Source organism: Motacilla alba, chromosome 2, assembly GCF_015832195.1.
Source record: "Motacilla alba alba isolate MOTALB_02 chromosome 2, Motacilla_alba_V1.0_pri, whole genome shotgun sequence".
Taxonomy (NCBI): Eukaryota; Metazoa; Chordata; class Aves; order Passeriformes; family Motacillidae; genus Motacilla; species Motacilla alba.
Genome location: NC_052017.1, coordinates 123657302 through 123801480, shown reverse-complemented (window position 1 = coordinate 123801480; position 144179 = coordinate 123657302). Strand labels below are relative to the sequence as shown.

General features: G+C 39.1%; 4 protein-coding genes across 8 annotated transcripts; 3 read left to right on the top strand and 1 right to left on the bottom strand.

Annotated features, from left to right (window-relative positions):
• Positions 1 to 66462: 66462 nt before the first annotated feature.
• On the top strand, positions 66463 to 93422 carry SNX16 (sorting nexin 16). 5 transcript variants are annotated; one of them, XM_038128429.1, is made up of 8 exons: positions 66463 to 66525; positions 71080 to 71544; positions 75745 to 75831; positions 79225 to 79373; positions 83922 to 83991; positions 88455 to 88591; positions 91502 to 91618; positions 91880 to 93422. In XM_038128429.1, the coding sequence occupies exons 2-8, from the start codon at positions 71173 to 71175 to the stop codon at positions 91983 to 91985; spliced, it is 1038 nt and encodes a 345-aa protein (XP_037984357.1). In that variant the 5' UTR covers positions 66463 to 66525; positions 71080 to 71172; the 3' UTR covers positions 91986 to 93422. The 5 variants fall into 5 exon arrangements, with proteins under 5 accessions (XP_037984357.1, XP_037984360.1, XP_037984361.1 ...); XM_038128432.1 differs by having other exon boundaries at positions 91866 to 93422; XM_038128431.1 differs by lacking the exon at positions 66463 to 66525 and adding an exon at positions 67011 to 67183.
• An 8756-nt stretch (positions 93423 to 102178) lies between these two features.
• On the bottom strand, positions 102179 to 118990 carry CHMP4C (charged multivesicular body protein 4C). Its single transcript, XM_038129375.1, has 5 exons — positions 118492 to 118990; positions 111414 to 111591; positions 110087 to 110201; positions 107421 to 107529; positions 102179 to 105234 (listed from the first exon to the last, which is right to left on the bottom strand). The coding sequence occupies exons 1-5, from the start codon at positions 118685 to 118687 to the stop codon at positions 105170 to 105172; spliced, it is 663 nt and encodes a 220-aa protein (XP_037985303.1). The 5' UTR covers positions 118688 to 118990; the 3' UTR covers positions 102179 to 105169.
• Positions 118991 to 120032: 1042 nt separating this feature from the next.
• On the top strand, positions 120033 to 129072 carry ZFAND1 (zinc finger AN1-type containing 1). Its single transcript, XM_038129724.1, has 8 exons — positions 120033 to 120159; positions 121147 to 121189; positions 122432 to 122471; positions 122831 to 122958; positions 123044 to 123135; positions 123922 to 124046; positions 125853 to 126008; positions 126153 to 129072. Exons 1-8 carry the CDS (start codon positions 120105 to 120107, stop codon positions 126321 to 126323), a joined length of 810 nt encoding a protein of 269 aa, XP_037985652.1. The 5' UTR covers positions 120033 to 120104; the 3' UTR covers positions 126324 to 129072.
• Positions 129073 to 130063: 991 nt separating this feature from the next.
• On the top strand, positions 130064 to 139697 carry IMPA1 (inositol monophosphatase 1). The gene is made up of 9 exons (XM_038129371.1): positions 130064 to 130213; positions 130307 to 130388; positions 131712 to 131845; positions 133776 to 133880; positions 135151 to 135196; positions 135340 to 135448; positions 136170 to 136278; positions 137336 to 137487; positions 137914 to 139697. The coding sequence occupies exons 2-9, from the start codon at positions 130326 to 130328 to the stop codon at positions 138030 to 138032; spliced, it is 837 nt and encodes a 278-aa protein (XP_037985299.1). The 5' UTR covers positions 130064 to 130213; positions 130307 to 130325; the 3' UTR covers positions 138033 to 139697.
• The last annotated feature ends 4482 nt before the right edge of the window (positions 139698 to 144179 follow it).

Genomic DNA, 144179 nt, shown 5'->3' with positions numbered 1-144179 from the left:
TATGAAAAGAATATTTTTAATTTTATGCAATAATTTCGCTGCATCTGTACACCTGGCAAATAAAAATGAAATTATAAACACCGCAGAAATAATTTTGCAGTTTTCTCATTTGAACCGCAGCTTTAATTTTTTTTTTTTTTTTGTATCAATCTATTCTTATTCTAGTGTTTGTAAAACTATACAGTGAGGAAGATATTAGAACATCAGAATCCTATTGTTTGCTCCAAAAAAAATCAATCAGCCTTGGAAACTTTCCATCAGGAATTTGACAAAACATGATGCTGAATTCAGTGAATAACAGAAGCTACTCATCTCAAAACTGAGGTGTTATTACCATGCTGTTACCAATCATATATTTGCTGGCCTAAATTAAGTGAGGCCTTTTTTGTTGGTCTAAAAATTACCAGCCAGACACAGGGTGATAAAAAGGGGTTACCTTTGTAAGGATGCTTAGGTGCACAATTCACCAGGTGGAAAATGCTGAAGATGCACACGCAGCATAACATGTATATAATTTTTATAGGTTTTGCAAATCAGCATATTTGACAAGAATCACCAATTAGAATAAAAATTGGTGAGGTAATTCCCCCCTGGTTCAAGCCCCTTCTAAATCTTTCCACCTTAGATGAGAACTAATCTTTATTTATAGGAATACGTCTCAAAGAGCTGGTCTCAACTGTGGTTGTAGGGAAAAACCAAGGGTAGGAGCATCGTACCCCCAGCTTGGAACATTTTGGAATGTGTTATGTCTTTCTGCCTATTGGGTAGGGTAAGGAGAAGTACTGGAGCCAGCTAGAATACAATAATAGAGTTACAAATACATGTGTAAAGAATACAGAGGCTACATAAAAGAAAAAAAAATCAAAAAAGCAATTTGGCATCATAAGCAGGGACCAAAAAGAAATCTGAGTCACACAAAAAACAGAACTTAAACTGCCTTGTCTTCCAGCCTCAATGCACAAGTAAGCAAGGGTGAATGATGTTTTGAGGCCTAATACCACCCTACTGCTGTCTTATGACCTAAGTAAATCTTATTGGTCACATGAGGCACAACTCTGTGTAAATTTTTCTGGCCACATTAAAAGTTTTCTGCTTAAGACAAGACACACATAGGAACCTGAGTGCCACAAACTCATCTTTGTAATATTCTCAGCTGAGTTGCTTTGACATGTTACAGACCCATGTCGGGCACCTGAGCAGCCTGATCAACACAGAAGCCTACAAGATGAGGAGAAAAAGGCTGATCCCCACAATTTATGAGTATTTTCATCCAGGGATGTGACAGAGGACAATGTCAGGCACGAGTGTTAGGCACAGTGTTACAATGAGTGTGAGGCAATGACTGACCAAGGCCTTTAAAGGTGTAGCTGTGATACTACAATGACCATTGTAGCATTCAAATGTTCAATCTCTGCTTATCCCTCATTAGATCTGTCACTGGTGTTGGGCCAAGTAGGAAGTTTATGGACTGCTAAATTCCTAAAAAACCATACTGTTGAGCACCTGCATGAACAAGTTTGAAAATAATCTTCCACAGTCACAAGATAATGCAGCACAGATGTGCCCATTTTTACTTTGTATGCTAATTCTGTTTAGGAACATTATCCAATTTACAATAAAGTTTGCAAGTCAGAGACCATATCAGAGTAAAAAGGACTAAATCAATCTGAGCTAACCTTCAGGAGAAACTGAGTTCTCTCTCATTTACAACAGTACCCTCAAAGGATGGCTAGATTTCCACAATACCTGTGTTAACCTCAAATACACATTATATGTAGGAAGTAGAACACTGTATATGCATAATTTTGAAGGAAAAGAGAAGATTTCTCTAGGCAGTTTTCTGATGGTGAGTGAATTTTTTGCAAGGATTAAACTGTCTTGCATTGGACTTTGACAGCAAAGGATCATTTTAAGGAAAAAAATATTTTCCCGATTGGACAAATGTAGGTGCTGATGACATAGGATTAAAAAAAGAATTTTCCCCTTCTTGAAACCTTCATACTATTGGCAAGATATGTTATTATGTCTCTTCTGCTGAAGCATTAGACAAAGTGACTGCTACCAGTAGAATAAGGGACCTGAAGGACCAAAAACCCAACCTGCTGAAGCAGATTGTGTTTCTGTCTTCAGAGCTATTCTACAAACCACATTGTGAATGGAGTCTGCAAAATCAGTACCTCGATAACCTTTAAACAGGATTTTATATTGGCCAGATGGATCATGGCAGAGCCTAGTCAAGACTGGGGTCTCATTTGGCTGGGTAATCAAACAAAACAATGAGAAATTAGGGCTTGGAAGGAAAACAAACATGACAATTACAGCATGCTATTAACAAAGTGCAGAAGCACCTGAACAAGCAGAGAGAAAATATCCTGGCAGCTGGAACCAGAGCAGCCACCTCTGGCACCAAATGAGCGGCTTTGCCTCCCGAGCTCAGTCTCTAAGGTCCCTCAGTGGGCTCTCAGTCCACAGTTACAACACACTAAAATGCTTTGGCACATGAGAGACCGACAAAGCTTACATATGTGCTTAGCTGGCTGTTGAGCACCTGTTACAAAAAACATTTCTTACTGCTTTCATACCCTTGTATCTTTCTTCATCAGGCATCTGAGTCAGTTCTTCCAGGGCTTTTCTAGAGCAGGCTCTTGGAGCAGCCAGACAGGTGCTCTGTTAGCCCTGGTCAATTACTTGCAGCTATTTGTAACTTGTTTGGTCTCCATTCCTTCAAATAGAGACATTACTACACTCCCTGCCTTATTGCTTGCTATGGCCAACCCATCTCAACAAAAAATATTAAGTAGAATATCAGAAGGATTTGCCATAGCACACATAAAAAATCATCACCATGATAATAAAATAGGAACGGCATTTTGAACCAGAGTTGGAGGAAAAAACTTCAGTAATAAAAATTAACAATGTATCAGTTTACTGCCTTACGGTCCATTGCTTATTGAGTTTGCTCAGTTTCCTCTTCAATGGAATCATAAAGGCTTCAAGTGCAAAAACAATTTGAAAGATGTATTTGTTTATGATCTTTCACTACCGAGAGAGATCAAACCTGCAGCTCCAAAACCATCTTTCAGAGAGAAGTGCTGTGCAGAAGACAAGCTGCCTTCACTCAGCAGGGTGTGCTGAGTGTACACGAGTGCTGAGAAGAAATTCCTCAGAATAGGCACTTTTTCAAGGTGAAAGAAAATCCTTGTCAAATCCTGGCAGTGAAAGAAAATGAGAAAGTATGATTAACAGTGTCATTAAAAGTAACAAAATAAACCATGAAAACTAAACAATCAAATGTTGTGAAGGGAGCCTATGAATATGAATAATCCATTTAATTTATGTATGTTTGAGTGGTTTGCTACATTTCTAAATTCTAAAGGGTATGCAAATGTACTTCCTTTTGACTGAGCAAAGTTTCCAACCCTGGATCATACAAATATCTGCTACCTCCCTATATATTCCCACTGGTACAAATAACCCATTCCATGGCTGTTTAAGAGCTGTCAGTCCCTTCTCCTTTTTCTTCAGCGTACAAGTGGTCAGGCATTGGAATAAGTTGCACAGGGAAGTGGTGGAGTCAACATCTCAAGAGGTGTCTGGATGTGGCACTTGGGGATGTGGTTTGAGTGATTATGGTAGAACTAGGTTGACTGCTGGACAAGATGACCTCAAAAATCTCTTCCAATCTTGATGATTCTGTGATTCTGTAAATCAATCTGGGATTTTGTCTCCAGTTTGCACAAGTAAGCAATGCTGGTTTCAGGCTCTTGAAGCAAACATATATAGTATAAAGATGATAAACTTACACAGAAACCTTATTTTCTTTGTTTAAATCAAACCAGCTGTTCCTTCTACTATTTTATTTTAAAAATAGCAACACATGTGTTTAAAAGAAAATAAAAATAAAGCCCTTAAGAAATTGGTTTGTTTCCTGATCCAAATAATTGATAAAACCCCCTAAGAATGTGACCTTTTTTTGCTTGAGCTTTGAATAAAACCATCTTTTTATTATTAAATATTCATTTCATATGGAGGAATCTGCTTGAATTGCAACTTATTGAAAAGATACAGACAGGACTCATTGGTACTTCTGCATTACCTTGATGCACTAAGTTGGACAAGGTGTCATAAAGGATGCTCAGTTGTATTGCTTTTATCACACAAAAAATACAAATCTCTGTGAACTTTTTAATTCCAAGAATATTCCAGGGAGCTACATAACTATAGCTTTTTTGTTCATTCTGCAACTACAACCAATATTTCCAAATCTCTAGCCAATATATTATACATCTATAATTATACTCCTGCAAACACACATTCTTCTAGCTCTAACTCAGGTCCATTTTCCCACCCTATCATTCTTATTTTAAATTTCTTTTGATTTACACAAAGTAGGAAGGGATACAAAGTGTTGTTTTATAAGTTACCTCTGTCCAGGAGGAACATTTTCCAGTTCTACAGAATGGAGAAAGAGGTAGGTCCAGGCAATCAAATCAGCCAAATTAAGATCCTGTTCTTCCCTTAAAATTCATTTCCTGACACACAAATTCCTGCCAGTTATTACTCTCAATTACCCAGGCACTGCTATGGAGGGAATGCTTGACAAAACATTGGCTGTACTACATGATGGATCTTCTGACTCAGAGAAGACCAGACATCCCATCACCTCTCATTTAAATTTCACACATCTTTTCATTTCCTGATTCTGGTAATATCACAGATTCTTCTTAATACTAACTCATAAGTCACTTTTTTCTGCCATTGCTGTCATGACCAATCTCACTTTACCTAAAACCCGTGTTCAGTATTTTCTCTCCCCACCATTCAGTCTTTTTCATCTTTTTTTTCCTGCTGTTTTCCCCACTAATTCCCTGGAATTTATTCCTTCCTTTCAGCACCATTTCTTCTTACTTCTCAAATGACTGAAGTTACTAGAATTCATAAATATATATTTCCCAATTCATAATAAAATAGGAAAAAAACCTACCAGAAACAAACCCCAAATTTTAAAAAAGCGATATCACAGTTATTGTTATAGAATGGAAAAGTTTAATTTCTATGATAGTGGGAGGTTTTTTATCCCTGAGGCTGATTGCATTTTTACATCCACATGGTGGCTTATTGAAGATGATCAGGTCACGTTTCACACTAGGTCAGCAGATTGGGTAACAGGAAGCTTCAGTGTTTGACCAGAACAATGAAATCAGACTTTTAGCAACAAAACTGGACACTTTAATACTTTAAAGTAATGTCATGATGAAACTTATCAGTTAGGTCCTGATGTAAATTAGCAATGACTGACTGATATGACTTAGAGCATTAAATAAACAAAAAACCCAACATTTCTTGTCCCACCTAAAGGTTTATCTGATTGCCAGAATTAGGTAGATAATCATAAGAGGCGTGATTTCCTTGGAGTTTTGTTGTTGCTTTTATATTTTTGCTATAAGCACATTGGAAGAAAATAGATCTTCTAACCATATAACCTTGGCTTGTGCTGCATCTCAAAAGAATTGTAGTTTCAAAGGCTGACTATTTTCAGTCTACAAACTATCCTCACACCCCTTAGGCTAACCAGCTGCAGTGTTTCTCTCATGAACCATGTTGTCTGTCCCTCTCTACATTTTTGAAAGTACATAATTTTATTGACAAATCCATCTTAAACATGCCTTGCAGAAGTTGATAGCAAACTGCTGATAGGGAGGTCAGTTATCCCAGGCATTTTTGTATGCCCTGTACTCCTGTAAAGGTCAGTTTCCTCTTGGTTTGAAAACTTAAACATTCCTAGAGGGCACAGTATATAGAATCATAGAATCATGGAATGGTTATGGTTGGAGGGAATATATAAACTGAATGCGCAATGAGACACAGGGCATCGTATTCTGGCACAGAAGATTTATATCATTTTTCTCTTAGTACAAGCTTAATTGGCTATTTTAAGACCTCAAGATAAAAATTAATAGTTCATGTTTTTCCCTATCAAAGTCATCCTATGAGACTTCACAAGATAATTAAGACATACAAGAGGATCTCAGAAAAAAATAAAGGAATTTTTGCCAGGGCTGGCAGGCTTAAAAACTAAGCATACCTGCTTGGCTGTTGTAAGCAATTGTGTTTCCTTGCCCCACTGGTCTGCCTACTAGCAATATTCTTTGTAAACCAGTGAAGTGCAGAAACATTGCAAATATTTTGTCAGTGTCTCTCTGCCTTTAAAATTCATAAAAGGTGGCTGATTTATAAATCCTCATAGTATTAATTTTGTTAGGGGATCATTTAAATAACTGACTCCTAATACATAACTTGAACATCAAGCTTTTAATTTAAATCTTGTGAATCAGTCTTTTGTGACAGGTTGGGTTGTCTTTCATGGGGTTCTCCACAGCCTGGCTCCAGGACACATCAACTCAACTTCTCCTGAATTTGACAGGAATTTATTTGTGAAATTCCCATGACAGTGAGTTTAGCTATATGTGAATCAACACATACGGGTAACCAGGGTGACCACCAAGCCACAGCTGAAATGCAAAGAGTAGATTTATTTCATTGCCTCACTAACAGTGCCAGCCAGCAGAGACACACAGGGACACAGGTTCTGTTAGGTTTAGTTAATCCTAGCAAACAGGTTCTGTTAGGTTTAGTTAATCCTAGCAAACAGCTAAAGCAAAAATCTAAAGCAAAAAGGGGACACTAATGAGCATTACACTTGAATGCACAGTCAGGAAAGGAAGCCCCATAGCAAGCATAGAACCCTGTTCATTACTAGTTAACCACTAAAAGATCAATATTCAATCTAGCATATCCCAGTCAAACCTGTCATTATCTCAAACCTTACGCAACCCACACTGGCCACCAAAAATGACTGCTGTGGTTTAACCCTGGACAGCAACCAAAGCCCATGCAGCCACTCACCCACTCCCCCACAGCAGGACTGAGGAGAGAATCAGAGAGCTAAAAGCTAAAAAACTCATGGGTTGACATAAAGACAGATTGATAGAGAAAGTGAAAGCCATGCACGCATGCAAAGCAAAGCAAGAGCTTAATTCACTGCTTCCCACGGGCAGGCTGCAGTTCTGCCATGTGCAGGAGAGCAGGGCCCCATCCTGTGGAACAGTCATCCTGTAAGAAAAATGCCATCACTGCAAACGTTTTCCCCTTCCTCCTTCTTCCCTCCCATATATATTGAGCATGATGTCATGTGGTCTGGAATATTCCTTTGGTCAGTTTGGGTCACCTGTCCCAGCTGTGTCTCCTCCCAACTTCCCTGCCAGTGTGGCAGTATGAGCAGCTGTAAAGGTCCTGGCTCTGTGCAAGCCCTGCTCAGCAATAACAAAAACATCTCTGTGTTATCAGCCCTGTGTTCCACACAAATTCAAAACACATCTCCATACTGGTCACTGTGAAGAAAGATAACTCTACCCCAGTTGAAACCAGCACAATCTAGCAGTCGGTGAACACTGTAAATACACTGCTTTAGCTTCTGAAACTAAAAGGCTATTAATAGTTCTCCCAAAGTAAGAACTTACTTCTTACTTACTTACTTACCTAGAACTTACTGCAAAACATATTTAATGTTTTGTATCAAATATTTAGAAAGCTTCAGCCTGTTCCCTCACAGGATAGTATACACCACTTATGCCACATCCTGGTGGTGGGAAGTACTGCACTGGCTGAATGAAAGCAATAGATTCTTTGCCAAACCATCCCAAAGGAAATGAATTCACCTGTCCTCTGCCCAAACCTTCAGAAAGGTGCGGATGCAGTGTTTGCCAGGCAGAGACCTGTGTCTGCTGATCTTACTTCAAAACTACTGTCTTAATTGTCATGATCTCATTCTTCTGAGTAATACCTGAACTGTCTTGCTTTACCCATCCCAAGCAGACTTCCTGATCAGGCAGCATAGCTGGCTCTCCTCTGAGACTGGAGAAGTGGGTTTCTGAAGTCCTCTTCCCTAGGCCCAGCATGAGTACCTCACATCCCAGAGAAAATACAGCACTCAGGACATGCAGAAGCAGCTCCATCATGCCTAATCTAACCCCTGAGAAGACACGTAACAGATGCAGGCACTGAATGGATTTGTATATTCATCTGACTCCAGAATAAAATATAGAAAGAAGAAATTCGTCTGTACATAATACCACTGAGCAAGACAAACTTCTCCCTGCATGTTAGGAGATCTGCTTCCTTCTGTAAAGATACCTTCACAAGGCTTTGTTTTAAACTACTGCAAAGTCTATATTGATTTCACTAAGATAAAACCCTATCTGTATGCAATCAGGTGTTCCCACACCTTACAGTTACCCCTCTCTCTTTAGCAGCAATGTACAGAGATTTGGGTTTTATACTTTGACTCTTGTAATGGTCCATTTGTAGAAGGCACGCAGAGTTTATCAGCATGATACTGCCTGTTAAAGAAAGTTGGAGTTCTGAACACATGTATGTTTGCCACAAAATGCTAAATGCCACTTTCAACTGTACAAGATGTCTATACCAGCCACTGGTATAAATTTATCAGGTGCTGGCTAAAGGAAGTCAACAATTAAAGCTGTCAGAAAAAATATATCTGAAATCCATAAAATCCTAAATTCACCATCAGACAATAGGCAAATACATAATTGAAGAACACATCTTGTTGCCTGTAAAGACATTGATGACTTTCAAATGGAGGATAGAAATTTGTGTCACTTTTAAGGCACAGAGGGTTATTGTGCTAACAGCCCATTAAATCACATCATCATCATTTGTACTACTACAGCAAGAAACATTAATGTACCTTAAATATAAAAGCTGTTTTGTGAAACTAGTGTTTTACCAGCTATAAGTCTTATTTTTTGTAGTTCTTTCTTCATTGTTAGGTGAATTATAGAGGTTTGGTTGGAAAAAGGTTGCATTAAGCAGATGATCATATGAGGTTTCCATATGAGGTTTTTAGAGCACTCTCAAATCTCTGTGCAATTGAAACACAACAGCTCTGCCATTATTAAATGAAAGGTAAAGACTTCTTGTGCACATTAAATTTGGCTCCCTTCTATACAGATTGGAGGATCCATCTAACAGCACAAAAACAACAAAAAACAAACCAACTAAACACACCTGCTGTTTGGCCAGCACCACAATTTCTGTCCTTTACCATTTTTGGTTTAACTGGTAGGTGATAGCTGTTAATCTATAGCTTCCCCCAGTGCTACTTTAAATTTGTAAGAGGAGGTTAAATGAGAATTTCTCAGAATAAATCAGAGTGCCAACTGAGCTTCAGCACATGCATGATGTAGATGACTTCTCCAAGACCCTTCTGGGGCTATTTTCTGTAATCAGCAATTGTTTCAGGCTGTTACCTTACAGATTCAGCTTAGTGCTGCCACAAGCTCCTCACATCATCCTGTGGTCTTTTATTGCCACAGCTTTAGTAGTGGAAACAAAATCTATTGCATAACTTGGTGACAAAAAATTGATTCAGCTGAAACCTTCAAAACCATTAAGAAATCTTGGAATATTGGGTTCGAAAGAATGCTCTCTATCATGGTCATGCTTTACGTGAGGTTTTGCTGCACTGATATGTATATAGCTAATAAAAAGAGTGGAAAACACATCAGTTTTAAAATAATAACTCCAAAGCATTGAAGTACATCTGAAAAAGCTGCTCAATAATTTCTTGATCAGGAGGAATCAGCCTAATCTTGCCCTGATTCAAAGAGATATAGCAAGACCTAACATTACAGACTGTATCAAAGCTGATTTCACAGTATTAGCCTGGGCTGTACTTCAGATGCAATGCTGATGTCACTCTGGACAGATTATTTATCACAATAAATTGCAGCTGATTCATGAGTACTGAATGCTAAGGATGCTGCAAAGCTAATAATGATCACTATGACTCCTACTTTACCATCACTGCTCTGCAACCATGTAATTCATTTCAGGAAGGTGAGAAAGCTATTAAAAAGTAGCATAATGTGACTCATTCTGTCAGGCAGTATAAATAGTTTAGGAGAATCAGAGTTTGCCAGCATCTCCTCTGGCTTTGGATGTCTCTGAAGAGTAGTTCTCTTCCCCTCCAGACTGGGTGGGTATCCTGCTCCTGTTCTTTAGTTACCTAGAAGAGAGAATTTGATTACCTAGAAGAGAAAATATCTGTTATTTTGTTAATGATACAAAGTTTTGGTTCTTTCAACCAGTATTTTACTATTTCATAGCAAAGAGATCAAAATGGAAAGCTGTTTCACTACTGAAAAACCCCACAGCTGACTTGTATGCTATGGGTTTAGTCACTGGAACAGCAAAGAGGACTAAATCCTTCATATAATACCAGCAATTAATGATTTACCCAACTTCAGGTGCATGCACAAGTTTTTATGTGTCATTTGCTCTGAAAATGCAATGTATTCAGATTACAACTGAAAGGTAGAAAAACTGCCTTTGCAAAGCATGCAAAAGTGGATTATAGATCTCCTGCTGGTGCTTACAAGATCTGCCGATTGTGCTCAACAGTCCCAAACTGTTTGAACTTCCCTTCCTATCCTTTGTTATGCACTGTGGTCCATACAGTACTTCTCACTGAGAAGCATCCCTCAAAATACTTTTCCCTTCTGGATTGTTCTGCATTTCTGGGCAAATTAGAAAACCATGACTTACTCAACTGAACGTAGTAACAAATCACAATTTCAGTTTCCTTTAGAGAAAATATTTTGAGCCTACAAGAAGGCAAAAAAAAATATTGAATATGTGAGTCAAGGGTAATAAATACCTAAGTGATCCTGCCTGAAACAATATTTTTCATGTGAACCCTTAATTCCAGGGTTCTCACAGGGAGTAACAAAGATAAATGGAAGGGTGAATCCCTGTAGGAGCCTCTTTTGTATTAAACCTGAACAAAGGCCAATGTTGTCCCATGCCCATGCAGCCTTCTATATTCTGAGTTCTTAACTCCTCCTAAGTTGCTCAAGATCACAGAAAAAGTAAAAAAAATAGTATCTGTCAGCTTCCATTGTGTCCCATACTCCTTAGCTGCAAATCAGCCCCATTCAGAGATCGCAGAAAGATAAATTTCTCTTCCCATTTTAAATCGGTTTTGTCATTTCTTAGAGAATGCAAATAGCAGTCAGACAGAAGAAGAAATTATGGGAGATGATAACATTCTGTCATAAAACCTGTGAAATTAAATTTAAATTAATTTTAGTATATTCATTTTGGTTAAGAAATAATTATTTCCAGCAGTTAAAAAAAATTCTTCAACATTTCAGATACAATAGTTATTAAATCTTTTCAGAAATTACCAGCAGACTTTTAAAGTTATAATATAAGGGGCCTTTACCTTAGAAAGTATATTCAGTCTGAAATAGAACCTGTAAATGGATTTTTCTTATCATCCTTGAAGAAGTGTAAACTTAATCTAGTTGCTGGTTCTTTATCTCAATTCCTTTTTAATTGACATTCTGCTTAAACTAATGAAAAACCACCCTCTCTAAAGTCGCTGTAGTTACTACCTTATTCTGGCCTTGTCAGGAATGACTGACAGAAAGGTGAAGCTTAAACACTGATAGTTTGAAATCTTCCTGTTAATCCAAAGTCACTAAAATCTTAGAACTCTTCAGACTGAGCATATAGCTACTATTCTTTGTAGCTAACTTCAAGAGGATTTGAAATGCTAGATAACATGATTCAATAAGACCTTGGTACACTCTTAAAACTCCAATTTAAAAGACTCATTGGCTTATTAGATATTGTGATTTATTCCTTCTTTGCTTTCAAAGAAGGATCGGGGGAAAAAAAAAAAACTATTTTTGAAACATAATCTTTCCTACCTTCCTGTAATTCAAGCTGCCACTTTCACCCGAATAAAGCTGTTAGTCAGAGCCCAGATCCAACAGATGAAACTCTGACTGAGAGGAAGTGAGGCTGAGTCAAGCAAGCCCAGCCTACAGTAGGTCTCTCTCTCTCTATTCCCATAACCTATGGCAAATGTACTTTACCTGGACAGAGATGCAACTTGGTGACACAGGGCATTACATCTGTCAGGAGCACACAGATCATTCAGTTCATGTACCACATTATTGCTGCACAAGAGCATTGGGTTGCAGGAATATTTTCCAGTGCCACAGGCTGGGGTATATAGAAGATTGATCCCTTCTAATGGTAGCCAAGGGTTTTTTTGGAGGAAATACTTTTATTTTTCAAAATCTGGGAGCAAAAAGTAAGTAAAGCCTTGGTTTAAATTTCTATACTAAGCTTTTAATTTGGAAAAAAAATACATTTTGTGTTGTAATGTAGCCATTCTTTAATCAATCCTATTCATCTTTAACTCAATATGTTCAACATTATTAATAAATTAAATACTAGTTGAGCAGATTAACATTTTTATTTTCTTGAAAATTCTTAGAGTGTTTCCATGTATTTGTGTTTTATGTATGAATATTTTGCTTTTCAAGGCATTCTGGTTTTGTTTTTTTTTACTGTAATCATTCGAGCTACAACTATCAATGTACTTCTTGGAATTTTGCATGGCTGTAATTCATTCTTGTCAGAAACAGATGGCTGAGAAAATGAAAGCAAAAACAGCAGTGAAAGACAAGGCCACCTGGGTCCATCAAGCTGATGAGAAAAGCCTGTGAACCTAATGCCAGTGGTACCTAGAGCCAACACAAGCTGGCTTTCAAAACAAGAGCTAGGAGTCAGCCAATAATAAAGAGGCAAAAATAATAATAAGAAAAAATCCCTAAGAAGTTGTTGGAGAAGTAGTAAACAGTCCTGGGAATTTTAGGCAGCCCACAAGACCACATGAATTCACTGGGAAATTGGCTGATCAGGACTTGTTATGGGTTCTATTTCTGCTTACAGATATGACATGTAGCATGATGCTGAGGGGAATGTATGCAAAGCAACCCACAGAGACTTGAGTTCCTGTGCTGCCCTTCACAAAACTCACAAGGATGCCCATATTTCACATGCAAACAATAACTCAGTGAGTCTTAAAAGTACAGTAAGGTATCTTTTGAAAGATGTGGAGGTACAATCATAAAGCACAACATTAATTATGGTGAAACAAATGCCTTGTTCAAACAGCAGTGCTAGTCATGGGTTGCAGTAGCAGTTATCTGCAACCGCAGCCACTTTGAGCTTTTGGGTTTTATTTAAAAAGCTTAATTGGAATTTTTATTACTCCCAATTAAGCTTTTTAATTAAAAAGAAAGTTAAAAGAAGCTGGAGGCAACTATTGCTGAAACTCATATCTGCATAGACTCTGAAGGGGAAAAAAGGAGTTTTGTAAAATTGCAACTGTCAGCCAGCTGCAGCTTTCAGTTTCAGCTTACTGCTGATCCCATTTACCTTGCCAGTGGCATGCTGCAAATGCAGATACACACGTCTGCTTGGAAAAACAGGCTTTCAGCTTTAAATAGCACTATAAGACTATAAATCCTGGGTCGTTCCTCTAAAGGACACATCACATGAGTAAAAAATACTACCTACTCCTCCATTTCATTTTTTTTTTTATTCCATTAGCTATTTGAGTCTGGTAGATATTTTCCTTTTCTGAGACCAGGGTAGATTCATCACAAAATGAATTTAATGACATTCCAGCACACATGGGACTATCCTCAAATTTCTCTCCAGACTTCTACATGTACAGACAAAACTGAGAACATGTTCATAAAACAGGGGCCCACCTGACCCTTCCCTATGGAATCAAACCAGTATTTTAGAACCCAAATTTTCCTTCAAACTCAGTTTTTCCATGTGGCCTTTAACACTTTATATGGGTTAAAGAAGGAGTGAAAACTATTATGCAATATGCATCTGCAATATTCAGCTGTCAAAGCAGACACTGGGAAACATTCTCATATCCCAATAAAAAAAAAAAAAAGATAATTAATATCTTGGACCAAATATATAACAAAAATTCGTTTATCATTCATTCTTGTACATTAAACTCTCCACTTTTTTGAACTAAAGGTATATCATATTTAGTTCTATTTCAGGTTTGTTCAGAGAGTAAGGTAGTATTCTATCATGTTGGATTAGCCCTTGGAATTCACACTATTGTTGCCAGAGAATATCTGATAAAAATATCTTCTAAATATATCCAGTGACATTTATTTTTACTTTAATATATATATCATTTAAGTGTGACAGACAGTAGGTTGCCAGTGAACTAAGTCATAAAGGTTAAGTTTAGAAATGCTTTTTCCCAGATATGAATCTTGAGAGAGGTGGTTCATACCCCACATTTGCTTTAAGTAAAAATCTTACTGTAAATTGCTCTTAGAGAATAGATGTATTTTACATAGGGCTTAGAGGACAAAGTCATAGAAGGGAATGAAGACTAGTATTGTATGCTTTTCTTATTTTTTTAACACAGTTAAAGAGTGAAAAGTGAAGAGATTACCCAACCCACCAGCTGAAACATTTCTCTCAAGAGAAAGAGGCATTTAATTCCATGGGAAATTAGGGATTCAAGAAAGATTGATTTCCTCTTTTTTATTGTAGCCAAAGCTGTGCTTTGAGCAAAAACTAGGGGGGAAGTGTGTAGGTAAACATGTACTTTATTTCTTAGAATGACATAAAATAAAGATTGAGGGATAGTCACTGACTTAGATACATCCAGACAGTTTTGATATTTTCAATAGAAATTATAAATCATGCTGGATAACTCTTGAAACAGATAATAGAACCATCTAAGTACATCAGTCTAAAAATGTTGATGTTTTCTGCATTCTTTATCTTTCCATTTCTTTAATATTTAATTCAGAATATTTGTGTCTGTCTGTACATCAAGACCATTGCCAAACATCTTACTAAGGGAATATCCTTCACAGTATTAGTAGTCTGAAGACCAGAGATTAAATTATAATGCACAGTTTTAAAATTTGAGAGAAAATATTATCCACATTAGAGCCCAAAGATTAACCCTCTGCAACACAGATATGAAAAGCTTTGTACTGAAATTTACTACTTTTTTTGTTTTTCTCCTTGACTGCTTAAGCCAAAATGTCTCTGGACTGTCAACACAGTTTCACTGTTTCTTCTAGCCAGTGAACAGCCATGTTAGAAAAGGCACAACCTGTACATCCCACACTATGAATTACAGATGAGGTGAACTTTGCAGGATTCCTCCCCCAAGGTCCCCATGGAAGCCACCACCTCCAAGCATGATTCTCCTCTCTCTGTTGCTCACACACGTAATGTCCAAAGGAAAGAAAAGAGGGGTGCTTTGGCCCCACCTCCCAAGCATAAATTAATATAGATGATGTGTAGGACGAGAGGAACAGAGCTCTGCTGCTGGTCTGCACCAGGGGTAGTCATCTAAACCGTGTTTGACCCAGGAGCTGTACAGCTGTAATACTGACTGTGACTCAGGAGACACTGTGATATCGCAATTCACATTTAATTATCTAACTCTGATTCCAAACTATGTAAAAATATCAGTCATTTTATAGATTCTAATATTTTAAAAAAGACGCTAACACATAGCATTGTTTCTCCATTATTCAGTGTTTCATTAAAAAGATTTTAAAAAAAACCTGCTAGCAATATTGCAAATACATTCACTCAGATTCACTGTTGAGCCATGGGACATTTTTTCATATTTGTGAATATATTTTTATGTATTTTCTCATTAGTATGTCTCTTAGATATAGACTGCTAAATGTAAATATTAATTATTAAATATTTTTAGCAAGCATTACAATGAGTTTTTCCACATATAAATGAGGTTATGGTGGGGTTTGGGCTTTTTTTTGCAAAATGAATCTACCATGGTCATACTGATAAAATGGGGACAAAGGTTTCAAGGCCAATTTAATTTGTTTTAAATGGATTGCGTCATCCGATATATACTGGAAAATATCTTTAGCAAGTGAGAAACCAAGGCAAATAAATCAGGTGTAAACCTAAATTACTGGCTTTATTGCGGGAATTACTTTACGTTTTCTGAGAGACTTGGTAAAATTTCTTCTTTAAGTTAGGTCCCCTGCATGGTATTACATCTGCTGTGGGAGCACTACCAGCACAGCTCCAGCACCACTCAGGAATGGCTGGAAGGGTGCTCACTTCTCCAGCCAAAGGAGCTTGGTTCTGAGCTATGTGACTTGGGATAACATTCAGGATGCATCCTCAATACAAGGGGGAGTGAGAGAAAAAAAAAAAAAAACACAAAAAAACCCCCAAAAAAACCCAACCCCAAAACCACCTTATTTAAATGAGTCTACATTTTTGCTTTCTTCTTACTAGGCTGGCTATAAATCTCTGCCTTACTTAATCTTTCCATCAGTCAATCTCAGTCAGGGAAGTCAGGGCACTTAAGAGCTGTTTGGTTCCGAGCAATTACCTGGACAAAAGACTGCCTGGGACTGGACTAACTATTGGCTCATCTTTATTCTGCAGCACTTTCAGATCATGAAAGGAGACACCTGGAAAGTATAAGGGAGGAGGTGCAAGAAACAGGAAAAAAATAAAAGAGAAAAAATATACTGTAAATGTACACCATAAGAAAAAAAAGGTAGAGATGTGTATGTATTGTCAGACCAAAGCAAAGGGAAAAAAAAAAAAAAAAAGGTTCTCTGCTTCTGTACTAAATTTTTGCTAAAATTAAGAATACAGTGAACATTTCAACCAAAATAACCAAAGACTCCTTTGGGCTATCTGAAATCCAGAATTAACTGCTATTACAAATCATGATGGCATGATGGGAACTTAATCTTTGGTGTCTCACATAGCTCTCCTGAACAACAAGCTGCTTATTAAACTGCAGAAAATTCTTCTCCCTCCACCACCTTGAAAAGCCTCTGACACACCCTGATGTGATGTGGAAAATATTCTAAGATAAACTCAGAAAATTTTGTGTGATAAGAAAATTCACTCTAGTTGAAACTGAGCCCTGAGACAACATACTGAGTTTAGTGCTCCACTAAGGAAAACTCCAGCGGGAAATGACCTTGTTTTAAATGTTTTTGTAAGGACTGCAAAGTCATTGATTTTTACCAATATTCTCAAGTGGAGACTTTTTAAAGCAGAAACTTTTCCACTTCATTATGTGACTGTAGACAATTTCAAATAGCAATAAACTTAAGGAAGTATTTTATGCAAAAATTCATAAAATTTACTATTAGATCACCTAATCTAAATATTTAGATAACCCATAGATGCTGTTCCAATTATGCTGAGCTTTAACTTCATATCTCTCCTTAATTTTTCTCTTGGTTGAGTCACTTTTTATTACTTTTAGAACTATATTAGAACCTCTTAAATTTGTTAGTGGCCTCATGATGGGCAGTAACTGGAAGCCTTAGGCCCGGCCTTAGCCTCTAGCCCATTTGAAGATGGAATCAGAGCTCATATGCCCTCTCCAGGTATGCCTTGGTTTGAAAAGACAGGTGTCTGCTAAGGAAGGCAGGAGCCTCTCTTGAAATGGAAAAAGTAAACCCCCTCCCTCCAAGTTATTATAATTTTGAAATTAAGGGGGCTCCCAGCCAAATTTATGGAAGTAAGAATAAAAGTTCTTTATTAGGAAAAATAAAAATGCAGTAATACAAAACAACATCGACAGAGTCAGAATATGACCTGACACCCTGTGGGTCAGGGTGCTGGCAGCAGTCCCATTAAATGGTGCCTGCAGTGCTCCTGGAGTGTCAGGTGTGATTCTGTTGAGGCAGTGATCCTGTAGAAGGGTGCAGTTTTCCTCTGATGGTCCAGTGGGGGTGTACATGGGCCAGGTCTTCCTCTGGGAATCTGGTGGAGGAAAGAAAGCTGTCCTTCTAAGAATCTAGTAGGGAAAGGCTGCCTATGGTGCTCCAAATCTCAGATTATATCCAGGAATGCTTGGCTCCTTCCCCTGGGCAGAGCATCTCACAATGGGATGATGTAATTTTATCACTCATACAGCGAGATTCAATGGCCCATTAACAAAAGATTTCTCCCTAGAGGGAGGATTGGTTGTGGAAGAGATAAAGAAAACTGCCCCAATTGGTTTTAACAGGTGGCCCAATTAACAGAAGATGACTGCCCCACCTCTAACAGATGACAACAGAATACACACCCCCAGCCACATCTTGCATTTGCAACCTAAGACAAGGTAGCGCGTGGTCTGTCTAGAAGGAGATTTGCAATGGGTGTCTCAGAAGTTACAACCACACAAATGTGAATTACCAGCTTTCTGGACTCATCCATGTTAACACCTTTGCTAAAGTTGACCTTGTACTATAAATCAAGAGTTTTCACTGCTTCCACAGATCTTCAGGCTGGCTTTCTGTTCTGGGGATTAAGACCCTTTAATGAGGCCAATCCCCACCTCTCTTCGTCTTGTAACTCTTGGATGATACCACCTAAACAGATTTTAACTCTACAGAAGTCCAAATGTCCAAAAACAGTTGAGTTCCACAAAAGTGAGGCAATATGCAGGATTGGGGGTTATCAGCCCAGTGAGTAAAAAAAACTTCTGGGCAGTTGGCATGTCTATCAAAGCAGCAGCAGTGTCACTTGTGCACTCCTGGCACTTATGACAGATGTTTCATGCATACACATATAACATATAGCATTGCACAACATGCAAAGAGGTCAAAATTCTTTAGGATAAACAAAGCCAGGCTCCTAGTAGTAGTAAAAAAAAAAAAATGTTATAAATCTATAACAAATAACAGCTACAGGAAAAGGAAGAGCAAGAGTGGTGACCCACAGCCCTTCTCATAGTACGTGTATTTCTGTATTTTCTCATAGTAAGTGTATTTCTGTATTTAAAATCTTTCATCATTTTCTCCATCTGTGGGGCCTGGACATTGTGTTAGTGGTCCCCACACAGCTTTGGAAACTTGGGGCATAGTGGAGGCTGCACAGTGCTCTCATGTTGTTTTGAAAGTATGTCCATCTATAAAATGAATAAACACCTGCTGAAAGCTGAAAAGACTTCTGCTGGCTGTGAAGTTACTTTGATACTGTTCTTAAAGGCTCCTTAATTGAGGAGGCCACAAATAGATCAGAACTGCCTATATCTCTCAGCTGACATGTATGCCCATCAGCATGGAGGGTGTTTAGTTATTTCTTTATAGAATTATGGCACTTTCTAATGCAGTTTAAGGGTCCTCTTTTCACAACAATATGCACATTATGCACTCTTCCTGACTTCCTTTTAATTTTTCACAAAAATTAAACTATGAAGTATTTATGCAGATCCATTGATACTTTGAGTACCTTGGGTTTGCATTTCAAAACCCCTGATTTACTAAGAGAAAGTGACACAAGGCAAGAAGTAGAAAACTCATTCTTCTTGTTATATCAGGTGAGTATCTGTCACCAGAGGCAGGGCAGACTACTGCAGCACCTTAATCATAAGAAAACAAAAAGGGGCCCGTACTCTCAGTAGCAGAAGGAATAGCCAGTGCAGGCATGTGATGAGCTTTGTTCAGCTCTGTGAACAATTTAGAGTATTCAGGATCTGTAGGATTCTAGACCAGGCTGAGATTGTAAAGGAAGGAGAACCTTCAAAACCACTCTTCCTCATTATTCATTCTGTAAAATCTCAGAGATGATGATTTCCTGTGAGACAGACACTGAAATAATTGGAACTGTAAGCATAACCCTCCACCCCCACCCAACCCCACAGAATTGCAGATCTGTACCAGCTGGGGCATACTGCAGGGCAAAAATATGTCTGTCAGGAAATCTGTGCTAGATTCCCCCCTGCTGGGACAGAGGGTTGCAAATAATTTGAATAATTGCTACAGAGAGCAGATGGTAGAAATACTCCACTAGAAGAGTTTCAAATATAGTTTAACTCAGCAAGGGGAATGAGAAATATAGACAAAATTTCAAAGACAATCTGGCACAAAAATTAAAATTAAAATTAAAATTAAAATTAAAATTAAAATTAAAATTAAAATTAAAATTAAAATTAAATTAAAACTAAAATTAAAATTAAAACAATACAATTATAATTTTAATAATAAAATAATGGGGGAAATTATGCCAAAATTGCTATTTGAGGCTATTGCACTCTAATGAATGCTACTAGACAAAAACACTTCTCATCACCTCCATCTCTGAGAACCACTACAGCTAGATGCCACCAGTTTGGTGCCACATTGTGCTGTTTCTGGCTTTTGCCAGAGCACTGAATCAAATGGATCTCCTGAATTTCCCATCTCTTTTCTGCCTTGCCACATTATTATCGGATGCTTGGGTGCCACTCAAGGATGAGAAATGCTCCATTCCTGGAAGTGCAGTAGCCCCCTCCAGTGCCTTGCCCCAGGGCACAGACCTATGAAACTCAGGGTTGAACTAAGTTGCTCATCTTTACACCCTTCTTTTTCCAATGGCAAAACTGCAAGAAGACAGTGCATTGCACTGCCCTGAAATGCCTGGGAACCCAAGACAGATCACAACAGCAGAAATGGGTCACAGAATCAGTGCTACAATATAATAAATCACCAAAGATGCAGTTCTCCTGTGGAACTTTGCTGCTGTAAAATCAGGGAGATTGAGTGAACCTTGCTGAATGCCCTTCCTCAATGCTGCCAAGAACGTTCATCATATTTGTCAGATTAATAAATTGTAGTAAGAGAGCAGAAGAACACACATTTGAGAAGGACACCATAAATACATTTTGATACAGGTGATAAAAACACACCGCAGGATGAAGTGTTACTTGGTCAAATTCTTTATAGACTGCTGATGATTAATTTGAACTTCTTTCCACTACTTTAAAAGCAAACATGAAAAAGAGATACATAGTTTAGTCAATTCATTAATCACCTGTTATGATCTTTAAAAAAAGCACAAATCAAATGCAAATGTGACAAAGTAAGTTGGCAGTGGCTAAATTATGTGACTTTGCAAAAGTCAACCAAACAAAGCTTTGTACAAAGAAATAAAAGGCAAGACATAAAACTATACAAACACCATGCTTTGCCTCAATATCTGGGATTCACATTCCTAAGTATAGTATAATGCAAAACTCTGTTTAAGATAACTCACTACAATTTACATTGTAGCCTGTGTTAGATATTTTAAAGTCAATAATGGGAACATACATTTGGAGAAAATTAAAAACTAGTAAGTCAAAAATAAAAGTCACTAAATCAGAAATGTTAGCAATGACATCAGAAAGCATTTGAACCTTCTGCTTACTTATAACTGCAAAATTTAAGTCAAACTCCCAGCTTTTCATTCAGACATGCAAATCACAACATTTATAGTAGCAAATCTGCCTTATTTGCATTTATTTCTTTTCAGAAATAATAACCTTGTGAACTTAGCTTTTTTTGTACAGAAATGGCGTTGCACAAGTGAAATTTTAGAGACTTCAGACCACCAGAGCCATATGTATCCATTGCCATGTTTCATACAGCTGCTGCTTGCCTTACTAGGGTTTCTAAAATCTACAGACGAAAAACAGCAGAAAACAATACAGGCTAAATAAAATCCTAGGTTTTCCTGTGTTTCCTTAAGCACTGAAAATGGCTTAAAGAAGATCAAGCACTTCAAATAATGCAATCTGTTTCACATTTCTAATCAAATCAAACAAGGATAGAATAAAATTACATGAAGAACACTGAAGTCTATAGTAACAATTGCTAGATTTCAGTGAGTGGTCTGCTTCAGCTTCTCAAGCTTTTCTTTTGTAAATGTCACTATTAGCTGCAAAAGTAGCTTAATTAGGAAGAGAAATTTTCTGTAAAGAAAAAAATTGACAGTGTTTAAAGCTGAAGATACTCTTATTTTACAAAGAAAGTGCATTTCAGAATGTTCTAAATGTACTGAAACAGAAGTATAAGCCCCAAGTCAATGGTGAAGGCGACATCCGAATATCAAATACTATGGTAACAAGGCAGGAAAATGTGGCCAGTGCTCAAGTTTGTAGCTGGACTGATTTGGCAGCAAAGAGCCAGAGCCAGCCAGAAGGTTACCAGGAGGAAAAAAACCCCACTAGAGAGAAAGAAGCTGTAGTCTGGCTGGTAGGTGTTACAGCCTTCCCCTTGTGCGAAGCAGCGCAGGCCGGCACCGGCAGCGAGTGCCGGGCAGCGGCGGTGCCCGCGCCGCGCGGTGGCCGTGTCGCTGTCGCGGCCGCGCACCGCCACCTGCGGCACAGCCCCGCCACCTGCGGGACAGCCCCGCCACCTGCGGCACAGCCCCGCCACCTGCGGCACAGCCCCGCCACCGCGCCGCCTCCTCCGGCGCCCGCCCCGCCGCCTCCCTGCGCCAGCTCAGGCAAGACAAGGGCACGTACCTTTCTGTGGCCTCTGACCCCGCGGAGATGGTTACGCGGGAGTGATGTTTGATGAAAAACTACCTGCAGTCAGAGGGGGCTCACAGCCCAGAAAGCCAACAGTGTCCTGGGCTGCATCCAAACACCATGGCCAGCAGGTCCAGAGAGGGGACTCTCTTCCTCTGCCCTGCCCTTTTGGACCCCAACTGGAGTGCTGTGCACAGTGCTGGTTCTTATGCCTCCAACATAAGAAGGACATAGAACTGCTGGAGCAAGTCCAGAGGTGGGCCACGAAATTGGTGAGAGGGCTGGAGCACCTCCCCTAAGAAAAAAAGGCTGAGAAAGTTCGGCCTGGATGAAGGGAAGGCTGTGTGGAGACCACATAGCAAAGTTCCAGTATCTGAAAAGAGCCTGCAGAGAAGCTGGAGAGATTTTTTTGTCAGGAACTGTAGTAATAAAACAAGGAGTAATGGGTACAAGCTGAAAAAGAGAAAAATCTAGGCCAGATATTGGAAAGAATTTCTTTACTGTGAGAGTGGTGATATACTGGAAACAAGCTCCCCTGGGAAATTGTGGATGTCCCAATTCTGGAAGTGTTTAAAGGCAGATTGGTTGGGACCTTGAGCAACCTGGTCTAGTGCCAAGTGCCCCTACCCATGGTGGGCAGGTTGGGACTAGATAATCTTCAAAGTCCCTTCCAATCCTCATGATTCTATGATAAAACTGTAGCTACACTGCTGAGCAGAGGCAGGACTGTTACCTCCCAGCAGAACAAGCCCCACAGGGTAAATGTTCACGTTCAATCAATCTCCCTGCCTGAGATGCTGGCGGGTCCCAGGCAATGCCGGGCACATAAACCGCTTTAGAAATTAAAATTCTCACTTTCGTTTAATGTCTGTGACAGGGGAGAGAGGAAGAAGAGATATTTTTAATTCATGATGGATACAGGAAATATAGGATTTAGAGGAAATTCTGTATGAATTGGCTTTCAAAGAGTCTAATTCCCCAGGATGATTTAACTAATTCTGCCAACCAGCTGCATGAAGATGAAGACACCGGATATCTTTTCAATGCTTCTTTAAGAGAGGGGGAAGAAGAATCAAGGATTACAAAAATGCATACTTTATGCTATGCCATGTGGATTCTTGGCCATCCTGATCATCAAGGCAAAGCTTTCACCAGTCCATATGACTATCCTGCTATATCCACAGTTTGAATATAATGACTGTGTGAGATTTTTCCTAGTTGAAGCTTTAAAAATGTCAAGGGCAAAAATGAATGCTGCAGAAAGAAATTCCAACAGTTTGATGCCAGACATAGTTTGAAAGGTGCTTCTTTCTGAGGACATGCTGGAATAAAAACAGCAGCAATGTCTGTGCTACACAGAAAAACCATCTCCACACATTCTCCAGAGAACTGGTGCTTTCAGCTAACTATTACTAACTACTGGAAACAGAAGAAAATTTTATGCAATTAATCCATTCAAACAAACTTCAAGTAGTAGATATGAGACAGAGTGTCAGCTGAGCTACAATAAGCAGTGCACAGCAAAGAAATGCCCCACTTTCCTGGGAAGAACAGCACTGGAGTGTGCAAGAAGGCAGGACGGTGTGCCTGGAGGCAGAGCTGTCTGATGTGCTCTGCTTACAGAACACCTCACACAGCTGGGTCCTGTTCTTGACCCTTCTTGAGCTACTCACATCCACCATCATCATCAACAATTTGAAAAAAAACCCAAACCCTCTAGCAGAAGTGGACTGAGATGCTACACACTGCACTGGAGCACTTGTACAGTGCTGACACAAAAAGGCAAATGCAAATCTGGGACGTGTGGATGTGGTCCATCATACAGAGAGGTGACAATTTAGGAAATTAGGTTCAGCAGAAATCAACAAGACTGATGAAAAGCATATGTGAGGAGAGAGTATAGAGCAATAGGATTGACCTAATTTCAAACAGAGGAGAGGGATAATGAGATTATGGGAAATACTGTCATAAACACATCAGTGATTAATTGTTTTCTGTGTATCACCTATACAAGAAATCAGCAATGTTGACAAAGAAGGAGATTTCTGTAAGGTGTAGGAAAAATCTGTTTATAAGGAGAGTTAAATGCTGAAGCAGCTGGGGAAGTTAAGAAATCCTTGTGTTCAGAGATTTTTAAGAAAAAATGCATCAGTATTTGGACTCCTTCCACTTGGACTTCTTACAGTGTCAATTCAGGAGATGCAGTGATATTCCAGATTTCTCTTGATTCTTTCTTATCAGTATCTCTTTAGTCATGGACAGATTCAAAAGCCATGACCATATTGCAACTATAATATTACACATACAAATGTATAAATATGAATACAGAAGGAGAACACATGCACATTATTTCTTTTTCACATTTCATGAAGCCAAAGATATTTCCACAACTTCCAGTTTGACTTATAATTTTTAACACTGAGAGAACAACCACCCTGGAATCAAAACAAATATTAAAGAAAAACAATACTAAAAGCTCAACCATCTTTTTTTTAATAGGTAAATATACATGAAACAAAGACATATTTACTGTTCAGTATGTGTAGTACTTTTATGTCTGTATATTTCAAACCTGAGTGACACAATAATGTGTTTTTATAAATTCTCAAAGATATCCAGAGAACTAGACATATGCAATATAATACAATCATATTGCTGGAAAAAGACTACTTTATAGAAAATAAAATATTTATCACAAGATGAAACACTAGGAGCCAGTGAAGGTACCAAAAATAAGAACCTAACACATCAGTATTCATTCTGAATTGGGTACAGCAGCTCACAGATGTCTTCTGCATTACAGGCCTTAAGTTTCATATGACTATAGAAAACAGATGTGCCACATGTTTAAATAATGAAATCCAGTGCTTTGTGCTATTTGGAAATGTCAGACACTGGGCTTCAGCATATTGAAAAGATACTAGAAAATATCTGGATATGAAGAGAATCACAGAACAGTTGGGACTGGAAGGGACCTCTGGAGAAGTCCAACCAACCCTCCTGCTAAAGCAGGTTCATCTGGAGCAGGTTGCACGGGATCGCACATCCAAGTGGGGTGTGAATGTCTCCAGGCAGGAGATTCCACAGCCTCCCTGGGCAATCTATTCCTCAAAGTAAAGAAGTTTTCCCTCACATTCAGATGAAACATCATCTGTTTCTGTTTGTGCCTGTTGCCCCTTGTCACTGGGCACCATTGAAAAGGGTCTTGGCCCATCTTCTTGACACCTGCCCTGAAGATATTTGTATGCATCAGTGAGAACTCCTCTGGGTCTTCTCTTCTTGAAAGGCTTCAGCCTTTCCTCATAAGAGAGACACTCCAGTCACCCTATATTTTGTTGTCTTCCACCCACCCTACTCCACTAGTTCCTTGTTTCTCTTGAACTGGGGAGCCCAGAACTGGACACAGCACTCCAGGTGAGGCCTCACCAGGGCTGAGCAGAGGGGCAGGATCACCTCCCTCAACCTGCTGGAAATGCTCTTCCTAATACACCCCAGGATACCACTGGCCTTCTTGGCCACAAGGACACACGACTGGCTCATGAACAGCTTGTTGTCCACCAGAACCCCCAGGTCTTCTCCACAGAGCTGCTTTCCCACAGGTCAGCCCCCAGCCTGTACTGGTGCACGGGGTTATTCTTCCCCAGATGCAGGATCCTTCATTTGCCTTTGTTGCCCTCCACCCAACTCTCCAGCCTGTCCAGGTCTCACTGAATGGCAGCACAGCACTCTGGGTATCAGCCACTCTCCCAGTTTTGTAGCATCAGTGAACTTTCTGAGGGTACACTCTGTCCCTTCCTCCAGGTTGAACATGACTGGATCCAGTCCTGATCCCTGGAGAACACCACTAGCTACAGATCCTAATCAGACTCTACACCACTGACCACCATCGTCTGAGCTGTGCCATTCAGCAGTTCTCAATTCACATCACCTCCACTCATCCAGCCCACATTGCCTGAGCTTACGTACAACGTTGTGTAAGATGTATAAGGTTATAGAAGCACCACGATGTCAGTTCCACTTCATCCCTGTGCCTACACAAGCAGTTGGCTGAGATGCCTAAAATTTCCTGTGTGTTTGCTTCCTGGACCTGACCAATAGTGTGGGGCATTTAGACATCTTGCCAGGCAATTGCTTTCCCTTCAGGAGCATCACAGCCTCTTCCCTGCTTTCCTGTAGAAGTGGATATTCAGAAAATGGAAGATACATTTCTAATTTGCAATCTGATCATTTAGGGTCTGGTGTGGTGATGCATACTTGAATGCCTTGGTGTCACTTGAGAGTATCTGACAAATCCCTGAGGAGCTGGTATGTATTTCACAAGACCTCTATGAGACCCATTTCCTTCTAGAGGCTGCTGGAGACCCCCGATAGCTCAGGCCCCACTGGATGTTCAAGCATGAGCCAATCAATCAAGCCCAAGGACAATAAATTTGGATTTCAGCCCTTTCAACTTATCCACCAGCCTGAAATGTTCAAACCATAAGAGAAAATGCTGACAGAAATAGCTCTGTTCCTCCTTCTTAAATCTCCTGATGGAGTGGGAAGAGGCATGAAAAGGGGTCAGGGATGGTGAAAGCAAGTTGGCATTGCTTGGCTCCAAGGACAGACAGCACAGAATCTCTTACTTTGGGTAGAAATACACAGTCTGAATGGCAAAACACAACATAACATGGCCCTCCTCCTGTGAAGCCTCTTGAAAATAATTATGTGATCATTTTTTTCTTATTATTATAAATAGATTGTTTCACAGCCCTGACTTCTCTAACCTCCATAGAAGTATTAGAAGTATTACTCCACCAGCCCAATAATAACACACTGGTAAATTATATTAATTCTACAAATAGTGTGAGAAATTGTGGATAACCAAAAAGGTTAATCCCTGTTTAATCTTCAGTTGCTGTGCTAGTGTGGTATAAATCTGATGGTAAATGGGGTGGCAGGAGAGCATAATAAAGTGCTGCATGTAAAATGCAGTCATCTGAAAGTTTGCCTCTTACTCTGCTTTAGCACTATATTCTCTCACAAAAGGCTAGTGAATTAACAATAATTGGAAAATAAGCACTAAAAAAAATAGCATTTTTCTGCCCTTTCTGGTATGCTGACTTCGGATGCAAGAGCATGGGGAAAGATTGAAATACTGCAGCTGAACTGCACAAACCATTTATTTTCAGTACAAGAAAAAGGCTCCTCAAGGGGTGGCTAAAATACTCAAAGGACATATTTTGTATACATCCAAACAACCCTTAGATTACTCTGTCCATAGCACTGTAGCACCAGGCAAGGCAGATACTGAAAACAAGTATTTATTCTCTGCATGGTATTTTTAGTCTCTCCCTGCTGCTGATATTATTTTTGTGACACCAGACACTGCATAATTTGACATTTCAAATGTATGGCACCATCACAATGATACATGAGGAAACATTTACAGAGCCTGGCACAAGAAGCAAAATTAATACTGAAAGGCAAATGACTTGCTTAGATTGGCTGACATTTCTCAGTTTGTAGGGTAAATATTCAGTTTAACAGTTAAGCTTGGGAACACAAATAATTGATAGCTTTCAAGCAATAACTGTAGATATTTACCACCTACCTGTTTAACTATCTGTTTTTTGCCAGCACCAATGTTATTTTGCTGCAGGAAAGTCTGGCTATATGACCAAATGTGTCTAAAAATACACTGTGAATTCATTATGTTCTTTATGTAAAGAAATTATCTCTAAAATTTCAAGGAGAAAATGTTGCATAAACACAACTGAAGAAATAACCCATGGAGGTCATTCAAGGGAAAATTAAAAAAAAAAAAAAAGAGGAAAATTAATAAAGTAGTGCTCTCTACCCAAAGTATTTGTTCTTCTTTAGCACAATTTTAAAAACAATTTGTGAAAAGGTAATCAAGAAATACACTGAACATTTCCACTAGGCTGCCTTGCCCCTCCACTGTCCCTACTCCCTTGGGCAGCATTCATTCAAGACACATCCTCACACTTGGTTTGCCTTAATAAGCTCAATCATCTTAAAAGAGTTTTTCTGAAGGTCAAAAAGAAACAAAAAGCATGTATCAACATTAAGGGAAGAGGAGTAATATGAGTGTGAGTGCCAAGAAAGAAACAAAGAGAAACCAGTCATGTCCTGGGTAGCAGTAGGAGGACAGAAAAAAAAAAGCTTCACTCTCCAAATTCCAACTCTCCAAACAATCATTTCTCATAATACAAATCAGCAGAATAGATTATGCAAAAATTATAAAACCACCAGTAATATGTCCAATGATCTCATCACAGCTAATATTAGTGCATAGAATGCTTTGGTCTGCATTTTCAAGTGGGTAGCTAAAATGCACAGCTGCATTGCCAAGGACTAAGACCAAAAGGGTCTTTCCCAGATCAGTATTTTACAGTGACAAGAAAGAAGCTAGACTCCTATAGCCAAAGCACTGCTAGATTAACTTTCTGCAGGTGATAATAGGTCTTTAATCTCCATGAAGTGGGGCTGACTCAGCACCATCACAACACATTCAATGCCTTATTACAATCACAGCTAGGACTTGGAGACGTTTAGGAGGTTATCAGCCAAATCTTCCTTATGTAAGATCAAATCTCCACAAAACTCCAGCCTTCTGGATTTAAAATTCCATTTGGTCAAAGGATTTAGTCTATATAGCTGGTTGTAAAATGCTTTTGGTTGAGAAGCTTTCATTCATGAGTGATTCTGAATCCAGATTTCTGAAGGAGAACAAGGACTGAATACTCAGTTCCTATTTGTTTCATACTCAGCCCCAAATTAACAAAATCCTGATGTTGTTTCTGGGCTAGTTCTAATTTAAATTACCCTTCATGAGATTTAGTTTTTCCTTAGCTAAAAAGATGAACTAAACAAACACTGGTATAAACAATTTTTGTCATTCTCTAGACACTCAGATCTGCCATCAAACATCAAGCTGGGTTTTGAAATTTTAATGATAAAGAAAGCAATCTTTCCTTTAAATCAGGTCTTTAAATCAGGTCCTTTATCAAGCTCTGCAAGGTTTTCATTTTTATATTTTTCGTAACTGCTAAAGAGCTTATTAACTGACCAATCCATTGTGCAATCACAATAATATAATTTATTTCTAATCTCAGCCCCAAATTTCTATTAAGCCCTGACCCTGAAAATGAAACCACATGGAGAAAAACTGGTTTTAGATAAAGAAGAAAAAAGATAAATTCAGCTGTTCAGAGAGGAACAAAGCTACTTCACCTGGTCCTGTGTTGAAGGCCTTTTGTGAAGACTCTACATAGAGCATTTTTCTTCCTGTAAAAGGAATGATCAATAAATATCAATTTGCTTTAAGAAAAAAATTCTCTGTCTATAAGCAATTTCTCACCAAGTTGACAGCCCCTTTTTCTTAAGAGTCCCAAAGCAGAGCTATTAGGCTGCATTTTGGTGAGAGCTGTGTCCTTCAGGAACACTTTCAAAGTCAAGTGATGTCTCACCTACAAATTGCATCTAGGACTGGCATTGAAGGGATTTAAGTTGGCAATAAAGGCTCATTATATCCTGCAGCTTAGAGGGCTCCCATGAGCTCCTACCCCAGGCCTTTACTGGGGTGATACATCAAGACCTTATCTGTTCTCTTCTTAACTCACATGACTTCCCCATCAGCTTGTCAGCCGGTAAGATTCCAGCTCCGAGCTCGAGACTGACATGTCTTTTTGAGACAATCAAGATGAGCAGATGAATAAATGTAATATATATATATATATATATATGCTTATTTTTGGCAGTTTGACAGTATTTGGCACTGAAAAACAGAAGTGTTGTGGGAAGAAAAAATAAGGCCTGATTCCCTTTGCTTTTAAAACCCTGTGCTGTCCTGTGGGACCTCATTGGGGGCTACAATTCATTAGACTAAAAAGACCATCCCAGATAAATAAGATTAATAAGTAATAATGCCAATTATTCAACTGTCTGGGCCAAGCACTGAGGCTTAAACAATTACACTGAGTTTTACATTATTGTAGAAGACAACACTTTATAAATGCTTTCACTGGATGCGCGACACAGTCCACACTGCAGTCCTGTCCAGAGACAAGCAGCACAGTTTGCTGCTCAACAGCAAAGTCAATCACAGACATACACCACTGAGAGCTTCGTTGGAGAGTGCTGGAACTACAGAGAAAGAGATTGAAAAAGGAGTCTTCTCAAGACAGGGAGAGGGGAAGACTGGGAGAGAGTGAGAACATGGAGCAAGATAGAATGGACAAAATGGATAGAATGAACAAGGACTGCATGACAAACCCTAAAAAATTGTCAGAACTCAAAGGTATGTTTTGGATACAAAATTAAATTGCTTGGTGTAACTGAACAGATTGTATTCTGCTGCAGGATAGATCAACTCATCCAGACACAGAAAGCAAAACCAGCAGTCAGCAATAGAAGGAATTAGCTCTGTGTACATTGAAGGAATTCTGAAACTGTTAGAAGTTATGTACCTCCAATCTGAAATAAGATAGGAAAATTCTCTATCTTCCAGGGTAATATCAAGGGCCTAATGTGTTATGTGTTTTGTAATCAATCACATCCCTAAAGCAATGCAAAATAACTGCTTAAGTGAATATAGACAGAGCTGTGCTCTTAGAATTGTAACAATTAATAGCTTGCATGATGAACTGGAAGAATAATAAACTCTTTAACAACAGACATCAAGTAAGACTGATTTGTTCAGCATAACTTGCTTGATGCTGTTAAAGCCAAGCTCCATGAAAAAAAAGAAGACAGATTTATGTATTCTCTTGTATGAAAGATGTCAGAAAGTATTGGGGGAAAAAAGCTATATTCAGTCTTGCAGGAAGATGATTCACCATCCGCCCCTTGTAGCCACTGAAGTCAGACACATTCATTACCCATTATGCTGAGGAGTTTTATTTTTCCCCTTTTGGTGAATAAGTGCTGAATTATCCATATCACTGAGCCATCTCACTAAATGTGGTGGCTGCTGCTCGCCAAAATAATCATGAAAAGTTTATCTGTGAGGAACTCCAGACATTTAAATACACGGAAGCTGCCTCTGCTAATAACAGAGATCTATATTCCATTCTGAGAGGGGTGTACACATATTCTAAAAATCACTAGTCAATACTACATGCAAGTATAAATGCTCTGTGAATACTTGTGCATTAAGTCTCTTCCTTTCATAAGAAGAATTTAGAAATCTTCAGGGACAGGGTTGATGAAAATGTGAAAAGAAATCACTAGTGAGGATTTATAATCTTCTAAATTCTGTTCCATATGGATTGGATTTTGAATTGATAGCCAGGAGCCATTCCAAACATCAAGTTTAATATTTTAACGAAATATTTAATTTCACTTTTTGTCTAGCTTCACATTATTTTTAGTTTTCTCCTTTCAATCAATTTACTCCACAATAGCAAAATGCAACCATTAGGCTGGATTTTTACTAGTCTATATCTTCCAATCTAACTTGATGCTATCAATATATTAATGTGTTTCTGTAATTAAATCTACTCAAAATAATAGAAATCACCTAAAATATACTGTTGCTGTAACCTAAATGTATGCTCTACTCTGCCCCACAAAGGTCTGCTTATTAATGTATCTGTGGAGCTTGAGAATAAATAAATTTATATAAAAATATTTTTATTGAGAATAAAAAAATCACAGAAGTGTTATAGAACTGTATGGAAGAATCCTCCAAGCTACTATATATAAGCTTTTTCATGTATTTTATTTACTATTTATATGTGGAGTTAACTACTTCATTGTTTGCAGAAACAGGAACAATGAGGCAGGTTCAGTCACTCTATTGAAAATAATGGAATAAGATCTAGTTACTGGACAAAATTTGACCCATTTAGGATTTTCACTTTTTGGATGTGCAGTGGACTACCATTTTATTTTTCAGCAAAATTTTTTATTAATCATGCACAAGAAGCTCTGATAAACCTAGCCAAGAAAGACACACATTAATTCAAAGATTTTTTTGATTGTCCTTCACATTTTTGGACAATTATTTTAAATGTTTAAGTGGCTTTTATTCTGCTCTCTTAAAACTAGAGCTTTTCACACTGTTCCAAAGATGGTGGTGTCCAAGCCCAGGAAGTGGTTGAGGCTGAGCTCAGTGGTATCTCTCCAATCAAGCTTCAAGCAATGATGAAATCAGTTTGACTACTGTACAAGAAAGATGTACTTCTCATTTTCCTAAAATTTTAATATAGCTGATTAATGCCAATATGCTAAGTCATGTACTCAGTGTTTTCAAAAGCATCAGAAAAAGTAAGCCCAAAAAATTAATCCATTTGCTTGGTAACTGGAATAAGGATAGGCCAGAGAGGTAGGTCAGATCATCATAAAGCAAATCTCAGTCCAGGCACAGTCCTGATCATGCTGCAAATTAAATTGTTTGCTTTGGCCTTCAGACATTTAAGGACATGCACCAGAAATGCAGATTTCAGTTGTTTGTCAGTCTTTTGTATTGAACTTCAACAATTCAAAAATCAACTGAACTTCAACAATTCAAAAATAACTCAATCTTATTTCCACTCAGTCAGATTTTCTCATCCTTTGTGTAAGGGAAACTGCTTGCCCAGTAAAGCATTCTACCATATGCAGCATCCTTCTCCTCACAACTCATGTAGAGTCTGAAGACAAAAAAAAACATTAACAGTTAAGCCATTATTATTACATCTCAGTTTTCAACTCACCACTCCAATAAATACACAACAACTGCAATAGATAAATGTACTACTAAAAAAAAAAAAAGAAAAAAAAAAGCTAAGGAATTGACCTTGATTTTAAGGCTTTTCATCTTGTACTGTTCTGCTGAATAAAGATCTTGCATACTTTCAGAACACAGACTTGGATTAAGATTCCCAAAATTGTTCTGCAGATATGAAAGAAAACTGACCTCTATGCAACTGCCTTTGCTTATTGGAAGTGAGGTGCTTGTACACAGCATGCTGCCTCTGCCAAACCCAGCTGAACCAAATTTTACAGAGAAAAACTTCTATGCAGGAATTTCAGACAATTAAAATGAGTGGCAGTTTTAATTCTGAACATATTGAAAAACCTAGAGTAGATAAAACTACCTATACAAATGGCAAGGTTGAAGAAATTATTCAAATCAAAGTGTGTTAAGTACAATTAGAAATTTAGTTGGAATAAATTCACAGTGTGACACAAGAATGATAATGAGTCACTTTCCTGTTTCACAATCTATTTTTCCTACCTTATTGGCATCTGATTACAGATCTGATCTAGGAATGTTATTTTTCTCATCATTTCCCCAAAATCAGCATTTTTCTCATCATTTCCCCAAAATTAGCTCTAGATCTACTCCAAAAAGGTTCCATAAGGGTCTGTTTGGTGGCTGAAGCCAAACAGAACCAACTCCTGTGAGAGCACACCTCTGTGCTCCCACCAGGTCCATACAATCACTTCAAGAGAGACCTCGCAGGTGCATATGACATAGACACTCCAACTTAGTATCCTAAAACTATCCCTCTGCCACAGCCAGGGAGCATCAAATTCAGAAATTCTGAAGAAATTGGTTCAACAAGTCAGACATGGTTTGTCAGGGCATGTCAAATCTTTCGTGATTCTTGTTGTCAAAACAAATTTTGAGTTTAATCAAGTTTCTGAGGAAAATACACTCACTTTCAACTAATGAACTTAATGGAACATTAACTTACAATAATTGACTAAAAAAAGCCCTGTTTTCCTCTTCTTTTTTTATTCCATAGTGTTGTGAATAAAAGTGTTTCTAACTGACTCAGTCTCAAGATAAATTCAATACTTCAACAATACTCCTCAGAAATTAGCTGTGGTGACAAAACTAGCACATATTGCATGTATTAAAATGCTACTGAACTTTCTGATTGCAAAGGAAACATTTTAAGATCCTTATTGAATCCCATGCACCTTCACTGGAAAAGAAGTAAAAAAAAAAAGAAATAAAATGAAAAATACTCTCTGTGAACTGCTGCTATCTACTGGAAATGAAACAGAAAGACATTTGGTTTATACATATCTAGATTAAGAGTCAAACCAAGGAAAATAAAGCAGCATACTCCCTACAATACTACCCGTAATATGTGCCTTGCTGACTTGATCTAATAAGAAAATAGTTTTAGCTACTTGTACTATTGCTTCAGTTAGATTCATAGACTGATTTGTCTGAACTCCTAGGCTTTGTGGGATTTTCAAGTTTGTTTTTTTCTTAAATGATCTCAGATGGTTTATTCCCACACATCACCTTCTCATCACTCAATTAAAAAGCTGTTATTAATACCAGGTAGTACAGTTCTTCAGATTAGGAATATGCCTCTTCTTTTACAATACCCTGAACATCAAATGTTCCTGCACACGGCTGAGGTGACACTTCAAATACCAAAAGATGCACCTCACCGAACTCCAGCCATCACAAAGGCCAGCATCAAGTTCAATGTTACCATTGAGGCTTCTTCTCTGCAGTCAATGGAGAAAGACAGACACCTCCAGAGCGTGATTCATCTCCTCTGTTCCATGAGCGAGAAAGCATTCACTGGAAGTACCTGCTTCTCTCCTTTTCAGGTGACCAACCAGTCCAGAACAGATAGCTAACCCTCCTACACCTTCAGTTAAATGAGACGACTCCCACCCTGACTGCCTGAGGCTGTACCTAATTACCAAGAAAAAAACAGGGCATACTCCAGGATTTTGATTGTTGATCTGGGATCTTCCAGGACTTTGCTTGGTTTTCCTTTCTGCAGAAATCAGAGCAATGAGATGAAAGGAGGAAGCAGCCTCATGCGCTCCAGGGTCACAGCCTGAGCAGGAGCCAGGATGCAGCCTCTGACAGCCCCTCAATGAGATTAGCAATGGCAGCTTACAGCTGTACAACCTTTCACTGCTGGAGGTGTGCCTGCTCAGCGTGGTGCAGTGCTGCAGAGAGAGCCTGAGGCTCCTTGGAACAAGCCGGTCCAGAAGCAAGGCAGCTGCCTTGACCCAGCCCTGTGCATCAGCTTTTCATCACAGCTAATTAGCTCCTTTAATTCAGCACACTATCCTTGTTATACGGGCTCTACACAGTTCAAAGACAGCTTGGTTATATCTTCATTTTGGATTTAGCCAGAATGCCTGGGAGCTCACACAGATTTAACTCGCTTGTACTTTTAAAGGTGCCTCTGCAACTAAAGGATTTGAAACACATTTTCCCCACATGAAAATTTATTTTCTGCAACATACTTCAGGCTCAGGGAAGATAAGGGAGGAGACCCTTACAAGGACAAGCCCTGAACTACAGGGCTAGAGACAGTCTACAAAAACACAAGAAAAAGATATTTCTATATTCAGGAACCTCCACAACTCTAAGGTCAACCTATTCCCAGTGCTTATAAGCTCAGATAAGCTTTTAAAGTAAAGGTGGAAAACAAGTGTCTCTTTCTATTCCTTCAAAAATTTTGAATGCTAAAAATTTCAATCACATATTAAAACCAGGTATTATGCAATTTTTTTTCCTTTTTGATCTATGTTTCAGTTTTGAGAGGGAGGTCCCTTTGTGATCTCCAGCAATGACAGAGCCACTGCTCCACACTTAAGTCTGCGATAGCTGAGGCATGGACTCAGAGTCACCAGAACCAGTGAGTTCTGTGCAGTGTCCCATCCTGCACAGCTTGATTTCTTCCAAAAACTGGTATAAACAGTAAAATTACCTAGGACAGTAAGTGAAGTCAGTGCACAGTAATGGTATAAATGCTGTATGTCTTTCCCACACATTATCGCTTTCTTTTGTTGGATTTAGCCTGCATGTTGTTCGAGAAAGAAGGCTTCTGGCTCACTGTACAGTGGAAGTCAACAGTGCAATCACTTTTTTTGCTGGTTTTGTCTGGGGTAGAGTTAAATTTCTTCCCAGTGTGGGGCTATGTTAACAGTGTTGATCATTCAGGGAGGTTTTTCTTATTGCTGATCAATGCCAAGTCTTTCTATACCTCTCCCACTGCCCCAGCAGTGAGCAGGATGGGCATGCATGAGGAGCTGGGAGGGGAAATAGCCAGGACAGCTGACTCCAACTGACCAAAGGGATATCTGATACCATATGACATCATGCTCAGCATAAAAACTGGTGGAAAGAAGGAGGAAGTGGGGGGCTGGGGATATTCAGAGTTGTGGTGTTTGTCTTCCCAAGTCACCATTATGAGCCATGGAGCCCTGCTTTCCTGGAGATGACTGAACACACCTCCCTGCCTATGGGAAGTGGTGAATTAATTCCTCCGTTTGCTTTTCTTGTATGCACAGCTTTTGCTTTACCTGTCACACTGTCTTTATCTCAACCCACAGGTTTTCTCACTTGTACCCTTTTGATTCCCTCCCCCACCCCACTAGGGGTGAGTAAGCAAAAGCCTGTGTGGGGATTTATTGGTGGCTGGGGTTAAACCATGACATTTTCAGAGTATTCATGAGCAGACATCAAAATTACATGGAACTTAACTTTGATATATACATTTTCTCAGTTTCTGAGGGCAAGGAGCAGTTTAATACATCTACAATATGTAAGGCCAAATGCTCCACTTCCACAGTCATGTTCATAGTGTGAAAAAATGAGTTGTACATTCCTCCTTCTCATAACCCTCCAGGTAAAGGGAGCTCTCAGAAGAAACAGACCCTCAGCATCACCTTTACAAAAGGCTCTAAAAACAGTGATGGGGGCTGAGAGGAACACAGTATTTCCTGGCAGTCTCCAGCTAGTACAGAAGATATTGCAAACTCATAAAACACTCAGCTTCAAGCTTCATATTGCCCCACTGCCAATAATGGCAGCTGAGCAATCCTCCTTTTTTCCTTTTCCACACAGCAGAAGAGAATCCATACAAGAAAGATTTGATCCTTTGTCCGTTAGGAACAATAACAAAATTTGCTAGAAGTAGATGTGGGCTTTTGATTGTTCACTGAAGTTATATCTGTGCAATAAAACTACCTAGCTTTGAATTCTGTATTCTAAAGATGATTTGGTATGATATGAAAAAGAACCAGTATTCTTCCACTGGTTTCTGAGCACAGTAATTCCACATTCTGAAAGCTTCCATTTTCACCATCACAATAAATACACCAGACCACCCACTGACATCCATTACTGAATATGCCTAAGACTTCAACAAAGTTTACCTTGCTGAAGCCTGATACACTATGTCAATGAAATCCAAGTGCAGTTTATTTAGGACCTGTAAGAAAGGGTTCTGAGGTATATCAGCATGCTCTGACTCTCAGCACGAACAAACTCAGTCACTGAATAGAGTAGCCCTGTCTGCTAATAGAGTCTTGGAAATAAATGTCAGGCATGCTTTCATCTACACTCAAAACTGAACCAAGTTGTCTAAAGGGACAACATACCCTTTCCAATACTCATTAATCTACAATGAAACACTTTCACCATGGTACATGAGATGGGGGAAAAAAAATAAGACACTAATTCTAACTCTGAGAGGAACGTTTGTGTGTGTGTTTTTAATTTACAGATTTTCACACATTACTCTCTCTGTCTTGTTTAAAATGTCTGATGGAAATTGGCTTCAGAGTTGATTACAGATCTTGATCTCATGGGACATAAGGAGACAACAGCTTGAGCTACAAATGAAAGTGCAATTAGAGTTAGTTACATCATGCTTTAATTTTTATTCATCCCACACTATCAATCACACATAGTTTGTACTGGAAAATAAACACCAAGGAACACGGGTTAAAAATGATGTAACTAAAAAGAAGTAAAAGGAAGCATCAGTACCTTTCTAAGCAGTTTGGGGTGGTCGTGGGGGGGGGGGGTGTGTGATTCCCCATGAGAAAGATAAATGTAGGCGTGTTTAATGTCTTCAAGAAGGATGCCTTGCTCCACACAGAGAGTTGGTCCAAATCAGATTCAACATACATAGTCCCTGAAGGAAAGACTCAGCTGCACCAAATATAACTCAAGCTGTTAAAATACAAATAAGATTTTTTGAGAAGGGATATACAGTTTGTTAAGTCTCTTCCCTGTACAACTAAAATATTAGCAGATTTTTTATTTTTAATTATTTTGTTGTTTGGGTAGTTCTAATCTAACTACCCTCACATGGCTCCCACTAATAATTTATTGAGGAAAAACATGTGTTTATCAGTTCATAGTTCCTACACAATAATATGAATCCTAGCTCCTCAATGTTCATGAGAAATGCCTAAGAGCAAAGATTTTGTTTATACACAACTTGGTTAAAACTAAACAAAATGCAATTGCCCATAGGTGATGAGACAGCTAAAACAAAGATTTTGTTTATACACAACTTGGTTAAAACTAAACAAAATGCAATTGCCCATAGGTGATGAGACAGCTAAAACAATCTACAGCTCCCTTCTGAATAGTGGGAGGAGAAAGGCGATTCAAAATGAAAAATTAGTTTCAGATTTAAAATGAAATTATGTGAGCCATCCAGACATAGTGTAAACACCACTGAATGTTAAGCCAAACAGATAATCTTCTCCCCAGTGAAGAAAAAAGAAGTTTTAAATTAATGTTCAAGCATGGGATTAAGTAAGTAAAATTACAGTCTAACCTCTGTTCCACCAACTCCAATCATAAGCAGCCCAATTCTGGAAAGAAACAAGTACACTGCTTTCACACTGATTGCCAGTAAAGCCAATGTTTGCCAGGGCTGCATCTCGGGTTGTTATTTATACCATGTTCACAGCCAGCATTGACTGGCAAAGAGACCAGACCAGACCTGACTCCCAGCTGGGCTGCTTAACTTACCCTTAGTTTAGCAAGACAGAAACAGGGAAGAACTTACTGTCTCAATTTCTCAGTAGTTTCTGACAGTAGCTGCTGACTCCTCCTTTGCAGACAGTGGGACAAAGTCATTCCCAATTTAATAGGATTGCAGAGTAGTTTCACATGCAACCCTGGTAGAATCATGATGAAATCAAAGAAACAGACCATAAATGAATCCTTCAGTGTGATAACAGGAACCCCAGCCCAAGCTCCAGACACATTGTGGGAGCAGAACTGATGTAGGTCCAGAGCACCAGGACCAGCCTGAAGAGTGACGCCGATGTGTGAAAGCGTTTGTGCAGACATGAAGAGAAATCCTTTCTCCAAAAAAAGCCCAGGACTAAACAAAATGTTCTCACTGTGTGGTGATTACCCAAATGGCCTTGTACTAAACACCTTTCACAACCATTTGTACCACTCAAGCCTTCTGAACTCTCTTTCCTTTCAGGTGCCCCTATATATGGTACAGGCACAGGACACTCTCAGAATGCTTCTTACCTTGAGTAACCTTCAGTCCATGATCCTGGTTCAGGAAAGGATTTAATGGCATATATCTATGCTCTTTTAAGCAAAGCTGTAAACACATACCTAAACTTCTGATATAGTGGGATCTAAGTTATGTTTAAACACTCCACAAAATAAGCTTTTTCTAGAAGAAGAATGGGAGAAAGAATGAACTATCAACACTCCTCCTTCCTTTTAACAGACAGGGAAGGAGGCTCAGGACCAGTCAAAATGTTTTTAGCAGAGCTCTTGGTACTAGTCTTACTGTTGTTGGTAAGTTTAATAATTTTAACATCAAAACATTTTATGTATTAGAAGAGGAATTATAGATAGAAAAGTAGGCAATAAAGTGGAATGTAATACTCCAACAATAAGAAACCATATCTCCATCACTGAAAAAGTGTGAAAGCCAATATAAATGTTTTATTATAATATATCCATTTTTTAATGTTTTGACTACTGATCAGATAGAAAAAAGAAAAAAAAAAGCTATCAACAGACCAAGACTGTAAGAATGCAAAATCATCATTAGGGTCTGCAAAATATTATTAAAATATTACTATTTTAAAATTTCTGAATTATGATGTTAAACATCTGTACTGTTGTGTGTCAAGAAAGTGAAACATTCTTATCCATGTAGCATCTCAGGTAAACAGAGGACCACAGCAAAGGAAATAACTGACAGAACCTTCCAAGTACACAAATGAGTCTACAGACATACTTTTATTATTTTTTATCCCTTGCAACCTGTTAGTAAGGGTTTTCATTTTAAAATAAATTGCTTCAAAACTTGGCTCTCTTCTTTCACTTCAAGAAAAATGGACGAGCATGGTTAAACAAAAATTCCTTTGCATTCATAAAATAAATCTTCCCCTTCAGCTAGAACTCATAAAAGGACATTTTCCTTATGTCAAATTTTGCCACAAAAATGTAATTCTGGCACAGTTACTTCAATTTATTTTCTCACCTGCTTGACCAGTTCAAATTATACAACTGACAAAACTGGATTTTGTTAACTGAGCTGCAGTTTAGTTAGTTCAAAGGCAGCTGGAAACAATAGGTATTTTCCAGGACATGCCCAAAGAAGAGGAGAAACCTTCACATTTTGTTGGGGAAAGTCAGACTACAAAAGTTTTAGGAAGAATTAAACCAGGCAGGAATAATGTTCCATTTTGCCAGATGCATTCAACATTTTTAAACTGAATGGCAGAGTTGCAAGCTCAGGATTTCTCCCTTGCTGCCTGCCAAGCAAGTCAGACCTTCAGCCCTTTCTTTTCACTTCAGTCTACTTAATGAATGGCAACACAACACAAAATCCCTGATTCAGTTCTGAGTCCATTTACAATCCATCAGTCCAAGAAAGAGAGTAGATCCTGACTTTTCTGCTAATAAGCTAAACTCAAAATAAGCCCATCTTTGTCTTTAATATACAGACATTAACAGACAGGCATCATTTTCCCAGGATAAATACAACAGAGTTTTTTTTTAATTACTGGTGAAGCTGCAATGAGCTTCTACATAATATATCATCAAGTCTAAACATCAATGTTGACATCCATAGTAAAACTTCCAATTTTTAAAATCACAAATAATCACTTGTTTTTACCTCCAAAGAGTGAGTGGATCCCTAACACAGTTGCTTTGAAGACACAAGGCAGAGGCCATACTCGGATAAGGGGATGTACACTTTTTCACTGTAGGTGAAAAAAAATGTTAAGCTTAACCTAATTTCTAATAAAAGTTCATTACAAGCAAAGATTTACAGAATGAAGCATTTGTACTTTTCTGTTGAAGCATGTCTTCGATTTGTTTGCCATGTCAGAGAACAGATGAAGAATGACCTAACAGAAGGGCTAAATGGCAAATTATATTGTATTGATCTCAGAAAAGAGAGACAACTATGTTTAAATCTTTGTTTCAGGCCGAGGAAAGCAGAGATTCAGACTTTTATTTACCATTATGTACTTTTAGTGTCCTAAACACCTGAATAGTTTCTGTTCCATTATAGCAGGTTTTCAGCTTTGCATTCATTATTTTCTAGCAAATTTCAAAGTATCTAAAGTGTTCCCTGTGTTCAACCAAGACCAACAAGCAAGGCTTATTTCTGATGGTGTTCTGTGCAGTCAGAAGATTTGCAAACCCAGCTCATAGCTCACTCTACCACACTCAGCTCTGCATAAGCAATTCCATTGACTTGAACAGATTTGTGCCCAGTTCCTCAAGGTCTGACTAAACAATGATCTCTGAAACGCTCTTGAGCAGACCTCAGAGCTGCTTCCATTTATTATTTTGTACCACAAGCAATCCAGCATTAATTTAAAATTAATTGCACAGCACCACAGCCAGCTAGTTATCTAAATATACCTGAGGCAGGTAAGGAGTGAAGAACACACAGAAGAAATTCATCACCAATTCAGATGGATATCAAAAAAATATTTAATCAGCAAGGGACTGCATGAATATATAAGAACTTGGACCTATTTTGTGAGTTAATTCTCTTGTATTTCATTATGAACAACTTACAATCATTTCTTTTTCTCTTATTGATTAATTGAGTGGAGTGAACAAGACAAAACTTTTTAAATAGTATAAATCTGCGCACAGAGCCCATGATCTAGTCCATAAAAATCAGTGATTTATTTTTTTTTAGTCTTCTTGACAGATTTATTCCAATGACAGACTGCAGCCAACACCCAGACCATCTGGTAAATTTTGTCTTGGCTAGGGTCTAGGTGTGGATTTCACTGGTGAAACTCCCCGTGTGGATTTTTCTCACCATCCTCCAGCCCAGGAGTGCAGCTCCAGCAACATGGCAGATCCAAGGCACAGGAGAGCAGATTGCACAGCAGACCCAGACCTGGCACACAGCTTCAGGCAGAGCAGACCCTGGCAAGACCAGCCAGCAAATCACCAAGAATGGACCGAGGAGCAGCAAATAAAAAAGGCGGGCTCAGAGTGATTAAAAAATGGGGTGGGGATCCAATGCAAAACCAGCACAAGTGGAAACTGGGATGCTGTTCTCAAGCCATCACTCTGAGAATGTGCTTAGAGATGTTGTGGAACAGACCAGGAACCTTGAATGAATCTTGACAACTCATTGGTATATGACATACCTATTAGATAATAAGAGTAGCTCAAGAGCAGTAGGAGAAACATGCTGAAGGAATACTCCTCATGATCAATTCAAGAGCAAGCCAATGGAAACAATAGGGAGTGGCTCCTTCTCTCTTATTTCAACTTCCTCCCATCAGGATTTTCTTGGGTCTTGGAAGCATTTGGATATTTATTCTCCTTATTTGATAGATGCAAAGACAGCTGGAGTTACAAATTCCACTTATATACTGGGATTTCAATTTTGTGCCACACACGAGTGTAGAAAAGCAAGTAATAATGAAAGACTTTGGGACATCTACTGTCAGTCAAAGCCTCAAATCCACTCCATTTGTGCAGTAGATTGGTTTTGTTGTTTCTTTTACTTTAAGGACAATAAAAAGTTTTCTTTTAGAATGAATAACATGCAAGGCTTTGGAGCTCTGCATCCAAACAAGGCTTTAGCAATGAAAGCATACATTCATCTTTTATTGTTGCTATTATTACTATTACTATCACTATTACTATTACTGTTATGTGATTTTCTTTCCCAAAGCTTTGTTACTTGGGTGAGTTCTACCTTTATCTATCACTGGAATAATTTTTCAGTCCCATACCCATGGGAAAAGGAGAGGTTTTCTTTTCTTCTACCTTGAATGTTATCTGCTCCAAAATAAAATATAACACCTGCTGTTTTCTATCAAATACGTATGAATACAGAAAAAAAAAATAACACTATATTTGATGTTGTATGTCTTTGTGAATGTCACATACTTTTCCATGTAATATACAATTAAGCTTACACACAAGAGAAACAAAACTAAAAATAAGGATCAAGCTAAGTCTGCTTTTCTAAGCAAAAAGAGTAGCAAATGTAGATACTGGTCATTTTACAGAGCCTCCTGGCCCTACCGGTCTGCAGACAGGTTTCTGATGGGTGCTGGGAGCTCTGCTGGGAGTTACAGGCAGAGGAAGGGATTGCTGGTGTCATGGAATGCCCAGCCCACGCCACAGTGGGGATCCCAGCCCTGCAGCACCTGCACACGAGCCAGCCCTTGGGCTAACACAGCCTCAGGAGTGCTCAGTGACTGGGGTGCTCACCTCACTGCATGTGTTAATGGTGGATTTGATGCTCTTGGAGGTTTTTCCCAACCTTAAAAATTCTGTGATTCCATGATAACACAATGTCCATAACCCTCTGTAGCAGGAAGGAGGAGAAACAATTTAACAGACACTTAAGCAAACTAGAAAGGCCAGAGTGATTTGGGGCCTGAAGAAGAACTTGGACATATTCTGCATCCCATTTTGTCAGAGGAAACATGCTGGACTATGCTGAGGATTCAAGCCTGTGCCACCGTACTTTCTTTAACATGCACAGACACACTCTGGTCCCCTACAAACACTTACTGGCACTAAGAGTCCTTGTGCCTGACATACCAGCACCCCTGTGTCCTTGCCCAGATGTGTTTATTCCAGAAAACTGCAATCTTGAAGACAAGGCTGAAAAAGTCCTATAATTTTCCCATTACAAACCATACCCTCAGCAAGAGCACTTTGATAGCAGAGATCAGCACAACCACACCAGCATATCCATACCAGCACTGTGTCTGGCCTGAAGTCCTGCACCTTGACCTCTCTTTCTTTTTTAGCTTTCACCTGTCTGAATTACCACCTTTCACTTTCTCTTACAGCTTTTTCCTTCAGCCTTGATCATCAATCTCCCTGCTACACAAAGGATGCTGAGGCAGGGTAATGTGCACAAAGATTTATTAGCAGGATCCACTGCTGATGACACGCATCAACTCTAATATACAAAGTAATCTTGAGGGAAAAAACAAAAACAAAAGCAGAGAAGGACAGAGTAAAGAACAGGAGAGAGGAAAAGGCAGAGAGAGGGGAAAAAAAAACTCCCTCACGGCCAGTCAGTAAGGGCAGCCATGGGTCGCAAATGAGCCTCATCCTCTGGACAGTGTCTCCAGTGATGATGAAGGAGGAGGACTTTTCCCCTCATCCCAAATGTTTCACTGAAACACACTTAAATTCCTATGGATTGCTACTGCTTCTGATGGTGTTAGCACAGACCAGAGTACACTAATATGATGCAAGCACTGTACATCAACTGATTTTTAAGCTTTTTTCCACTTATATTATTAGACAATGTTTACTGAGCATTTGGATTACTATTATCTACTTGTTGTACAAAGTGCTTGTTTTCTCTAATATAAATTAAAGTCTATTCATATTTTATTGATTGTAATTATCTTACAGTCTTTCCTAATGTAGCTCTCAACTCCTACTGAGGTAGCAATGCCAGAACTAGGCATCTGTCTGCAGATTAAAACAGAACAGAGCTTTCTGATTTCCAAAGACTGAAACCAGAATTTGTACCATCCTATCTTTACATTAAACTAGAAGGCTCACTATATTTCTAGTTATCACAGGCAGGGCAGGTTTGTATACAAAAAACAGATTCCAAACCAGCAGGGGTATCTCAGCAAGGAGGCCAAGGACTAAATGCACATGGTGAGTAAATTATCCTCTCATCTTCCAAACTGCTCCCTCTGGATGGCATTAATGACATGCATTAGTTGTGTGCACCGGCACAGAAAAAATTGAGGCATGTTTCTGAACGATTAATGATCACTTTATCAAGAGGGAACAGGTGGACTACATAGCATGGCAGCAGTTAGACAAATAAACCAAATTGTCAAATAAACAATTTCTGAACTTAATTTTATTTCCAAGGATTAGCTCTAATCTCTCAATTTGGATTCTGTCCTCAGCTTCCATTACAGCAAGGTAAACTCACAAGTGTTTGTGATATCTGCAGCCTTGCTGAACCACTGACCATGTTTCTCTGCATAAAAACAGGATTCAATTACTAGTATTCAAAGGTTAATAGGAGAAAAAAAGAAGACAGAAAATTACTCAGAAAACTCCAGAAAATGCACTGAATGTCAAAGACTGCAATCCAAGCAGTTACTTTCTACCATATGAGTAGGTGACTAAATCCACATTATCAACACTACAGGCTGCTAAATGCACTGGGAGGCCACCACTGAACCTGAAAGTGAAGATCCAGAGCAAGAAAAGACAAGACAGACAAGCATAAGTACTCCAGTCTCTGAAAAAGTTACAAGTGGTTTACTGACACTGGCATGGGAGGATGCATTAGGATAGTGGCCCAGCCCACAGGGCACCATCCTGGGAACAGTGACAGGCAGTGACAGGCAGTGACAGGCAATGGGGCTTCCAAGAAGCCCACTCTTTCCACACATGAAGGGAAATGGGTCAGTGCAGTCCATTCCCTGGGAAGCACCCCTGTGCTTCTCTAGTGATCCAGCCATGCAGAGCACATGCCACTCCCCAGGAACAGGGCCTGAAATCTCAAGTTTCCCTTGATTCTTGCATAGAAGATGTTAACTTTCAGTGTTTCCTGAATCTTGTGGAAGATGGGTGACAATTCCAACACCAGACTGGAAATTAGGACCACCTTGTGTGTCCTGTGGGTTTTCTTTATTCTCAGATGAAATGTCCCAGTGCAAGTGAATTCCAACACACGCTGGGGATGCTCCATTCCCTAGGCTGCCAGTAGAGAGAGGAAGGAAGACTTCACATTAGGAAGACTACATCCTCATTCAATGCTGGAGGCTTTTCTTATGCCAATTTCGAGACATTTCCACCCTTACTTAGAATACTCAAAATCCATTTCCAAAGTGGCGATATTTGTACATATCGATCTCCTGGGTTTCCTCTAAACAGCCCAAACTAAACCTGATACAGCAGTACTCCAACAAATTAAAATGCTTAGGTGTCACCCTGATTTTCTAAGACTTTGCTAAGCCTTCTGATGTTTGCATTCTTGTAACGAACTTTCTCACACACAGTTCTGTAAACAACTTATGTTTTGCATTCTTTCGTGGAGGAGGAGAGAATTGATGGACTCTTGGTCTGTCCAGTGTCATTGGAGAGGTGGCACTGTCACCCTCCAATCCACTGTCACTTTTGGAAAACTATAAATGTTGGAGTCAGAAAATAAAGGTCCCTCTTTTTGTTCACCTGGAGAGCAGCAGTGTCCGTGTCGTCTTTTCGTGTCGTATTACGACACTTAGGTGATAGTATCTTTTTTATTTCATGAAGAATATATTAACTTCATTTGGAAAAAGAACAAAAGACAGGACAAAAAATAAGTCAGAAGAGTAATTTCAGAAAATTGGTAACAAAAAGTGAGTCTTCCAGCTCCCACAAACCCCATACACACAAAATCATCAGAGCACACACTGTGGCAATGGAATAATTTGCCCCTTCAGGAACCTATAAAACCTCAATTGTAAAAATATTGAATATATAGTATGCAGTTAACTCAGAAGATTACTTGTGTAACATCTTTTACAAAAAGCTGTTATTCATTAAAACAATAATATAGAAAATGGGACAACTGATCTATATTCCAAGAGGCTGTAGTTGCAGTTACAGACAGGATGGATGATCATCCTCTACTCTAAATTTCACCATTACAAAAGTTTAGGATAAACCAGAAAGTTCACCCAGTTAGAAACTTTTATAAAGTCTTGAAAAAGAATAAACATAAAACCATTCCCAACAAGCCGCCAGGTCCTACTGAGATGTGCACTAACCTTTGAAGAATCAATCTACACATAGTCCTCAGCCAAATTGTGCTAGTGCTTAAAATTAACAGACCCTTGCTAAAACTGTGTGATTTAAATTGTCCTGGGTTATCTTAAACTTCTCAGACGACCTCCTACTGTGCAGCACCACAGGAGTGAGTTGGTTTAAAGCACATGACATCCTCCAAGTACAAAGTTACGACCAGAGCCTTGTTTCTGACCCAGAAACTGAGACTGCCTTTTTGTAACAGAACAGATGGTAGCAGGAAATCAGCACGAAAGCATGCATCTTACAATTAGCATTTAGCACTGTTTGTAGTTTCTAAATGTGATTTTCTTCTAAATAAATGCAACCAAAGCATTGTGAGAATTGCATTTTTTGTGTTCTTATAGATTTGCAGGTTAAATATCTCAATATACCAGCAAAATTACTTTTTCTTCTAAATCTCAGGCCCACAAATTCACTCTGGGGAACAGGAAGTCAAGCTAGGTTTTCTCCATCTTAAACATTACAACCAGAAAAAAAGGCTTCACAAGACAAATTTAACTCTCAGCTGTGCTTCTGTAAATTCCCTACTTTTAAATCAAGCTTCTAATTTTGAATACCACATCAGGTTAATTTAAATCTTAGATGGTTCTCAGGGCAAATACTTAGGTTTTGGAGTTGAGTTTGGAGGGCTAGAGGTTCCAGGTGCACAGCTGATGCAGGGACTTGGGACCCTGATGCATATTGGCCTACAAAGGGTCTCTGCTAATGGTCAGCCCCACTCAGCACACTTGAGCCTGAGTATGACTTGTTGCAATGTCTGCTGGTTAGTCTTCCAACTCCTTTGGCCCTCAGACTCCTGACTCACACAGAATCACAGATTCAGCAAGGCTAGAAAATCATCTAGTCCGACCTGTGACGCAACACCACCATGTCACCTAGACCATGGACTAAGAGCCACATCCAGTCTTTTCTTAAACACCTCCAGAGATGATGACTCCACCATCTCCCTGAGCAGGCCATTCCACTGCCCAATCACTCTTTCTGTGAAAAACTTTTTCCTAATGTCCAACCTAAACTTCCCCTGGTATAGCTTAAGATTACATCCTCTTGTCCTGTTGGTGGTTACCAAGGAGGAGAAACTGACCCCCATGGGTTACAACCTCCTTTCACACAGTTGTAGAGAGTGATAAGGTCTCCCCTGAGCCTCCTTTCCTCCAGGCTGAAGACCCAGAGCTCCCTCAGCCGCTTCTCACAGGACTTGTGTTCCAGACCCTTCACCAGCTTCATCATCCTTCTCTGGACACAATACAACACCTCAACATTCTCCATAAATTTAGGGGCCCAGAACTGGACACAGGTCTCAAGGTGTGGCCTCACCAGTGCTGAGTATAGTGGAAGAATCACTTCCCTGGTCCTGCTGGCCACGCTATTCCTGATACAGGCCAGGATGTCATTGGCCTTCTGGCAGGGGACAGATGCTAAGCAAAGGCAGGCACACCCATGCTTAGCTCTCCTTCCTAAATGAGCACTCCGCTCACGCTTAAAATTTACACAGTTCAGTTAGTATTCTCCTGCACTCCTCAGAGCTTGTGGGAAACTGCTTCAGCATAGGCTTGGGGTCAGTGAATTTGGCAAAGTCAGTTTGGGATCAAGTGCAAGGTCTGGCCCACACTGGCAGCACATTCTAATCATTGCACTGAGTAGCATAAAGAACAGCCATTTCATGGGCAAGCAAGGAAAACTATTGCCAGACCTGCCAATGCGGGACATTTCATTAAAACTAATTTCTGAGCTCTGTCTCCAAGTCTTTAGTAAACCCATCTGTTTTAGACCAGCTCTAAAACACTGCAGCACAAATTCCAGAAGCCCAGAAATTCTGTGACATAACATTTTTACCTGTGAAAACCTTCCTAATAAAGCAGACAGTGTCTTGACTGAAGGGAGCCCCTTCTGAAGAGAAATCTGGTAGACCTTCTTACTTTTTTGGATGCAAAAGCTCCATAGCAATATGGGTACATTTCTGAAAAAGCTTATGGCAAGCCATGTTTATTTATTTGTTCGGGTCTACAGGTTCAAATTGCCTCAGCTAACTTATTTGGAACTAATGCCATTATAAATATTTGTAAATGTCAGAGATTATCCTCTTGGTTGATTTTGTATTACTTCCTCTTCAGTGCTTAAAAATGATACAGTGCTGTCCTATTTAAAAATACTTTCTCCAAGTACATGCAAATGCACCAAAATCAAGAGTGTCCTAGTGTTTTCAAGTTTCTCAAATGGTGGCAAAAATCAGCAACCTGATTCCATAAAAGAATCTTCATTGTACTATCATGGCATTCATTTATGAAAAAAAAAATGCAATAAATAACTTTAGACTGCAGAACTGGTAATGTTAAGGTTCTTATTGTCTATCAGGGAACAGACACAATTAAATGTGCAATACAGTATTCAGTAAAGATTAGCTGCAGTTTAACCCGTATACCCCAGATATCAAAAGAGAAATGTAAATAGACCAGCAGCACTTTCTAGGAGAAACGCCATGTGTTTGCTTTGAACAGAAAAAATTCTCCCCACTATTTCATCTCTAAAACACCTTTTAGACAAATACTTAGAAAGGGAAAGATTATGAAAATGAATACAGAAATTACACAAAAAGTAGGCCAGGTAATAATACAATCAATCTTGTCCTAACCAACACCTACCATCACATAATGGATACAGCTTCAGTGCATATTATGCTCCATTTTTATTTCTGAGTTTTAGGTATATTATACTTTGCTTAAAACATAAATAAATAGGGGCCAGAGCTGTCTAAAGACACAAAATCAAACCTTACTTTAAGTACTAAAAGTTGCACCGTTTTGTGTACTTATAATCAGCATGACCCTTACTACTTAGAGAATGGAGCTATATACAAGACATAACAGTAGGAATTCACATATTCAAAGTTTGTTCATTTTTCTGCTTTTGCTTCCTTTTACATTCTTAAAAAAGGCTAATAGTCAAGGATGCATATCACGATAAATACTTGATAGCACATTAAACACAACATTCCCATTTTAATCCTAAAATAATGTGAGCAATAATCTAAACAGCAGCCCATGTATTTTTCTGTCAGACCACTTAAAGAAAATCAGTTTTTACAAAAGCAAAGCAGCGCCGGAACAAAGAAGCAAAGAAATTACTTTGAAAGAGCACCTCCAGAAAAGAATTTCTATAATTTTCATTGGTCAAAAAATTGCATTAATGTTTGGATTTATCAGCTAAGGACTACTTTTGGTGATAACACTAGATCCATTCTTGTAATAGGAGTCCCACTGTTTGGAAAGGTGACTGAGGTAAAAGACTGAGAAAAATCAGAGGAAGTAACTTTGAAATTATGTATTTGCCAAGACCACTGAGTGTTCTGTATTGAGCAAAACAACCTACTAAAGCAGCCTCAGTGCAACACATACTTCTTCCAAACAAGACACAGTTTACGCAAATCTTAGCACTGACATACTTTATTGTGTTCAGGAAGCCACTACACAGTCCATGGTAATTCCATATCTATAAAATTTTCCCATTTTAAAATTAAGTTTAAATTGGCAACACTCCTAATCTAGATAACCAGATGTTAAAAACAGTTCTTTGTGAATACAGTTAATTCCATTCTAAAATACAGATTATATTATGAGAGCAAAAGAATTCTTTTCCTGGTATAATACATATCTTCCTTGGAAGATGTGAGGGGTTTACCGGAAAATCTTTTAAAATGATAACAGAAAGCTTCTGTTATCTGACAATACTTCTGACATCCAAAAATTATAAATATGCAAGACACAAAATAAATTCTTTATTGTCACCTTGTGAATGAACAAGAACACGAGGGGTTTTATATGCAGGATGAGTTCATAATATCTCCCTTACGGTTTATTTGAACTTTTCCAGAGAAGAAAAATTATTTGCCTGGCCACATTTTATTACTTATAGCACAGATCAGAGAGAATCTTCCTTCCTCACGGAGACATATTGCAGGTCTCTGTCAATGTCTCCTGAACACCCTTCTGTTGTGGGAGTCTTTCTTCAAAAATGGCAAAGGTGACCCCATGTAGATGAGAGATGAGCTGCAACAAAAAAAACCTTAAGCATCATTAGCTATGGAGATCACACTGTTTTAGGCAAACTACCAAAGATGAGCAAGCAGTTTGCTGGAATGTTCAAAGTAATCTCACCAAATGCAAGGAGAGTTAGTGATATATCTATGAGAAATGCATAATGCAGGATCAGCACAAATGCACACCATGCATACCAATTCAAATTGCCTTCCTAAATTCACGGGAGAGCACCTTCCTCATTTGTTCCTCTGTACAAGAATTGTTCGATACAGACAATAACTGATATTAAGAACTGTCCTAGGGCTGCTAGATTCAACATATTATATAATGATGGAATTCATAACTTTTCTCCATCTAAAATGCAATTATAACTCTTACTTGTGATGTAGCAACAGAAAATCCTTTCCTGCAAGGAGACAATCCTAATCAGGTTAACCTGAATTTTGACATTGATTTGCATAGAAAAAATATTGGGACTCTGACTACTTGTGCATGAAACAGCAGTTATCTGCCTCCAAGACATTTCCTACATTGGTACAGATCTGTCATCTTGCATGACTCTCCAAGCTTCCAAATTGAGCTTCTGAAGTGGTCTAATTTTCATATCACTGTTCCAAAGTCAGCAGCTATTACCCATAACTAATATAATATGACAACACTCCTCAATGTCTCACTCTTCAAATGTCCTTAGTCATTTCCATCACTCAATATTTAGAATTATGCAGGCTGGGAAAATGTAGCTCATAAGTGTAGAGTCTCTTATGCACATAGATTCCTCTCAAACTTTTAGTCTCGAGATTTCACAGGTGATATGAGCCCTGCGGATGCAACTTCTTCTGAACAAATACATTTCAAAGCAATGTTTTCTTCTATGAGGAACATCCTTGAAAATATAATAGAAGGCATTTTGACCAAATTGCCTTCTGTTTGCCTGCTACCAATCACATTCAGTTCACATTAGTTAAGCCATTCAGTTTACCTGGATGCCAGCAACCCACTGGAAGTAATCCCGAGCTCTGCAACCAATTTTGCCAATGCAGCTCTATATTACAGAAGGGGAATATTAACAAATAATGAAGTATAATTACTGCTTGGTTCCTCAAGGTGCATTATCCTACTGACATATTCTTTCTCTCCCAGAATCAAACATTTCTTTTATGACAGCTCTTCTTCCATAGCAGAGTGAGTTAATATCTAACACTGGGCTCAAGCACAAGCAACCCAATTTTGTCACCCTTTCTCACATAAACAGCACTCTGTGTAAAACAAATGTGCTGAACCTACAAGAACTTTCACCTGAAATGAGTCAGGTGACAGAACCGAACCCTTCCTATTTAGAGGGGGCTTAACCTGTAGAATACATGCCACCACTGCCCATTTGCACTGCTCTGGCAGTATAAAAGCACCTTGAAATGGGTGCAAATGCAAATGTCGGATCAAAACTGGTGCTTGCAGGCATACTGCACAGTCATTAACAAGGCACAGAGTGTGAAAAATGGGCACAGGTGGTGTTCCTGTGCACAGCAGACAGACCACAAGTGACTGATGGGTGTGCATGGCTAAATAACGGGAATAAAAGGAACCCAACAGTCAGTGTTCTGCCCCTTTATCAGAGGTTCAAATGTAGATCCTTGCAGAGGAAGAGGGGAACAAAAGTGCCCCACAACAGCAGCAACTGCAACTCTTAGACCACCAGTGGGAGTCACTGAGACCACAGGAGCTTTCCTAATGCCTTCTGTTACAAACTTTATAAAAGTCTATCATAAGCATTGAGACATGACTGGAGCCCAAAGAAGCATGGCTCAAAACTCAGCATGAGAAAGCTGTCATTGAAATAAAGTAAGCACCACCTAAGAAACTCACTCTGAAGCAAATTAGCCCATGTTCTACCAAAGATTAGGTTAAAAGAGTTAAGCATGAACTAAGTAAAAGGCAGAAATGTAAAGGTGGCTTTGGGCAAAAAAAATATCTCCCAAAAAGATTTGTTTCACATCACCTGACTTCTTGGCACCTTAAGGTGAGAGAAAACATTAACAAAAGCAACATTTTCCTTCTACCCTGAAATCTTAAGACTGTGATTTTGTCAGTCAGCTGAGTGATCAACTTACCTTTCCTCCATCATCAAGTATTTGACAGGGTGTTATTTTATCAGTGCTAAAAAGCCCTGATGTCTCAGTCCATTACAGAGAGTTTCTGAGAATAGAAGTCTTTTCAGCCAGCAGAAACATTTACAGAAGTGTCTAGAGAAATCTTTAAAGACTTTTTAAAAGTAAACCAGTCAATTTCATATACTTGACTGGTGACAAGTTTTTACTGTTATGGTCCTTGAAAACATCCTCTGCAAAGAAGATAAAAAGTAAAGGGTATTTAATTGTATCAAATGCAAACTTACATGTGTCAATGTATTTACTCTGCAATAAACAAAGTTTTTGGTTTTTACCCAATGGAAATAATTTAATGGACTCAAACATATTGAAGCAAATTAAGTAGAAACAGAAGACAGTTTTCTCAGAACCAGTGTGAACCCATTTATTTAACAATGTCTTTTTCCTTTTTGGGATGTTAACCTAACTAAAGATCAGGAAAATTTTGCTTTGCTTTAGTTTTAAGGGATAGAAAAGAAAGCAGGCAAAAATAGAAATGGCAAATTTGTCAGACTATACTTAACTGAAAACATAGCCAAAGATCATAGCAAATTCAATCAAGAACAGAAGAGTTTTAAACTAAACAAGCATACAGCATATGCAGTTAAATGGGGATAAATTTAGAATGAGACTAGCAGAAAAAAAAAAAAAACACTCTAAAATCTCAAAACTTTTTCTGTTGAACAGGAAAATGCTAAGATAGGCCAATATGGAGAAAGAGATTAAAGCGAGCAATATACATTCCTAACAGTTAATATGACCCAGGTTGTTTTTTTTTGGTTTTTTGTTGGGTTTTTTGGGGGTTTTTTTTTGTAGCAAAAAGGAGAAGTTTGTTCTGTAAGTGGGGCAAGTTAGTCAAGATTCAAAATTTTGCCTATAAACACTTATAGTTCATAATAGAAGTAACTTTAAAGAAAAGTGGAGACACTGCAGGTGATCCAGAAATCTCTAGTGTTAAATAACTATGAACAAGATCTAAAAGGTTTGGAAAATTGTCACATTTTTCCCCAGTGCAATTAAATTTGGTGATGATTAGTGCAAATCTTTCATTAGAAACCCTTTTTGAAAATAAATGATGGACAATTTAGTACACACTGTTCCTTTTTTATGACTTTACAGAATAGATAATAAATTTATTGCCTTTTATTTTTTAAAATCCTGTTGAAAACATACAAGGTAGCTTGTTGCACCTTTCAGCACTGACTCAGCTATGGGAAGACAGCAGTTTTGTCACCCAGGAGAAGTGCTTGAATTATTGATCTGCTCTCGGTGTGATTGATCCTACACCTAAGTAAATATCCCAGCACTCATCAGCAAATCACACAGCATGCTCTATTCAGCACCTACCACTACATTATCTTTTAGGGACACCCATTGAGATTCCATTAGTCCTACTTCCAGCTTTTAAAATTTGCATTCAGAGACTTCTTGAATCTTCCTCTCCTTTATGGGGATTCTCAAATTCAGATATGAGACTTAAAGGAAAGCTCAAGTATATTTGTGGAAAAACCTGAGGGGAGATAACAGATTTTTTCAGACCACCCAGAAAGCTTGTATGCCTCATCCTTTTCTTTAACCACACTGACTTAAAATCACACATGACAATAGGAAGTTAGCACAGAAAAAGATAATCTTCTAATTTCACACAGCTTTGTGAGAGCATTATTCTTTCACTGTTGGAAAGCAGAGGGAAATGGCACCCATACCCATTGCTCCTGAAGAGGCTGCTGAGATACACGGAGAGATTCACACAATTGAGACTGATGCTGCAAATTACAAAACAGTATCTCACTGAAAAACATAATGAGCTATTTCAGCAAGCCAAAGTGGGAACAGAGAGTGTTTCAATGCATTTATCTAAGCAATCACAATTCAGACTTCAAGGCAATAGAAGCAGTAAAATAAGTATAATCAAAAAAATTCACTCATCTAGGTACATTTAATAAAAAAGGATGGATGTGGTCCTAAAGAAAGAGTGCTGATCTGTTGGTTGGTCTTCACCAGCATATTTTCTTCCCTGAGTCCTGGTAGTGGACAGGCTATATAATATTCTTTTCAATACAAAAAATATGAATTCTCTGCAAGACAGAAAATACATACAGCTGCTAGGGGTAGAGGCAAAGATGGACCTTCACCCAGAAATCAATCATGTCATGGTTAGTTACCTCTTTCCTCATTAGCAGCACTGGCTCTAGAACAAATATCTGGTCCAGACACATGGATCTTTACCAAAACATGGCAATAATTTGTTTTTCAATTTCCCATAACATCCAAATACATAACCAAGAGCACAGCTCAGAGTAACCCTTCTCCTCTGTATTTTCCCTCTGAAAATGAAAAAGAAAAAAAGAAAAATTAAGACAAAAAAAAAAAGAAAGCACAAGGGAGGGCTCAAAAAGCAGCAGCTGAAAAAATTCTATCTTGGGTGATAGAAATGTGATAGTTAGGTATCTAGGTCTGTAACACCCACTTCAAAAGATCTTAGTGCTAGTCTGGGCCTTTGAATACATACAGCACATACCTACCACTGTTGACCTGAAATTCAACACTGAATTCTTAAGTAGCATTTTCTGAGGGAGATAGAAAGTATTTTCTTGACTCCAGAACTGAAACAGACACTTCAACAACTAATTTGAAGCCCCTGAAAGAAAAGTTATTACAGACAAGCTTTCACAGAAGGAAGTCATGAAAAGTCCATGCTCTTAAGTAACAGGAAACACTGCTTTCTGCCTTCAGAGTGAGTTTCATCACTAACATTTTCAGCATGAATATTTAACATTCATGAAAATGCCACATTCTCCTTTTTTGCTTTTCTTTTTTTAACAGGAAGAGTATCCCCCAGAATACAAAATACATCTTCTGTTCATCTCTGCTCTTAATCTTGTAGCTCCCATGGAAAAGCTTAACCTATACATCATTTTACTTGAGAGTTCTTGCATGCATTTCCTCTCTGGCCATACAAACCAACTGAGACCCAGCCATGGATGAATTGGAGTCCAGCATTTATGTACATGGAACCTATGCAAAATGATCCAAAAAGAATCTCAAAGAAGAGTTATTTCAGAAAAACTGAAGTCTTCTGAAAATGCTTTTGTTTACTAGGCTACTAGGGATATCCACTTTGAACATAACTTTGTTTAGATGGCTAAACAAAGGTAAGAAGCCTTGTTCCTGAGTGGGTAGGAAAGATGTGACAGTAGACCAGACGGCACAAGAAACCAGTCAGCAAAAAGGACAAGTTTTCCCACCACTCTACATCACTCGCTTAACTTTTTCGTAAAAGGACTGTCTGTCATGTTAACTACAATTTTCTTTGGGCAATGAATCCTCAACCACTGCTTATTCCTTGGTATCAGTTGGGTGCTATCACTCCAAGCAATTTTTTTGTTTTGTTTTATGTAAATATCTAACAGGAATGAGAAAACAATCAATTCATACCAAACAGACCACAGAATAATCTCCTGGAGAAGACAACTTCAAACCGCTATTGACATGGCTGGAAAAGGACTAATGATTTAGATAAGAAAGATGCTTTATGATATTGGCAATCCTTTCGCCCTCCACTTGCCCCCACTACAATCTTTCTAAAACTTTCATCAGGGAAGGAGGTTAAGGAAAGATGGCTTGTAATGCAGTATCAGATACAGTGCACCAAAAATTTCAGCTTCTAATCATATTTCATTTTTAATAGTCATCTCACAGATTATTTATTTTTCAGACGGCAGCTTAAGTTATTTGAACAACTTTGTGAGCAATTTCCTTTACCCCATTTCTTCAGACATTTGCAGTAATTTCATAGGTACTACCTCTTTACATTATTTTCTAGCTCATCACTTTTACTATCATTTTGACTCAGAGCTCATTTCTTTGATGTACAATAATTTGTTGTGAGAGCACAGGATATCAAAGGACAGAAAGATCTTCATCATCTAATGTGCAGTACGATCTACATGTCAGAAATAAATAGTAAGGTTATTATTATGCTTCCTCTCAACCATCTCTCTTGCACAATAGTCAGATTGCTACATTCAAATTACAGCACAAAATTCATTTCACACCAAAGAAGCTCCATTTAATACCAGGCAAGGAGCCTTGTGGTGTAAAATCCTGTATTCTACATTGTACAGAGTAAAAAAGGCCAGGTCCCTTTGTCCCAAATTGTTCACTGCTCTTTAGATTAACCTGCGACACCATCCAGAAAACAGCATTTGAGTCCTATAAGTAACATATTTTTTTCCCTTGCTATGGTTTATTTTTGTTTTTTTCCTATTTCACTTTTTCTTTTTCATGAAAATCTGTTTTAGCCAACCAAGACAGCACCTCTTTTTATTTCATTGTCAACCCATGCCCTGAAAAGTGGTTGATGGTTGATGGCCTGGGTACGGAGCTGCATATAGCAATTGTATAATGTACGTGTCATTCTAATTCATGAAGCTGAAAGATAAAAATCAGCATCAACAATAAAAAGTGCAACATCAGCTTTTGATGTTCTCTTCCCTTTTATGACTATTTGTCTTGTTTGGGTCCCAGCAAAATTATATCAGAGCATAAACTTAGGGAAAACAATAGCTCTAATCCATTCCAAGTATATTTTCTTTTTCTAAAAAAGACATTTGACAAAGTCTATAATTCTACCTATAATATAGTTTAACTAGAAGGACTCCCTTCTAAAACCTTTTTATATACAAAGGAAAACAATTAGGGGATGCCAATTAAATTAAATCTTTTTATTGTATTACCTGTTTTTACAGATTTTATTTTAAAATGTATCTTTAAAAATCCCACTTAAATTATACCTCAAATTTTCCAACTACTTTTCTTTTTTTCCATATCTTTATTAAAAGACTAAAACAATTTGCAGTGTCAATTGTGGACCTAATAAGCCAAGGTCTTCACGCTGAAACTTCATTATCATATAGTGAGTGAGAATAACATGAGACCATGAAGGAACACTTAGAAAAGTAACACCATCAAAAATAAGAGCTTTTTTTTCAATTATGCCAGTAGTTTGCATTTGTGGGGATATGGGTACTAATGCCTGCAGTGGTGAAAGGCAATACTGGTTTCTGATTAAAACCTGACCATTCTAATATTGGCTTAGTTCCATCGCACATGACGTCTCCTTTGAAATACCTGTGACAGTTCGTACAGCAAATCTCCATCTAACATTACTTACCTTTCTTTCATCCACCCTTGTTTTTTGCCACCTCACCCCACACTTGCAACACCAGCCATTCCCATTACACCCAGCCACAGCAATGTTTTCATTCAAAAGGCATCCTAATGACTGCCTTCCTCATGAGCACGTAAAGGATATTATTCACTCATACAATTGTCTAATTTTCCAATTCATTTAAAATTATTGAGTTTTGGGGAATGCTGCAATATGCCAGTAATCAGTTGTGTCTATGTTCCTAGGTGAAACTACCACTACTGCCTCTGAACTGTGGTATCAGGCTCTTCTCCCTAGTCCTGGTGTGAGACATGGCTGTATCCCACCAGCAAGCTTGGACCATCCCAACTTCTGCTTCCCTCCCATACTCTTACACTCATTAGGAAATTAGGCATGTGGGCAGTTCAGAACTATTGGCATTCCAGACCCTAGAACCATGTCCAGATGACAGCAAGACAAGCAGTGCAGAAAACACTGTGAGGCAGCCTTGTGAGGCAGTTTCTGTGATTGGAGGCTTCCTACCATTACTCCTCGGTGAGACTTGACACAGCTGAGATCTGCTAAGGCATTCCCTCTAGAGGTCATCTCTCCTAAGAAAAGTCTGCTCCATGTAATCATCCATCATAAATAAATACTGTCTGATAATAAATTCTATATTAAGGCCTCAGGTAAGTAAGTGATTGATCTTCCTGTGATAACCCTTGCTCTCTCTTATCAGCTTGTCTGAAATGGTTTTTATCATCACTTGTTTCTTCCTGTTCAATATAAAGTTACAAATCCATCCAGAAACTAATCATGTTTTTCAATGTCTCTGCAAATGTTTAGCACACCTGTGTGCTCTGCAAGATAACAAGAACAATAACCACTTAACAGTAGCCTCCAGCCCTAGAATAGCCTGCAAATGTTAATGCTTAATTAACATGTCAGTGTGCAACATATCCTTTGATTGCAATTCACAAAGAAAAGTAGAAATAGAAAGAGACCAGAAGGCTAAATAAATAGAAAACAATAGAAAGCAAAGTTCTTCTGAATAAGAGATTTTGTTCTTCTTCAAAGCCAGAAGTCCATATTATCTGCAGGTTTTTTTACAATAAATTAAATACACTATTGTATAATATTCACCTAAAACTAACTCCATATTGCTACTTCACAAGAAAAAGATAAGAGTATGATTCTATCCAACTTTACATGTGCGGATGTCAGGTATTATTTCAAACTCTACTTCTAACACAGAAGGTAAAGCTGCTAGAATTTTGGCTGGCTGAACAGAATTTGAGTACAATGCAGAAGCTTACTTAAGTGTGGCAGTACTGAACATTGCCACCCTGGCACTTCCTGAAGCACGGGGTGTGCTCATTTCCATATCAATGCGACACATGTTTCTCCAAGACAAAGCTGTTTCACACCACTGCAGCTATTTGAACTTTGGAAATAAATGAAAAGGTTTCTGTGTTATTGTTAAAAAACAATTAAACTTATATCCTTTGTGCACAAGACACAGTTAAAGAACACTGTCTTTTGTAGGGCTGTATTAGTGATTTTGGGCAAAAGGAACGCATTGTAACAGAGCTGTGTTGTGCAGGAAAGACAAGCATCACTTTAAATTCAGAAAACAGAGTTGCACAAGTAATAGCGATGCCTTTCAGATTTACAAGATTATATTAACTGCAACATTGTTAGTCTGCTGAATGAGCCTATAGCAAAACCTGGGAATCAACAATAAAGTGAAATTTAAGTGCTTTGTCCAAGGTCTGGAAACAATTAACAGTCTGTCCTACTTGTGTGTCCGCTCACATTTTAACAAGACCAAGTTTCTTCTCCTTTCCCCACAGAGAAAGAAATACTTTTCAGACTGTCACAAATCAATACTAAAATACACTGTACTATACAAAACAGTAAGCTGTAGAGCATTAGGAAGAAAAAACAAAACCTTCAAGAAAAGCTGTATCAAAGGACCAGAGGCTTTGTCACGTCACATTAAAACCCAGGGTCCCATTGCATCAAAAAGGGTATTACTGGGAAAGAACCACATCTTCCCTGCAGTGAAAGCAAGCAAATGGTTCAATGCTGTAAAACCAAGACAATTTAAAATCACTACTTTTAGCTAAGAGAAAACCAACTATTTTTAAATTTGAAGCTTCACAGCCATGTAACTAACTCATTATTGTATATGAATATGACTCCTGAATCTAAATGCCTGTAATCCATGGCACAATACTTTTATTTAGATTGAAAAGAAAATGTAGTCTACTAAATTAACAACAATTCCTTATTCTCTGCTCCCTGGGTTTTCCTTACAATGGTCTTTTCACAATGATTACAGGGAAGAAAAAAGAAGGCAAGAAAAAAGTACCTTATTCAGAAAAAAAAAAAGTATCAGAAAGTACATTCAAAGATTACTTGTCAACTTGCCACAAGTTGAATTTTATTTCATCACACAACAGCAAATGAGAACAATTTTTTCTCCCATACTCTTTGAAGAGTAGATGCTTTTAAGAAAGCAGAAATAGAAATGGTGCTAGTACCTTTTTGTTCTTCAGCAACAGCAGGATGGAGGGTCTCTAAGCCCATAAAATCACAGAAGGGTTGCTGATGAAAGGAACCTCTCAAAATCATCTAGTCCAGCCCCTGCTTAAAAGAAGGGTCAGCTAGAGCAAGTAGCTCAAGGCTGTGTCCAGTCAGGTTTTAAATATCATCAAGCAACTGCTTCTCTGGACAATCTATTCCAGTGTTTGATCACCCTCACCATAAAAATGTGCTTTCTTATGCTCAGATGGAATTTTCTCTATTTCCATTTGTGCCCTCTGACTCTTTTCCTGTCACTGGGAGCCACTGAGAAAAGCCTGGCTCCAACTTCTTTGCACACTCCCATCAGGTATTTCTGCACATGGGCAAGGCATCCTTGAAAATGCTCCTCTCCATGTTGAACAATTCCAGCTTTCCATTTGCAGATGAGTGTCTGCTTGTACTTGGCACTGGTGAGGCTGCACCTCAAGTGCTGTCTCCAGTTCTGGGCCCCTCACTTCAAAAAAAGACATTGAGGTGCTGGATTGTGTCCAGCAAAGGGCAGCAAGGCTCATGAAGGGACTAGGAAATTATGAGTATTATGAGAAGCAGCTGAGGGAACTGGGTTTGTTCAGTCTCAAGAACAAACTCAGAAGAAGGCTCAAGGGGCACCTCATCACTCTCTACTCTCTACAAGTCTCTGAAAGGAAGTTGTGGTGAGTTGGGGGCCAGTCTCTTCTACCTTGCCTGGAGTGAGAAGAACAGAGGGAACAGCCTTAAGCTGAGATGGGAGATTCAGATTAGATACTAGAAAAATTTATTCCACTGTTAAGGTAGCCAGGAATAGGTTGCTCAGGGAAGGAGGAGGAGTCACTATCCCTGGAGGTGTTCAAGAAGGGGTCTGGTGCTGGGTGATCCAGTTTAGTGTTAGGTGAATTGTAGGACTAGGTGATCTTGAAGGTCTCTTCTAAAATTGATGGTTCTATGATTCTATTTATTAATGACATGTCATCAATAGCAGCTGGTGATCATAACTACTTATGTATTTTAAAGTTGAAGCAAGATATACCCAGCCAGGACAGGGACCAAAAATGGTAATGGTAAGGATGAGAAGGTAATGGTAAGGAAGGAAGAAGGAAGGACACGGTTTTCTAGGAATTTCAATAACTGCTACTGGCCAGAAGCAAATGTTATAACTCAAATTATTTTAAAGTTCACATTTATAGTTCATTCATCTGAAAATTCTGGCCATAACATCCATGAGTTTCTCTACCCAGATGCAATCCCTGAGAGAAATATTCCTTATAATTCAAAGTAGACCTAGCCTCTGGCAGGCAGAAATTTTTTAACTCCTCAGAGGCTTCTGCTTTGTTATTTGAGGAATCCCAACTAAGAGAGAAGCCTAACAGGCATACCTGAACAGAAAACTGTTAAGTCCCATTCATAACTCAGTGAATTGCCCAGAATAACACAAAACAGCTGAACCCATTATTCCACAAAAAGCTTATCAAGTCTACCTTTATTCCATAAATGGACCATTATCATTATACCACATTGGAACCAATTTAGGTGTAACAGCATACGATGAGTAAGGTTAATGACAAGCATCAGAAGATGCTATACAGGGGTTACCAGGCTGGGAGTAACCAGTTAGGTGCCATAGAGGTAATCAGTCTCTCACACCTGAAGTCATGGTCAGGGGTCAAGTCTGAAATTCAAAACCTGAGCTAGAGACCATAAAGATCTACAGCCAATAAAAAATGGACTTTGGGAAAGCCTAGTCCTCAGCATGCTACTTTGAACTCTGAACAAGGACTGCAGGCTTCCAGGAGCCTACACTGCACAGGCAAGGCGCCCCACAATGAATTCAAAGGAAACTTGAACACAGTCAGCCACAGAGCAGTGAATCACAGAGAGTCAGACCAAACATGTAAAGAACCAGCCCACAATGGAATCCAAATCCTATATCTTACCTCTCCCCAAGTCCTTTCTGGATATCTGAATGGGGTACTACAACCGCCCAAGGACAGGAGCTCTCAAAGTATGTGTGAAAAAGGTCATGGTTTTTTAGCTTTTCAAAAAATAACATCCTTCTGAACATGTGCTGACATCACACAGGCACAGGAAGTATTAAAATACAACATCCATGCACACTGATACACCCCCTCTGAAGTGGAGACAGGGCAACTGCTGAAAGTAATTACAAGGATCACAACTTAGGATCTGGATGCCCACATGAAATTCCTGCTAGTACAAAATTCCCAGTTTCAATGCTTAAGTCTACTTTCAAAACACCCAGCTGTATATTTCTAAAATTGTGCAGTTTTTAGAATTTGGAAGGAATTTAAGAATTGCCTTTAGAAGAATCTCCATTACTTCCAGCACTGAGGGCTCTACAGCTGAGGAAAAAAAATGGCTGTTTTGTCATTAAAAAAATATCCTCCAAGTCACAGATTTCACAGTATCCTCATGGAGGAAGGTCCAAATCCCACTGGAATATAATGGGATTGAATGCATGCATTCTAAACTACAAGGGAATTTAAGTGCCTACATCCAACTGAAATGCAATCAGATTTGAGTACCTAAATCCCATAACCTGATTGGAAGTCTACCCTCAGTGTTTCACAGGATCATGGGGGCAGGTGGGACTTTGAAAACATATCACATTATGACTCAACTAGAACAAAGGAAGCTGCTTTTAATTCAATAAGATTATCTCACCCTTCTCACCTATAGGATTATTTTCTTGGGTTTTATTCTATTACAACAGAAGGTGGCATTGCTGAACTACCAGTGGTACACAATTAGCAGATCCTGCATTCTCCTTCCCAGCAGAGAAAGTGCTGGGAAGTTCGAAGAGGTTGCATAAAGTTCATTTACATTAAAAGGCCTTCCTGATTCTGCAAGCCCAAGGTTAAGTTAAGCTAGTGAGCCAGCCAGCACAAGCAAAAATCATGGGTTTGGCACACAGGATTACAATAGCTGCACAGATTTTGATCAGGCCTATAATACACATACACCAATCCTTTGGAAAACTAAATAACTAGCAAATGGAGGCAGAACACACATGACACCTGGAACCAATACAGGAAAAAAAAAAAGGGCAGCAAATCATTTCCACTGTTTTACACATTCAGCAACTAGCTGTCGTCCTTTTGCCTCAATAAAGGCGAATTGCAGGTTATTGCCACAGGGTGGCTCATCACGCCTGCGATGCGAGCCTCAGCCCCTTCTGCTTGCACAAGCAGCCGGAGCAAAGCCGCTCTGTCTCAAAGCCGGATTGCCACAGACCGAGCACACCGGAAAAACAACTACAAAGAGAAAACCAGGAAGAGCACAGACCCAATTTTAATTCACCTTAACCCCGCATAGCTTCTCTCCCGCCACGGAACCAACAATCATTCCCGATGGTTTTGTGGGCAGACAGAACCTTGTGACGCAAAGGCAGCGAGCCCGCATTCCTCAGCGGCCAAAAATCCCACTGACTGCCTTGGAATGTCCAAATGGCCAAAACAACTCAGCCTCACGCCTGTGCCTATACCTGCTCACTGCGACTAAACAGATCTTGTTCTCTTTTAAGGGTGAGGGATAGGAGTCCTGTTCTCTCGACAGTGCCATTATGAAAACTGACCTCACTACCACCTCGGGGCTGGTAAAAATTTTGTGTTAACCTCTATAATAAAATAATGTCACAAACTGTTAAGAAAGCAGACTGGCAAGCTGAAAAACGTGCACTTTTAACTATCAAATGATTCTAGATGTGAAAAAAAACTTGTTTGTTTTTTTTTTTTTAAAGGAGCTTCATGCAGGTAGGAAACTTTGTAAGTAAATAAGTCTTTGCAGTTAAATAAATTCCAACATGAATATGTAACTAAATTATTGTAATGATCAAACACGATTAACTACCATAAAAAAAGTGTTCTGAACAACTGGAAATTAGAATTCTCTTGTTTCTAACTTTTTTTTTCTTATTTGCTGCTCCATGTTAAGGAATATTTTCATCCTGAGTTACACAAAGTTTAAAGTTAATAATTATATACTTAGCGTATTTGGGTTGGCAGTGCAATTTTCAAAATATCATTTAATCAATTTCCTCAGATTTAATATGGCATTTTAATACCTAGTGCATTGTCTCTTCCCAGTACTACATATTTAAAATAGAATAGGATCCAAAAAAGTTCCCAGTTGCATGGCTTCTGAACTAGTAATTTACAAATGCTTTTTGAATGCAATAATTCTACTCATGATGAATACGAGCTACCTTGCCAAATCTGAGACTATTTCTGGAAAGACTAGCATCCAGAATAGCCACTAAACTCAAAATTAATTCCAGACAGCCCAATGTGGTGCTGAAACAACATGACAGAGCAGGGAGGAGAGGAAAAAAAAAAAAAAAAAAAAAAAAAAAAAACCCAAAAAAAACCAAAACTATAACCTAAGTACAGAAAAAAAAAAAAAAAATCCCTAACATCCTAAAAACATTATCCCAACGAAAGAATCACACTCCAGTGGTAACATTAGCCCCCGGGGCAGTGTTTACTGACATGGGCAATGCCCCAGGCCTGTAGTGTTTGCAGGCACAGCCCGGATCACCTTACAGCTGCTCTTCTCTAATTTGTGTGCCCGTACCCTGCAAAAGGTGCCGAGTTTACGATAAACAAGCAGAGGAGTTGTGCAGCACAAACAAGAGGTACAGTCTTTTCCAGAGCCATGAACACAGGAGAGATCACGGGGAGTGGGTACTACATTCTTAAATTATGTATAAAGAACGGAAAACGCACAAAGAAAGAGTACTTTTCAACAAAAATTGTGCTGTGTTCATCTTCTCCAGAGCATCACACTGCTGCTGACGTACCCTAAGTCACTGTGAGATAGCGAGGTACTGAGTTATTCCCAGCACTATTTACGAACAGTGCTTTCCACCTCCCATCACCCAGGAAATTCCCAGACCCCTTTGATCCCTGAAATTTCACACGGCGCTCCACAACCACTCCCGTTGCGCTGCCCTGCGCACGCAACTCGCGGTTCAGCGGGGCTTTACACGCTAAGAGCCCGCAGAGACAGAGGTTCTGGCTTTCCTGTGCCCTTTGGCAGAGGCCGGGACTTTCGTATGCCCAGGAACTGGGAATGTGGAGACCCCCAGCCCTCGCCCACCTCCCTTCCCTGCGCGGCGGCGCAGCCACCCTCAGGGGGCGGCCGCACCCCGCGGGACGACACACTACAAGCCCCACAATGCACCGCGCCCACGCACCGGAAAGCGCATCGCACGGTAGCTGGCGGGGCACGCCGGTCTTTGTAGTCCCTGCGCGGCCCGGCCCCTCCCACTGCTCTGGGCAGGCCCCGCCCCCTGCTCCGCCCCCGCGCGGGGCGGGCCCGGCGGTGGCGCGGCGGAGCGGGACGCGCGGTGGGAGCAGGTGAGCGGGGCCGCCGTGCGGGCGGGAGCGCCGGCACCGGGAACTGGGGGAGCGGGCAGGGAGAGACTGAGGCTGTGGGCAGCCCGTGCGGGGAAGGCCGGAGGAGTGGCGCCTCGCCGCTGCCCGTCCCGCGCCGGACGAGAACGGCCCCGCCGCCTCCGCGCAGCTGTCGCAGCTCCCGCGCACCTGTGGGGAGGCGGCGGCGGGCGGTGGCACCGCGGGGTCCGGTCCCGCTCGGGCGGGACGGCGGCTACGGAACCCACCGTTCCCGGGGGCGGGGCCTCTCCGCGCCTCCAGGTGTTTCCTCGGCCGGTTCCCGCAGCCGTGCGGAGGTACCGGCAGGGTTCCCGGGGCCTCGCCGGTGTCACGGGCTCGGGGCCGCCCCTGGAGTTACGTAAAGCGGCGGCGGCGGCGCTCCCCGAGCGCGGCCCCTCGGCGGCGGGGCCGGGCCGGGCCGAGCCGAGCGCTGCCCCGGCGGTGCCGGCCGGTCTGGTTTGGTTTGGTTCCTCTCGGGTTCAGAACCGTCCGAAGTGGCGCTCCCTGACGTGCGGGTTTTGCGTGCGGGGTACCCGCAGTTGTTTCTAGTGAAGTACCAGACTCTTTGGGGCAACAGTGACTCCTCTGTGCGTGAGCCCCCCGATTTTGAGTCCATAAGCAGGTAAAAAATGTTGTTAGGTAACTTGGCTGAAGTCAGCACAAAATGATTATTTAAAAAAAAATCATGAAACCTTAGTCTGGAAGCTGTTTCTTTATATATTCCGCTTGTTCTCTAGCTGACTTTCCTCAGTAGCACTTAAACCCTAAACATCAGAGATCAGCTTGTCTGCATTGTCCAAACAGAGGCAGAATATATGTAACCAGATCACAAATAGTATTGCATAGCTAAAAGTCTTCTAAATCCAATTACAACTGTTAAGTACGGATTGTTTTGTTTCTAATCTATTATCCTGGAATCGTGTGGCTCACATCTTTCTCACTGAATATACAAGCCATTAGTTTAAAAAGATTTGGAACTGCGATAGCTGCAAGCTGCAGGCAAACCCTTTTTAAGTGGTTTTATTACAGCCTATTTGCCTCTCCCGCAGAAAGGGAGGTGGCTGCTGTAAACACCAGGGTAAGTCGGTGTCATGCTGCTCTTGTAGCATGTGACTGCCTGGTTCCCGGGACTGTCCTATCCTGTTTCAGATCTTGCTGTTCAGCGCTTCCAGCAAATGTTCTCTTCTTCTCTTTTCGTTCTTAACTCACACCTGGGAATCAAACTGAACAAAATACATATCCCAAACAGGAAGCAAATTTCTTGCAGGAAGTCAAGTAAATAGCTAGACAAGAAAGTGGAGTTTCGGGGGTATCTCATAGGTATCATGAGCAGTTTGCTCTTAAAGTTGGTGTGCTGCAATGATTCTTGCTGGTTCTGTGCAGCTGGGGTAGGAGCAAGCTGAGAACACAAGCCCTCCTTGCTGCACTGAGGTAAGTAGGGAGTGACATGGTTTGTCAAAAAGGATTTTTTTTTTTAATGAAATTGTTCTCAGTTCTTTCTATTGCATGAATTGGCAGTAAACTCTCTATTAGTAGATGAGGCTGGATTCCTAGGGTTGTGACCCTTGTTTGAGCGTTGTATTTTTTTCTAATATTTAGTAGTCTTCATAAAGTGCAGGTTGATTTGATTTTGAACCCTGTTGTAAATATTTTACTAGGAAATTGGGATACTTCTACAGTTGAAGATGGATTTATGTATTTAGGAATATATATGTGTTTGTGAGTCTGGTAATTTAATATTTTTGTGTATTTCTTTCAACTTTTTTACAAAAAAAATTCAAGTTAAGTGAAGCCGTGTGCTATTTGCTCACTTGACCTTACATTTCTCTTACTCAGAGAATACTTTCCTGTTACTTTTTAAAGTTAGAGGAATCTGTGTGCGACACAGGTAGTATCAGCCCCTTTTATTTGTCTATGGGCATGATTACTGTGTCAGATTGAGTCAAGAATGGCCTTCAGAGGAAAACAGTGTCATCATCACCTTTAATACTCATTGACTCGCCATTTGGGGTGGCTTTGCAGAGTACAAAAGAAACTAAACCAGAAAATGTACCCTGGGAGCAGGCTTAGTGTAGAACAGCTGCTAATAAGTATCCAGGCAGTGGCGCTGAATTAGAGCTGGTCTGAAATGAAAGCTGCTGAAGCATGTACAGTGCAGATGTTGGCCTCTCAACACCAAGGGCTTTAGCCTCGGAGTGGTCCGTGTTGAGCTCTCTGGCTTGCCAAATTGGTGCAGCTGCTCAGAAATTCGTGTGCAGTTAGGAGTAATGTGTACTAAGTAAACAAGCTCAAGATAGTAAGTTCTTGACTGGCATTTCACTTTAAAGGAGGAAGTTCTTCTAGGAAAGACTGTTCACAACTGTTGTAACTGGTGAAAGTGTCATTGTGGGGTTTTAGGTTTGGTTTGATTTGGTTCTTTTCATGAAGTGATGAACAGCACAAGGATTTTTTCATCTTAAAATTCCATTAACTCCTAGGTTAGCTTCAACAGATAGCCTCTGAGATGTGAGTTTATTTTCCACTCCAGGTTCACAATCACGCAACAGAGGATAATCACTTTTTACATATAGATTGTTTGATTTTTTTTGAAGTCTAGACTCACTTAGGTTCTTCCTTTTACAGGAATTTAATCCTATACCTCCCAATAGCACAGCTAGGTGGGACATTGTTTAAAGGCATGCTCTCAATTCCTTGTGCTGGTAGTATGGAAGAGTCCCTGAAGTGGCAAGTGAAAAAGTAGTTACCTTTTTTTGGTAACTTTCAGGTTTCATTTAGATATTGTTCAGAGAATATTGCTGGAGAAAATTTATCAGACAGTGCTTCACACCTTGCATTAAAGAAAAATTATTGCAGAGCTTATTGTTTGAGGCAGAAAATAGATTCTCTTACTGAGATGTGGGTAGAAAAATTGATTTAGATCTGGTGTAGCTCCAGGAGAACATCTTGTCTGGGAGACAGGTGTGACTTGCTTCTCTCACATGGAGTGAGGCTGAAGCAGGTCAGATGTCTGACACGTGGCTTCACTCCCACAACCAAGCACAAGGACTGTGCTGCAACAGAGGCTGCTGGATACTTCAAATCCCATCCCTGACCAGCTGAGTGAGTCAGCAGGGGTTTATGATACCAACAGTTCAGCTCCCTCTGATGCTGCTGAGTGTCCAGCCTCATTCCACAATGAAGCAGAGATATTCCCAAGAAATGACTGCCAGTTTGAAATTGTTCTCCTGGTCAAGTTAACTGAGTTTTCTGACAGACAGTGTGTGAATGATGGCTTTTGCCTTTCCTGGTGTAGCTGAAAGGATGACTAAGTTTGTTTTTCCTTTACTCAAGGAATTTTTTCAAGAGAATTTTCATTTAAAATTTATGTCTTTATTCCTGTGCTCTAGGATTAATTTAGAGCAAGACAGGGAAAGCTTCACTTCATACTCACAATTAGGAATCTCATTTGGTTTTACTGCAGTAAATGATTGATTGTCTGATGTGAATCAGGTTGGCGGTTTCCCATTTCACAGCTTCCTGCAGCCTCCTGGTTGATTAGTTTATTCCTGGGTAAATGGATCATGGCTCAAATCCTGTTAATCCAAAGAGGTGGCGTTTAATTTGCATCTTGTAAGAGCTCTTCCTTGGGTACTTTGTTAAAATGAGGAGATGGTGCTTTTTTGGCAGTTTGATACTGCTGTCTTAATTTTATTTTGCCTTTTTTCGAGAAGTATGTACACATGCCCACAAAAGACTCATTTGAAACGCTTTTGTTGAAGAAAAAATGCTAAATTTTTTATTTCTCTTTTTTTCTGTACACCTCTTCCATTTTAATCTTCTGGAATGGAAAACTACCTGCTGTAACAACCCTGCTTTTGATGTGCATGCTTGTAAAACCTAATTGCTCCAATTCAGACTCCAGAAAATGTGCACATTTTACATTGTGACAAATGTCTGCAGCATTATATACAACAGAGTTGTTTTGAAAAAATATTTTGCATTGAAAACAGATCTATTATACTTCAGTGAATGTGTAATATGCAAATATGTTTTCACCTAAGTTGTTTACTGTCGTGTCTTTTGATTCATGTCATGTATATCATTGCCTGTGTGTTTGGCTCACATAGTCTGCAGTGGCTGTCTTACAAAACCAATTCTGAGAAAACCTTTCATAGAGTTTAGATGAAACAGTCACTGAAACTACTTCTTCTTATATGCCAGAAAAATTGCTGACTCTTTGGATAAAACCAAGTAACACTTAATTCTTAAAGGACAAAAGGATTTTTCTTTTTTGTAATCTTGCTTTACCTCTTTGCCATTTTAATTTTAATAGCTGTGGAAGACAACTCTTGTAAAGCTGTGTGTCGAATGGTTGAGATATAACCTAAAAGGACCATTTTATATGAAGCCAGATTCTTTGTGAAAATGTTTTACCATCAATACTGCTATGTACCATCTCAGAGATAATACAGATTTTTTACCAACGCTCCGTTGCTTTTACTTAAAAATGACAGCAGTATTTTCTGTCCTTAACTGCAGGTACTGTTCCTGAAAACAAGAGGAAACATGGTTTGTACAGCAAATGAAGCCTAAATTCCTGGACCAAAAACTGAGGGCTTGTTTTCATGAAGGATGGCAACACCATATGTTCCTGTTCCTATTCCTATTGGAAGTTCATCATCCAGCTTTACAAACAGAAACCAAAGAAGTTCTTCCTTTGGGAGCATTTCAACAAGTTCGAGCTCCTCAAAAGGGCAGCTGGAGGACTCTACAGTTGATAGTTTTAAAAAGATGAGCGTGCCTGACCAGATTGGTTCCACGTCATCTGCGTGTAGCAGTCCCCTTGTTAGGACTAAATTTACAGGTCTGGATACATCCATAGAATACAGTACTCAGCCTGTAGAAGAAGTAGAGCAGAATGAAGATTCCAGAACCTGGGAAGATCGACCATCCACACCTACTATTCTGGGCTATGAGGTGATGGAGGAAAGAGCAAAATTCACTGTAAGTTTTGGGCATAGTGTAGTTGATCCTGTAATGACAAGATAGCAATTGAATGTGCTTTGCATTGTCTTTCAGGAATTAATCCTGCAGTTCAGGGATGTTACCAGTTTAGCTTCAAAGTACTTCCTGACAGGAAAATACCATTCTTGTTATACAGGTGGGAAAACTGAGACTAGAAAGCTGTCTTTCCTGTAATTGTGTATGTAGAATAGAAGGAATTAATTCTGTTTCATGTATCAATTTCTGCTGGAAAAGTCAGGAATTCCTTGCAGCTACAATTCCTTGTGAAATTCAATTTGTGTAAGTTCTGTGTAGTTAAACTTCTTAAGTAAAATGCAGTCTTCTATTTGACATGAATGATAAGAAACCTTGACATTAGCCCTTTGTAGTTATAAGTAACTTACAACATTTCTGCTAAAGCGTAAACATGTCGGTTTCAACTTCTTGCCCCGCTCAGTTTCTTCTAGTAAGGGGAAATCTGTTCTGCAAACAGACTGGGAAGTTGTTTATGCCATATCTTGTGCCAGAACAGCAGCCTAACTGGTTTGTATTGATTTTTCTCAAAGTGCACTGTAGCTGGCAGTTCATTTTTTTTGCATGCCATAAATATATCAATGTACTTCCGCATTTGTTTTTGTGAGTGTTGTTAAAATATTTCTTTGAGATAATACAGCAGTGCTTGTGGGACTGATGGCTGTTTGTTACTGATTAATAATTATATTTCTGAAGATGAGCAATATTAATCAGAAAGTGATAAGGAGAAGGAAATAGTGGACAAGCTTTTTTTTCTCCTGTTTTCTTTTAGATTAGAGAAGTGCAGAATCTTTATGATAGGTAAAATAATAATGAAATCAAAATCTTTTTGCAAAAAGCTAAGTAATGATGCTTTTTAATTATTTGAGAATGATACCCTGTCTTTTCCTGAGATTTTCAGCTTCTAACATCTTCATGCATGTTAGCATAAGAGAAGAGCAGAATTTTTTTTCACGGGTAAATTTAAAAAATTGTTTTAAATAATAACCTTCAAAACCAAAACAATTGATATTGTTATATGTACAAGGATTAGTCTGCAAATACCACAGAATCATTTAGATTGGGAAAGACCTCCAAGATCAAGTCCAGCCTTTGGTCACTCCCTTGACAACCAGATGATGGTACAAAGTGCCACATCCAGTCATTTCTTGAGTACCTCCAGGGACGGTGGCTCCACCACCTCCCTGGGCAGCTCACTGCAATGTTTGGCCACCTTTTCCGTGAAGGAATTCTTCCTGATGTTCAACCTGAACCTCCCCTGCTGCAGCTTGAGGCCATTTCCTCCTGTCCTGTCTCTGGTTGTCTGGGAAAAGAGACTGACCCCCACCTGGCTACAGCCTCCTTTCAGGTGGTTGTAGGGAGCCTCCTTTTCTCCAGGATAAATGTCCCCAGCTCCCTCCGCCACTCCTAACATGATGTACCATCCAGATCTCTCACCAGCTTGTTGTCCTTCTTGTCTTTCTTGAAGACATTGCTAAGACACAATCCAGTGCTGTAAGGTGTTCTTCTGTATTAACAATGACAGCTTTGTCTCCTTATTGCATGTGGAAGGCCAGGTCACGGTACAAGAGAAACATTCTTCCATTGTAAAATGCTTGGATGCATTTTTGCTCTTCCTGATTTCGCTTCTATTGCTGAGTTGGTTTCTGAAACCACACAATTAACTGTTTGTTTTCAATTGCATGTTCTGCATGCAGTTTGCTGTTGTGCATTAAATCCAGCAAGTAATCAGTCCTAAGAATTTGAGTTGCTTTTGCAGTGCTAAATCAGTGAGATTTAGAAGACAGTGGAAGACAGTGGAAAGCGAATTAAAATCACTTGTAAAAGAGAGGGAGACTCAATTGCTGAATTCTTTTTTTACTGTTGGTTGTATCTCTTAGTTTCCAAAAATAAGAATCTGATTAAGCTGAATGATGTCCAAGCTTCAGGAGTTAAATGTTAGTGCATGTTAGAGTATGCAGTTGCTGAAGCTTATGGGAGAGAAAACCTAGGCTGAAAAATATTTCCTTGTAAACATTTAGTCTTAAGTGAATTCGAAGTCCTGGAATGTTCAGTTAGCACTTTTTTCTTTTTTTTTTTAGCTAAGTAGAAATGCTAATGAGATGCTGAATCAGCCAGAGAATTTTGCCACATATGGGTGTATTTTCATTGATGATATTGTATTTATAGAATAAAGCAATTCACGATTGAGTGGAATAAAATGATTTTTAAAATTAATTTGTAATTCTTACCCAAGATCTTGTATGAAGGAACTGAGAGGTGCTTTTGTAATATTCTAGTTCTTACTCACTAGTTGCAAACCTTAAAGAGAAGCCAAAAAACACCCAACCACCTTTTCTTAAATTTGGCAGGAAAACCAAACATGTTTGTTTCAGGTTGCCCATAATTTTGAGGCCATTAATCACAAGTTGATTGCACTCCCTGTTACAGTTGAGTTCACTGTAATTGGTGAACTTTTTTTTAAAGTTATCTAATGTTCACTTGGAAATTATCCCTTTTTTTCTTGTGTACATGTTTAAACAATGCTTTTGCAGAACTTAGAGTAGAATATAAGAATAGAATACTGATTAACAAATAAATTCGCACGCATATTCCAAAGTTTCTTGTTCTGTGTTTTACTGTGTACTAGAAAAGAGTCTTCACAATTTTACATTTGTTTATTAATTTTATTTATGAAAATAAAACTACTTATACTTTTAGTATGACAGTAACGTTATAAAATATTTGGATAAGCATTTATACATAAAATGCAAGGCAGAAAAATTATATTTTAATGCTGGTTTTATAAGCATGTCCTGCAGCTTGAATTTTAAAAGCTAATAGCTTTTTCTTCTGTCACAATCCATGACTTCCACTGATGATGTGTCTTGAAAGTGAAATTGTGTTTAAAACATAGATAAGAGAAGTACTTGCTGAAAAATTGCTTTTGATTTGCACCATAGCTATCTGTAGTTTCTGTAATTATCTGGAACTTAATATATTGTGGAACAAAAAATTGCTAGAAACAGTCTCAGACCTGTACAGAAGTTGGCTGGCACTGGGGTTATCACATGCTGGGACTGCAATAAGAAAAATAACACTTATCAGCTAAGACAACCTGCTGTGATAGCATGATGCACTGGAGAAAATTTTAGTATGTAACAGATTAGAAAATGTTTTAAATAGAATTTGGTTAAATGAGGGATTGTTTATCATTATGATTCTTAAAATACCTTTTTCTTTCTTGTATTATATTTTTTACCTACAGACTGGGAACAATAACCCAGTACAATTGCAGAACCTATCTTTCCCTACATTGGAGAGAGTAAGGTTATGACATTAGACACTGTTTAATGTCTTCTAGTTTAACTTGTGTTGTTAGATTCATTGTGTTCAGACATTGGACTATTAATCATCCTAAAAAGCAATTGTAGTATTATCATCATTATTATCTTTGTTTTGTTACTTTTTCCATTTGCTTTTAAATAGGAGTATGGTACTGCTGTGCTGTTTTGCTAAATCTGATTCAAAGTATCCATTACTTCAGTTACACAGTGATGGTATAATCATTCTGGTGCAGTTTTCTAGTGAAATCATATTTGCCTGGAAAGACTAAACCTAATGTTTAAAACAAATGCAATGGAGGATGTAATTTTATTCTGCATCGTTTCTCCTTGTGAAGCTGAGAAGCAAGTCAGATGAGACATTTTCAATATCACAGTACTTGATTATTAACAATAATCAAGTATTATTGATTAACAATAATCAAGTACTTGATTATTAACAGTCATCTTAAAAATAGAGAGACCAATAGTCATCTTAAAAATAGAGAGGCCTCCAGGATCAATGAGTAAAACTGTAATTTAGCAAAGGTTGAAGTAGATCACAGAAACTACACTTCCCTTACTTTTTTGATAGCCGAGCCTTTTGTTCTGCTGGGCAATACATTTCTTCTTACAGACAGAAATAGTTGTATATAATTTAGGAATTACAGGAACTCCTTCCTTAAATTCTGAAATTAATTTAAACTCTTTGTACTGATACTGCTATTTGCATTTCTTTTACTCTAATTAATATTTTTTATCCACGAGTTTTGTTTCATTAAGAAATAGAGGATCATTTCAGCCTTCCAGACAATGCAGTGTGAAGTTTTGCACATTTTTCTGATATTTCTGCCTTTCTACACAGGTATACAAAATACTGGTGAAAAGAAGTCCAGAGGAAAGCTGGGTGGTTTTCAGACGGTACACAGATTTCTCCAGGCTTAATGACAAGGTGAGAATTATAAACTGGTAAATTCTCAGCTATCTTACCTCACTTCTTTCATGACTTATATTTTTGTCATATCTTCTATTTTTTTTTTCTGATTTTAATGCATATAAAACATATACTGTATCAATGACTGGAAGAATATGATTCCTCATTTTTTCAAAGACACATGAAAGAGCTACCACAGATGTCAAGAAGATGTAACAGCTTCATCTGAAGCTGTTAGTGTGCTTCAAACTTTATAGTTATTCCTAGTTCATATGATAACAAAATTAACTCTTCAATATTTTATCTCCTGTATGGAAATAGAATTAGGGGCTTGTATTCTCTTGCAGTAATGATCCAGTAGTTATTTAGTTCTTTTCTGTGTAACAAACTCTGATTTTGTTCATCATAAAACTGAAGTTTCATGAACATAAATATGTTCTTCGTATGTTGGTTAGTCTTCAGTTGTTTTCAGTGTCTTCAAAGTCAATAGTGAAATACTATATCAGATCTTTAAAGATGGAGGAAACACCAGATGAATAGGAATTCTGGGTCAACAACTTAATACTTCTGGAATACTTGAAAGGAAAAAATGCTTGTCTGAAAAGCACAGGTTGTTATGATTGGTGAATAGTGTTTAGCTATCAAAAGTAGAGAAACAATTGCACTTTCCTTTGTCCACTATTAATTCCTAAGAATAATCTTTCATTGGCAGTTCAACACGCTTTCTCCTAGAATGTTCTTTCATGTTTGAACATGAACCTTATCTCTTTACCCATTGTGAGAGATTTTTTTGTACAGGTTATTACTTTGGATTTGTATGCCTAATCAACTAAGAGCTAAATTCTGCTGATATTTTGAAAATGGTCTTGAATTTAAAAATTTCTCTGGGTTCTTGGTTTGACCTGTTGGGGTATCTTTTAGGCTACCTTTGAAACACCAGTGGTGTCTAAAACTAAATTTCTAAATGTGAATTAGTTTAGAGATTTCTTTCTGAAGAGAATTCCTGTCTTAAATACAGTCTGTCTTAAATTAGGGAATGTCTTGATACTGGCAAAAGCCTAACTTCTTTTGAGACAATGATCTTGGTATTTCAACTCAGATTTTGGAAGTCAAGTTATACAGCAGTTTGCATTTTGATCAGCTGTGTCAGACATAGATCAAGAATTAGCTTACCTCTGTTGACTTTTAGTGTGGTTGTCAATGGTTTGAAAAATTAAAATGCCGGATATCTATTAGAATAAATATTTAAATTTTACACATGGAGCCCTTTGTCTTTGCCATCAAATGTTTGGCAAAAATATTTGGCTTTTACTATTATTTCTAGGTATTAATATTTCTATTTAAAGGAAAAACCTCTGTTTTTTTAAATTTGTGTCACTGTCTGAAGCTTTTTCACCTTTCAGTATGCATCTAAACCATTTACTCTTTGTTCTTAAGACATTATACTTTTTATAATACAGAAATGTCAGCTCTAGGAGCATAAACATACCACCATTCAGGAAATAGTAGAGAATTACAAAACAGTAACATAATAGTAGCTTGAAAATATCTAATGAAGAACCAAGAAGTTTGCCATTCTTAAGAACCCAGAAGTTTGCCATTTCTCCCCAAGACTGTGACTCATGTGATGTGTAATGTGTCACATGGTGATGTAGGAAGGGTGCTGGATCCAAGCAAGCAATCATGGCCAGAATAAGTTGTCTGACACATGGGTTTTCCTGCTGTGTCTGAGGAGCACTCAAGAAAGAATGCCCCAGGACTGTGCTGTTGAAAATTAGTCCACTGACAGCAGCTGGCTCTTACATTCTTCATCCACAAAAGGAGTAATCTGTGGGTAGGTGTATTCTCTCCTTAGAATTAAATTACATGATCCACGTGACAAGTAAAAGTACCATTAAGCAGAAATCTGTGTGGTGGAAAAGCTTTCCCAGTAATGGTTATCTGCAGTCTTCTTTACAACTAACAGGAACTCATTTTGTTACATTCTGTGGGTTCTGTTCTATTCAGATACATTCTTATATATATGGTATAAATGATAATTTGGTAAGAGATGAAGGAGCTTTGGAGGACCAGATATAAACTTAAAGATATAAAGAAGGGTCTAATACTAAGATGGAATTCAGTAACAGGAAAACATACTTAAATAATTAAATTCAGAAATGAAATAAAGAGCAAGGCTTTGACAATAAACCATTCTGCAAATAAGGAATCAGAATTTATCATGGGCTATTTGAGTAAACAATATTTATGATGTTTAAAAAGCACCTCATGCTGTGAAACAATAGTTACATAAGCAAAGGTGATCCATTAATGTGGTTCTTCCATCAAAGTGTGTAGAGAGATTCTATTTGAAGTGCAGTATCTGTTCTAAATTTTCTAAAACTTGTTCTGGTGAAAGAACTGCTCATTAGAACTTTCTATCACTGAAACATTCATATTAATATAATCAATGTACGCAGAACATCTCTGACAGAAGCTGGCTAGATCCTGTATTCAGAAAAAATGATGAAACAATTCTTGTGGCAGCTGAGATATCAAATTTTATAAAACCTATTTACTTTTTCATGTTGGTTCTAAATCCTCTCCCAGATTTTTCTTTGTCAGGCATAACTTTGAAAAATTTTTTATCAAAGTGTCAAAGTTTTTTCTAGTTATCATGCATATTAGAGAAATAATTGGCACCTTTGGAGAGGTTCATCATTGTATTATTTTATGCTTTCGTTCATTTGTATATTTTATTTCTGAATTCAAAGAAAAAGTCTGGGTATTTCTGATGTCAACTGTACCCTGTTGCTATTTAAGTAACTCAGAACTCAGTCATGCAGTTTTGTATGTTACTAGGGGTTGAGCCATACTTGCATATTGAAATTTTATTATTCTGGGTGTACAAAGAACTACTCTTTACAAGAAATATCTCATGCGTGTGTTGTAATTTATTCTTCTAGCCCCCCAAGAAAGACAAGTTGCAGAGTTGTAGATCTGTAATGGGGTTTTATTCTATATATATGTATATATAGTAGTTATTATCCCTGAGTACTTTAGAAGAAATACCACTGAAATTATTATTAATTTGATACTTTTTTTTTCAGTTTTTTTATGTGTACAGACTCAAAGGCTTTAAATAGCAGACTCAGACATTAAATAACAAAGCAAAGGTTTTCATTCCTATTTTTATGAGTTAAATTTGAGGGAAAAATACAGAACACTCTATTGCATAAGGCAGCAAGTGACAGAACCGTGTCCACAATTTAAGTCGTAATTTGGATTTTCCTTGTGGTTGAGACTTATCTTGTGCTTGAAATTTAACAGAAGTCAGAAACATCTTACAAATCTGAGTACAGTCAGTTCCTGTAGCAAAATAAGTATTTTTCTCAATTTTTAAATTTTTTTTGCCTTTAATTTCAATTTCAGCTTAAAGATATGTTTCCAGGCTTTCGGTTGGCCCTTCCGCCAAAGCGCTGGTTCAAGGATAATTACAATCCTGACTTCTTGGAAGATCGACAGCTGGGGTTGCAGGCATTCCTCCAGAACCTAGTAGCTCACAAAGATATTGCTAACTGGTAGGTGATTAACCTTTGCTGGTTCATTTGTGGCTTTTCTTCTGTCCATACTCCTCTTATAAAACTGCTAGACTCCAGCAGTGTACCTTCGGGCAGTGTGATGAGGGATTTCAGTAACATTCATGTTGTGCATTTGGTCATTATGTCAATTATTCAGTGTCCTTTTAAATTAGTCTCATCTTAGCATAAAAAAGTGGAACTGCAGTATTTTGTACAGGGATAACTAAAAGCTGTAATATTTAAAATGTTGTAATAATCCCATGTTTATTCCTAAAACATTACTTTTCTGTGTTTGATGCAGAATTGATAATATTGTTTATTTATACTAGGTGTGTTAGGCTTTCATAATGGAGAGTACCTACACTATTAGGCAATTAGTTCTTAAAATGTGTATTAAACTACAGCGTTTTTTATTATTTAAAAGGAATTTACAGATTCCTGTGCATAACTAAATGTAAACCACAAATCAAGAAAGTCTTAATAATTTAAAAAACATAATGAGTTTAAGCCAGCAAAGGGCAGATTTCTTTCAACAGTATCTTTTTTTGTACAAAGTGGGAGATTCTTCCGAAGCAGGAAAATTAATAGAATGTAATTCTGACAAATGAAATGTAAAATTTTATTACGGACCAGAAGAGAATTTAAGTAAGCAACTTGCTAGAGGCAAAGCAGTTAGTTTTAATACCTTTGCCAGCATCAGAATTTTTTAAAAAAGGTTTTAAAGTTGCTGTACTAGAGATTCTTTGAGGAATGAGTCTGAGAACCTGTCATCATCTGAAACTTCATTCAAAACAAAGAGTAAAAAATGTTCTAAAGCAAACCTAATTCCCTCGAGACTTTTAAAGGAGCAAAATTTTAAAATTGCCCAGCTGTGGTGGGAGACTGTGAGACCATATAGTGCTCATAGCTACTTTACTTTTTAGTAGAAGGGGTATTACTACATTTGACATGTTTTTATAAGGCATTTGACTGCTGAGTCTGGAAAATAGGGATTTATACATCAGTCTGACTTTGGTACTGCTTGGAGTAAAAAAAACCATAAAGTGGTAAGCCAGTAAATAAAAATGATATAATGTCTTCTGTAGAGACAAACAAGTAGTTATGACAGGGCTTGTATAAAATAGTTAAAAGACAAGGGGAAAAGGATTGATGGAAATTTAGGAGTGGTACCAATGGAGTGTTAGATCACAGTTGTGGACACTGATGTTCAGGACATCTTGAAATTATCTGGAGAATGGAATGAACAATGAGATCACAAACTATTGTAGAAGGATCCTGAGGTACTGAGTGACTAACATCAATTTTTTATGTCTTGAAGTAGAAGGTGACAGTAAGTACCCCCATACAGATTTATGAACTCAGCTGGTTTTGCAACTTGGAAAATAACTATTGGTAATGATAACCACTAATTTTCTGAATCAGTTCAGTACTCAGCAATAGTCAAAAAGTTTCATTGAAATTAGAGGAACTTAAAAGGGGAAAAAGAAGTTACTGTTCTGGGAATCTAAGCTGTACTTCCACATAGTTCAGTGCTAAAACACATAATTCCATCTCAAAGGAGGTGTCTGTTAGAGGTACAGAGAAAGCAAGCAAGAACCGATGAAGCTGCAGAAAAACTTCCCTGCAAGAGTTCTCTTTAGTCTCTTGTCTTAGGTGAGCAAACAGGGCGTGTGAAATCATCAAAGGATGAGAGGGAAGGTGAGTAAGGAATGGTAATATTTTGATGATTCATAGTCATCCTGGAGTATGTCATGCTGAGTGGCAAAACTTTGTTGTGAGATGTCGGAGACAAAGCTTAAATCGTTTAGAAAATAAATGGGGCTCAATTTTTGAGTTTCTTTGTAAGTAGCTATTAAATATGATTATATGGGTGAGGTAAGCAGCTGAGAAGTTTAAAAACTTCCTAATAATTAAATCACATAATAATAGGTGTGCTAAAAAGAATCAATCTCTTCCCTAAATGTAACTTTTGTTATGCTGCTGGAGACACACTAATGAATGGAATGGACTTGCTTAAATAGATCTGAAATCTTTACGCTTCATATTGTTGCAGCTAGTTCAGCATTTCAGGAGCCTTGTTTGTATCTTAATGATGGACCATATTGGACAAAATAGTGTTTGTCATATTTTAAGGCAAAAAATTCCAAACTCAAACTTTTAGACTGCATTGGTTATCAGATGCAAAAAGGAATTAAGATGTTTGTGGAATCAGTTTGTCTTTTGGCTAATGACGAGATGGTTAGAACTTTGGTTCTAGAACTTTTGTCTGTGTAGGGCTCTGCATGAAGACAAAATTTTTTAATAAATTTTATAACCTGTTGATCTGGTTCTAATGTTTGGATCTGTGGAAGATCTGAATTCCTCAAAAAGTGATTAGAATGAGGGAGATTTGACCATCTAATATATTTACCCACTTACCAGAGAATAAATTTACTATTAATGGGAATTAATACTTGTACCTCACATGAGCAGTGGTAAGCATTTCACCCTGTTTTCTCCTTTAAAGCTCACCATTTACTTCTCCCATTTTGCAAATAAGTCAAACTGCTTGGGGCAGACCTAAACCAAAAAAGCCTTTTTTCTTTATAGAGAAGTCTGTTTTATTTCTCTTTATGTACTGTATTGACAGTGGGAAATTTGCCTTTCAGGGATAGGAGACCTCATTTGGTAAATGTATTTTTAAATAAAACTAGACTCACAAAGTATTTTAAAGATAAAATGGAGTATAATATATGCAGGTGGCTAAATTTAGAGTTTGTGTTTTATACACTTCTCATGTTTTATGTTGTATTGAAGATTGAGTGAAAGATCAAATTGAAATCCACCCACAGAGTTAAATCATGGTCAGGAAAATTTCATGTAACTCATGAAGTGGGAGAAAGAAGTTTAACCTGCTAAACAGAATCTGGCTTTATATAGATGACAGAGCTGTCCTGTCTCCACCCTGTATAAGAAGCTTGGATGGGAGGACCTCTGTCAGCTTGGAGTCAGGGATCCCGTGTGCTGCACTGCCCCTTGCTACCCTCCGTAGTGCTGGCACTGCTCCTCCCTGGAGAGGGATGTCAGCCAGCCTGTGTGTACAGCAAAGATCCCTGTGCGACTTTAAAGCCAGAATCTTCTATTCATGAAGTGAAAGGAAGAGGTGTAACACATGGAGAAGAGAGCAAGGTCAGAGCAGACTCCCAGAGCAAAGCTAGGCTGCGAATAAATGTTCATGCCATCAGGTGCCTATTTTAGGTAAAAGAAACAACAAAGTAAATGTTCAGTGTATTTTAGATAAATGTTCTTCAGAGTCTTTTTAAAACTAAAATGATAATATAATAAATTATTAGTGTTTGAAGAAATTTCTGCTCACTTTGCTTGCCACACCTGAAGCTGGTTGATTAGGATAGTAGCTGGATGAAAGTTTCCTTTCTTGTGTTTGTCCTTTGTGAAAACCTCAAATGCAGAGAATGAGTGGAAAACAGAAAATTACTGCCTTTTGCCCTCACCTTTTCCATGGGGCCCAGCTGGGAAGAAGAGATGGGAAATTAAGTTTGAATTCCCATTTTTCATTTTTGTACACCCATTGCAGTAGGAGATGATTTAAAGATTTATAGTAGTGAAAGCAAGCACAGCATTGCTCCTAAGTTACTACTTGCTAATTAATCATGAATACAGTGTTCTGATTTGAGATTCTTTGAAGAATGAATTCAACCAAGCAGGAAAGTCTTAAAAAGGTGCCTGAAGGGAACATGTTTGGAGATGTTTAGGAGTTCTGTGAAAAGTAATCTAAATTTGGAAGACAGAATGAGACAGATGCTTAAAATACTCTGTAGTAAACCACAGGAATACACCTACTTCTCTCATCTGGCCTTTGCAAAACAACACACAGAGGGGGATGGCAACTGTTACACAAATCCAAATGGAATGCATTAGTTTAAAATGTGTATTCAGAGATGCCTGTGTGGTAGATCCATGACACATTGTCTTCTTTTATAACTTATTAGTTATATAGAAACAGACACTGTATATATAAAAATTATATAATGTGTATATGTCAATGGATTATGATCTTAACAAAATGGAGACAGGTGAACATGTTTCAGTACTCGTGGTTAAATCCCCTGATACTACCTGAAGGGATCTGCATATGGATTTTAACAGCATATTTTTCATCCATTGTATAACACTAATTTTATAATACTTATTTTTCTCCACGAGAATTTTTCAAACTTTTTCAATACCAATACCAAAGTGATAAACTTGCCAATTATCGTGTAGCAACAAATTCTATGAAAATTTTAAAAAATCATGAAAAATTATGTTCTAAAATTGCTTATTCATTTTCATAAGTTACATTCTAAATACTGTCCCTGGTCAACACATACAACTGAGACTTAATAGTTTGTTAACCATTTATTTGTTAATTGTTGTGAATACTTGGGAGTAAATTTGAGGCTGTAACTTTTTGTGTCACTTAAAGAAATACCTCCATTTTGAGATCATTTTTAAGTGTTGTTGCTGGTTTTGTACTTCCAGTAATTCACTCTCTTTTATTTGGTAAAGCCTTGCAGTGAGAGAATTTCTTTGTCTGGATGATCCTCCGGGTCCTTTTGACAGTCTAGAAGAGAGCAGGGTAAGTGCTAAGTAGTAGGATAGAAACAGAATGCAAAAAGCAAGTATTCTTAGAATTATTGTAAGATTTGTGTAATGGTACAGAATGAAACACTTCTGTTTCTGTTCTTTCACAAAAATCACAAAGGATGTGTTTCTAGAATGGGTGTAGTCTGATAATTGGTACACACTGATCGTCTTTAACTGCTGTACTTCATCCCTGTCCCAAAATATATCTTCTTTTTTTGCCTTTTATTAACCATGGATGAAGTTTGTTTTGTAAAGCAACTACTTATATAAGGCACCTACTGAATATAAGGAGAGATTTTATAAGTTTGTATTCAGCACATTGTTACAGTGCTTATACCTTAGACTTCAGGTCTTGCAGGGAAATGTTTCTTGCTGTCAAATCATGGAACCACAAACTCATGCAATGGTTTGGAAGGAACCTTAAAGATCACCTACTTCCAGCACCACTGTCATGGGAAGGGATGCCCTCTCATGTAATGAATGCAGTTAAATGATTAATTCTCATGACCAAAAATAGTATTCTTGCAGAAAACTAAGTAGTGTCAAGTAGTGTTGTAAACCAGCAGCCTTTCAACGTGCATATGAGCACATGGAACAAATAATACTGGGTGTTTCAGTCTGTTATCTTAGAAATAAGTTTTACTGACATGTAGAGCAGTATCAAGGTTGTCTAGAGCAGATGATCTTGGTTTTCTTGCTTTATAGAATAACTATGTTTTCGAATTGTACATACATTGTTACTCTTGCAGAAATTATGAATGTTAAATGATGCTGGTTCAACTAAATTTATATTTGCCAGTTTCTTTTGTATGTAAGTAGGGTTGCTTTGGTTCTTGTTACATTACTGTGTGCATGTGAAAGATTCTGTATGGTTTTTGTGTCACAAGCACTCATATTTGATTTCCGTACAATCCCTTTTCATCACTGATATTTAAGCTGATGATTTTTTTTTAATTACCATAATTATTTGTTCAAATAATTTAAAAAATTTAAGTGCCTTCTTCATTGAAGTTTCAGTCGTTCATGCTGTGGTGAAATCTGTGTTAATCTTCCACTGGAATTTAATCAAACCATTAAAACAGCTGTGCTGTTGTAGTTTTAGCTATTACTGATTTCTGTAAAGTTGTTGAGACACCTTTGATAAAATTCTCCAAGAGATACCACACCTTATTTATAGAGTGACTAGGTTGGAAGGCACTTCTTGAGATTATCTATTCCAGCCCTCCTGGCTCAAGTAAGGTCAGCTACTGCAGGTTGCTCAGGTCCATGTCCAGTCAGGTTTTTAGTGTTCTACAGAGGAGTCTTCACAGCCTTTCTGCCCAGCCTCCTCCAGTGGCTGACCAGCAGCAGAGTGAAAAGATGCAGCCTCTCAGGTCTCATGGACATTAGTGTATGCAGTTTCTTTATCCCTGATCTGGTCTTCCCCCACTGCAGGTGATTCTGTCTTGACCTTCCTTTGGCTGCAGGAAAGGAATTACTGAAGGCTGCTTTTTCCAATCAACACAACAAGTCCATGTTTTCCCATCTTTATTTTGTTGATGATGTACTTGTAGAATCCTTTTTTTTCTTCTTTTCACATGCCTTGCCAGATGCAGCTCCAGGTTGTCCTTCACTTTCATAATCCTGTCCCTGTAAGATAACACAGCCTTACATTCCTCCTGTGTCCATGCTTTCACCCCTAGTAGAATTGCTTTGTATATCTGAGCTCAGGATACCCTTGCTCATCCACACAGGCCACCTTTGCTTGACTTTCTACTTGCTTCCACCCTGCAGTTGATATTCCTTAATATCAACTAGCTCTCCTGGACTGCTCTTTGCTCCAAGGTGTTTTCCCATGGATTCTTTCTTCCAGGCAGGTTTCTGAAAAGATTTAAAGTCTACTCAGCCTGAAATCCATGGCTGTGCTCATGCTTCTTGTCTTGCTTCTGATTGTTAGGAGACAATCCTAAACATCTGCATACTAAAAACATCTATATCCATCTCTTACTCTTTGTTGCTTTTTTTTTTTCTTTTCCTGCCTTATACAGGAAAAGCACCGAGGTTCCTATACTTATTCCTGGAGTTAATTTTTAAAGATATTGCAAAACTTACTTCTGTTTTGCCTTTCTGTTGCCATCCAAAGCATTGCAGAAAAAATCTTCTGTTTTCCTGATAATGGAAAATATGGATATCTTCTATTTGGTTTATGTCTATTCTGTTATCCCAAGGACTTGCCAAAACACATTTGTCTATTTAGGGGAGATATACAGGCACCTGCTCCATTAGAAGCTGATTAGGCCAAGAAATTTAATCACAGAAAAGTAGGCAAAATATTCACTAATTTTTTTTGTCATATGCTTGGTAGCTGTTTCCACAGATCTTTTCCCAGTTATCTCTGTTTTGTGATCTGAAGAAGGAAGCAAAGCTGTCTCTTGGTTGTCCCTTCAGAATTCCAGGGAAAATTAGTCCAACCTGGGTAATAAAACTGTTCCAGACTCCAGGTGTCCAGCTGTCTAAAGAACAAGACAGCTCATTACACACTGTTCCCTTTCTCAGCTTTGGTTCACTTTTCTGCTATTGCAGCATCCTTCAGAATATACTGATGTTTTCTTACCCAGTTTCGAACAGTGCCTGTGTTTGTTTGGGAAGCTCATACCCAGATCGTAGATAGAGATGAGCTTTTTCCAGAGGCTTTTTTCAGCTCTCAGAACAATGAAAAGGTTTTCAACACTTGTGCAATATTTTTATCTATTTTGTGTATAGGGAAATTTCCAGGTTCATACATCTAAAGGTTGAAATAATAAACCTAATTATATTCTTAAGGAAATAGTGTCCAATTTTCAGTTAGGCTATCAGCCCCCTTGAATACTTTTACCAAGAGCAGAAATATTTACTTAATTGGCTTGGCTGAAATGATGATTGCTTAACCAGAGTGATAGCTAAAGCAATCACTGTAAATGCTGTGTCAAGAGTGAGTTACATGACACGTGCTCTTGGCTCTAGTAGACATGAATAAAGCTATTGCTTAACTTATGACTGGTCTTCAAGTGCCTGTCAACAAAGATAAATTTGCTATCTGAGTCAATAAAATAAACTATAATTCCATGGAAAAAACAGGGATATTGAATTGAAAACTCCTCATTTCTTTGTATTGTATAATTACAGGAAAACTTAACATTTTAAAGATCATGAGTCTGCTTCAGTTAAAGCAAAGGATAATATATTCTTGATGTTTGTAGCCTGTTTTAAAACTTTTGGACAAACAGTATCTTAACAGCATTGTTCTTAACCGAGCCTGTATAAAATGTTTACATTCAGCAGACTGAATTAGTGGTTAGTTGCAGGTAATATCAAGCCAAGAAAGCCTCCCACGTGGGGCTCTTATTTATAGAGAACATGTAAATTATTAAATCAGAATTGCACATTACTATTGGAAGACTTGTGCTTTCCAGTAATAGAGGAGGAGGCTCTGTGCCAGCTCTTCTGTCACTTCCTGCATTCAGAGGATGTTGCATTAGACTTGGGCTCTTCACGTTGGGTTTTGTGATTGCTCACTGACAGATCCATCAGGGTGTGTGATACAGACATTCTGTACTCAGCAGAGGAGCTCAGCATATTTGTCATGGCTGAGTAGTTAGTGTTCACAGCAGCCTAGTACTCTTTTCCAAAAATTTTTTTCTGGTCTTCTGATTGTCATGATTTCATATTTGTAGGCAGGTGTTTGGTACAGAACAGCTTTGTCTTTATCCTGGCTAAGGAAAGAGTATGTGCTTAATCCAGATATTCCTCACATCATGGGAATATATAGATACTTTGAAACTGACTTTCAAGTCACGTGGAAACAAAACTTATGATGGGAAAAGGAAGCAGGGAGTTCAGTTTGTGTTCCATATAGGCAAAAAGGTTCAAAATCAGGAACTACTCTTCTGGTCTCTCTCTTGTTGTGAGACAAACAAACAATATTGACGGTGGTCACGCAACTGACACCAAAAATGGAGACAAGCATCAGCACATTATTACGCTAGAGTAAAACTCATACCTTTTCTCTGTGAATTCCCACAGATAGCAACACTGACTCCTTCCTCTTTCCAACCCACTCTTTTATAACAAACATCCCTACTGGCCACAGCTGCGACCTGTTAAGGGCAAGGCTGCTTCCACTCTTTGGTAATTAGTACAGCTGCAACTTATCAGGGCGAGGTTGCCCACAGCACCATCTCCATTATCTTATAATCCTTTCTCCCACATGATGTGATTAAAATATTTGCACTGCAGTTTAGCATAATAAATTCATCATTCAAAGCAAAGCAGCATTATTAAGATAAGAATGGTTTTTAAAATTTACATAGCTTTTTGTAGTAATCAATCTGAAGACAAGCAGCTATAATACTGTTACAGGTTGATATTTCTAAGAGAAAATCAATAAAGGCAGTCCACTGAAGTTAAATTGAAGATGCACCTTAATTTGTCTTTTAGGCTTTCTGTGAAACTCTGGAGGAAACAAACTATCGCCTACAAAAAGAACTGCTTGAAAAACAAAGGGAGGTTGAATCACTGAAGAAATTATTAACTGAAAAGCAACTTCATATCGATGCTGTTGAAAAAAGAATTAGGTATGTAGAAATTTTAAGGGTTTTAGGAGTTTATCTCCATGGAAGCCTTTTCTGTGTCTAGTCATAAGCACCAGCTTCAGCTGTATCTTGAAAACCATTTTCCCTACATAACCACATACAAAGCACTATTTTCAGTAAGCTCTTTCTCATATGCTAGCTAAAAGCTATTTAGCACAAATGACTGAGAAGCTTGTCCTATCTTTTCCCTCTAAAGTAACTGTGATTGTTTCGTAATCCTTTAAGTCCCATAAAGATAGAGCAAGATTTTGTTCTGCTTTTGAAATGTTGAAAATGTGAAATGCCCTGCTGGAGATGAGTGGGAAAATTGCTTTGAGTTACAAAATTCTGTCTGTACTCAAAGCTTTGACAGAGCATAGTGATCAAGTAGTTACATATCTGTAATAATTTAATTTTGTTCTGAATTTCTTGGAATGAGATGCTGCAGGTACCATTTAAATAGCATGGGAGATTGTCCACTTAAACCCAAGGGAAAACAGTACCTGTCTGCTGAATTCTGTATCAGGAGCTGAGGAATTGATGTTGTGCTATCCAGTGTCCCATTCGAGCTGCTGAGTCAGTATTGCAGCATTTCCTTAGCAAAAGAGTGAATTCCTACGGTCCCATTAGAACTTCATAGAATCATGGAATTATTTAGGAACCTTAAAGATCATCCAGTTTCTTCTAGACCAGGTAGTTCAGGGCCCCATCTAACCTAGCCTTGAACACTTCCAGGGATAGAGCAGTCACTTCTCTGGGCAACCTGTTTCAGTGCCTTCCACCCTCACAGTAATTAATCTCTTCCTAGCGTGAGATCAGATAAAAAAACATCCCCTCTGCATGTGTGTCAGACCAGAGGCAGTGAAGAAATTTACTTAAAAAAATGAAAATTACTTTTATTGTAATAATAAATGGGTTGCTGAGTCCAGCATATCCAGGTTGACTAACAAATCACACCTTAAAATGTTCTAGTGAACTATCTTTGGAAAAGGCTTTAAATGTAATTATTGTGGCTGACTGAAAATTCTGATCAGAATAACATATTCAGTTTGTTGCTTACTCCTGAAGGCAAGTAATTACATTTGGAAGATCCTTCCCCTGTTTGATAAGATAGTTATGACATGCTGCTGCCTTAAATAGTGAAATAGTCAGGAAAAGTTAAACAACTTGCATTTGGCTAAAACATCAGGATAGGAATTCTGTGTGACAGAAAATAAAAAGGTGTGAATAGCAAAAAGGGACTTGATATTTTAGTGTTTTTCCTGAAGATAGATTACATTTTTTAAATACTCAAACACATTGCTGGTTTCCCAAACAGATAAAATTAGTGAAAGTCAGCCACACAGTGTGTGAAACCTTGATGAAAAATAACTTCTCTTGACTTCTGGCTGTAAAAGTAAACAAGATCACAAGTTTTTTCAGTAAAGAACTTCAGCTTGTCTAGTAGTAAATGAACCCAAAAGAAATGTGTCTGTGCCTTGTTGAAGTAGAATTTTTATTTGATGGCCCACCAAGAATTAGGCATCTTATGTCTTATGCCTACATGCTCTAAAGGCCAGGTACCTTCAATGGATGTGAGGCAGAAGGGAGCAGCTGGACAAGTCCTGACACCTGCAGGATTTTTTTTTTTTCTGGATTTGGCTCAAACATAGGCTGGTAGTCATGTTACAGAATGCTGCTAAGGCTTTACATAAAATGCATGAATTAAAATAAAACAATAACAAGAGTAGCTAGAGCAATTTTAAAAGGGAAAGAAATACAGTAGTATCACTTTAAACACAAAGTGGATCACAAGCTTTTGTTTCCAATTCAATGCTAAATTGATGTATGTTTTCCACATAGAGAAGTGGTTTGGAAAAAAGGATTTCTTTGGTCAGTCTATGTGACCATATTCCCATTTGTAGCTAAACGAGCTGGACCATTATCTTGTGTTGCCATTAAGAAAAAAAATGGTCTTTATCACTAATGGAAAAATGTATTGCTTTGAAACTTAGTGTGTGGTTTTGTAAAGTTACAATGAGAAACTTGAGAAACTATTGAAGAAGTCTTCTTGTCATCCTCCTGTCTTCCTTTTTACTATAGTTCGGTTATAATCCTTCTGCCATTTAGGCAAGATGTTTGTGGCTTAGTCTGAATGTAATTTTTTACCTTAAGTCATACACACTTCTCTGGGACTAGAATTTTGTGAAGCTACTAAATTGTCATGCAACCGGAGAATGATGAAATGGCCTGGGTTGGAAGGGACCTGAAAGATCATGTAATTCCCAACCCCCTGCCATGAACAAGGACACCTTCCACTAGACCAGGTTGCTCAGAGCTCCATCCAGCCTGGCCTTGAGCTTTTCAAGAGATGGGGCATCCACAGCTTCTCTGGGCAACCCATTCCAGTGCCTCAGCACCATGATAATAAAGATTTTTTTCCCCTAATACCCAATCTAAACCTACCCTCTTTCAGTTTGGAGCCATTCTCCCTTGGGGAACAGTCCTGTCACTACAGGCTCTTGTAACAAATCTCTCTGCATCTTTCTTTTAGGTTCCCTTCAGGTACTGGAAGGCTGCAATTAGGTCATCCCAAAGCCTTCTCTTTTCCAGGCTGAACAATCCCAATTCTCTGAGCCTTTCCTCATAGGAAAGGTGCTCCATCCCTCTAATCATCTTGGTGGCTCAGAGATTTAGAGGATTGAATGTAGTTCAGGAATAAGCAGCTGGAGCAAATAAACTGTTTAAATAGCTATCCAGTGCAAGCCCTGCCATCTCTGTACTAGTCAAATATATGGGGCATGCAGAAGTGAGATTGAAAGGTTACTTTCAGTCTTTTTGCAGAAACTGCCAGGGTTAAAATGAAACAAACAGTTCTTCAGTGACAAATGTTTGCTATATGGATTGGTGGTACTCTGTTCTTATCTGTTGTAGGGATTTATCTTTAGGAAAAATGACTCGTCAAATGTCAGGAGAAGAAAGTGAGTGCAGTGGTGAGGTGGAGTCTTCTGCAGTAGAAGCAGACCAGGGTACCCTGGGTGAGGACAGCTGGTAAATACTATTATTTTACTTGTATTTTAGTTATTCTTAAAGTATGTGTTTTGAAATGTTTAGTCTTGCATTAATTCTGCACAGCTGAGAAATTCAGCATTTTACTGCACCTCTCTGCTGCATAAAGGCCCTCAGGATAGATAATTTTAGATGTGGAATAAGAGATAAGTTAAAAAAGCTTTGTCAGTGTTTTGTGGATTGTCCGCCTAAAATGGCTATAGAAAATCATACCAGTTTCCATTTATTGATCTGTCTTTGCAGCTCAGACAAAGAGAACCATGAGCCATGCTGGAGTGGCTCTTTGGCTGGAAATTCTGTCCCAGAAATTGAAGTTGCTGAAGTAGCCTATACCACGGATGAAGAATAGCTGAGCAGCAGCAGCTGTTACCTGGAAAAGGTTCATGTTAAGGGTGTATCTGTGGGTAGGATCATAGAGTAGCTGTGAAGAATTCACAGCAAAGAGCAAGAATGCACATATTGAATGTTTACATAAATCCTTACAAATTATTAATGTAAGAAATATATCCAGTGCTGCTTTGATTTCAGTTTTTATCTAGCCTTTATATATTTAATATATTGAAGTTTAATAAGGGCTAAAATCAGCTAAAGTTTAGATAGTGTATATACACAATTTGGCTGACTTTCCTAGCAGAATGACAAAAGGTTCACATTAAATCATGGAACACATCTGACTCATGTCATATATTGCCACTGTTGTGACACATTTGATGTGTTCATCTGTTTGGTGTTTGTGTTTTCTTATAGCCATAAAATAATGCTTGCTGAAGTAAAAATGGACTCATTTGTGTATAAGAATGGAGAATGTGTTGGTTTTAAATTCTAAAGTTGAAGAAAGTTTCTCTGGAAGTTTTATGCAATGCAATAGGAAAACTTCCAGTACCAAGAGAAAGGTAGTTACACAATGGGATCATAGTTGGTCATTGTAAAATGGTCATTTTTGATGACCATGTTTACAATGGTCATTGTAAAATGATCATCATCTCAAACTGATCTGAGACCCCCAAAACACTGTGTATTTTCATCCCAAGATAGCATGCTGTAATACTTTTTGTTCAGTAATGCTGCTTTGAAAATCTGGGATACCTTTGTTATATACATGTAACATGTAACAACAAAATCTGTAAATTTGCCTTTTACTCGGAACACTACCTCTTACCACCTTGCTAATGCATTCATGTTTGTTTAAAAATATTCCAGATTATATGGAGGCTATTGAAAGACTTGTAAAGAAGCCATATTTTTTCCTGCACAGTTCATAACTAGATTGAATCTAGTCGCAGTGTATTTTTGTTTCAATATATGGTACACATGGGGATGTTGGTACCTGTGTTGTACAGCCTGTTTTTCAAAATGTGTTAAGACAGGAGATGCACTTTATAATTAATACTCCATTGTGCCAAGTTCAGTTGGCTAATTGGTTGAGAAATGGGAGTTGCAGGGAGAGGATTATGTAGTGCCTTTTTGTATTTTACTTGTTCATTACTGCAGAATTTTGTTACAGTGCTCTGGGTCAATTCTGTGGAATCTTTGATACAGCATATTTCTGTTCTTCACTTATTTACTGAAAGTGCCTTGTTTTATTATGCTTTTCCAATAGAAAGAATGCTGTTTTGTTTTAATTTTTTTTTGCCCTATACCACCCACATCGTTGTTTAATGTTGTCAATATGCAGTGTCTTTGTGCTGGAGTTTTCAAAGGGAGCTTTGTACTTCAGGCTATGCATACAATGACCTTTTTGCAGAACTGTATAAACCTTCCTGGTGAAATAAAACTATGGACAAAACTCCTGCCTTCTTTTTTGCATTGTAGAAAAAAACATTTAATGCCTTGTCAAGTAGAAGGGTAAAATACTGCTAGAATGAGACATTTCTTGCCTCAGAGATTTCCTGCACTTACTCAGCCTTGGTCTGAATCCTATTTTTACCAAAAATTGTCTGCATGAAAATGAATGAGAATGCTGTGACACCAGAAACCTTGCTGTACTTCTGTTGAAAGTAAAAAAGGAACTGATTTTTTTTTTTAATATCCTACATAAATCCTCATAGATGTCGAGTGAACTCAAAGTTCTGGCACATTATTGAAAACACATGAAATCTTGTGTCAGATGGGCCTTATATATTTGAAAATATCAAACTTGGTCTATTAAAATATTGTTAGGTTTATAACTATAAAGATTTATTGAAAAGGTGCTTGGGTCATGTATGCCTGTGATTTCTAAAGTACAGCAGGTAAATCTGCAAATGTAGACATTAAAGAATGCATTAATATAATTTACAGTTCAGTCATGAGAGGGCAAAGGAATGAAAACTTCAAGATGTAAAAGATACTTTGCTAACCCAAAGTATTTAGTATTCTATGAATAGACATTTTTGTTTAGGGGGACCTTGTTGTAACTGAACTGAGCTGGAAAAAGTGAATTTGTTCAGCGGCCGTGTGGTACCACTTCAGCTATGTTACTGGCTAATGAATGGTTATCCTCCCTAAAGGACATGCCACATTTGAGGTGGACAGTCCATCGTGGCCTTGGAACATCTTGATCATGGTTTATTCCAAGTCAATCCCATAGTGAATTTTTTTTCTGCTGCACTACTTGCATCCATCCATTCTGGCACTATTTTCCATATGTTCCCTTCTTTTTTCACTCACTGCTGGAATTTCAGTACAGCAGGTGCCAAGATTGTAAGAATTGACAGTGGAGTTCTGTGCCCTGCTGAAAGTGCAGAGAAATATTCAAACTGGAATTGTAGCAGAGTTACAAGAATAACAACCAGTAACAGGTTGTTCTTTTCTGTTGTAGGTGATTTCCTTAATAGCTCAGCCACTGATGTACAACAGGGTTTTCCCCTTAGTTTTGGATTTTAATACATAGTGCATAGTTTAATCTTACTGGGACCTTGCTTTTCTTTAATACTGCATCTTTTAATCCTGCAGGACTTTTCATCCTCCAAAGCACATGCAGTCTGCCCACACCACTTCCCTGCTTTTGATTTGTGTACTGCTAAATCAATTTAAATGCTGACTAGTATTTAATCAAGAATGAGTTCCTATAAACTCCCACTCCATACCTTTCCCACTGACACCTGTTAACTGGGTGTAGAACATACAACACAAGGGTTTACAGTTTTACAGTTGAAGTGAAAAGGGACCAGGAAAGTTCCTGTTCTAGATGGTATGTCTGCCCCTGATGGGTTTTACTCTCTGCAGCTCATTAGAACACTAAGTAATTTCATTTTTTTTCTCTGCAGTTTCTATTCCTTTTAAATGTAGCTACAAAGTAACAGCATTTATTTTACTAGAAAAAAATTGATTTTGAGCAGAACTTTCTGTAGGAAATTTCATGTGGTTTGTTTGTGGAGGAGTTTTTCCTATGCTAGCTATGGCAGGCTCTGATACATGCTGGGTGAGTGGTGTGGAATTCAAAAAAGTTATGTTCTGAAGTTGCTGCTACAATCAGGTTTTTTTAAGAAATGTCAGATAAAACAATAGACCAAGGTCACAAATCACCAAGGAAAGGAAGAATCCTACAGGAAACACTCAATGGAATGCCAGATCTTAGGGATCTTTCTTCCTATCATTCCTTCCTATATTTCAATTAAGTCTTCATGCAAGAGATCAGAACATTCCGATTACTAGACAGTTCCAACACTCCAAACTAGATACATGTTTTTCCTACAAAATACAGAACTTGCTTTAAGGGGTGCTTGGGCAACTGAACTGTGTCCTCACATCCATGTTTATTTGAATCTAATAAAGAATCTAGGAACTGATAATGCATCCATCTCCAAAGATGTCTCTCTTAAGAGTTTGTACTCTGGCTGAGCAGTCAATGTACTGACACGTGCAGTTGGTGGTTCGACACCATTATGATCCTCAACACATTGTTAATGCATAGGATCTTAACCTCCTAGAGGAAAGATGAGAGAGAATGGAAAAGACAGAAGGGAAAGAGGACAAGAGAAACTTATCCATAGTTTACACTTAAGCTTTTTTCCCCTTTGAAAGTAAAAATTTGTTCATTCATTTGTTGACCAGAACTCCTCCTCCACTGATTGTTAGCTTCTGTGTTGTGAGTGGTTTAGGTTCTGTGTTAATTGTAACCCATTCAGGAACACCTTCTCCCACAGCACTGGTGTTTCTTTGCCAGCATCACTGTGCTAACCTTTATCCTAGTCTTTTTTCAGAGGACAACCTTTTGTGTTCAGTCCTTCTCAGGTTGTGTGTTGCAAAGACAACACTGAGCCCAGGGCTTCTGTTCGGTCCTTTTAATCTGCCAAGATTTTATTTACCTTTTGTTTCTGATGCAACTATGTGGATTCAGAGGAATTGAAAAATAAGGAAAATGGTAAACATTTAGCATAAACGAGCTTTATGCTAAACCATACAATAATAATGTATCTATAGATATCCTTATTTTGTAATAGATATAAATGACAAACACGTCATCCTCAGAGCAATAGTGACTGTTGGTCAGTTTACAGGTTATTCTCCACCTGGGTATCTTGAGTGTCATACTGGAATACAAAGTGTTTCTCTTGAAATTTCTCCTTGGGTTGATGAGTTCAGAACTGTTCTGATGGTTGTTCTAGAATCAGGAAAAGGTTGGGACATGTCTAAGCATAACTCTGTGTTACAGAAAAAACATCGTTTTTTCTTCTGGTTGACATATTTAAAAGCCCCAAACTGCAGGTTTATCCAGCATCATCAAAACAAAGTGATATTAGGATTGAAGAATCCTGTTTAACAAGCATCAGGCAGAGTTACACTGATGCTGCCCAGAGCACAGGATGTGCACAAGCAGGATGTTTCCAAGACAAGCATTTTTCACTGTCATGTTACAGGAAGGCTGAAGGAGCTCTGTAATTGGCTGAGTTCTCAAATGCAATTCTGCTTAGCTGGATTAATCAGCCTGATGTGTATGCTGTTCTTACTTAAGAAAATGATAATTTTTTACATGAAGTCTTTCTGCAACAGAACAGTGCTTGACACTGAAATTAAAATTCAGGAAAGCTAGTGATGTTCTAACTCAACTGGCACTGGCAAAGCTTCTCTTTGTCCTTTTATACCCTTAACCTCCTCCTGACATTGAGAAAAATGATCTTCAGTGCATTTCTCTTGTGTATAATCCAGATATTCACTGTTTTCCTGCCCATTTGTATGACTTGGGCCTTTTCTGTCTCATTAAGCACATCAGAGCATCCAGTCCAGGCTGGAATTTTGGTATGGCTTGCAAACTGCAAAGCAGGGCAGCATGGCTCTGGAGAAAGAGGAGCCATGGACATGGGAGTGCTGAACTAGGAGTAATAATTTCAATCCTTAGAAGTCCCTGCTAGCCAGAGCTGAACTCTTAGGCTTTGGGAGACAGGGACCTCACCTGCCACATGCATCACCTGTCAGGAAGAGATCACTCCTCACAATGCAGAAACCCTCAGCATGGGTCTTCCTTCTAGCAGAGGCTGATTAAAGCACTGGCTAATAAATGGCATTCTGAGATCAACTCTCAGCAGTGGTCAAGTCTCATCTATTTTAGGGGAAGTTAAAAGTTCTGCACCTTAACCCCTTGCTAAGCCTTCAAAAGCAGTGCTCCGGCCTATATTTTCCTGGTTTTCAACACAAGCTTCATGGAGACTTTTCCCCTTTTTAGCCCTTTTAAGCTCTTCATGGAAACCCTAAAGGCTTGCTGATTCATACTCAGCACTTCTTTGACTTGAGGATCACCAGAGTGCTCGCCAAACAAAGTTTGTCCCCACTTTGTATCTGAGAGATAGGTATTGTATTTCCCTCTGCTGCACAAACAAGGAACCTGAGGAAGAAAGTAATTACATGATTCACCCTAATTGCACAGTAAGTCAGTTGGTGCAGTCCTAGGGTTACTGCTGACCCCCTTGACTTGTCAGCAGGCTAAAATTAGATGATTTGCTGATCCAGTGAGACTTTTGCCTGTACAATACAGGAACTTTGTCTTGGGATATCTCAACTGGATTTCAAGTAGGTTTAAATATCCTTGCTTAAAAATTATTTGCTGCTTCTAGATTTTTAATATTCCTTTCTTCTAGCAGTTCAAATGGAACACACTAGGATGCTTGCATGTGGTGGAGAAACAGGCCTCTGTTTTCTCAATCCTATGCGGATTAATGCCTTTCATCAAGAAGAAACCGCAGCTGCCACAGCTGTTTTATGGAAATGTTGAGGATGACTATGAAACACTGCTTGGCTGGTTGTCTGGCAGTTAACAGGGTTCATCTGGCAAGCACCTACTGGGAGAAGGTTGTACATTGACCTTTCAAGATCTCATCATTGCTCTGCATTTTCTGAAAAATCAATAGGTAGATAGGTAGGCAGGTAGGTAGGTAGATAGATAGATAGATAGATAGATAGATAGATAGATAGATAGATAGATAGATAGATTTGCAACATGTGGCAAAACTACAGGATCTCTCCTCACAGATTTCCTGTGGCTCTTTTTAGGCATTTCTGGTGACCAGGTTGTGGGGTGGATTGTTTGTATTGTGATGAAGTCTCCATTTCCCCATCATTCTGCAGGATGTTACAAGCAGAGGCAATAGGCAAGGGCTCTACCCTATTGTGGCAGCTGCTTTGTGCATTTAGAAGGCTTGACCTGAGAAGTTTATTTTTTGTGTATGGATGTGCATTATGAATTTAAAAATCTTGCAGCACAGCTTGTAGGATAATTCTAAACCTAACAAAAACATCAGGAGCTTCCTCTTAGATTTTAATTTGGTAAGGAGATAATAATTTGCGTTGGAAAAAAACATGAGAAAACTGTCTTACTCTGTGTAATCTTTTGCAAAAAAATTACTAAGATTCAGTGAGATGTTTGTGTGCCTGTAGAGACATTGCTCCCACTTAGGTGTACAAAAGCAGCCAAAAATTGTGTTTCTTGTAGAGATAACTGCAGAGAATGACCAGCCATATCTGACTTAGTCATTCCTACCTAAACGGGCAATTAAAAAATAATTTAGGAATGCAGCAAAATTAATGTGCAAAGTAATGTATGATGAAAGAGCGTTAAACAATCAAAAATTCAGCTCAACTTTGCTGCGAGTTAACATGAGAAACAGAACGTGCAAATAATTACTTTTATCTATTTTTGCTGTCGGCATGCTGTAGTTCACTACGAGCATCCTCTGTGAGACAAGTTTCACATCTGAGTCTAGAAAAGCACAGAAAGAACATCTCAACTCATTTCACTTTCCAAATGATGTGAGTTACACAAGACTCACTATTATCCAAAGGTCACAGGACAAGATCTCTTCTCTCAACAAAGAGGCTTCTATGCTCTGCTCTGGTGAAGCAGCTGTTGACTCAGATTTCAGTTTATTCAGACACAATATGTGCTCTAGACAGATTCTCAAGCTACATAAATTAGTGTCTCAACTTGTTATCATTTTCCCCCATCAATTTTCCTCTCCTATTATCTTGTTTATAAAATTAAATCCTTTGTGTTCAATCACAAGTGTCTGCTACAATACAGATAAGATCTGTTCTCAGGTTAGTGCTGTTACAAATCTTTCCCAGAACTACTTGGTTCACACAGGGGGATTTTTTTTCCCTAGCTCAGTAAACTGAATTGACTAAAATATTTTGCTGACTGCTTGCAAAACACTGGGATCTGAAGGTTTTAACCTGAGAAGTGCAAAGTGGTATTTCCAACCTATTTTTAATCTATGAACTTCTGAAACTGCATTACAGCTGTAAGAAGGTGTCAGTTCGGATGGAATTTCCTGTGCCAAAAAAACCCTCTCCATGGTATAGTTACCTTTTAAGATCCAAATCCTCAATAAATCAAAGTAATTACTTTTACACTTGATCATCAACAGCTTCAAAACCAGCAGCTGCAATATCTCCCTGTAGGCATATCCCACATGCTCCCACCTCACCCAAAGTAGCACTGACATTCCCTCACAATGACTGACATGCTCTGAACCCTCACAGGGTCGGAGAGACAGACTTGACCAAGAAATCCCTCTTGCAATTCAGTGTCCTCAGTGTGTTCCAGTGACATCCAGCTTGCAGCTGGTCACTGCAAGGCACAAATCACTGAGCCAGTATTAAACTTCTTGAAAATTAGTATTTTTAACAGATTTAAACCTTTGAGGTTGGTCTTACCTCTTTGCCCTGGCCTGAGTGTGTAGAGAGGGGGCTGGTAAACTGCTGCATGATGATCTGCTTCTGAGCTCTGGCATTAGTGCAGAGCAGGGAACAAAGCTGGGTGCCAAGGTGGCCATAGACAGGGGAATAGAAGAAAAAAAAAAAGACAGAGAAGCAGCCAAGAAGGTGGGTTAGTATTTAAAAGAGCATTTGGGCTCTGAACAAGTGGGGATTTGTGAGAAGAGTGAGAAGGGTTGGAGGATTTCACCCCTGATTTTTGCGCAGCACTTCCAGGCAGGCCTTTTCCTCCAGCATGAGCAGGAAGACTGAAATCAGGTCCTGTGAAAAAACTGCAGCCTTTCCAGCCTGCTGGAGTTTCTTGCTGTATGCTGAACCCAGAGCTCCTCCTGGAGGTCCACGGAGTCCCAGCCCTGGCACTGATGGACTCATCACTGCTGCTGGGCAGCAAAGCAGCCACCAACGCCCCATATACACACAGGGTACAGACAATAGGTAGGTATGGGGTAATGCAACAACCCTACACATGCCTAACCATCTGCAGTCCCAGCTGAGTTTAATTTGTTCAGCAGCTGTACCAAGGTCCCTTTAGTAAGCTGAGCACAAAAATAAAGCTAAGATATCTGGATATAAATTAAATGTATCGGAACACTCCCTTTTCTCCTAAAGTCCAAGTATAATTTTTTGAGGAAAGGCTGCTAAACTCAGGGTAGAGTTGGGGTGTGCATGCAAATCCTGTTTGAACCCACAAAACACTCCTTGCCCCATAAGACTTACATGGTGAAAGCTGATGTCACAGCAATGGGAATGGGAGGTACTGCCACCACCTCCATGGGAGCAGACCATCAGCTCAGACAACAGCTATTTAATCAAATACCACCTATTTGATTAAATTTAGCTCAAATCACGGATCCTTAGCTTGCCTTTCAATCCTAGGAGAGCTGGATGCCTGCCCTTTGAGAAAGCCAGCTGAGGGGTACCTACACTGCCCTGCTGCCCTAAAACCATCCTGGGTAGCAGTGGCTGCTGAGACAGCACAGGCTGTAAGGAGCTGGGTAAGTGTCAAGCCCAAACTCCTCCTTTGGGCATTTGCCCAAAGTTTATCTTGGTAAAGAGGAATTTGACAGTCAACTGTAGTAAACAGCAACCAGGGAATTATCAGAAGACTTCTAGTTGCAGGGGCAAAAGTCAGCTAGCATATATAAAAGCAAAACACAAAAAGACAAGTGCAGTGTACAGGAGAGGAGGGGAACAGGGCATCAGAGGGGCTCTGTAAGCCTGCCAGACACAGTCATCTTAGGTATACAAGGTTGTTCAGAAATTTCTAGGCACATATCAGCATTTCATAACTATATAATCTAGGTGATCTGCAGATATTGATCCTAAGGATTCAGTGGTGACCAGGTAATCACATACTGATAACAAAACAAACCATTTAAACTATGCTCAAGGTCACTTTTCCTACAATATACACCTGACTCAACAGTGCTATGAAGGTGGCTCTCTGCAATGGGGACAAATGTGAAAAAATATGACTGTTACCTGAAATTATACTACTTGTAATTCTTAAGATGTGCTGCTAAATAATTTTTGAGACTAAATATTTCTCCTTATGTTTCTTAAAAAAAAAGACATAATTAAAATAATATAAGCTTTACATCATGAAAGACAGTGAGATTTTCTAAATATTCCACCTGCACACTCATCCTGTTCTTCTACCCCCCACAGCTGGAGACACAGACAGCAGGACTCATACCATAGTAGTTGGCATTTTGTGACAAAGAAGAAAAGAGAAGCTGCCCAAGCAATTGAAACCTTTCCACACCAGATAACGAATGGTGGTCCTAAATCACTGCTCCAGCATTTCATACTTACATGTAAATATATGTGTGTGTACATAAAAGGTGAGACACTATACACACACACAGACTTTAAAGAGATTCTAATAAGATGAATGAAAAAATGCCTTTTCTATTTATCTTCATCCTCGCCTATCATATTTTTTCCTTTTTCATTTTTAAAAGACCTGATCATTCTTCCTTTCAAATAAGGCCTGGAAAGTGAAAACCACATATTTCTGAAACAATGATGAGATCTTCAGGTCAGAGGGGAGGAGAGGGAGGTTTTTTGGATATATTAAATTAAAACAATTTCTTGCAACACAATGGTTAAATGTGAAGGAATGCAGCCCAAGCACCACAGCTTACACTGGGGTGGGGTTTTTTGTTGGTTGTTTTATAAACCAAATCAACTTCAAAGAATTCTTGAATTCTGACTGGCTGCTGAAAGATTACTACATCAAAAAATGTTTCGAAATATGACAATAAAAGGAGGGTACATACAATTTTACCTGATAGGAAAAGAAATTTAATAAAATCATGTAACACAAACATGACACCAAAATATTTATTAACAGTGTGTATATATATATATATATATATATATATATATATATATACACATACATGAATTAGTTTTACTTTTCATTATTATCTTTTCCCCTTTTTAAAGTTATCCAGGTTAAAAATGTCTAAGCCTGTTAGGAGAAAAAAATAATCTCAGAATAAATAAGCAACAAGAAAGGAAGTCAGTTATAGTACACCATCTGCTGCCACAGTCCTCCTGTAAAATATGTTCCAGTTAATAGGGCACATTTACAATAACACACTGACACTATTCACTCTCAACTGCTTACATACTAAATAAATACCATCTTGGCATGAAGAGAGGCATATGTTCAAATAAGAAAGAGCCATTTGTCCCACTGTTATCTGAATTTACACAGGAAAGAGCCACTCCCTCAGCTGAATTAAATCCCTAAAATACTTTTTCCCTTGAAGAAAACTGGTGCCCAAAAAAAAATATGGCAATAAACACTCCAGTTACAGAGGTCCAGGGTGTATTCTAGTTTCTGTACATCAATACAGTGTTTCTGAGTATAATTTCACCAACCTCACATCCTGGCCTGTGAACTGGTACATGACTTTGTCTTTCAGGATCACAAGCCACTATACATAAGCTTTCAGATCAGCTCACCTGAATATTCCGTCTCTTTTCTTCAACTTTCATAAGTTTTGTTTTTGAGGTACTTGGTCTGAACATTAATAAGCTGAACACACCTGAAGCTTCTTCAGGATCAACAATGGGCCAACATTGCTGGAGGTCAGCAGTCAAACACTGGCTTGCAAAGAAGATCTCTACAGGATTTTTTTGTCTCCAGTGAGGGGTGTTCACATGGAAAGTTCTTATTCAAAAACAGCAGGCCTACATTTTCCAAAGCAGACTGAAAGTCAATTCAGTTTCAAAATGGAAGCTTAGAGACCTATCAGGTTGTAGAGCACTTTGAATACGTCAAGTGCTACCTCCATAAGAGCTAAGCACTGTTAAACTACTAATTCAAACAAGAACAGAGGCTGGAAGCCAGCTTTTCCAAACTAACTATGGGACTGTGTCAGCATGGCCTCATATTTAGAAATACCAGAAGTGCCCACAAGCACACTGCCAGTCTTGCACAGTCATACCCCCAGTGTGTGCTAATATGTTCTGTACACAGTTCAGAGACCTGCATAAACTGCACACTTTGAACACTGGATTCAAGCCAAAAGGGTTAGCAAATGGATTTCAAATAACTTTGAATATTTGCTATTTTACTAAATATTCCTGCTTTCAGCTAGCATCTCATGCTGAATTTCAGCAAGCATTAAAACCAAGTAGCATTTTGTTAGTATTAGGTTTCCTACTCCTTGAGAGTTCAAAATATATTTTTAAATTTAAGGCAGCTGCGTCTTTCTCTTTTTTTCTGTTTTATTTTGTATTTAAAACAAAAATTAAATAATTCCAGACCTCCTCTACTCTCAACAAAAAGGGACAATTTTCTTGGTATCTCCAAATTTTAGGACAGAATTAACACACCCAGTTTTATCCAGTAAGAAAACTATCTGAAGTGGCAAGGCTTGATTCAGCTCTCATACACATACAATCCAAAAGCAATTCCTCCACAGAGAATGAAAGTCCTGAAAAAACATCTCTCCACAGGGTCCATTTTGGGTTTCATCCATGGGGCTCAACTTGAAAGGCTCTGAGCAGACCATGTCTAGAAACATGTATTTGCTTATACTTAACCTAAAATCCACTAAGCTGAAGGCTATTGAAACCTGTTGAAGCTGAACACCAAGCAAATCGCAGGCTAAAGCCTGCAGGAGAAGGGGTCAGTCTTCTCTTGCTAAAGATCTACAGAAACCAAATCCACCACTATTCCCCAAGTTGGTTCAGTCATTACTAAATTTAAATTCATTTCAAAACAAGAAACCTAGACCAAGGACTTTGCTTCCTACACCCCTAGGAACTCCACACTGTTCTACTATTTCCTTGTGATTGACAGCAGGCTACTAGCACATACTTTAAGATTATTTATTAATTTGTAAGTGCAAGGCAGCCTATTTAATTTTTGGGTTGTATTTGAACAGCCATCTCTCCATATATGTAGTAGTTTAGCACTCAAGAGTGGCATTTTTTTCCTTAGGCTAAAATGCTGTCAGCTGGACAGTAACACACCAGCTTTACAAGTAACCCAGAATCAGCTTTTAATCAGGGTTTAAAAAGGCCCTGCAACTGGTATTATTTCCATTCACAAACTGAGTAAGAAAAAAGAACCAGACACTCAGAAATTAAAACTATTTTGAAATTGTATAACTAGAAATGTGCTGCTAATTTTGTTTTCCTCGATCACTGTAATTCTGTAACCTAGTTAGAAATAGTCCAAAATACAATTCAAGTTGACCTATAGAAGTGCGTGGGACATTTTGGCCAGTTAAAACAAAACAAATAATACATCCCACTTCAATTAGCCTACAGAAGAGCTTCCTCTTAATATCTAGGACACCATAAGTTGCTCCAGGCAGACTGAATCTTCATGTCCAAATGAATAGTTATTTGTTCTTGGGCTCAAAGAACTTGCAAGTGAGGACACATACTAATCTGTTTTGCTCATATTTAAATAGTCTGAACCAAATAACCCTCTAGTTAGAGGGCCTTGATGACTTACTTAACTTTCTCATTTCAAAAATGAATCCAGCTTTCAGCATAAGTGAGGCACATGGGTTTTACAAACCAACAGACATGGTAAGATAGTATCTGTTAAAAAGTGATACCAATAATAAAACAAATCTCTTGATGAGGCTGCAAAAAATGCCTGAAGGTTTAGGCAACTACTTAATCCTTTTGTTTGCTGGTTTTGAAGCTAGTTTTGTAATATGGCAGTAACACTAGTCTCAGCAAGATGTGCCATAAAAAATCCCAGCCTGTATGAAATACAACCACAGCAAATCAGTGTGGTTATAAAACAGCAGTACAGCTCTTTCCACTCTGCACTATAATGCTTGGTGTTATAAAAAGACCGTGCTCTTATGAAGCCCAGGCAGCCAGTTTCTTCATTTCATCTTCATCCTCTGCTCTTTTCCTGGTCGATGCTGCAGATAAAGAGACAATAACCATCAACCAATGTAACAGTCAGAACCATTCTATCTGTTAGCATGAGGACTTGCATAGTGCTTTTCTGTTTGAAGATCTCAGACCCATTTACTAAGTATCAAGATGAACATAAGTAATGCAGGAATGAAGCTCATAAGAAATGTGACTATTTTTCCCCATCATTATTTTGTACAGAACCCTAAGTTCACAATATAGGTCTGACGTCATTCCTACTGAAAGACTCACACAGAAAAAATATTTAATTTCTAAAGGTTGTCACAGCCAGAAAAGGCCCACAAGAATGATGTCAATTCTCTCACCACCATGTAAATGAGAAAAGTGACCTATCCTGGCCAGCTGCACATCCTGCTACCTTTCCAAATAGTGCTGAGAGGTTCTGCACATGCAAGTTTCTGGATGAACTCACCCCATTTTAATGAGTGGGGTCATTTATTAAATGAAGAAGGACATCCCTGAACTTGCTTTGCTCAAGTGACATCAGTTAACTGCTGTGGTCACTGCAACAACAATTCCCATCTCTGTATCAGGTCCTACAGACACTTTGTACCCAAATCTCCTATCCCACATCATCTGCATCCACTAAACTAAAACCTCACTCAAACTGTCTTCATTTGCTGACCTGCAAACTAGATGCCCAACAGCCCAGGTTCAGCCTCAGGCTGCCTCCTTCATTTGTGGGCTGTGCACATCAGGACTGGCATCTCTGCAGCTGCCAGTGGAACACTTAGTGGGTCCAACACCTGCATGTGCACCTTTACAGCAGCCAGCTGGCTCCCACCTGAGGCAGCCGCAGGGCCAGGGGCCGCCGTCTAGAGGGAAACTGCAACTACCACCTTCAGGGTCTAAGGGTGGGAGAAGCACTTGGGGGACCACAGCTTCAGTCCCTCTTCTGCAAGTGTCACAGATTCACTGTGTGACTGGGGAAAGTCACTATGCCTCGCTTCATTGCAGTTTCCTCATCTTCAAAATCAGGAGGGCAGCATGCATCTCCAATTAGAAGCATTATAAATCTATCAGCTGGTCTGACTTTGCTGTTGCTGTGTAACAGTAAGCAGAAAACATAAGCCAGTTTTTCACAGCCTTGAACTATATAATTGTAACCAGCTCATCTTGCCTAAAGCAGTCATACAGATGGATGTAGAAAATTAAAATAGTGAGAAGCATATAGGGATGGTCTGGGTTTAATAAAAATGTCAACTGGCACAGGTGGATCTGGATCTGGAGGACAATGTATGAACAAATCAAAAATGGCCAGACTGAATTTTCACTGTTTTTCTAAATCCTTCTGTTTTTTTACTAGCTGTTTGGCAACTGGGCTCAGTAGATGAGGCCACAGTCTCAGCTTGAACATCCTAAACTGCTTCTGAGGATTTAAGTGTCTTCTGCCTACACACATATCATAGTATCTGAGTAGATCTGGTCTAGATAACCAATTCTATAGCAGAAACCATAAGCCACCTGTGCCAGATGTGTACTGTCCTTATCATCAAGTATTTATATTCTTTTACTAATGTCAGTACACAGCAAGTCTTTCAACTGACAGTGAAAAGTGTAGTAAAAGTTGACAGCCTCTGGCTGAATTCAAAATGAACAGGGCAGAACTACAGAAAGATAAAACTACAGCTTAATACCAGGAATAAGCCTGTTCAATACAAAGAAAGCAAAGGAATGAACGTATGTCTTTAAATATGTACTTCCCGGTGCCTCCTTCATTTCTAATTAAAATACCAGTGGAAAATATCAAACTACTACCCTGCAAAGCTGGATCTTTATGACATAAACATTTGGAATCTAGGTCAGACTCTAATTGAAAGAGACTAAGGATTTAATTGCCAAAAGGAAGAAAAAAAAAGGCAAAAAATATCATTCCTCAATGATCTTACTACATTTCAGTAGCAGATTCATCAGTATATGTGCAAGGTCAAGTTCCCCGAGTTTGTCACCCCAAATCTACAGAGAATTTGGTCCTAAATGCTTTCACAGAGCAAAATGGAATCCCAGTCTGCTTTTGCTGTTAAGCAGATAAAAAAATAGGAAAAGGAATTTATAACATTTTAAAAGTTATAACAGAGTTAAATGCATATCTGAAACCTTCTCTTCCTCTCCCCCTTCTCACAGCATAGCTTAATCATGAGAAACATAAAATGGCAAGCAGGCATTTTACCAGGGCGAGAAGGCAGCGATGTGGACGGAACACTCGGCAACCTGACATCTCTCATTCCCTTGTTCAGTTCTTCCTGCTCCAGTTCTTCTAATTCTGCCATCAACTCATCCTAAATTCAAGGAAAACGTTATTTACAAATTCTGACAGTGATTACACGCAAGGACACATTAAACCATCGTGAAGCAAAGGACTACTGAAAAAACAGTTTACACCTGAAAGGACATATCAAAAAACAGCATATTAAATGTGCAATTTTTACTATGTATGGGCAATTAAGTAAATCTTAACTGAACACTGAAAACAGGACAATGAAATTTAGAAACAGGACAAGGAATAAACTTAAAAACAAAACTAACAGCAGTATAATACATGCCAAAAAGGCAAATAAGGGAGTAAAAAGCCTCTCTGCTCTCTGCTGTCCTCAGGTTTGTTCCAAATCTAGAGCATGTACTCTTCAATGGATTCTGACTTTAATGTCCCATTTCTCCCATTTTAAAAGGCAAACACCTTCCACTGGTTTTAAGGCAGACTGTCATTAAACACTATGCTTCAGCCCTATCACGTAAGTCCAGGATTATAAGTAATTTCAAAGCAGCACTGGGACCAAAACTGTCCTCCTGGGTCCTGTTATTCACTCTTGAAGCATGCAGCACTCCTGGGCTTTTAGGTGCAGAGGCTGATTTGGACAGATGATCTAATCCACTTGTACAATGCTAAAAATAAAAAGGCTGTACACTTTTTAAAAAAGCAAAGAACTTATTCCTCGGCTGAAGTTTCCCAAAGAAAGGAAGATATATGTGGAGAAATTGACCTTTGCCACACTGATAAAATGGTTTAAAAGAAACAATGGGCAAAAACAACTGGAGAGGGGTGGGGTAAGTGTCAAAAAAGTAGTAAAGTAAGAGCTATTACGTACTGAAATGAGCTTTACCTACACATTTATACTTTGATTATTACCAGTGTAGAAGTTAAAATGATAGTTGCATAGCCACCACAGGACTTTATACCTGCATTTACTTTCTCATGGTTTTATAATTTAAGGCAAACATTCACTGTGCCAAGGGAGAAGGAACTCTTATGTTTCTGTGCCTGTCTGGAGCAGGAGAAATCGCATGCTTCCATGGTCTCCTTACAGCCACAGCACACATGTGAAGAGAAAATGCATCCAAATGCATGGAAAAAACATCCTTAAAAGAATTAAATTAAATATTATTTTTCAACACTAACCAGCTTATATCCCATAAATTAGGTCATTGATTCTAGCACTCTTAAGGTGCACTAGCCTCCAAACCAGGTTTCCCAGTTACTGCCAAGTGCTCTAAGTATTTGGCTCCTGTGCAAAAGCTGGTACAACGATGCTCCAAGTGACAGAGGCTTATTTCCCAAACAGGAGCAATGCACATCAGCTTCAACTGGTATCCCTTACGAACTTCCAGGTCAATCTACAACATGCTTACTAAGCCTGGACTCCAAGAAGTTAACCACTGCTGAAAAGTAAGACACTGTATAGCTGTTTGGGGTGGGAGGATGCTTTTCAGTTGTTTGAAGTTCCGGCCAAATCCCATTCCTTGTGCCAGTAATGCCTAAATATTTCTTGGAAGTCTTTTTACATTCAAAGGGGAAATACGGGAAAACAGGTAATCAGAACAAAATACAAAGAATAATTATTATTTTCAACAAATTAGAGCTGTTGAAGGAAACTTCCAGTCAAGCAAATATGTGCGATATAGCATTTATATTTTTCTTTGTTGTCCATTTGAGAACAGAGGAACATATTAGTTGGGAATACAGTGAATGATCTGAGTATTCAGGACATTCTTCAAATGATTCTTACTGCTTGGCCATTTTGAAACAAAATTGAAAAACAAAACAAAAAATTATTGTGATATTGAGCTTGACACCCATCTCTGCATTCCACAGATTACAAGAATTTTGAGTAACCTTGACCCTTGAGTCCTCAACCATGGTTGGATCAGAAATAAGTTATATCCTGTTTAGATGTACAAAATCAATTTTGAGGGCACTGGATGAAAGCTACTGCAAAAAATTTTGAGAAGGTCCTAAATGCCTTGTGGGGGTTTCAGAAGAAAAGAGCTTTAGAATAAAACTTTATTGCCTCCAACAGGTATTACTTCTACCTGAAGGAATATCAGAACTACTTCTGTGGTCTGGGCAACAGGGAAAGGACCTGCATCTCCAAGCATTAAAAATTACCCTTAAAAAATGGTCCAAATATTCAGAATTATGAACAACAGCCTGTCTGTGACATAGGGACATGCACTTAAGTCAAATGGATGTCTATTTGGAGCAACAAAAAATTATATGTTTCAGTGTCCATTTGGAGTAGTTCAAATTACATGTTTTAGTGCCCTTCTTCCAAGGCTCAAATGAGAACAATAACTACTGGAGTGCAGTTAAAAATGCTTTTCTTAAAATTGATACAAATTTTTTTTTTCTAGTTTTACATTTACAGATTTTTATTTAGTACATTATATATTTTATATATAATGGTTTTATTCAATTTTTATATTTATAATGAAATTATACAATTGTCCTAGATAGGGTAAGCTAGAACCAAGGAATATCACACCCACACTTCTTGAGAAACAAGCCACTACACAGCAGAGTAACTATGGAGTTAAAACACACAGGCCTAAAGTACCAACCTCGTCAAACTCATCACCAAAGGTGGCTCGGTTTGAGATAGCATCTGAAATTTCCTGGGCAACATCTTGCTGTTCAGTAATATCTTGCATCAAATCATCAATTTTGTCCAAATCCCTGGCAAGGTAACATGGAAACATTTTTTAAAAGATGTATCATTCAAATCCTACAGAACACATTTGAACAGACCTTGCTTTCTTTTTATGCCCATGACTCTATAAACAGCAGAATTCACAGGGAATGATTTTCCTCACCCACACCCAGTCCAGCTACTTCCATGTCGGGATTATAACAAAAGTCAAACTGCAGCAGAGTGTGTCTCTCCCTCTCTGTGCCCTCATAGCTCTGCCAGCCAGTCACAGCCCATGGGCAGATCCCCCAGGTCAGCATCTTTACAGGCCTTTTGGTACTTAAAATCTTTTTCTAAGAAAGATGGGAATAAACATTTACATGGCTTGTTGTGAAGGGCAGAGGATAACAGCTTTAACCCAAAAGAGGGTCAATTTAGATTTGATACAAGGAAGAAGGTTTTTACAATGAGGGTGGTGAAGCACCAGCACAGGTTGTCCAGAAATGATGGATACCCCATCACTAGAAACATCCAAGGTCAGGTTGGACGGACTCTGAGCAACCTGATCTAGTTGAAGATGTTCCTCTTCCTTGCAGTGTCTGGACAGGATTATCTTTAAATGTCCCTTTGAACCCAAACTATTCTATGATTTTATGGATCTTTTTTGATGTTAAGCTTTCACCAGAACTGGGGAGAACTTAACAGAATTGTACCCCATTTAAAGGTTTCCCCTTATTGTTAACTTTGTCATTGTTTCAGTTCCTGTTTATTTCTCCCAGAACAACCCTTCTGATTTAACTCTGTTTATTCAGGCAGAAAAACACCCCTTGAAACAATATAGGACATATGAAAAAAAAAAAAAAAGTAATTTTTTTTGGGGGGGTAGGGAAAGGAGGTGCATTTAATTAGTACTTTGAATCCCACAGTCCAGCTTATGGATTGTGAGGAAAAGCATCCACGTAGTTTCTCTGACTAGATTTTCTTCTTGACAAACCAAGGGCAGAGGCCACTCTCCACTGCCAAGACAGACTGAAAAAAACATATCTCACTAGTTAAGTGAACTTCCTTCTAGATTTATTGTTAGGAAAATATGTTTTTCTGCCAAATATAACACTATAGCACTAATAGCATTCCTGACATTCAATGCCTGAACCAAAAATAAAGTCAAAACTATCTAACTTGATACAACAGTCTGTAGTAATGGAATAATTTGAAAGTGGTTAGTAAGTTCAACTTGGAAGCTACTAGAAAACACTTACATATTTTCATGTACTTTTTTCATAGCTTGTGCAGCATAACCCATATTCTTGAGCACTTCTGTGTTGGTGTGGGAATTTTCCAATGCCTCTCTCTGGAACTCAATGGTCGAAAGTGTCCCATCAATTTGATTCAACTGTTTCTCATACCTCTTTTTTCTCTTCAGTGCTTGTAAGGCAGCTGGAATGGGAAGAGGTAAAGTGTATTGTGTGATTTCATAGCAAATGCAAGGACAAGTAGTTCAGCACCAAGCTGACCTGCAGAATTTATAATTCTCACCCTCCTACCTTACTATGAGGGAGACAAACTTTGACCACACCAGATCGGCAGCCTGTTAATCACCAACAGGCTGTTGCATGAACATGCTGGGAAGCCTCTGTTAGATTAACTCCTTCTAGCACCACAAGGAAAAGCAGCTTCTTCCTCCACTGTGGGAGATCTTGAACTCCATCCTGTGCACACAGGCAAAGCAGGGAAGATGGGAAGGAAAAAGAAAAACATCAGAGAGAAGTCAGAAGGGAGGAAGCAGAAGAGAGAATAAAAGAATGAGCTTCCAAATCTAAGTAAAACCTAGGGAAGACAGTGCAAGAAGATCTGCCATGACAACCACAACTCCACCAATGGCACTTTCTAAACTTTGTCTCAGCAGCAGTAACTGTGAAGTGCAGTGCAGGGCCCAAATGGCCCAGCCAGGCAGAAGGGTTAGATCAGAGGAGTATTTGCATTTCTCCAGCTTTTAGCTCCTCTATTTATTAACAATCACTTAGGAACGTGATCTTTAAACCTTAGAATTCAAAAACACAAAGAACTTTGTAGACACAGGCACAGTCAAATCCACCAGCTACACCCCATTATCTTTGAAAATTGTTGAGATTAGTGTTTTATATTCACTAAGTTATGAGCGGAGTAAATCATTACCAGAATAAATGCACCTGACAAGCATGAGGAGAAAAGAACTTTCTCTTGGCCTCAGGGTGTGGAACACACACAATTTTGCCACAAGCATTTCCTGATGATAGACCTATCCAAACTACACATGTGCCAGGTTAAAAAACCCCACCAAACGAAACAAGAGACTGAATTAACCCATTGGTCGGCTTCTTTCAATGCTATTAGCACCCCCATTCCTTCCCTGGTCTCCTACATTTAATTTTTTAAACAGATTCAGAGCTTGCCAGCCCCAGCAGCCCTGCAACCCCCTAAATTCAACCAACAGCTACTCTTGTGATCCTGTAAAAATTGCCCATGTGCAATAACACTGAATCTCAACACTGGGGTACACAACTTTTCAAATGAAATTAGAATTCCCCGAGGAGGGCACAAAGATTTATGGTGTGTAACAACATGCCAAAAAAATTAATGCTTTGTTGACAAATGCTTGAATCAACATGATCAAAATTGCTCATCATGAACTGCACAAGGACAGGCATTCACAAAGGCTAAGATGCCTTCCACCACCTGCAGTGAGATGTTTCAGGATAGCAAACCACAATCCCAACAGATTAATCACAACGTTCAAATCCAAGATTTTCCCAGGTTTGGGGGATGGTTCAAAGATCATGCATATTCTGAAGAAGTTGCAAAGAAACTAGATGATGTCATGCACATGGCAAATATAAGATTTGTACAATTCTCATTGGCAATTCTAAAATACTTAATTTTTATTTAACCACAAACAACCTTTACCTACGTATTATTTTCCTATTCCACTTCCTTTCTTAGCTTCCATTGGATCAAATCTGATCCTGGATTCATAGGTTAGGAAGCTAGAGGTTCCAGACAAATCTAACAGTCTGAAACTGCATAACACAGCTGGGCCAGAGAGGACTCTGAGGCCCTGTGGACTGAGGAGCACTCAGCTGGAGCAAGCATCTACCATGGGGCAGTCTTTCTAGTCAGTGTTCTTCAGAAATGGGACTTTGCAATGGTGCTGTTTTTATTGGCTGCTCACAGAGAAAATGGATTTCCTCAGTTACACGCAAAGCCGTTGTTTTCAAAATCCTGAAGATCATTTAATTAAGCTACACCCAAATCAAGAAAACACAGGAGAAGCTAAAGTCTCTGTGACTTCAGCTATTCATAAGCAGCTTTTCTTAATTATTGTGGTGCAAGATATTATCTTCCTTCTCTTTAGTTTTACCAGTGACTTACAGAATAAAGCAGTCCATAGGAAATAAATTCATACTCCTTCCTTATCAACCAAAGCAGTATAAATTCTCACACCACACTATATGATTTTCATGATTTGTGTTAAATGAATGCCCTTTATTGCAGAGTATTTTGCTACAGTAGCTCCTATCACTAATTTAAGAGAACTTCCTTGTTATTTGAAATCTGTTTTCCTATGTTTTACAAAGTACCTAGAATTTTAGTGCTTTTCTACTGCATATTACAAGCATTTTTAAATTTGTGTGCAAGTCTTACAGGACTGAAATGCTTCTGCTTTATAATGCTACTGCATTCTAATTACCAAACTGAAGAAGATGGTATCTATTAAAATAGAATTAAATTGAGCAGAGAACACAAACTCACTTCACTGAAGGTCTAAGAATGGCACTGAAAAATGGTGTTCCCCATTCCAAAGATCTCAAAGAAGGAAAACAGCCTGGAGAGGATGAGTTTGAGCAGAGGTAGAGTCTGAGGAAGCAAGTGTAATTAACACCAACTCATTCAGGAAGAGGTGGAGGGCCTCTCCAGGGAAAAAAAACCACAAAAGCAGACTCATACACTTTTTCTTTTGTGTTCCAAAAAAAAAATTCAACTCCTGAATTTTTTAATGTCAGCACTTGGCTGGGCTTTAGCACATTTCCTGAACTCCTGAATCCAGTAAGCAGGATACAGCTCATAGATTAGGAACCACTGTTTTTAATATGAGTTTTTATTTTATAGTCAAGGTGTCTGGAACAAAAGAAGATTATGATGGCAGTTTAAGTTTGCATATTCATGAACTCCTTTTATTAACATACAGGAGGGCGCTTTTCCAATATCACTACAATGCTGACACTTTATTAAGGAAGCAGAAATGGCCAGCCTGGCAATAAGAATCCTGGCCACACTGAATATCCAGATTTCAAAAGGAAAACCAGAAGTAATGACAAAGGAATAGTTGTGCATCCTCCTCATGGTTTCATGACAGATCAGACTGAAAAGCAACAGGGCAATAATACCACCTTTACCTGTCAAGCACACCACCAACACCCATCAGTACAGAAAGCACCAACAATCTCATCATCTTCTGAAGCAGAAATAAAACAATTGTCTAATAATCCTTATAGTTCCCATGAGGGAACTACTGAAGTAGGAAAAAAGTGTTTCTTCTGAACATGTAACACCACTGTGAAAATATCAGGTATCACTCTTGGATACAGTTCACAAACCCCCACCTCAGGCTTGCAAGGGATTCATGGACTGCAGCTTCTGATCTCCCTCACTCCAGGGACAACTGAAGGCAATGCTGCTGAGGCCATAAAAATCATAGGACCCTAATTAGGCTCATTATCAGCACTCATAGTCCTTAAAGCCTTGTGGAGGAAGCCACAAGCAGTTACAACTGAGGAGCTAAATCAAGAATAATGATGAGCTGGACCAGCTATATGTATTCCAGTTCATGGCAAGACACTCAAAATGTGATCATGAAAGTCAGAGAACAATCACTGTAACTCACAGAGCAAAGACACACCAAGGGCTTTCCTTGATGTCCCTGCCAGAAACCCTCATTCCCAACCTGTCCCACAGCCTGCCGTAGGTGTGACTGTCCTATCCACCACAACACACACCTACCACATCATTGTTTGGCTTCCACAGCCTCCTGGTTACACCCAACCCACTGGAAAGGAATGCTACACGGCTACATAAGCCCTGCCCAATCGTAACACACGATATTTCACAGCATCTACTTGTGAAACCCTCTCTGTTATTCCCACTTTCTTCATAGGTTTTGTCTTCAGTATGACTATGTGGTTCTTTATGGTTAAGATTTAATCCTATTCTGGATGGCCTATCTTAACTTTATTCTTTTTATTAAGTTTTTTTATATTTTTAGGGTCTGTGAAAGACACCGGGCTGAAACAACACAAATTCATGTGGCTATTATTTTCACAATTACAGGCATGCTTCAGAAAACACATCTCCTTTTAAACAAAGTTCTCAAATATTCAGTATCACTTCCTGTTCTTTAAATTTTCTTCTCTGTCCTTTAAAATAATGGATAAGAAAAGCCAGTATGTAGATGGAGTTGGCAGCTATGCACTGGCTGAAACTGAGAAACCCCCAAAAAAGTACAGCAAGAGATTTTAAAAGAGTTTGCTCCTGGAATGGAGAGACATTAGAATTCAGTGCTAACTGTGAAAAAAAATATTGCTTCTCATGACATTTCTCCTCTTCAGGAGGAATTTCAGCAAACAAAAAACCCTGAAGTGACCTAGCTACAGTCAGATATTAATGAGGAATGCTGGAAATGCATCACATCTAAATAATTCCAAATTAGGTACAGAAACTGCAGAGATACTTCATAAAGGAAAAGCCAGGAGTATTTTAGTGATGTTTCACATCTATGGCATAGCTAATGCATTACAGCTTTTAAATCAAGTTAAGCCTACTGATGTCACATGAAACCCATTCAAGAGTCATATGAAGTCATGAGAAATTGCTGGTGCTTGAATCTGCTCTCTCTTGTGTTCTGATGCAACTGACTCAGACTCATGCACCTAAAAGTGAGATCATGCTAATTTGGTGCATTTTCTATCCCTAGATACATCTTGCTCCAGTTGCAGACAGCCCCATTTTAGTTTCCATAGGCTTCTAGACAGATGCCTATGGAGAAAAATGAAGAAAAAAAAACTACATTAAAATTACCAGTGATGTCCCTCAAAAACACTCACTTCAACAAGGCAATGTAGATGAAAACCTTTATTCTCTCATTTGTATGTGCATTTACATAATGTTACAATAGATGGTGGTAAGCACAGATTTTCTCTGAGATATACAGTACTGCACACTAGCTAATAGGTCAATGTAAATCAACAGTAATTAAACTGTAAAGCAATTGACATATCAAATGAAGACATATTACTGGGGATTTAAGTTCACTGACTACCCTGCTAAATTTAAGCACTTTGGCACAGCAAGGTTATATTTTAAACAATATATGGTTCATATGGTTTCTCCCTGACTGTACTTAGGTTATCCCATTTTGGTATTAGAACCATTTTTGACATGAATAAAAAATGCCCCACTGCACTTCTAGCTGTACTCTTGCCTCTTTACTGTTCTTAATTGTAGGTCCCTGAGCAAATGACAAAATAAAAGGCAGTTATTTCTAACCACAATCAGCTCAACACTACAGTTTGTAATACGACTCCGTGAACAATTTAATAGATAAAAAATAGGGCAATTGCATATTGAAACAGCAATCTTCAGATATCAAATGCTGCATGCCTGAAGCAAAAGGCCAACACACACCTGAAACCACCATCAACCAGCTACGTTAAAGAAGAACCAGATCCACCTTTTCCCAACAAATTCTCAAAGTCTGTGCCCCACTCTCTCCTTCACAGGTGCACAAGCACTCATGTAGCTACCAGGTCAACTGGATAAGTGGAACTTAAACCATCCTGGGTAAAAAGAATAACCCAGAAAAAGAAAACCACAATATTTTACAATATCCAGCTTTCTGAAACACACCCTTCAGGGAGCTCTGCTAAGGGAAAGGAAGGGAGCCTCAGCACAAGGGCAGGAGCGAGGCAGGAAATGCTTCTTCTTTCTGCAAATGTGCCAGCTTATATTTCAGGTTTGGGATGAAGTTCCAGAGCAGCATGTCTGGATTTAACCAGGAATTGCTACAGTCATAGGAACCAACCTGTTTGCTTGTACCAGCCCTGCAGCTCAGGCTTTTGCACAATGAATTCAGCCCCAGGAGCCACGTTGTCACTTTGTCCCATAGCAAATTAGCTTCTAGCTGGATCACCTTCCTGCACTAGTTCACTGTGACAGTACAGAGGTGCTAGTACCTGGACAAAGGACAAAGAGACACTCCAGCTAAAGCCAAGGGAGTAGAAAGTGTGAGACAGGGACAATTGTGACAGCTCCCATCCTCTTGAGCAGCTGTCTCAGTTGAGCTCTCAACTGACTTTACTCCCTTGACTGTGCCTCCAAATCTGTCCCATCTTGACCCACAATTTTAAATCTATTTTAACTAAAAGTTAGTTTAGTTAAACTGCCTTTTGCTAATAATTATTAAATGCTAAAGTATTACAAAAACATTAGAGGGCTAACCAGGACACCTCTAACATACAGCTCCACACAAGTTCTAAGTTACAGGGCATTACAATACAGCTCAGGCAAATAGGCCTCCATGTGACTTCAGGAAGTAATTAAGTTGTTTCTTTGAGGCCTGTAAATCCCCAAGACACTGACTACCATCATTTGCTTCCCAGGGATGACAGTATCAGTATACATGGGAGCCAGGCTCTCTGACCCTTTAGCATCCTCTCCTTTACTGCTCTCCAGAGCAGTAGTCACTAATGTTCTAAGCTATCATTCTTTTTTTGGTTGCACATATACTTCTTACATTATTTGGACAAATCATTGCATCACTTTGTTGGTTAGTTTTTAGCAATGGGGATAATGTGCATTGATTTCTGAATATACAGGAGATCGGCACATCCTTCATCTCATTCGCCACCTGCCCAGCCAATGCTGAGCCCCCAAACAGCGATTCCCTGCCCTGCTGAGCAGCAGTACTTTGCCCTCCGTGTATCCAACCAGTACCGGCACGGACTGCGGTACAAAGCACGAACAGGAGAATCGCACACGAAACCACAGACAGTAAATTTGTGAGGAATAACAAATTCCCATCCCGGTATATGAATCTGCAGTTCATTAAACACTAACCGATGCCAAAACCACCATGCCGCCTGGCGTGTGGTGATACTTGCTCGGAGCTTACAGCCGAACCACACTGCACACCTGCGGTGCCAGGTGACCCGGCCGAGCCACAGCCCCGGCGAGACCCGAGTGCCCCCCGTACCCAGTGCGCTCCAGCCGCGGGATTTATTCGCGCGGGGCCCGGCCCGCCCTCACCTCGCTTGTTCTTGGTGCCGTGCTGCCGGGCTACCGCCAGCTCCCGCTCGATCCGCGTCTCCAGGTATTCCTGCTTCTTGCTGAGCATCTCCTCCGTCTCTCGCAGCCGGGCCAGCGCCTCCTGCGGCGAGGGACCCCCGCGGCCCTTGGAGCCGGCCGAGCCGCCCCCCTTGAAGAACTTGGAGATCTTGCTCATGGCGGCGATCCCAGCTCGGCATCCGCCGACGGAAAGGTCTGGCCAGCCCGGTCCTCAGGAGCCTCCCCGCGCGGCACACGCCGTGACAGCGCTCCCTCAGCCCACGGGCGGCGGCGGCACCGCACCTGGCGGCGGGGCGGGCCCGGGGGCGGCTCCGCGGAGGCCGAGCTGCCGCCGCCCTCAGCCAGCGCCGGGCAGAGCGGCGGGAGGAGCCGGCGAGCGCCGCGGGGCAGCCGCAGGGTCCCGGGCCGGGCCGGACCGGCTGCGGAGGCAGCTGCGAGTTTGTGCTCCCCCCCCTACTTTTTCCCCGTGTCACAGAATGGCAGAATGCACAGTGGGTCATCTGGTCCAACCTCCCTGCTCACGCAGGGTGATCCTAGAGCACATGGCAACAAGATTGCATCCAGGCGGCTCAGTATCTCCAGGGAAGGAGATTGCACAACATCTCTGGGCAACCTGTTCTATTGCATGGTCATCCACACAATAAAAATGTTCTTCCTCGTATTCAGGTGCAAATTCCTGTGCATCAGTTTCTGCCTGTTGCCCCGTCCTATTGCTTGGCACCACGGAGAAGAATCTGCCCCAGCCTCTTGGCACCCTCCCGTAACATGCTTATAGACATTCGTTATGTCCCCTCTCAGTTGCTTCTTCTCAGGGCTGAAGAGGCTCAACTCCCTCAGTCCTTGCTTCGAAGGGAGATAATCAAATCCTTTGAAAAAATGTTGTAGCTCTCCACTGAATTGTCTCCAGGAGCTCCATGTCTCTCTCTCTTACTGAGGAACCCAGAATTGGAGACACGCCGCAGGAAGGTGTTTTGGGAGAGCATCACCCTCGGGCACAGGCGTGCACGCGGGTCAGGGCTGGGAACGTAACACTGAATTCTGAAGGAATGTGTTTTTTCACAAAAGTGGTGGGTGCGCCGCTAGGGAAACCTCAGTGGCACCAACAGGTTGCAGAATGCACCAAGTGTTTCGGGAACTCGGGCTACTTCCGCTCTGCCTCCGGGAGCAAGGCTCTGCCCCAAGGGACGCCGCAAATAGCGACACAAATAAGACACAAATCATGCCTTTTTATCCCCTTGGAACAGCCCGAGTAGCACCAGCCGCGGCTCTGGGCCCACTGAAGGCTGATCTTGGGCCGACATGGGCTGCTCAGGTTGCCCTGAGCCCGGTGATGCAGCCGGTCCTGCCGGCATCCCCGCAGCGCAGAGCTCGCGGGGCGGGCTCAGGCTCGGGCTCGGGCTCGGGCTCAGGCTCAGGCTCGGGCTCGGGCTCGGGCTCGGGCTCGGCCCGGCGCGGGCGGGTCCCCACCCCCGGCCCCGCCTCTGCCCCGCCCGCCCCGGGGCGGGTCCCGCCGGCCCCTCCGCAGCGCGGCCCTGCCCGCCCCGCCGCTTCTCCGCCTCCGGCGTGCCGCCGACATGGCGGAGCTGGAGGTGGGGCAGCACTGCGGGGTGCCCGAGTGCCGCCAGCTCGGTAAGGGAGAGCGCGGCGGGTCCCGGCGGAGACGGGGATGGTGGGCCAGGGACGGTGCGGGGTTGCGAGGGGTGTCCCCCCATCGGGGAGTCATCTGTGCTGCTGCAGCCCTGCACGGTCCAGTGCCAGCGCCTGTCACCTCGGTTGCCTCACTGCGTGGTTAATAGCCCGCTTGCCCCTTCCTCACACTTTCTTGCCTTCAGTGATCTCGGAGGGTGTGACTGGAAATGTAACCTCTCAGAAAGAAGCAGCAGAACCGCCTGTACCGAACGCTTTCTGAGGGACCACTCTGAGATGAGGGGATCGAGATGATCGTGACCTGAGCTGTGTGGTCCAGTTGCGTGGTGGTCTGTCAGCATAAAATCCGAAGGACGGAGAAGCAGAGTAGTGGACTGCGCCTGGCATTTGCTGCCACTAATGATGTGGTAGAGTTCAGCAGACAGTGATGTGATTTTATGTGTAAGAATTTATGTGGTAGGCAGGGGATGTGTACAGAGGCTTAGAAAGGGTGTGCAATTTTAATCACCCAAGGACAGTATGTACGATACAATGTGAAGAAGGGGCAAGATCATTATGACTGTCCAGTGGCAAACCATAAAAAAAAAAGTAAATTGTCCACTGTCAGTAAATAGTGTTCTGAGTGGTCTTGAAATAAATTCAATTTTTAACATTAATAGTAATTTTGAGGGCTAGCTATATCTTCCAGTGTCATAGCTTGATATTGAAAAAAACTGAATTTAAAGCCTAATTCCAACTTTTGGAATGTATATAATTTACCTGCTCATATGTTTTTCTGTAATATTAATTAGCGGAGTTAACAAAAGCCACTTGTAGCTAAAGTGTAGATGCAGTTGCTAAGTATTGTTAAAAATACACCTACACTGTGATGTTGGTAAGCAAAAGTTAATCATGTGAAAATCAAGCTAGAAACTATTAACACAACAACAACCATGTTGTCTTAACTGAAAACAAATCTCTTTGTTACAGACTTTCTTCCCTTTGTATGTGATGGCTGTTCGGGCGTCTTTTGGTAAGTTCATAGAAGCACAGAGTACCTCAAGTTAAAAGGGTCCCACAAGAGTGAACAAATCCATCTCCCTGCTCCTCACAGGACTAAAACTAAAGCAGACGACTAAGTGTCATTCAGACAAACCTTGAACTCCAACAGTCTTGGTACCATGACCACTTCCTTGGGTAGCCCATTCCAGTGCCAGTCACCCTCTCTAAGAACCTTTTCCTAATGTTCAACCTGAACTTCCTGTAACACAGCTTCTTTCCATTTCCTCATGTTGTATGCTTGGTCACCAGGATTTCCTCATCCCAAGGGAAGAATCCTGCAGTTGCTCTCATTAAATTTCATACAGTTCGTGACTGCCCAGCTCTCTATCAAGAATCTCTCTGTGCTCCATCCTCAAAGGAGTTGACAGCTTTTCCTGGTTTAGAATGGTTGGCAACCATAACACGTATCCAGATCATTTATAAAAATACTAAAGGCCACTGGCACTAAAATTGATCCCCGGGGAACTCTGCTGTCCACCAGATTGAAGCAATTGCGTTAACTGTGACTCTCTGAGCCCAAACCATCAGCCATTTGCTCATCCATAGTGCTACAGACATGTCTGGCTGTGTGCTGGACCTTTTTGTCCAGAAGAATATTCTGAGAGACAGTGTCAAAAGCTTTGCTAAAATGCAAAACACCACATCTGCTGGCTTCCCAGCATCATATAAATGGGTGACCTTGTCACAAAAGGAGGTGGCTGATTATGTTTTCTTCTTGAAAAAAGTTGAGGTTTCTTGCAAGGTTGAAATCAGGGCCTGCACTTTGATTTATACTTCAGATTAGCAGAGGGCAGCTGAGAGAAACTCAGGTGGGGGCAGATTTCACTTCTAACATTTAAGACGCCTTCAAGGGATTTCTGCAATTATGGAAGGTGAATGAAAATCCATTAAAACAGACAAAGTCTGGTTGCTTTGAACTGAACTCTTAAGCATGGTGATGCCTTCATTCTCTTGAAATGGTTTGTTTATCTTGAGGCATAAATTCCAAAAGCTTAATGTTTTACATTCTGAGAAAGAATATGATCTATCCATTCAAGAAGTGAAATGCATAGGATAGAACAAACTTTGGAGAAGATTCATTATCTAATTGAAGTTTTTCCATGATAAAACTTGTCAGGTTACTCTTCAAACGCTGAAATGTTTTCACATGCATGTTGGGTTTTTTTCCTGGAATGTTGATAACAGTGTGGTATTTTCTTCTTTTTCCACAAAGCCTTCAGCACAGGAGCCGGGATGCCCATGGGTGTTCTGAGGTAATCGAATAATATATGACAGCCTTAAATTAAAATTCCATGCAACTTAGCTGTGTGTTTTCAGACTAGATGAATGCATATGGTATATAAGTATGAATTTTTTAACTCAGAATATCAAAGGCTTAAAAAAATGAATCTACTCTTTTTCTTCCTCTCAGAAGTAAATTGACTTTGAGTAGGATGATGGTTCTTTTTCAGCCTCTGAGCTAAACATAACCAGTGCAAAAGTAGGAGAGAACAGCTGGACCAGGTTTGCCCATAGAATGGAGAGCTATCACAGATCTTTGAGAAAGCTGGGATGGTAACTTATATCTGTAGTATCTGTTTATTTACACAAAATATTTTGTACTTACTCCTAGGTGAATGTAAAAAACAGTTCTGTGAAACCTGATCAGCACAGATCTTACCCATGCTCATACAAGGACTGCAATGGAAAGGAGCTTTTGCCAGTGTTATGTCCTTACTGTGAAAAACATTTTTGTCTCAGGTGAGTGGAACAGAGTGTTTAAACATCAGTATTCATTCACTAATGTATGGAAAACGCAATAGAAGTTTTACTTTGTTGTTTACAGACATCGTCATCAATCAGACCATGAATGTGAGAAGCTGGACACACCGAAACCTCGAATGGCTGCCACCCAGCAGCTTGTTCAACATATTATAGGCAAGTACAGAGGCACATATATTCATTTTCTTATATTTATTTTCAGAACACTATTTGAGTTTCTGTCCTCCTTTGAGGGGTCAGGTTTGACCAAATAAGAAGAAAGGATGGGAGTTCCTTGATTAAATAGCCCTAAACTTACATGTCAACATTTAATACTGTTCATCTAAACTGAGCCAGAACAACAGTACAAGGAGAATCTCTAAAGAATAAATAGGGCACAGGTTTCTTTGAGAATTATTTTCTTGTTGTCATTCTACAAGTACTATACTATAATGAATCGTACCTAGCCATTATTATTTACGTAAAATGCAATTGTGTTGGATGTGCGTGTCAATCTGCTGGGATCACACCTACACAATCAAGATGCCCAGAAAAGTCTGATTCTACTATGTAATGTTTTGCAGGTTTTAAACAAGCTCTAGGATGGGAAAGAGAATAAAGAGCACTGCCCAGCTGGATAGTGGGGTTAGGTGTAGAAGGGAGGACCTGAAATGTTGCCATGTGAATGCTGTGATAGCCACAGGTGTAGAAACTCCAGAATTTGTATCTATTTGGTTTTTTCAGCTTGTGTTTACATGGTGATCATGTTCACCTTTCAATGTAAAGGAATTCTCCTAGAACTAAAAATGCTGGTATGAACTTCGGGAAAGCATGAACAGACACGAAAAGGGATGGAATCCTTGGCAATACAATGAGACCCAACAGACTGAGTGGGTCAATGTCATATAATATGCTCAGGAAACTGTCAGAATGATCACACTAACAGTATAATATTGTTCTCAGATTCTAAAAAGAGTGATGAAGTGAAAAGCAAAAAACGTAAAGGAGCAAAAAACAGTGAGACAGCAGCAAAAGTGGCATTAATGAAACTGAAAATGCATGCATGTGGGGACAAGTCCTTGCCTCAGGTCAGTGATGTTTGTTTTCAATAACTGAATTTTGAAAGGAACTGGAAAGATTTCTAAATTCTCCATCAAGTTTCCTCAGCTTGGTTTTGGATTTAATTTTTCAAGACTACAACCCCTTAAAAATGTACATTCCAGCCTGGTACCCAAAAGCAATCTCACTAGTCTTTTATGTCTGTTACAAGATGTCTGTGTGGAGTTTGGAGCAGTGGAATCAAATTCTGTTACTTCATAGCAGAAATGTGTTTGCCTGCCACATGGCTGTCACATAGCACGACAGGGACAAGTGTGGTCTTTTGGGGATTCTTGGCAGAAAGATGACAGCACTAAGTTTATTAAATCTTATTATTTTAGCAGAATTTGATGATCAGCAGAGCATAGAATTTCATTATTAGACTAGAACAGGATTTCTTGAATCACTGTAGCACAATTTCGTAAGTAGTGCAGCACAGAATTTTATAGCACATCTAAGCTTGTGGTTCCTTCTCACCTGGACCCTTTTTGCAATAGTGTCATATCTTAATACTTGGCTAGCAATATCAATATTTCAGATCATCTAGCCCTGAAACATGTAATTACTTGGTTTTCCCACCAAGACTAAATTTATATGTTGGGGTATTGCAGTGGAAAATATAGTCTTATCATAAGAATGTGCCTTAAATATTTGAGTTTGTTAATTTTGAGAGTGTAGAGGGATAAGTATGCCAGCTTAGATTGTACCAAGATGTTTCAGGTGCAGATTCAGCTAGTCACCCAGAATTAGCATATGAAACTTGAGGGTGTTGTATATACAAAACCCTTTGTATTTGTAAAAAACCCATGAGAGAAATTATTTTCATAAACTGCATAACATGATTATCATCCCATTTGTGAAACAGGGAGGAAGGAGGTACAGGTAACCTTCAGTACAATACATTACATGTGATTACCTTTTTGCAGCTGAGGTTTCTATGAAGGTAAAGTGATGATTCCTTTGGCATACTCCAGGTTTGTTCAGGCCAAAAAATCTGTCCAAGTTTCACTCATTTCCTGAAATGATAAAAATTACCCATTTTTGGGAATTACCCAAACCTCTGCGAAGGTAAAGGGAGTCCCCATCTAGAAACAGTTTTTCATGTGCCCTTTACTTTGAGAGTTTACAGTAAAGGGACAGACAGGTATTTTAAACTTCATAAGGGTAGTAGTTAATAAGTCACCCTGAAAAAAGAGAAGGGGGTTTATGGTCATTTTACTGTTGGAAAGCAGGAAAATGAGCTGCTTCCACTGGGTATCTGGTAGGTGTCTACTGGTTATTTTAAACATCAAACAGCTTTAAGTAGGGCTTTACCTCATTTTCCCATAAGTAAACTTTGCCCTAGAGCTCATTTTAGTGGACCATTCCATTTCTTGACTGCACCATTACTTTGAGGACAGGTGGAACACCCAGGAAACTCCATTATTGTCCTAGGATTCCTGGACTTTTTTTTTTTTTCTTTTTAATGAATGTCATTGTCAGACTGCACAGCAGAGGGCATGGGAGTGTCAGCAAACTGTTGATTAAATCCTGCCAGAGTGGTGAGACCATCAGCTTTACCACAAGCAAAAGCTTTCCTAAGCCTTCCTTATTTTACCTCTGGTAAGGGTGTAACACCACCCCTCGGATGTTCAAGGGAAAAGTCCAACATTTTTAATTTGCCGAGTGAACCAGGGGACTTCTTTCCTGCCCACAATCCTTTTGGTCCCCAGAAAAGGTGGTCTCCTGTGTGAGGCCCTGGCATTGTGTCTTCATCAATTGTTTTAATTTTTGTCTTTTTTTTCATGTTTTTCTAGACAGAAAGAATTTACTTTCAAGTATTTTTACCAAAAGGGAACAAAGAGAAAAGCAAACCCATGTTCTTTTGCAGTAAGTGGAGTATTGGCAAAGTAGTAGATTTTGCAGCTTCCTTAGCAAGCCTTAAAAATGACAACAACAAATCAACATCCCAGGTAAGTCAGCAATAACAAAACATTTTCCAGGTTGTTGCATTTTTGTTCTAATTTTTCTTTAGCCTTTTGTGCCTCTCCCACCCCACTTCTTTCATCTTGGATAGGCAAATCTTGATGTTAATTTCTGTCCTATTTGTCTTACAGAAACTGAGATTATGCCATACTGCCTCTGGAGAAGCCTTGCCATTTGAGCACACACTGGAAACATGGCTATCTGATAAAGACTATCCACTGTACAACGGAGGGAATATCATTCTGGAGTATCTTGATAATGATGTTGAATTTATAGAAGATACAGAGTCCTACTTTAGTTAGTCAATAAATTTTCACAAACAAACAAACAAAAAAAATCCAGTATTTTTAGAAGCACGGTATGAAAGCAAGTCCAGTTTTCTTTTTAAATCACTGGTATGCCAGAATGTCTTCCATTGTAAAGACACAATTCCCATTAACTTCTCAGTTGCTTGACTGACAGAAGAACTGTCTTGAAAGGAAAATTATAATAACTAGTATTACAGGGATTCACATTCTAGAATAAATTCTTGCTCTATTGAGCTGTGTAATATCAAGAATTTTTTCTTAAATTTGGTATTTATTTTTGTGTAAGTGGTGGGGACAGTATGTCTTAATAAATAATGAAAATGTAAACTTGCAGTATGGCAGTTTTCTGAAGGAAGGAAACATACTATGCTAATGCCCCATCTTTTCTACATCTACACAAACAGACTTGATTGCATTTGGAAACCAGCACTGTCCATACACCAGGTCCACATTTTCTTGTAATAGTTTAATAACATTTAGGAGGAAAGCTTTATGAAGCAAAAGTAAATTCACTCGGGTGTCATTCTGATTGTAAATCTTATTGTGTGATTAGGTGGGAGATAAAAGATCTCAGTAAGCCTGTCACTTACTTTGCTTTAAGTATTCTTTACTGTAGTTTTGACATGACTTAGGTATGAATAAATTACTTTACTGGATGTGGTGGGGATGTCATGCAAAGGAAGATGTTTTTGGTTTCCATGAAGAAAAGGGTTTTCAGTGGCCAGATATTTTGGGTATCTTTTCCTCCTGTCAGTGGAAAGTACAGGAGTATTTTTCTGTTTACCCTTGCCTGTCTCTCCAGTTGTTACCTTGCTTTCCAGCAGAAGAGGAACAGTTCCCTTTTCCCTTGTTACTTATTTTCCTCCTTTTCATCTGCAATTGTCCATTAATCTTTCTTTTTATCGTGGGCTGCTGTGGTACAGAATATGCAGTAAGAGCCCAACCAGCATTGTGGAACCAGTGAGCTGGGAAGAGCCCTAAACAGAACTTTTTTCCCACCCTGTTGCTACAAAAGCAAGTGAAAAATACTTCTGTGCAACAAGGTCATTTCCCCTTTTTTTTTTTTTTAGCAGAAATTCTGCTAAATTTTCAAGAGTTTTCTACTTATACCCCTTCTACTGCCCCTGATTTTTCTGCCTTAGCATTTGCAGGCAAAATAATTGAAATAACACTTTTTTTGTGGATAAAGAGAAGACAGACTTGGGATGCAGGAAGTAAATCTTTGGGGAGACCTCAAAGGTTTTACCAGCATGGTTGCTTTCATCAATTGCCAGTAATGGCTAAGGTCTATCAGCCTGTAAATGACAGTACAAACATGGCAAGTCACAGTTGATAAGACTCCAAAATTTTCACTATCATCTTATTCCAGGAATGTGTCTAGGATTGTACACAGAAGCTCATTCCAGGTAGTTTTCAGAAACAGAGGCAAAACCAAATTAGTCTGACAAATAAATAATTGAGAAGAGATGAAAACTCCACCCTAATCAATGGTACTAGGAACAAAAGCAGAAACTTTTCCAGACCTCCAGGATCTTGCATAGGTTAGAACTGCTCTCATTTTACCTGTTTAGATTCCAACAGATCTTTACTTTAGCATTTTGTTTTGTTTTGTTTTGTTTTTTTAACTCATTGTCTTAGCACATTTTCATACAGAAAGTTCAACAACTACATTTGAAAAAAAACCCAAAATATTTTGGATGAATCAGTTCTCATTTGAAGCCACTGTTAATTTTACAGCCCTGTGCTTAGAAGGTGCTGAATTGTTTCACTTCTAAGTTAATAAACAAAACTTTTAACTTCTTGGAGGTGCCAAAAAATGTATGTGAAGAAATGTATGTAAAGTTATGCAAGCAAGAAAATGAATTTATCAAAAGAAATACTTGCTGATTTTACAACAAACAGTGCTTTCAGTCAAACTGAAAAAAATAGGTGAATATCAAGCGTTTTAGTTGTTCTAGCTGTAATTTTAGAGAATGCACATGGTCAAGGATTTACAAACATTTTGTGAGATGCTGTGGTAGCAGCTCCTGGCCTTGTTCCAGTTCAAACATTGCTGCAAGGTTGCCTGCCATGTGTTTGTAATATATGCAACAGTTTAGAAAGGGTTGTATTAACATGGTTGGATACATGACCTGTTAGATTGGCTGGGCAATGCTGTACTAAACAAGAAATAATATATCACACTAAGAAAGCAGGCAGTAATCTCCCATACTTTCATTTTCACAATTTTCTGTTTCTGTGTCTGTTTTAGAAAAGTATGCACCCTGGGGTGTGATCAGTCTGGTTTGCAGACTTTTTTTTAATCAATATGTCACCTCTATTCATCCAGTTTATCAGGTAACACACAGAAGTACACCTTGCAGATTAGTTTTCCTCCTAGTAGCCTCATATATAAAATACAAAATTTCATTTCAGCTGGACTAGAAATTGTGGTTTGGATTAGGAAAATTCTTGTACTTACTTCAGGCATTCCTGTTTTACTTCTGTTGATTTTAAGATGAATGCAGAATTTGAAATCTCCTGTAAAACCCTTGCTGTATTGTTAAGTATACATTAATGATGTCAAAGAAGCCATTTTTCATTACACTTGTGCAGTCCTAAATAGATTGCACTGAGGCATGTTCAGCTGCTTGCCTCAACAAAAACCAAACCTGAGCCAAAGTGCCTCTTCCAGTGGTCTGTGTGCTTTTGGTATTACCTTGTAAAGAACGATTTGCAAAATAATCAATAAAAACACAACTTACCATCTCTGTAGTTCTTTAATGACTGTGAATACTTTAAAAAGCAGGCTTATTCTTGTTTATGAGATGGGAAGGAGGAAATGTGGAATTGCACAGTGACTCGGCCTACACAACAGATTCAGTGAGAGTGGAAACTTTTTCAGTGATGTGGAAGGGACAAAACTAACCCCCTTTGGCCTAGCTGTGCTTTGGGTTGGCACAGGGGCAATGGGGTAAGACTGCTTCTTTTGGTGTGGTGGGCATTTTATGATTATTTTAAGCATAAAGCAAATTGCAACCCTTGACCTGTTTAGCCATATCACCATTTTGCATAGGACACATCACATCAGCTGCAATTTGTGAGGGCAAAACAAGCCCTCAGTGTTTTTCCTTTACCCGATGACAGAAAATGGGCTCAAAAGACCACAGGAAAAAAAAAAAAAAAAAGGAAAGAAACTGGTATCAGTCAGGCTTGGAAAGTTTTTTCATCTATATGATTTTAATTAATATTGAAGATGCATCAGCTGCACTGCCGATTGCTTTCAAAAACCGCTGAACTCTGTGCACTCGCCCTCCCTGAGGGTTCTGAGGCACTGACACAGGCTTCCCAAAGATGATGTGGATGCCCCACCCCGGGAAGGGAACAAGGCCCGGTTGGATGGGGCTCTGACAACCTGCTCTAGTGGAAGGTGTCCCTGGCCACGGCAGAGGGGCCGCTTATGATCTTTAAAGCTCCTTTCAATTCTATTATAAACCTCAACGCGTGCTCCACGGGAGAGCATTTGCGGTATCTCCGCGCTGCCACGTCTAATTATCAACAATAAGTCGACATCAAAGTCTAATTTCAACACTTCCCCTGTAAACTCCGACAGCGCCGGCGCGGAGGCGGCCTGGCCCGGCCCCGGGCTCCCTCACACGCAGGCGCGGGCGCCACCGAGCGGCGGCGGCGGCGGAGGAGGAGGCGGGCCCGGGGCCTCGCGCGCGGCGCCTGCGCCTGGGCGGGAGCGGCGGCGGCGGTGAGTGCGGCGCGCGCCGCTGCCGCCATTTCGGGCGCCGTGAGGGGCCGCGCGTCCGGCAGCGCTCGGGACGCGTCCTGCAGCCGGGGCGGGGCGGGGCGGGGCCTGCGCTCAGCCCGTTTCGTCGTTTGAACAGTCCTTAAACCAGGTGAAGGAAAAAAACTTCGAATTTGTGAAAAAAAAAAAAAAGGGAAGAAAACCAGCCGTAATAATTTTTGGTATTAATCTTTCCTTTTGCTAGGCTCTTTATCTCGGGAAAGATGGCAGATCCCTGGCAAGAATGTATGGATTATGCAGTTGATTTAGCAAGGAAAGCTGGGGAGGTATGTATAAGCTCTTTATAAATAATAAGGTGGTTTATTGAGTCTAATATGTATATAGCTTTTGAAGGAGGTTGATGGTGGAATTTCTTTTGGAGAGTATTTTGTCAAAAACCTAAATGGGCAGAATAGTTTGTGATGTTCAAGTGCAAGATTAGAGTGTCTTTTATGTTTGGAACTCAGTTAACTTAAGAAAACAACTTTGCGCTTTTCCTTGGCTTGGAGTCCGATTAAAGACTAAGGAGTATCTTCTGTTCCTTGAGTTTGATTTAACAATAAAATTCAGATTTGTGGTAAACAAAGAGCATCTCGATTTTCACCCTTAAACGACTCCTGTCTGTGGCATTATTTTACCACCTGAAAGCTGGTGACAGTCTTTTCTTGTGAACACCTCAGTCAGCTTTGTACAGAGCCTTGTTGATGGCGCTCAATACCATATTGTGTTCTCTCTATCCTTGGAAGCGTCCAAGGCCAGGTTGGATGGAGCTCTAAGCCTGGTCTAGTGAAAGGTGTCCCTGCCCATGGCAGGAGAGCTGGAGCCAGCTTTTAAGGTCTTTTAAGCTCTTTCCAACCCAAACCAATCTGTGTTTGTTTCTCTTAATGAAGACCGCTTTGCTTCTGTAGATAAGAGCCATCCCTCACAGTGGTGATATTTTGCCATATGAGATTTAACATGGCTTAGAACAAGAAAAAGTTTGTACATCTTGGCAAAGCCTCCAGCACAAGTGGTTACCAAATGTTTTGGTTCTTCTCAGTGCGTTTGAAGGCTGTGGCAGGCAGACAAGATGGCACATGTAATAATTCTGTCCCCTGGAGCTGCAAAGTCTGTGGAACATTGTCTCTGCAGTGACCTCATTAAAGTCTTCCCTCAGAAAATCTTTCTGAGTTATAATGAAATAATTCTGTGGGCTGTGAGGCATAGGTTCTTGCTTAAGCTGATACTGATTGTTTTAAGATAATAAATGCAGGGTTTGGCAAAAATAGCTGACTTGAGCTCAGTGTTAGGTGTTTTATTCAACTCTGGTATTTAAATTTGTAAATCTGAAACTTGTCCTTACAAAATGGACTCCAGTTTCATCTACCTGGAGATCTTCGTCATCTTTGTTTTGTACTTAGATTTAAAGCCATGTAAGACTTGGTACTGAGTAGGGACTAGAGATGCAAGTCCCAGCTCCTGCAGGTAAATCCAGGTTATGTCACTGCGTTTTGTGTGTGCAGTACAGAAAATGACTGTAAAAATTATGCTTAAGTTTTTTTGAAAACTAATATTTTCCATGTTGTTTAACAGTGAAAGATTTTTTTTTCTATTTGTTTTTGTTTCAACAGATAATCCGTGGAGCACTCAAAGAAGAAATATCTGTTATGACTAAAAGTTCACCTGTAGATCTAGTGACAGAAACTGATCAAAAAGTAGAAAACTTCATTATTTCTTTGATAAAAGAAAAGTATCCTTCTCACAGGTATGGCTTGTTGTATGCTTTTGACAGAAGAAAAATGGAAAGTTTATGATTTTGCTTGGTAAAGTTTTATTGCAACTGGCATGCTGGCAAGTTGTAGCATTACCTTCAATAAATGAAGTATTTTAGAGTAGTAGTGGGTTGAAGTTTTGCCCAGGGCTGTAGCAAGAAAACAATGTTTCCCCAGGTCTACTGGCATGAGACAAAACTTAGGCTGAAAGTCACTTCCAGTTGAGCCAACTGTAATAAACTTCCTGATTGTGTGTTGGAAAGTCAAAGGTGGCCCCAGGAGACCTGGAAGCCAAATTTCATGTCTGCTTTTGAAACTAGTGTGCCTTTGCTATCTGTCTTGGATGGGTCCTGTGGAAGTGAGCGTGCCTTTGGCAAATCTCATACAGTTTTACAACATAAAACATCCTTAAAAGAAGACAGGGTCATCTTCTTCTGCATAACAGAAAGACTGAGATACAAAGTACTGGTTTACTTAATTGCTCTTCGCCTTTTTTCCCCTTCTTCTGTCCCTCTCTATACCCCTGTCCCCCACACCCTGAGAAATGTGTTCTTGAAGGGTAACCTGTATGTATTTTGCTAACATGGGTCTGTCTTTAGCATTTTGACATAATGGCTCAAGTTTAATACAGTTTCCTTAAAGTCAGTTTGCTATTTTTTTCTTTCCTTTTCTTGGAGATTTTGTTATTGTAGCTGTGTATGTGAAATGTAAGAAATCTATACAGAACTGGAACAGCTGAGGTGGTGCAAAAGTTCAGTAACCAAATTAGTATAAGCATACAGACTTGTGGAATGACCTTGAAATAACAGTTTCTTTGACATTGATAAGCGTTTCAGAATATTTCAAGCTTCTTTTTAGGTAACCAGTGTCACATTAGACATAATGATGCTGAACTTCTTAGTGAATTACTCATCCACCTATATTCAGACTCATTTTTCTGAAGGTCTGCTGCTTTTTGGAAACATGCTGTTTCTCTCTGATTAGTCATCTTAACTTCTGTAGTTAATCATTAAACTCCCAGTCGATATTAAAGAGACCTCATCTGTTTCCTCACAGCAGTTATTTTATGTGTTTTTGGAGGAAAGCATGTGTTTGCTGCAAACTTTTCATAGGTTGAGTAATGTGTGATAAATTGTGACAACGTGCAAAAGGCGTCAAAGAGAATTCCTCCCACTTAGACTCATTCTAATAATTTTGCAGTCTTAAAACGCTTTCCTGAGCAGCAAAACTTGTAGAATTTGGGGTGCTGTGGCACTATGTGTTCTGTGTCCTGGGGTTTAGTACTGTGGCTGAGCATGCACTCACCCATCTTCTTCAGGAGCTCGGGTTTGAATTTCATCCCTTTACTGTTACCATTTTGTCATGCTTTTAAAACTAAAGTTTTGAGATTAACAACTTCCTGTCATATTTGGGTTGAAATCAGTCTTCAAATTTAACAGTTGCTGCAGTGTTCTAACCAGGTACATAAGACCACAGAAGCGTTCTTCACTGAAAACACCAGCTACAAAATAATGTTGTATAGCACAAATAAGCTGAAAGGTGTAAATAGCTAGGGGTATTTTGAACAAAATTTGATAATACTGTACTGAAAAAAAGTTATGAAAATGTCAGTGTTCTGAATGCTAAATTTTGGTATTATTCTAGTACATTGTGAGTGCTAAATTCTGGTATTATTTCTATGTCGAAGCATAAAATTGTTTTCCCCGCATATTGTACTTATCCTTGACATCATAAATATTCATGCAAGCTTGGTCAGATATTGTTGGTGCTTTCTGGATAAATACTGTATTTCTCAGCTTTTTGCATATGATCACTGGTGGTACTCAAAGCTTCATCTCACTTTTAAGAATTTCAGTGTCAAGGACAATGTTGTAATTCAGACATTTTGAACATTTTCTGTCTTTAAATGTGTTTCTACTGTAGCTTTATTGGAGAAGAATCTGTTGCAGCTGGAGAGGGCAGCATTCTGACAGATAACCCCACGTGGATTATAGACCCCATCGATGGAACTACCAACTTCGTACACAGGTCACCTTTCATTTTTTTATATTAGCAGCCTCAACTGATTACCCTTTTTCTTTCTCCAGTTCCATGAAAATAAGGTAGTTTTAAATTTTAAAACTATTTTTAAATAGTTACTGTAAGCTTGTTAATAGTTACAGATTGCTGCTTATTGAGAGCCGTTGGGTAGTCTTTGCAAGCATTTTACTATTCCTGAGAGTATTGTAATAGTCTTGCTCTGTTGCCTACATCACTTGTTCCATACGAGGCCTGTATTATATAGCAGCGGTCAGCAGCCTTTGGCATGGATTTCAAAGATAGATGGGTAGATTTCAACAGGAACAGGATTCAGAATAAGAAATTGTAGCAACTTCAGAGAGGGAATAAAGCTGCAGGTGCCGATTTCTAAGAAATTTCAAATCCATTGAGATCTAGGAGCCCCAACTATGGAAGAAAGCAGGATATCACCAGTAGTTACCAATGGTATGTCACACCGAGATGAGGAGGGAACTTGCAGAGTAATGCTGATAGCCTATTAATTACATCTTTTTAAATGTGATAGATTTTGGCCCCAGTGAGCTTTCCTGAGTCTGCTTGATTTCAGTTTTGAAATGACTGCTGCTCTGCGCACAATGGCTTTCAAACACCTTCTGAATCCTGCTGAATAACATGTTCAGAAAGTTACAGGAAAAGAACCCATTCTGCTGAATCTACAGGTTTAAAAGTTGGTATTTTTGCAGAAGGAATAAAAGCAAATGTCTAGGAATTGAAAAAAAAAAGTAAAAATTAATTAATTAATTGGTTGATTGTTTTGAACTTTGTAAGACACGGTGGACTGCATCTCATTCTTAGTCCCACTGTCTTCACTCTTCCTGCATTCTTCAATATCTGTCTTTTTCATGGCTTTGGTGGAGAAAGGGACGGTGGTGGGAGAGGTAATTTGGTTCTTTCTATGAGACCATTTTGGCCAGCTTGTTCCTTCTGAGAAAGGTTAGTAGCATAGAGGCTTGTTTGCATTCTATGGCTGTAAAAAAATAGTCCCTAGGCTAGGAACAGCTGGAACAGGAATGGCAGCCCCAGTGGGTAGAAAAGTTTGTGTTTCAAATGAGAAATCCATGTTGTTGGCTCTGTTGTCAGCTAAATTGTGCAAACTGCAGAAAACTTGGTTCTGTATAGTCCAAATTGGTTTTTGAAATATACATTGCATTTAACTGAACACTGTCTTTATTAAGAGTAAGCATGGTAATAAAAGAAATTTAGTATCGACTATAAATTAGTGAAATGTTTTGTTTTGTAGGTTTCCATTTGTGGCAGTTTCAATTGGCTTTGTTGTAAACAAAAAGGTATACTTTTTATTACTTAATATATAATCAAATTCAAATTAATTGCTTGCTTCTAGTTACAACTAAGTTCTGTAATTTCCTATTTCACAGGAAATAGGAATAAAGGGGAAAACCCCACAAGGTATTTTTCCTTTTTCTTGCAGATAGAGTTTGGAATTGTGTATAGTTGTGTAGAAGACAAGATGTATACTGCCAGAAAAGGAAAAGGTGCATTTTGCAATGGTCAGAAACTGCAAGTGTCAGGCCAAGAAGGTAATCTGAGTAGTTTCTTTCTGGTAGTTACCAGATTGCAAGTGGGACAGGAGAAATTTGGGACCTGGGTATATTGGTATTTCTTAGCTCATAACAAGAGCTCTTGCTCTTGTTTTGCAAGACTTTCTTTGGCCATGGGCTGTTTAGTTTTAAGAAACACCTTTTATGTTCTCTTTGATGCATATGATGTAGTATGTGCAAAATCTGTACTCGACAATTGAAGATTTTATTTCCCATGTATTGTGGTTTTGTGAGTTTGTTTCTTTGTCTTTAATGCCCAGTATGTCTGCAATCTGTTTGAGATTTTTCTTTAGAGTGAAACAAATCTGCCAAACAATTCAGCTTCTCCCAGGTGTGACCTGTTGGTTTAAGTCAGTACTACTCTTCTATGCTTATAACCCTACATCAAATAAAATCCATGCTTCAAATGACATCTTCAAGTATCTGAAGACTGTTTTAATTTTTATAGCAATAGAATTCTGTTTAGTACTGGCATCAGTTAATGTATATGCACAGTTGGAGCAGATCATGCTTCTTTAATTGTATTTTTTTTCCTGCACTTTTCCAAAAAATAACAGATTTTTATATGCTTGATATATGTACTGTTTTATTAAGATACTCACACTTTGATCTTGTAAGAAAGCAGTGAAGTAAACTCTGCTAGTTACTATGACTATTTAAGTTGTGCTGTTGGAAGAGTGAGGTTTTGTTTCTTTTCCAGACATTACAAAATCCCTTTTAGTGACAGAATTGGGGTCAAATCGTGATCCAGAGGCTATAAAAATAATTCTTTCTAATATGGAAAGACTTCTCAGTATTCCTATTCATGGGTAAGATGCTTCCTATTTTTATAAATATTTATATATACTGACAGTGATTAATATTGTAAATACAATAATTTTTAGAAAGCTTTGGTTGCATTATATTTGACACCTTAAATATGAAATATGATTTAAATGTTTCTGTCTAGTAGCTTCCACAGAGAAACTGTATTTAACTTTTTCAAGCTGAGACGTGCAGGAAAGAATGCTAACAATCAGTGTTGAGAAGTAAAGCATGTTTGGGCTTGCAGGACTACAAAGTGTCCTGCAAAAACATGTAGGTTTTTTCCTACTTCAGAAAGTCTTCTGATGTTGTTAAAGAATTTATGCTAAGAGGTAAGTAGGAAACACATTTTAGATGTGTAGTGAGTTCAACATAGCAAGTAAGTGTGACTTGTAAAAAAAACTGCAATTATTTCAATTAACAGTAAACTGTACATTAAATTGTAACTGATAGCAGCCAAACTATTGCAAGAAGCAACTTAAATCAACTCCAGTCTCAAACTGTTGTTTACAAATAAAATGCCTAAGTACACTGACGTTTCCAAAAGAAACGAATTTGTGACACGAGGGTTTGGTGAAGTTATCCTGTCGAAATTTATGCTGTGTAATTTATTTTTTATGATTACTGTTAGAGGGTTTGGCAAGTCAGAGATGTTTACTGAGCATCACCAGAGAAACTGAAAAAAAAAAAAGTTTCCAGCACTGAAAAGTATACACTCTTCTTGAATTCTGATATTCAAAGGGAATAGACTGTTACTGCTTTATGGGAAATTATTTTACATAATATGTTTTAGTTTAAGAAATCATTTAAGATGTGTTTAAACAAAAATTTATTAACAGAATTTGTAAATGTAATTTTTAGAAATTTGCTGTATTTTGAAAAACTCTCCAAGTAACACTTCATTTTCATTTTTTATGTTTCACTGCAGCACTTCATCCTGCTCGCTCCAGTTCAGTTCACTTCCATCATGACATTTCTGTGTTCTCTGTATTTTCTGTTGTAGACAGTGTAACTTTTTTGCAAACTCTTCTCAGTTAAAACGACATCTTGTATCTCCTTTAGGATTAGAGCTGTTGGTACAGCGGCTGTGAACATGTGCCTTGTGGCAACGGGTGGAGCTGATGCCTATTACGAAATGGGGATTCACTGCTGGGATATGGCCGGAGCTGGAATCATTATTACTGAAGCCGGCGGAGTACTCCTGGATGTAACAGGTAAATACATGGGCCTGCATGATATTCTCTTGTCCTTTTAAATGGCTAATAGGGAGCAAAATGTAGCTGAAATGAGAAGGCAAGTTCTTTTCAGTCCTCTTTCCAAGCTCCCACTACTTAGTAGTTCCCAAACTGTTAACAGATGAAGAACAGGTTAATTGTACGTTCTTAAGCAAGAAGGCAACCTTTACTCCTTTGGCTGCACTCCTGGAAAAGTGGAAAAAGACAGTAAACATACATTTAAGAGAATTGAAATGCAGCTCATACGAGATACCTGTTGTGTTAAACGCATTTGTGTCCAGAGGAAAAATTTGGTCCTAAATAATAATGTATAATTTACACTCAATTTTTTCAGTGCTTATTTTCACACCAACCTTTAATTTTCTTCATATATAAAATGGTTTCTTTGTTTGCATTGCTTTCTAGGTGGACCATTTGATTTGATGTCTCGAAGAATAATTGCAGCAAGTAGTCGAGCTATCGGAGAGAGAATAGCCAAAGCACTTCAAGTAATTCCTCTGAAAAGAGATGATGCAACCAACTGAACACCAAAGCTGCACCGTAAATGTCCTTATCTAACGTTGTCTCATTTTCCCACATGGTGGTTGTTCTACCTTGAATAGATGGTAGTCTTTCAGTACTGGTGTGGCTGCTAAGTAGAGCTTTGAGATTGAACAACATTCTAAGTAAGCTTTAACTGTTGAGTATTTTATTTAACATCACAATTAGATAAAAATCTAGAAAAATAAGTAAATATATGCAACTAGTATTTTCAAGTTTTATACTATACTGGAACACATAGCAAGAGACTCTTTGATGTATAGATAAATAACGATCTCTAGTTCTGTAAGTGACAAAAACAAAACCCACTGTCCTAACACCACATCATCACATCTGACCCCAAACCCAAAAAGATGAAGGCATTACTTTTTATCCAGTCTTTCTCTGTCTGGTCTCCAGTGTATCCATTTCCTTACCTCACTGCAGTTTTTGCAGAGGTGGTTGGCACATTTCTAAACTTGTTGGTTGCTTGTAGTTTTGGCTACGATTTCAAGCCTTTATTACTTATGTATCATTGGTTTTGTAGTCGTCATTCTGCCTTTCCAATGGTAGAGGGACATAATCTCTTCTTTAGCCTTGTATGTGGCCAGTACACTTGCAAATCCATTACAGTTTTGAAAGTAATAGTTATTGTGCCAGTAAGTATGTCCATCTTCCAGAATTAAGTTCTGAGCACACCTTTCACTAAATGTACTTACTTGAAATTAAGATGCAGTATGATTTTAATTTTGTTAATTTTGATTTGGTTTCTTCATGGATGAGTTGTGTTTCAAAGTCTGAGGAATCATTAAATCCAGGAGAGTTTTCAGTACTTGAGCTGGCAAAAAAATAAGCCCATTGTCCATATTTTTTACATAATTTTCTAATTTTTCGTAAGCTACAAAAGCAATGACCAGCCTGGACCAGGTTTCCATTGTTTTTTACAGAATGTACACAGAGGAAGATATATACCTGAACCTAAAGGGTAGTGATTTAATTCTTGGTGTCAGTTGTTGCAAAGTTTGAAAATTATACTAGTTCTCTACATTTTTGTATTTAAGATGGTTAAAAGCATCAGTGCACTGTTCAGATACTTAATGCACTTTAAAAAAAGTTGTCAGAATGGTTTTTAGACTGTTTTTTTTTTTTTTTTTTGTGTTGAAAAGAAAGTTGTCTCACTGGTTGTTTAGTTAAGACACAGCAGTGCTTTGGAAAACCTGACTTTTTGTACTGCTGTCCCACTATTTTTACTTTGAAAAATGGTATATTGAAGTTTCATGAGATTGCATATTATAAATGTCAGGTTTTTTTATCAGTTGATTTTTACAGATTTTTCAGAAACATTTAATTTTAACATGTATCTAATGCCAGATGATTAATGTTAACAAGGTCAGACTCCTATTTAAAGGTCTTTCCAAAAAGCCAGACTTAAAATTACTTTACTTTTTAAATTCCTATTGACAAGGATGTAAACCTTTTGAGCATTTCACTGTAACTTTATTGCTGTAAACAATATGTGTGGGATCATGGTTATTTTTGAAATGTCTTCTGTACCATTTCTGTGGCTTTTGTATAACAAAATCTGCATAACTTTATTTGTGAAATGGCGGTATGTCTAAGAAGTACTTGAGATGGGAGAACATGTTAGAAATAAATACACTTTAACATCAGTGGCTTTAGTTGTGCTTCCTTTCTTAGCATTCATCAGGTCCAGTGTTCTACCCATCAAGCTGGATCTGTGGGCCTCAAACTGTTGGAGTTGAACACTGCTGCTTCTTGGCTTCTGATGTGCACAGATCATAAAGTGTTGTGCCTTTAGCTCTGGGATTATGTGTGCACCTGCAGTTGGGTTTTGGGGCAAATATTTCAACTTAGTCCAATGAGATCATGGTTCATGAATCATCTCCAACCTCAAACTTTAGACTCAAACTTTATGGGTTATCTTGCCAGTCATTTGTGTTTGAGGTCTGTCAGCTGGTTGAAGCAGGTGGCTTTCTCATTGTTAGGTTTCCCAATAATGTTATCTGAGGAAAAGCTTGCTATGATTCTTATCTTTGCCCTCTTCACTCTATTTGTGTTGGAAACTAGCCATTTTGCTATGCAGTATCTTCTGAGATACCTCTTTAATATGTGCCCACTTCTTTTGTCATGTGAAAGGACACTGAAATGTAATTATTAAGTTCAAAGACATTTTGTTTCTGATCTAGCCTGCAATTTTGACAAGTTTTTGTAGTAAAACAGGGAAGTCAAGATTGCTGTGTATTCAAAATGCTTTTGAGAGTTTATATATGAGGTAGTATCTAAATGTTCAAGACTGTAAGAGATGTGGTTTTGTTGCTTTGAAAGATGGAGTGGCAGAATTAATCTTCTTGGATTTTTTAAAAATAATTTTAAGATAAAATTATGTATTTACAAGATAGCTCTTGCTGGGCAATGAGACAATTGGATATTAAGGGCAGTTACCACAGATTGAACAGACAAACTGTCAAATTAAGGTCATGAATGTTCCTCATGAAGGATCAAATATACAGGAAACTTCATTGCATAGCTTTTCAGTGAATAATGCAGGACTTCAGCTGGAAAATTCCACTGTGGTTTGAACCTCGGCTCTGAGTGAAGAACACTCAAAATTTACAGGTGCAAGGAGATAAAGGGGGCAGAGTCAGCAGCTGGAGCAAGTGAAAAAAAAATTTTTTAAACTACTACTGGAAATTAAAGGACTATATAAGCAAATTTGACCAGTCCCTTTGCCTTTACTTTGAGAATTTAAATGTTAAACATTGTCACTAGAGTTACTATAGAGCCTACTGCTCATCTTAACAAAGATCTTCAGAGTAAGGGACTGATTTTTAGCCTGACACTAAGACAAATAGTGCTGCAAAATAGGTAATAGTGACTTCTAGCACTGCTGTGTATGCTGGAGCCTTCATCTACTGTCCTGGCAATCATCCATCACTGGTCCTCTCCATTTATTCATTTGCTGATAATTTGTCATTGTTTCCTGTGATGGCCTTTGCTCTAGCTGCAAAGCAGAGTATTCCAGTGTATGCAATCCTGCAGAGCTCTTCCCAGCATGAAATAGTGCCGTAGTCACAAAAGGCTTCAGGCTCTTGTCCTGCCCTCTTCAATACCCTGCAGAAAATCCCTCCTCTGCCCCCCCTCCCCTTATGGAATATGGACCATCCCTCCTATCTGTGACCTAAAGCTGTGGTTTGCTTTTGCTTCGTCTAATGACCATGGGAACTAGGCGTTCTAGATATAAAATGTCATTTTGTGGCCATGGTAATGAAGCATTTTACATAAGGACCACCTCTTTCTTTTCCTGATTCTTCCCATCCTCTCAAAGCCAGCTGCTGATTCAATTCTATTCATTACCTGTGAGGAAGGTAATTACTTCCTTCACCAGTCTGATCCTACAGTGCTGGCGGGCAACTCTCAAACAGCACACTGGTTTTGGATCTACGGCAGCTGGCATGGCTGCTTTTATTTGCACAAACTCCAGGCATCACAAGGATGTCAATGATGTGACACCTCAGGAGTGTCAGCCAGATCTCTTGGACAGAAAAATCCATTTCAGGACCTCTGGATTGCTGCTTGTCCAGCACCAAGAGCAACAGTGAATGCAGTCTGTCACATCATGCTCCAGTTTGCACCATCTTCACACAAAGATCTGCAGCTTCTTAAAGCTCAGTGGGAGCTTCTGAAATGTCCTGTGTGGCCACCAGCTACTGTCTGCCTGCTAAAACAACAGGGCAAAGAAAATCTGACACACTTCAAAGCCCTGTGCAGCATTTGGAGCAAACAAACTGGAGAGCTGCGCTCAGCCGAGAGCACATTATGGCACTGTATGAAAGAGCTACGAACTGCTGCCTGTTTGAGGAGAATGGATAAAAGAATGGAATGCTCTCTTCCAAAGCAAAGCAGAACTAAATTTCTAGCACAATTCAAGCTATTAAGATGCTAAAAAAAATGATGAGTGTACATCCTGTTCCAGAAGCTTATGGGCTCTTTTGATGGCTGGTACATTGCCTGCATACGCCGTAGCGTACTTACTCTTGGTTTGCACAATCCCAGTGAAGACTTTTACGCTGAGGCGATTCTCTCTATACAAAAGTTGCTTTAGTTGGGAATTGGGCTTTCTGTACTCCCATTAAAGTGGAAGGAAAAGAGGAAGAAAATACAATAGCAATGGCTGTGCCACAGCATTGTAATTGTAAGCCACCCTCCCCTTTTCATGCAGTGGAAGATTAAGGTTTACGTTTTATGTCACTCCTTATCTCAGCAGAGACTACGTTTACAACCATGTGAATCACTTTATTTAGAAGTGGTTGTACCGCAAATACTTGAGAAATCATTTCATAGGAGCTCTTCCTCAGCTTTCTGCGTTACATCTCCCTCTGCTGCTGCGCCGGGAGAGGTGGTTCCGTGCTGCTTATCCTGCCCGTGGACGCAGGCGGAGGGCGGTCTCGGGGAAGATGCACAAAGCCGCAGAGCCGCGCCCCTCGCCGTTCCCGGCACAACACTAGATGGCAGCCGGAGCCAGGGAAACACCAGGAGGATGTTCCTTCGCTTTAGAGAACATTCCCTTTCCCACGCATCCCTTCCACCCTCATTCTGCTCCCTGTAGTAATTGTTGGATTACTGAGAGCTATTCGGAAGAATAATGCCAAAATTTTGTGAGGACTTCAGCTTTGTTTTTTTCTGACTTGAGAAGGAGTGTGAAACAGTACTTGTGCCAGCAGAATTAATGTTCCTTCCTTTTCAATATATGTTGAAGATTGTAGTATCAATCACAAAAGACCAGAAATCAAAACTCTAAAATAAGATAAAACCATACAAGTCATCAGATTTTACTTCATTTAGGGCTGTAGTAATTTCCTCTGATTTTTTTTTTCTTTTTTTTTTTTCCTGTCATAAATTAGGACATGGCTTTTAAAAAGCCTTTCTTAAAGCCTACCAGATAATCTTCTGGCCACACATGTATTAATCTTCTATGCAGATACAGCCCTGGAATAACAAACTGAGACACAAATAAGCAGGTCTCTGTGAGTTTTGAGATACAACTGTTTCATTTTCCAAAGAGAAAACAAGCTCAGTATTTTGCCTCCAAATGTGTTGTGGTGATGTAGAGGAACAATAGTAGCTGTCTGCATTTTACCTGTACAGTAGTATATTCAGACTATATTTTTCAGGATCTGCTCAAGCATGGACAGGTAACACATCTGTTTATTTCAAAGTTTCATGGATCTCTGTGCTGCACCCTGTAAAAAGTTTATTTGTATTTATGACCTTGCCTACGAAGGCAGTGTCCTAGATGTTGAGTGCCAATGCATTACTGTCAAAAAGTTCACTGTTTATCTCCGTGTGGCTGTTGAGTGGTACTGCCTCCCACGAAAAGATTTGTCTCAGGAAAAGACTTTCCTGCCCTCTCTGTAACATGTCTGGAGATGCCTGCCAGAGCACATCATACAGGCAGGACATGCTCAGCATGAGGACACTACCAGGCACATCTCCACAGGATGTTGGGGAGGCCCCAAGGTCTCTGCTTCCTAAAAGCAAGTAGTGAAAGGAGAGATGTGTCCTGTACTGTCTGCAATGCCCTTTAACACAGGTCAGGGGGAATTAAAATAAGTAACTCTAGTGGGGGTCAGTATGGTGTATCTCTATGGTGTTGCAAGACAGCTACACTCTCCTTCCTTCCTCCATTGCAAATTTCCCTTTGGACAAGAGAAAAGCCCCTAATGCTGTTTCTGGCACTGGGGTTCTTGGCCAAGGACAAATAGCTGTGGAAAGGGGGTCCCAGCTGAGATGTGTTGACCTGGGGGTTGCTGTGGTGTGGGATCTTGGGGACGATAGGAGAGAGACTTGGCCAGAATAGGCCAACAGCAGCAGGGACAGGAGGTCCTAGTTTGGTACCAACTTATGTTAGTACCTGCAGGGAATGTTTCTAGTTTTAGAAATGTCATTCTTTTCCAGCTCTCATAACAAACAGGTATTATGACATAAAAGTATATAAAAAAACTTCTGTAGGGATTTTCAATTTTCTATAATTTCTCCAGAATTAAAACAAGTAAATTCACGTTTAAAAGTTCATCAGGATTACTTTATTTATTATTAATGGTATAAACCTCCACTTTACTGGATGTTTGCAT

What these genes read in the sequence shown, in the direction of transcription:
- SNX16 (XM_038128429.1), top strand. Translation starts at nt 71,173, where the DNA reads ATGGCAACACCATATGTTCCTGTTCCTATTCCTATTGGAAGTTCATCA. An exon ending in CACAAAGATATTGCTAACTG is followed by an intron (nt 79,374 to 83,921) that starts GTAGGTGATTAA and finishes TATTTGGTAAAG; the next exon opens with CCTTGCAGTGAGAGAATTTC. An exon ending in GCTGTTGAAAAAAGAATTAG is followed by an intron (nt 88,592 to 91,501) that starts GTATGTAGAAAT and finishes TATCTGTTGTAG; the next exon opens with GGATTTATCTTTAGGAAAAA.
- ZFAND1 (XM_038129724.1), top strand. Translation starts at nt 120,105, where the DNA reads ATGGCGGAGCTGGAGGTGGGGCAGCACTGCGGGGTGCCCGAGTGCCGC. An exon ending in GCTTGTTCAACATATTATAG is followed by an intron (nt 123,136 to 123,921) that starts GCAAGTACAGAG and finishes TATTGTTCTCAG; the next exon opens with ATTCTAAAAAGAGTGATGAA. An exon ending in ACAACAAATCAACATCCCAG is followed by an intron (nt 126,009 to 126,152) that starts GTAAGTCAGCAA and finishes TTTGTCTTACAG; the next exon opens with AAACTGAGATTATGCCATAC.
- CHMP4C (XM_038129375.1), bottom strand. Translation starts at nt 118,687, where the DNA reads ATGAGCAAGATCTCCAAGTTCTTCAAGGGGGGCGGCTCGGCCGGCTCC. An exon ending in CGGCACCAAGAACAAGCGAG is followed by an intron (nt 111,592 to 118,491) that starts GTGAGGGCGGGC and finishes TTCCCATTCCAG; the next exon opens with CTGCCTTACAAGCACTGAAG. An exon ending in ATCGCTGCCTTCTCGCCCTG is followed by an intron (nt 105,235 to 107,420) that starts GTAAAATGCCTG and finishes CTTTATCTGCAG; the next exon opens with CATCGACCAGGAAAAGAGCA.
- IMPA1 (XM_038129371.1), top strand. Translation starts at nt 130,326, where the DNA reads ATGGCAGATCCCTGGCAAGAATGTATGGATTATGCAGTTGATTTAGCA. An exon ending in GAAAAGTATCCTTCTCACAG is followed by an intron (nt 131,846 to 133,775) that starts GTATGGCTTGTT and finishes TTTCTACTGTAG; the next exon opens with CTTTATTGGAGAAGAATCTG. An exon ending in GCAAGTGTCAGGCCAAGAAG is followed by an intron (nt 135,449 to 136,169) that starts GTAATCTGAGTA and finishes TTTCTTTTCCAG; the next exon opens with ACATTACAAAATCCCTTTTA.